Raw genomic sequence first — 103,934 nt, forward strand, 5'->3', positions numbered from 1 at the left:
TCCTCCGGTTCTTCTACTTTTTTTTTTACAAATCTGAACTTGCGCGTCTTACATACTTCACATTCTCCTGAGATCGCATTCCTGTTGTTGCGTGTGACGATTTCGGTTGGATTTATCGTAGCTGTGTGTGTGCGACACTTAACACATATAGATCCATATATTTTATTAACATGAATGTAATTGATTTTTCAGCCACGAAACGACGCGAGCAGGTGAAACATCACGCGGTATTACCGAATTCGATTAGAATGATAATCATTGGTCCATCGGGATCTGGTAAGACGCAATTGTTATTGAATTTGATCATGCGATGGCTGAAATGGGACAAATTGTACTTGGTTGCACCATCCGTGGACGATCAGCGTTGTTATCAAGTATTAAAAGAATTCAGTGACAATACCGACGAAGGCACAATCGAATTCATCACAGACATCAATGAAGCTCCATCCGTGGAAAATTTGGACGGTGATATTAATAATCTTGTTGTATTCGACGATGTTATGCTGGACAAACAAACTAACCCGGCTAGGATATTCTCGCGTGGCAGGCACAAGAACACCGATGTTATTTACGTGACACAGAGATATACGCAGATTCCAAAGGTGATCAGGGACAATTGTAATATTTTATCGGTATTCAATGGCGTAGACACACACACGCTGAGAAATATTCATCAGACCTGGTGCAACGGCGACATGGATATAAATAAATTTAAAAATTTGTTCAGTCGCGCTCAGGCAACGCCGCATGGTTTCATCACGATAAATCTTCATGATCCACGCAGTCGGTATCGAATTGGTCTTGATCAAATTTATTCATGAAAAAGCAGCCCCACCATGCAACAAAAAAAATAACACAAAAAATTATTCCCTGACTTTTATTTTTCCTGTCCTGGACGCTATATTTACTAACACACACGGCGCGACCACCCGATGCATCCGGTCTGAAATGCATGAAAATTAGCTTCAGTAGAAGGCTGTAAAAATGAAATCCGAGGCTTCTACGGAGAAAGTTCGCGTAGGAAGGTTTATTTGGTCTGGAAACGAAGGTCTGTTCAACTTCCCTGCTGCTAAAGAATTGTTTTGGGGATTTGAGTCAATATGATCGATCACAAGACCCTTCTCGATTAATCCGTTGAAACATTCGAATATAACTCGATGACAGCAATACTTTTTCTGCCTTCGTATGTGAACATGAGATAACCGGTATTAGTGACAAAACCAACTGGTATTTTTAGTCGACAGTGTCTAATCACACCATCACGATTTGTTTCATAATTCGTTATTATAGGATGGTTTACAAATTCTTGGCTCATTTATATAATAATATTATTTGTTTAAATATAATTTGTCTAAATCATTAATTTGAGAATATAGTTAGATAATCTTCTATACGTTTTTTAACCTTGTCGCTGTCATTATTTTTTTTAGCATAATATCTTTTAAATTCTCTGTATTTTTTAACACCACATTGTGCACACAATTGTGTTTTCCCTCTAACTCCAACACCACATTTCAAACACGGTTTAGGTTCTAAACTTCCATTACGAACACTTTGCAAATGATATCCTATGAATTCTTTTACGCATGCTTTGGTACAAGGTCTCAAGGAACCTATCATCAGCCACTTGCATTTATCCCTTGCTTGAGTCATTATATATATAATATTTCAATTTAAATGTTTGTCTTGATTATAATATGAACGAATTTGAGAGATTATCCAAGATCAAGCCTTCTAAAGATAAATTTAATCTTGATAGAATATTTCCTGACTTACCAGTAAAAACTCTGGTTGATCCGACGAATAAAAGTTTGTTTAATAAAATTCACGACGCCAAGAAGGAATTTAGCAAAGATGGCGCATCTCATGTCCGGTCAACATTTAAAATCACCGATGGTGTCGATGCTACGATGAACGACAAACGAGCGGCAACTATCATTAATTATCTCGACAATCGAAAATATCTTTTTAAAATAAAATGTTTTGTATTAGCAGAAGCAGATAATTGGATTATCCGTGACAAATATGATCCTGTCCTTCATAACGAAAAAATTGCCATACCGAGTAAAGATTCCAACCCAGGAATACTGACTGGTATTGACAAACTGTATTATGAATGAGCGTATCCTGTAACAGCAGTTATTTATGGAATTTATCCGATAAATGAAAAACCCAGCATTGATAATCTGAAACCGATGAAATTTTCAAGACTGAATTGTGTAGCCGAACGGTCTAACGGACAAAAGACATGAAATAATAAACGAGTGTGGAGAAATAGTTAAAGACACCGGAGCGTCTATCAAAGATTTCGCTGAGCTAGGAAGAAAACTAAAATTCCCAATAATAGTAAAATCGATAACCAGAGAGATTTTGTACGAATCAAAATATAAATCAAAAGGAGCTTGGATTGAAATTATTGATTATAATGCGCATGCTTGGACTAATGCAGTAACAATGTTTCCACAAAATCGAACTGTTAAATTTTACCAAGGAGATATTTTTTGATTTTATTAATGAAATAAGTAAAAACGATCCTGTGTCAGTATGGTTATTTCAGAGTTCTGAAAATGACGATGAATTGATTAGATCATATGTAAGTATTTGGAAGAAGAAAGTAAGTTTGATCAGTTTGTGCGACCTAATGGCGTTATTTATCGAACAGATTTTCTTCACACAAAAGTGAAAAATCATGCACGGCGATGTACTGATGATACTAACGAGTTGCTGAGTAATTGTTTTACTGTTCCGTCAGTTGCGGATGATTTTGCTAGAGAGAAAAATTCGTGGAAACCATCTCGGTTTGATTTTATTAATGATATAATATCGAGTTGTGTCGAATACGGACACGGTGGATTGTGGAATACTATATACGATCACAGAGAGGTTATCTCGGTTGATATGGCTGCATGTACTCCGGGAAGTTTTCTTTGCACGGGAGAATGTTCTGCATATTTTAAAAGATTCGGTCATCCGACGCACGAAATGACCAGAGTATCGATAAATGGACCATTACCGGATTTTGACCTGACTGGATTCGCTTGTATCGAGTCATTCGAGTTTGCTAAAGATCTTCATTCAATTTGTTATGCGTGGTTTGGCAAACATTTTTCAGAAAAAATGTGGGCTCCAACAGTATTATTACGATATATGCTCGACGTAAAAATACTGATATTTTTGACAATAAGTGAAGCAATTATGTTTTATCGTCCACAGAAAGAAGTTTGGTTATGACAACAAAAGAAATATTCTGATTATGAAAATCCTGATTCAACCGATTATGAAAATAAAACTGCAAAAGATCTCGGCAGAAAAATAATCGGTAAATTTACGCAGGGAGGATCATATGATCATAAACTACATTGTACATGATTAATTATAGACGATGCTGAGTTAGATTTTATAATCGCTGATACAACGAAGAAAAATACGTTTATAAGTCGAGAAATAGCTTTCTTGCCAAATGGAACCAAATTAGGTACAATTGTGAGCTATATGGACGGTGAATCATCGCAGTTTACTCATTTAAGATCGTCAATGCTCGAATACGTTTTGCTAAATCTATTATCTATAAATGTATTATCTATGATAAACAGATTCGCTACGGATTCGTTTTATATCAATAAAATATATTCAGGATTATTGGAAAAATTAAATATTGGTAATTATGCATCACGGGGCGAATGGATAATAAAACAGGAGAATATACTCGAATATTCTGAATCCGCTGACGTTGAAATCAGAGATATTTATTGCAAAAAATATCAGACAATAAAGTTATCATCTGCACCGTCAGTGTATGGTCCCGTAGCTAGACATAAAATAATTTATCTTAATCGACCAGGGGGTCCGGTAAAACAACTCGCGTGATTGAATTATTTCGGCAGAGTTCGTCAAACTCTGTTGATATAATCGTTTTAACGCTACACACAGACTTGCAAGAGAAGTGAGAGAAAGAAATACTAAATTGTGTACTTATCACAGCTTATAAATGGACTCCTGATCGAATGGGCGAGAAGTATATTCCAAAGATTATCGGTTGGGATGAAATATGTACAGTGTCGTTAGAAACATTGAAAACCTTTCTTGATTGGTTATTAACAAAAAATACTGCTGTAATAATGTGCGGCGATCATGGTCAACCACCACCTTTTGTAGGATTGTCTCCACACGAATGACTGAGGAATTTTATTGATTATTATGAAGAAATAACTGATGATCATAGAGCACTTGATCCAGAATTAAGAGAAGTTAAAAAGTTAATCAGACTACAACCGAAAAAAGATCAGTGTGAAATAATGCGTGAAGTAATTTCAGAAACCCCTATTAACAATTTCTGGAATTTGTGGAGACCAAATGATTTGATAGTTGCAAGTAGTATGATAGTTCGTGATACACTTCAACAGCAATTATTTATGTTACATAAAGAAAAATTTCCAGAATTACCAGTGCTGCTGTGTTATCGACCAGCAGATACGCGACGGCAGAATATCGACGTTGATATACCAGGATCATCAGAAAAACTAAATCTCGTGTTAAATGATTTTGTTTTGGTTCCTGTCAATGTTGTTGGAGATGCACTAAAAATAAACAAATATCCGTGTACGCTAGGATACGCGATGACGATTCATTCATCTCAGGGGTTAACTATTTCTGATACACGAGTTTGGATCGTCGATGATCGTATCGAATGGTCATATCTGGTTTATCTCGCAGTGTCTAGAGTTAGAAAAATATCTCAGTTGCGGAGGGTTATTATAGACGTTACAGAAACCACTGGCGATGTCCTCGATAAATGTCAAGGTGATATAAACAGAATAAAATTAGCCGGTTATAAACAGTGTGACAAAAAAAATAAACGCCACTTTCGCCTTGATGCTGAATTTATAATGATGCTGAAACTTCAACAGAATGATCATTGTGCGAGCTGTAATATTTTAATGTTGTGGCGATACTCGAGTAAGGATCCAAGACAATTTGCCGTAGACAGAATTAATAGTAAGTTTGGTCATACACGCGAAAATGTGATGTTGACCTGTCTTGAATGTAATCGATATAGAGGCGCTAATTAAGTGAACGCGGTGGTATTTGTGTGTCTTCAGGAATTACTTGTAATTGCTCGCGTACAAATCCACGCTGAGGAGCAGTTGAATCTAATCTGTATACTGCAGGTCTACCCGTGGATCTTACCACGCTAGATATTTTATGTGTCGTCACACTCCAAATAGGATCAGTCGCTCCTTTATTTTACCGCCTTCAAGTTCACCGGGCTCATATAAATATCTTACAGTAATATTACCGGTACCTAATACTGCTTGTTTTGAAAAATCATTTAGTTTTATTGGTATATACTTTTTTGTAATTGCTTTGATGGGTTTCATAGAAGTTGCACGAGTAATTTCATTATTTAACGCGGTTTTCACACTTGGTAATCTTGTAACCCATTCGCGAGATCTCGTATCCTGAATTATTTCCTTCGCATACTGATATCCAAATAGCCGCTCAGCAAGTGTTCGATTAAATCGTTCAACAATTGCCTGATAACGATGAATTGCAGTATGTCCTCGTCTAATTTCGACATTGTGCTTTTTCATCAGAAATTATACTGCACCAAGAAATTCCTTGCCAGGATCAACTTGTAATAGTTCTGGCCATCGTAAGGGTCCTCGTTGATAAATTCGCTCAAAAGCAGATACAACTTCAGCAGTTGTTTTAGCTGATAGTGGCTCTGCTTCTTTATATCTACTTGCAACATCAACGACAGTTAACGCGTATTTGTACGCTATTTTACGTCTCCAAATTTGAATAGTATCATGTGGTAAAAATAAAATATCCGCCTGATGAACTTCATTAGGAGTGCTGACATCAAAATGTGCATGCTGAATTCGTTTAAGCGGTGGTAGGTAAATTTGCCATGTTGCCTGTCGTGCTAACCAATTTACGGCGGAAGAACGTTCGATACCTGCTGCTTCAGCGAGTTTACTAATTGCTGCTCTACCTCTCCAGTATCCCCTTGGACTATAATAAATTGATTCCATTATTTAATAATTGATTAATTAATTACCAGCACCTAATGCTAGTTTACCTTTCATCGCAGATCGTACCAACCAAATTAGCTAATGATTCTCTGATATTTTTATTTTTTATAGAATTTAACGAATGGGTTAATTTTACGTCTGCAATATGTCTATCTTGTAGGTTTTTGCTTTTATATGCTACATCATGAACGTGATCTGATTTATCCATACCATTTACTGGATATTCAACAGGTTTTGATTGATCATGGTTATCAAGTCGGATATCAAGTCGGGTACCAGTACCACAATAATTATATCCCGGAAGTTGTTTTTCTCCAGGTTATTTAGCCCAAGGAGTTCCTGGAAATTTTGACATTAATGTAGCAATATCACCACCGTCTTTATGTTGAATTCTGGGTAAAAACGAAAAAAATTCTGTTACGTATTGCACATGTTCCATCGTATGCTATTCTTTTATTTTTTGTTGTAACAGTGGATAAATCAGTGGTTGAAGTTTTAACTCTGCAACGCAAACAATATAGATTCATATATATTTATAATATTATGGATGTTATTGATTTCTCAGTGACACGAAAGCAAGAGCCAGTAAAACATCATCCAGCGCTACCGAATTATGTTAGAATGATTGTAATAGGCCAGTCTGGAAGTGGAAAGACACAATTATTGCTTAATTTAATAATGAGATGGCTGAAATGGAACAAACTGTATTTAGTTGCACCATCAGTTGATGATCAGAGATGATATAATGTACTTAAAGATTTTAATGAAAATGCAAAATTGTTAAATGAATATAGCAACGATATCATTGATTTTATAACCGATATTGTTGAGGCGCCGAGTGTTGATGATTTAGATGGACTTATTAATAATTTAGTTGTTTATGATGATGTAATGCTGGACATGCAGTCAAATCCTGCCAGAATATTTTCTCGGGGTAGACAAAAAAACACAGATGTAGTTTACGTCACTCAACGATATACACAAATTACCTAAAGTGATCAGAGATAACTGTAACATTTTAATTGTATTTAACGGAGTTGATACACACACGCTACGAAATATCCATCAGACTTGGAGTTCAGGAGATATGGACATAACTAGATTTAAACATTTCTCCTCAAAAGCACAAGCTACCCCACACGGATTTATAACAATTAATTTACACGATCCCAGAATAAGATATCGTGTGGGTCTTGATAAAATTTTTGGTTAATAATTTTAGCAGCAGAGGAGGTGCGACCTCAAATAAATGTCCATACGGGTAAACAAAACACATTAAAGTTTGATAAAAAATAAAGTGACTTAATTTGAGAAAAAGCGGGATAATTTCTCTAATTGGTCAGGATTTTTTAAAATTTTTCTTAGGAAGCCTTAGTTTTCAAAAATGGATATTCTATCAAATGGTCTGTTCACCTCCTCTGCTGTTAGTCACAACTGTTCACTGTCAATATCACTAAACCTACGTGCACCTTTTATATACTATGTTAAATATGGTCGGCAGAAACGTTCCACATATGTGGGCCGAACTGTTACGGTTGTTATAATAGGCCGAAACACCCCGGCTGAATAGTTACAGGCCGAAAACTGGTTTGGGACCTAAACGACCCATAACCAAACCCTGGTCTAGTACAGTTTTTATTGTGCAATCTGGTCTAGGATATTAGGAAAGACCGAGTTGAAACCGAAATATTCCGATTGGAACTTCTCGGCTCATGCAATAAGTTGCAACGCTGCTGCAATCACGATATAACTTGAATAGATAAGATTAATGCATAAAAGCGTCACCGAGTTAAACTTATTTTAAAGTTCTCTTAATTCTTTCAGTTTCATCAGTATATTTTGAGACGAGTTAGTGATGTCAGCCGTTCAGAACTGTGACAAGCCGGCTCCCTCTGGCAATACTCCTGGTGCTGACGAGGCTGACGGGAATTGTATTCCGAAAGTTAAGAGCGAAAAAGAATTGGCAAAAGAGAAAAAACGGCTGGAAAAACTTGAAAAATTCAAAGCAAAACAAGAGAAGCTTGAGGCACAGAAGCAGCAAAAGAAAAAAACCACGAATGATGAAGAGGTAGAGTCACATGCAAATTTATGTTGTCTGATGTACAATATAGTAGGTCGTTTAGTACTGAAATTAATACCCCTAAGCGTCCTTCGTTGACGGGGTACTAATTGGGTATTATATATATCACGGAAGCAGCACTTTAAGTGAATATACAGTAGTCCCCCTCTTATGAGGCCTTATAATGAGGGTGGCCTTTCTTGAGGGGGATGACAAATGCAAATAGTAAATACATATGAAGAAAGTCACAAGTACATTTATTTCTAAAACATTTAATATTTTAATTTAAAAATCACATGTTGTGAAATAAATGTAAAACAGTTTCATCATTTTCAAAAGAATGTTATGAATAACCATTAATATAGTTTTAAAACTGTCTTTATGCTACAGCTCACATCATCTGTCACTTTGCTGGTAAGTCTAAAAAACAAACCAGTAAAAAATATCCTTGCTGTCATATCTCCTGCGTATATCGTTTAGTCTTTTGTTCCAATCTTCGACAACTTCATTATTATCATCAGCTGATTCTCCACCAAGGACAGAACACTTAATATTGTGTCAGACTTGAAATACGTGCAACCATCCTTTACTTGCGGTAAAGTCGTCGTATCCCATTTCAACTGACAAAATTGTTGCTTTTCTTGGATCACTCGACTGGTGTGTGGAATTTTCAGAGAGCTCGGAAACGCTTAATTATGTATTTGGACGCCAATTTTTTATCTGGGACGCAGAAAATCACTGAGGTGGGAGTCCTCTGTTCGCATGTAATAGGTGTGTGGCAAAAGTCAAATGCTTGCTAGTCCAGCTTCAGCCACCTGCTTTGTTGGAAAATGTGTTGATCAGTTAGCTGTGCTGATATTTACAGTGACAGAATTCAACGACTGAAAGAACCCCTGATGTACATGTTGCCATTTTATAAGAGTACATAAAAATGAACATGATGCAGTAGCTGGGCGGCAAGTTCAAAGGCTTTGACTGGCAGCCGGGTGGAAAATGTACTGATATTTAGAGTGATTGAATTCAGAGGCAGAAAGACCCAGAGATGTACATGTGGTCATTTATAAAAGTACATCAAATAAACAACTTTAGCTTTCATTGTTGTGCTCATTTCCGAATGTAATGGAATCAGCAGTGCACGTGACCTCAGAATCAAGACATGTTGCGACTTAGACAAAATGCCATTTGTAAGTGTTTGACAAGTCACCTAAAAATGCAAACTTCACCTTCTGTTAGGAAAGTAAAAACAACTTCGCCCAGTGATTATTTAAGAGGTACATTGACTGACCATACCATATTTTTTTTAATGCCCCTCGCCTTAGCCTGGTATTTGTAGCGAAATGTATTCGTCAAGGCATCAGTAGCTAGGCCTAGTTTTTATATCAGTTATGTTGACAAACAAACTCTTGCCCATTTACAAGCATTGTTTTGATAGCTGATTGACCAATAACCCTTTTCTGAGTAAGGTAGCAACTATCAATTTCCTGCATGATATCCTTTGATGATAAAACATACAAACTTGTGTTTTAAGATCAGAATCAGTGATCTGGATATATATTAACTGCCTCTTATACACTATTTCGTCATAAAATTAGTTTGAAACTATAAGTGAACCAGTAGGCGTAATGGGAAATAATGGCAGACTTCGCTAAGTCTGGGATGTACCACTTTATTAGATTGTCTGTTTTCTTAAATCATCTATTTTATTAAAGATTTAACTTTAAAATGCAAATTATATAGGTCAGAAACGTATGGGACAGTGCTTGTTGTGGAATTCGTGAACTGCGCTTTAAGGTCTAACCTGTTTTCTGACTTGACACGTATTTGCAAAAATACGGGAAAAACCAGCAAATTAGATACTATTAATTTTCCTAAAATTACTACAAGTACTTATACAAATAAATAAACCAAAAATTTGCGATCCTGTCAATGGACTTGTACTGAAGCTATATTATAGTGACTGATTACATTGCGAAAACCTCTCCATCTAAAAATAGATGCACTCACGTTTGTGTTGATTCTGTAGAAAGAAGGGACTGCAACTTTTGATGGTGGGACTTCTATTTTTACCAAAATATGAGTCCTGGACTCCTAGTTTTAAAATCCTAGCGAGATCTGATTTTCTTAGCACGTGCAGTGCAAAACCATTCAAAACAATCTTCCTTTCTCCATCCATTCCACCTTCCCACTTCTGCCGAATTGTTTCCTTATCTTTCACGATATTGTTTATCTGAGTCTTTCCGACATCACAGTTTTCTGCAAGGAGCCTCGACCCCCCCCCCTTTTTCAGTCAGTTGAATTACTTTCACTTGCTCTTATATCTTGAGAATTTTCTTTCCCTCTGTGACATGTTGATCTTTTTGCAGTAAGTTATTCAAGTTGCCAACTACAAGACTCATAAAAATTTTTTTATGTATTTAAACAAATTGCCATGTGTCTTTAAAGGAAGTGATCTTGTCACATGATTCGTTAGTCGTAGTCTGGTACCCTATTGTTTTTATACATTTCTTTACACTAAGTGAGAGAAGCCAAAACGTCTTCGTTATGTACCATTAACATCGCGCAGATTTGACCTCACGGTCATTAGGATTTGTAATCTTGACAATTATTGTCAATAGCAATAGCCACTAATTATCAAAGTTAACAAGCTCAACAGCTTACTAAGGGAAGCCATGAAGGCTATCAAACCATTTTCCTGCTGACTTGTATATTGTACATCGATACTACCACTTCTCAGCTGTTACTACTGTTCAATAATTGTAATCTTAACAATTATCAGTGACCAAACTGGATAACACAGCAGTAAGGCTAATCGAATTACATGTACTTACCCATTTGTATAGATTAAAATTTGAGTCCTCATCTTTTTGGAATAAATGTGGCTTCTCGTGAGGCGTAAATGATATAATATTAACCTTAGTGGTACATGTACTTTAGTCAACACTTCTTTCAGTAATGAAAACCTGACATCAGGAATAAAGCTGTACCGATTAAGCAGTTATACTCATAATCTGGTCGATTATTAGAACAATCAGTATTGGCAGAAATAATCTGTGCCGATGTAAACAAATTTCCAAAATACAAATTCATCCATAACATTCAATTGACAGGCTTGAATTTTAAATCAGAATTAAATAGTGGAAATTAAGGAATAAAAATTTGATTTGGGGGTTAATTGAAAGACAATATATTCTTAAAAGTAAATACTTTATAACACACTTGCTGTAAACTACTGCTGATTGTCTGCACACAACAAATTATCGATACCATTCATGCACTCATCCCAACTTTCAGCATACACATTAGCTGATAGCTAGGCAGATTAGATAGCTAGCGATATTTCCAACTACTACAAAACTATGACTCACTATAGTTAATCTGTTCTTTAGCCAGTCCTGTAATGCTGCTAATCAATGAATAGTGGTCGCATGCTGAAGTTTCTGAATGCTGACATACAAATATTGTGTGTGTGAGATTTGGATTTTTAACGTAGCTTTAACAATTTTTCAGTCTTATCACTACGATGTCGAGTACTAGGGTATCATGCCGCAGACATGTAGCATGATGTCCCGCCCAGTCACATTATCCTGACACCAGGCCGACCATTACTAAAACTAACCTCTTAATGCTGAGTGTCAAGCGAGTCAGCTGTTAGTACCATTTTTGTAAGTCTTTGGTATGACTTGGCCAGGGATCGAACCCACGACCTCCCATATCCGAGGCGGACGATCTAACCATTAGGCCACCAGGGTGGTTGTCAATGACAATACACATTCCAATTCTCATAAGCAAGGTCAATGACAATGGACATTACAGTTATGCAGCATTGATATTGGTATGCCAGTGCCAGCGACATTACCTCAACTGCTGAGCTGCTTCAGTGCACGACTCGCAGCTTGGTTCTTGCATCCATCCAGCCACGTGGACAACTTAGTAGTAACTTACTTGATTTGAAACATTATTTCAAAAGCGCAAATCGATTGGATTATTCATATTTACTAGCGACTGTACACTATTAAATATAATACCAAGCCTACCGGTATGCATAATGTCGAATTCGAAACCCTCAAGTTTAGTCTGGAATTACTTCAAAGTAAATGCAGTCAATGAATCCAAAGCAGATTGCACACTTTGCAAAGCATGCATTTCCAGAGGTGGAAAGGTTTCTAAAAACTACTAAAGGACATCTAATTTTGTCCAGCACTTGCGCTGCATGCACATCATTGAACATGGCCAGTTGCTGGCAGATAAAAAAGAAAAGGATGCTGCGCAGTTAACCTCAGCTGCTGCAGCAACTCAACGTACTCTGACTATTGATGCCATGCTGGACCGGAAGCAGCCATTTGCATGCGACGACCCTGGAGCTATTGGTTGGCACCAAGCTGTTGCAGAGTTCATGGCAGTACATGTGCAGCCATTTTCCACTGTTGAAGACATTGGATTTCGATGTCTGATGGCCAAGGCAGGACCACGCTATAAAATTCCAAGTCTGAAGTGCTTTTCCACATCTTTGATACCTGACATGCATAAGGCAATACAAAGCAAGGTGCGTGATTAAATTTCTGCCCAGTCTGACCTTAGTTTAATCTCTGATGCATGGTCAGACCTGCCCATCAGCATAGTCTTGTTGAGTCTTATAGCACACTGGCTGATGGAAGCTTTTCAGCGGAAACAGGTAATTTTAGCAGCAACGCCTCTCAGTGAATCACACACAGGAGAATATTTGGCAAGCTAACTGGACAAATTATACGAGGAATACAACATTCCCAAAACTCGTATCCATATTCTTCTGCATGATGGAGGTGCAAACATGGTTAAAGCAATGCGTCTGGCTGAACTCGACAGCATCAGCATTTTTGTACATGCTGCAGCTCGTTCTCAGTGATGGCATTCTGTCGCAATGAGCTGTCAGAGATGTTTTGGCAATCTCACAATCCATAGTCAGCAAGTTCTGGCACTCCATCCTGGCACAACAGCAGTTCGAAGAGCAGCAGGAAACATTTGGTGTTGTCCATAGGAAACTTGTTCAGGATGTCTGCATACAACATGTTGGTTTCATTATATGAATAAAAACAAGTCTTGTGGGCTTACGCTACTCTGTGACCTGCCTAGTCTAACAGCCCAACAGTGTGTCTTGATTAACAATATTATGGACACATTAGACCTATCTGCGGACATTACCAAGGAAGTTAAGTGATAGCCAAAAATCAGTGTCCGTTATTCTTCCTATGCTGAAAATGCTCTGAATGTTGCTGGCTCGAGGGCATGAAGCAAGTCAAGGTATTAAGGCAATGTGCCGTGATATGTTGACGTCACTGAACACATGCTTTGCTGACGTTGCCAGCAACAAGAGGCTTGTCTTGGCCACCATCTTAGATCCACGATTCAAACATCGCCTATTCAGCGTAGAATTATTTGTGACCAGATCCAAAGAATGGCTTAGAGCAGAATGCATCATAGTTGCATCAGCTGACAAGCAGGATGAACCCCTGACCAAGAAAAATTGAAACTGAAACAAATGCTACTGGACCATCAATGTCACTTCTCTGGGATTTGTTTTCTGTGGCTATGATGAACCTGTCCGTACCGTCAACGAAACATCCCACGTGGTCGTCGCTGTTGATGCGATGTTTGAATTGTATCTGGCCAGCCCTCTGCTGACACAAGAAGACATATATGGCTGGTGGAATGCTCACAGGTTTCAGTTCCCCTACTTGGCCAGATTAGCTAAACGCTATTTGTCTGTACCAGCTTCAAGTGTTCCGAGCAAGCAACTGTTTAGTGGCACAGGTCAGATTTTTTTTGGATCGTCGTGGATTGTTACTTGGTGAGAAGGGAAAAATGTTACAGTTGCTTAAATACAACCTACCTCAACTAGGCTTTCGGGGCCCTGAGTGGCAGAGTGGTCTAAAGCGCTCTCCGTTATGGTTCACTGCCATCTCATCTCTGTCTGCATGGGTTCGAGTCTCAGATTTGGCCAATGTGGGTATGTGAGAAAGCCTGCCAGTAGCTTCTTGTGGGTCGGTGGTTCATTCCAGGGGTTTTCCCGGTTCTTCCGCCATCATTAATACTGGCCACCATGTATAGCTTATCGTGTGCTGAAAAATGGCATTGAACCCCAAACAACAACAACATCAACTAGGCTTTCAGTATTAGTTGCAGCCAGTGTACAGTGACGTCTAACTTTAGTCTTAAAGCATGCATATTATTAATTTTAATTATTATTGGTCTATTGTTATTAACATTTTTTAGTCATTTATTAAAATCTAGTAATGGCCACCTGCATCATTGTATGTTAAGTTAAAAGACTAGCTTCATACATTTTCATTCATTTATGTCTTGAATTGGCAAACTATAAGTTTTGTTAGTGTTTAAGTTTTTCAAATTTTATGTTTGCGTGATCATTATTTTCTATAAATTGCATTGTACTTCTTATCTGGTTTCTGTTTGTTTTTGTATAGAAGTTTAAATTCACTGCATAAACCTTGTTATAACTCACATGGCAAAATACTGCTTGCATTACACTAATAGGGTTATGTTTCTGAACCAGTCGTTGTTATAAAACAAATAATAATGAAATAATCTGTCTCATAATCGGTATCAGCAATTTTAAAAATCGGCTATACGCTGTATCGGCATAATCGGCAAAAGTGACATTTGTACAGCTTTACTCAGGAAACCGAAATCTTATTATTTGACACACGTTATGAATAAAACACTGGTTCTGGATACATTTTAAAATAAAATGATGCTGCTTGTGAGGGGTAAATTTTATGTTATTGCACTAATATGTTGGTTGCATTAGCTGGGTGGCCTTTCACGAGGGGTACTTTTGAACACAAACTAATCTGTGCCAACGGATTCTGGCTGTAAAGAGTGGGTGGCCACTGGTCGGGGGGGGGCGTTCAAGAGGGGGACTACTGTATCATTTTCAAATGTGCACCTTATTTCGTCGTGAATTATTATTATTATTATTATTATTATTATTTTTAACAAGAACACAATTCATCATGAAATAATGTGCTCTTATAAAAATTATTTGCATTTAAAGTGCCCTTAATACAATGTATTATTATTTTTATTATTATTATTACTGTAAAACTGTGAAACTTTTGAGAGACGTTGTAAAGCTCAGATATAAAAGTTCAGTGTTTTAAATGTAGAATTTAAGCATCTTTGTACAGAAATTTTAAGGGACGAGTGGATAAAAGATGAGACAAGAGAGAGAGAGAGAGTGAGCATACACATTTTTAATGTTAACATTATATATTAGATAACTAGTAATTGTATTATCTTTGTCATATCATTCTTGTTGGATGAAAGACGAAAAATTATCTTCTGCATTCTGCCCAAAATGTTACAGGAGTAAAATCCTTAATGCATTTTTTTTCTCTGTTGATTTCCTTTTTTTTGGTATATGTTTCATTAGGGAAAGATAAACATAGTAATGGTTTGAATCGAAAATTGTGAAATTTCAGGTGGCCATTTCATGTTCATGAAAGTTCATGTAAATGACTATTTGTTGAAAGGTTTGTGAAAGTTTATGAATTTTGATGGAATTGGGAATTCATGATTTTTGTCATGTTTTATTTTCATTTCATTGCAAAAACATTGGATCCTTCAGATTACTTAGATGTGCTATGATTTAATTTATTGTAGTTCAAGATCTGCGTCTTTACTTGTTTATTTGATATACCTTTGAAAAGGAATGCTAACATTTAGTAGTGTACCCTTTGATTTTGTCCTTTTGAGAATGTTGTCTATTGCTAAAATGGAAATAGGGATTTTCTATTTGATCTGTAGTTTTAATTTGGAACAACAAGCTACATGAATATTTTTAAGTTATTAACTTTCAACAGTCAAAATCAGTTACAAACTTGAGAACAACGGTCTTTCTGATAGGTTTGATTTAGTGCTGAACTATCCCATGTTAATAATTGTAACTGTAATACCGGTAATTGTAACTACGTGGATATTTAAGTGAAAAAAATATTCAGCGTGTCATCTAACAAACAAAATATGCCAATGATTGCAAAGATAATTCTTATTGGAAAAGATGATCCCATTAATCATATCTACTCAACTACATGTGAAAACATTATCCATGGAGTATACACGCTGTCATGAGTAGTTCACTTCCAATAAAGAAAGGCCTTTATGCATTATTGCGTTAATTATAATTGACCTACTTTATGATTTGTTGATATATAGTAAAAGCTTTGGGCATGTATATTGCCTCTGATGATCATGCAAAATATTGAAACTAAATTGAGTACATAAGCCACTGTTTACGTTTGCAGGAAACAAAAAGAGGCACTGTGAGTGGAAAAGAGTAAAGGGAAGCACTGATGATAAATTGGCCTTTGGGAAACACTATATTGACCCCATGCAGTATTTTAATAATTTCATTTGTAAAATCCCTGGCCCTACAGAGAAAAAATTGACATCTGGCCACTCTTTCTTTTTCCCTTTAACTGGTAATTATGATACCATTGAAATGTAATTGTTGAATACAGTGAGTATTGCTTTGTGATAGACTCTCTTTGCTATAAAATGTGTAAAACCCTTTGAATAAGCACAGCTTGTTAAACTTGTATTGATTTCAACTGTATTACTTACTTAATACACTGCATTGTGTTTTCTTCGACTCATTTATTCTGGTGTATTATGGTGTTGTCCGTACTTTAATGAATGCAAGTCTTGAGACAATGTACCAAAGAACTTTTTTCCAACTTGATGATTGGCATATTCATTCAAACATCATGCTAGATGCTAGAGTTCCTGACTTACAGATTGTTAAGGTACTATTATCAAACATCAGTAGATGAGGTTGAAATTAGGTTGGTATATATAGGGGGTAGAAATCAATTTCCATATTTAATTTTCATCCATTTTCTTTTCATTTTTTTATCTATGTCAGATATGCATTGTTTTGTTGGTCATTTACAATCATTCAGTATTATTTGAATGTTATACCAAATAGACAATAACTCCAACTCACTGTATTCCACTTAACTAGTTTACCATTGTTGCTTTACCAACTATTACATTAAAACTGTTGCCAGTCACTAAAATGTAATTTTCTGCCTAATTCATATAAAGGTGAAACAGTATTGCAGCAACAAAAATAGGGTTAATTGTGGCTCATCAGTTACATTTGCTGGCCTTATTGAGAATTTGAATTATCACAGTACCACCACATGTAAATGAAAAATTTGATCGCATGCTTGATAAAGTAAACCTTTTTGTTTCATAGCAGTTACCACTGCCCTTAACTTATACCTGTAGATCTGGCAAAGAAGTTACACAGCTACTGCTGTGAAAATATTGGAAATATCTTGAACATATTAGTACAATGGTTTGATACAAGTGTAATCTTAAGCATTGACATATATCTTCAACTGCCTTTGATCTAAATTGGTTGATATGGGTTTGGGGGCTATTTGAGTACCACATTTATGAACCATATCTTGTCCATCTAAATCCCCATTCAGTTATATAAAAGTTGTTTGGTTTTGATTATTATCTGCAACAAATAGCTAATGCCACCTGACAAAATCATTTCCTCTCTTGATATATTTTCAGATTATATAACAGTGAACATCTAATTGCTGTCACAAGACAAATAAAACATACATTTTTCATACTTTTCACAAAAACATACATGACAAAGAAAAGAAGAAATTGTTGAAGCAAGAAACAATCTGAAGTGTATCCATTTTACTGACATAATTTGCATGCTCCCTACTTGAAAAGAATTGTCCAGGTAGCAACATTGTAGGAATCATAAACACTTGAGAGTGCTTTTCATTTTGCTGGATTAATTTGATTAGTATTTTGTGTACTTGAAAGCAAAGGAACAATTTCTGTTGCCATGATTTATCAGATTTGTATGTTATATAAACTGCCAGCTTTTGAGAATTTTTTTCACGTTATCTAATTTTAGTACTTTGTTATTCACAGCAGAAAAAGAAAGAAGAGAGGAAAATTGTAACATATGACATAGATACACCTCCAGGAGAAAAGAAAGGTATGTGTTTTATTGGTCTAAATAGTAATGCTGATCATTGTTCCTTTACATCAAATCCTTTGAGAAATAGACTTGTGTTTGAAAAAGTTGGGATTGACTTTGACTAAATATGTCAGATTCCCATAGATATATACTCAGTATTACTGAATTCAATAATTTTAAGACAGTCACAAAACATCTTTTTCAGAAATGTATTTTTCCAGTGATTGGCTCATGCTTGATTATAGGCTCCTCACCCCTCATTTTTTACTCAGTTTTCACTGGGATATAGTCCTTGATTGATAACAAGCCCAATCCATATTGTTTGACAAAGATTGTTTTGCTTTACCCTTTAAACTGCCTTGAAATGTGATTTAAAAAAATACATTTTTATAGACTTGCATCTATCATAAAATGTTACGATTCTGCTAAGAGTTCAACATAGTACCCCTATGAGATTATAGTTATGAACTGATGTCATGAGATCATGAAATGAAATGGTAGTGCAGCACTGAAAATTGCAGAAGTATACCCTTTTGGTGATATTTAACAAAGCACATGCATTGTTCACTGCATTTTATTGTCAAGTGGTAGTAGTAGTTGTTGTTGTTATGGGGTTTTTAATGCTATTTTACTGCACATGATAGGCTATGCATGGTGGCCAGTATTAATGGTGGAGGAAGAACCTGGGAAAACCCTGGGCAGAACCACTGACCTACGAGAAGCTACTGGCAAGCTTTCTCACATACCCACATTAGCCGAATCCTAGACTCGAACCCATGCAGGCAGAGGTGAGATGGCATTAAATCCGTAACGGAGAGCGCTTTAGACCACTCGGCCACTCAGGGACCCGTCAAGTGGTAGTAAAGACTAATGATGACATAATGTGAAAATACTAAATTGGTCCATAAAAGTGTTCTATATTAAAAGTAAAGATATTTGTTCTTCATTGCTCATCAGAAGATCATCCTAGGATCACAAAACAACAAATGTCTTCATTTTAAGAAAAAAAATTAAAAAGAATTAATAAAATATGAGTAATTAAAGTAAGAAATATGAAAAAATTATGTGTTTTATACTGTTTTTGTTCTTTTGATATGTTGGTGGAGATTTACAAAATTTGAATCAAACTGACATCATGTCATTTTTTTATCAATAAAAATCTTGATCCAGTTAGAAAATATCGATTACATATGATGAGTAGTGACTGAGTGAAGTCACATCATGTGCAGCACATTTTTAGCAATTCCAGAACACACAGAAACAGAAACAATTACAAACTTAAATGTATGTAATCTGTTAAACATTCTATGATGTCTGAAAAATATTTGTTCACAAGAAAATAATAATCCAAGTAGAATAAACACCATTGTCTATTCACTCACATGATATACATTTCCTACTGGAAGTATTTTGTGATTTTAGGCTGTTTTGAGACTGTTTTTTCTTATTTCTTCTAAATAGCAAAGTCTAGAATAATTCTCAGATGGATGATTTTGGTCATACTTACATAACCCACTCCAACATGCTAAAAGGCAAAGACCCACCAGAGTGCGTTTCTTGCAACGAACCATTCACTGTTAAGCACTTTATGATAGAGTGTTTCGGTCTCCAACCTACACACAATCAGTTCTATAATGTGCATGATATGAAGGAACTTTTTTATGCAATAAATGTCTCTTGTATTCTAAAGTTCATGAAAGAAGTAAACATTTATTCTTAGATATAACTTTTATGTTATGACCTTGAGTATTTATATGTAATGTATATACCATCCTTCATACTCAATACCTTTACATCTAAATCTTCATTAACACACACCATTTACATTCCACGTTGATCGGGAAGCTTTATATATTACCATCTTATCATTTTGCTTTTAACTGTTTGATTTTATTATTGCTGGTTGATAAGAAACCTTATATCAGTTTTAAATAATTCTATATATAACCCTTTGTATGGCGCTAAATAGCCTAGCAGTGCTGATGCGCTGTAAAAATACAATCAATCAATCAATCAAAATTTTGGGAGGGGGGGTCAGCGTCCATGCTTTCTATCCACATCAGTCCATTCTCAAATGCATATCTGGCATTGAAACACCATGGGTTGTTTCCAGCAGGTCGTACTGGACACTCCTACTTCCTGTTGATTGGAATCTTAGTTTTCTTTCGTGGCACCTAGGAAGAACTGGATGACATCACCGTCAGTCTTATATTGAACAGTGGGGCAGTCATTGACCAATGACATTTATGGCTTATTAGAGACATGGGTAATTTATGGTGACCAGTAGCCTGTAAGGAATACAATTTCTAAACATGATTTTATACAACTGAGGCTTGTTAGAGTTAAACTGTGACTGTAAAAACATATTCTAGTAATGGCAGGGCTGAGCAAATCCCATAGCCCAACGTCCTGGACTGGTAATTTTTGAAGTCAGACAAGTAAAAATTTTCAAGTCACTAGTTCAGGACAAGTGCGTTTTAAAAAAGTTGGGCTAGTTCTTATTTTTATGTTTAATCACTATATGTGCCTTTATTTGGCCAATCATGCCCTCTGGGCATACTGAATACTTTATTCTATCCCTCTTCGTGTATACATTTACATCCTGTTACCACTTGACTGCATATTGGGCTAAATGACCAAATTATCAGCAAATCAAAACACGTCAAGCAAAAGAAAGCCAGTATGATCATTTGGCAGTGTTTTAAGTGGTTTTGTTGCAATGAGTTTACTCAGTCTAGATCATAACGAGTGGCTCACTATGATTTTAATCCAGCGAGTCAGTGGAATTAAATTAATGAAAGGTACTTTACCGACATCAGTGTTGGTTTCCTTTATGAACTGATTAAATGACAGTAATGATTCTTTAATTTATAATTGATTATACAGATGATTAACTTCCACGTGCGATATTGTGTTTGAAGCGATACAGTTATGCTAATTAATGAGCTGTTTCAGTTCGTATTTAAAAGAGAAAATTGATGTTATGATCACTTTGGAAGTAGTTGTCAAGCAAGCTGATAGTTACTCTGTGGATAAAATGAGTTTGCTAAATTATTTTCACAAGGAAGGTAATAACGGCGATTCGGCGATTGTAAATTTGTTTGAAAATGGAGGGATACTGAGTGTGTGGTAGTTATTTCTGAGCGTGAACGAGGATTTAGTTCAATGAACTTAATCAAGACTTCTTTAAGGAATTCCTTAAACCAAAAGAGATTACAAATGCTAATGAACATTTCTGCAAATGGACCAGAGCTTGAGGACTTTAACCCAGACACAGCTATCAACTGCTGGCTTAGTACTGGTGCAGGTGGCAGACATATACATGGACATGTTTTCAAATCCATCAGCTAAAACATATATACATGAACCTAAAGAAGCCAAATGTATAACAGCCAATGTTTTTAAAAAATTTAATTCTTTTAAGAAATAATTATGTTGTATATGATTTTGTGTTTTTTTTTTTCTTCTATGGATTAAGTACATACGCCTCATAAAATCTCGGCAAGTGATTACCTAAATTTTGGGACCAGTGAAAAGTAAGTTGGGACTAGTGAAGAGAAAGGTGGGACTAGTGAATTTTCTGAAACCACTTGTCCTGGACTAGTGGTTAAGAAAAAAATTTGCTCAGCCCTGGTTGTACTAAAGTGCTTTGTAATGCGGGGATAGCTGTATAAAGAGAGTGAAATATGTTTTAAGTAGAGTGTGGAGCAACTCGTCAGTAGAGATGAATGACATATTTGATTGACTATTAGATATACATGTAATGGAATAACAATTGTAAATGACTGAAAATGAGTATGAATGGAGTGAACATACTATTCGAGGAAGTCCTGTATTTGAAAAGAAATAATATTTTTTTCTTCAAGTGATAGAATGAAATATAAATGTTTTGTAATTGTGTCGGTGTTGTCAAGGTAACAATTAGCATATTTCATGCTGATGTACTGGGGTCAGTACTCCCATCTAAAGTATTTAAAAAAATTTTAATGAAGAAAATTCTTAAATATACATGTCAGTGCTAAAAAAAAAAATCCAATAGCCATATGCCTGGGGTCCTTCTAATTTAATTTTTGCCCCTCCTATATTCTAAGTGAAGTGCTTATTGGGCTTGTCAACAAAGAAGTATAATTTGTTTGTGAAAACTTGGATCACATGGACAAAATGCAGACTTTTATTTTTAGGCTGCTGAAAGACTGTTGGAGTTTAATATTTATCCACATGTATATCCCTTACTTTTATGAAGATTGTCTACTTACTGTACTTTTATTGATAGCTGTTAACTGGTATTAGGACAAAAATAGTTTTTAAAGCCATCTACCACACATAGTGTTTTATAGCTGATATCTGAAAATCAGCATTAAAAAAATATGAAAAGACGTGATATTTGTTCACATTCAACCCACACATTATAAAAACCAATGAGAATCAGTCTACTAGGACTGGAACTGTTACATCAGTTGTTGATACCAGTGCAGTGATGCATGGCTGAGTATTTTGATTAAGGCTAAGTGTATGCTACAAGCTGTGAATGATCATCTTGTTGTTGTAATCTGCAGAGTTTAGGCCAAATGCAGTATGTTTTCTAAGGTGCTGTAAGAAATAATGTGATCAAAGGTGGTCCATGGTGGCTTTTGAGTCTTTGATTAAATTCCAGTTGGCGGAGGTGAGATTACATGGAAAGACTGACCTAACAATAATTTTGGCCAAAAAACTTGTAAGTAATGCATGACTAGTTTAACATATTAAGTGGCACTGTATAAAGCATACATGCTTCAGATGCTAAGGAACCAACTCTGCTGATTCATTCAGCAAAGATGACCTTGATAGAGCAATTGGACAATGGTTGACATCAGGGCTTTATATGAGATATTCTGATTAACCACACAAGTCAGTTGAATGATTTCGTTCTGCATGGATAATTATATCCATTGAGAATGTGGTGAAAGTATTTTGCATGAAATATGAACAGGTAATACTCAAAGTACAATTAAGAACACTGACCCCAAGCCCCACCCCACCCCATTGCTGTTTGCAAAGTTGGGTTCAAATAGTGTATGGGTTTGGAAGACTGCTTTTCTAAACTTGCATCACTAAGAACTGGAGCACCAATAACACAAAAAGCAATGCAAAATATATATCATGTGCCAACGTAACCTTGATAATGAAGATAATGATTGCATCTAAAGTATTTTCAGCTTGTATTTACAGCTTTTAAAAAAAGCAAAAGAAGGCATCAGTGACAACTTTGCTGATACTGCAAAACCATTCCAGATTTAATGTGATGTGCCATGGGATATGGTGATGGTACTGGGGGGAGAACAAGTAGGAAGAATGGGCATTTAAATAAAAAATGTGACTGAAAGGTGGGAAAGGTGGAAATATTATAGTAATATTTCCATGGTGCCATATTTCTGATCCATTGTGTTCATAAGCCGATTTTTATAACAGTTCATTTCTTGGGGCATCATGAGGTTTCCCCTATTCCAAATTGAATGAATTGGCTCAAAATTAGTTACATCTCTTCCATCCAGTTTTGAGTGTTTTTTCTCAGAGAGATGATTTAATTGGTCTCTCACTTATTTGAATGAATGCTATAGAATCATTGGAATGTGTGCACATGCTACCTTCCAGTTATTCATTCAACAGTTTTATTATTTGTCCAAAACTCTGTTCATGCTTCTGTGCATCTTTCTGTTCAAATTTGATGTGACCATCTGTTTGCTAATTAATGAGAACATGCATTTATCTTTTTACTCTGTACATACTTCCATCATCCTTTTAATTTAAGAAATGCAACAACGGTGAGAAGAAGCAGAATTATTTTGATCCATGAATATTATGTTCATGAAATGGCAAGTGTATATTTGTGTTGGTATTCCACATAGTGAGATAGTGTTTGTGTGATTGCATATATAGATATGTTTGTTCAAGGAAACATGTTATCACTTTGATGAAAACAAATGATTGTACACTGAAGTGTAATTTTATCATTATAATTTAGTTTATAAAAATATTCCTTTTTTGATCACTTTACTGTACTCTTGGATTTATAATAAGGGAAAGGAACTACCAAAGTGTTAAGAAAATTAATAAATAAAAATATGCTAATGCAAAATAAATTGTTTACCACTCTCTCTTCTCTGTCTCACTCTCACACACCTGTGTCACTACATACATATTGTTATTCATGCATATTTTCCAGTAATGAAGACAACTGTCATTTACAGGAATAATGTAGATGAACTCGGTTAATGTTACCAATTCTGATCTGAATATGAAGAAGAAATATTTCTGTAATAGTAACTTCAGTATCTTTAACTACAAATAACAAAACCAACTACACTACATTCAGGATTTTCATTGACACATGCCATAAGGTTTTGATGCATGGAATTTAAATTTGACCCATTTTTGACACATGGAAATTCAAACCTATGCATTTTCACGATGCATGTTGATTTCAATAACTTCATCATCAATAGTATTGGGGAACAAATTCATGTGACTATAAATATTGTGAAATTATTAAAGACAAGTTGAATTTTTTTGGTAAGTTTTTTAGTTTTTCAAATGATTAATTTGGTTTGTTTTATGATCATAAGTTACACCAGGAGCAGTTTTTTAATAAGTGTAAAATGCGTTTTTGAACAGGGGCCTTTGGCCCAATAGACCCCCGGATTGGGGGTGTTGTCCCTCAAGACCACATTGGGGAAGGACCCCCAAACCCCCTTAAACTTTTTTCAGCTCTTTTTTTATGAAAGATCAAGTTCATGTCTGTGTCAAGTGTGAATCTTAATAACAATGACATCAGTGGTCAACCGTCATTGATCTTGTGAATGAAATTTAAAATGCTTGTTTGTTTGTTTTTAAATCTTGGCAGTGAACTACAAGATATACTTATTTTCCTTCTTCATTAAATATACTGGCTCATACTAATTAATGACAAAGACTTAAGAAGTATTTTTTCTTGCTTTGTCTCAGTCTCATAAGTGACCTGTCAGTAATGGCCATTCTGACCCCCCAGTCTTCAAAATAAGAACTGTAAGAAGGAGAATACATCTCCTCAAGTTGTAGGAAATCTTAAGTATCAGCTGTGCAAGTAAGTGTTTCCCTTTATTGAACATGAGACAGATTGCTCCATGAATAACAACAATCCCAGCTTCAACATGGTGCTAAAAACAAATGACTCTGGAGATTTCAGGTTTGACTGTTGAGATCTTGGTGTCACGGGTTAAATGACTCTTCAGTTTTGAAATCTATTGAGAATCCTGTACATTACTAAAATAAATCTTTGGTATACACTGAATAATCTTGCCAAGAAAACAATTTTCAATGATGCAATTGAGAACCATTTGACACCTGATGCAAAAACCTTATAATGGAGAAGAAAATGTTCACCATATTGAAGACAGTGTTAGAATCGAATAGCTAATGAGAAGTGTCATTTCTGATAAATAAAAATGGAAAGAACTTCATTTTGCACATGAATGGATACACCGTAGCACAGAAACAGAACATGTCGCTTGTATATAGAGAACATTGATACATGTCATTTAATGTTTTCAGCTGTATATGACATTTTGCATTACAAACACAGTATTGACTAATACCCATGTTCTGTGAAGTACCCTTATAAGATAGGTATATTCAGGAAAAATATTAAAAGCTGACAAGGCTGATCTTAGTTATAAGAGAACCTTAGTTCTTTGTTAGTCATGCCCTCTTTTCTCATTGTGGGCAAGAATCCTTATTTAAAATTTTCACTGTAACTTTAAAAAGTAATTCTTGAATTTAAAACGCTGATCATATCATCCATATTTTCATAGAAAGGGAAACAATAGTTAGATGATTGTATTTCTACTGCTATAATCAAGGAGTGTAATGTTACACCATTTGCATATAGAGTGCCTTGTTACAGAAGTTTTAGCTGTCTTTTAATTCCCATGATTTATTTTTCAGATACCAAATGTTCTATGCCAGACTCTTACAACCCAGCCTATGTGGAGGCAGCCTGGTATGAATGGTGGGTTAAATCTGGTTTTTTCAAGCCTGAGTATGCCGTAAGTTGATAGTCCTATTCATTCTTTATTCATCTGATGTTTATTTATTTGGAAAATCTAATTCCAGGATTTCAGGTATTTATAAAGATGGAATGCTCTTACATACTTGAATGACTTAGTAGTTCTTTGGTTTCCATGCATTTTTACAGTCCTGGATTTGATCCTTGTTAGGACACTGAAGGCAATCTTTAGTCAGCTATTCTCAATCACTTGTTCCATCAGGTATACTGGGCTCAGTGATGTTATTGCTTTTGCTATATCAACAATTGAGTATATTGTTTTTAAAATTAGTGATCACGGGGATGCAACCAATTTTTCTGTTGCTAGAAGTGACTACAATCAGGGTTCGACACTATTGCAGGTCTGCTTGCCGAGGCCACCTAATTTTCAGAGGAACTACCACTTTCCTAAATCTGGGTGGACTGTGTGGCTTGTTATTTTAAATTATAGATATTAAAAAATAAAAATATATCTGTCCCATATTATAGAATTATATAAATCTTTCCTTTAATTATAAACATGTCAAACATGGCAAAAATGAAAGCAAAACAAAGTTAAAACAAAGATCATGCTTAAACCTTTTAAACCAAAGTATCATTATCGTTTGGGCACTTAACTTCATTAATCATATAAGAGCATCAAGCGTTGATGTGATTGATTTATTTGTTATGTGTCTTTGCATGTTTGAAAAATACGGAGATTTCTTGATAATGTCTCTCTGCCACACAAAATGCCAAAAACAAAAAGATGAGAAACTTGCACTGCAACATTTGTATGAGAAAACCAAAAGAGAATGAAAATTCCAAGATACCTGGAAGCAGGAATCTGCATGGCTAGGAGAAGGATGAGATGACATGTTCAATTTGTTCTGCATATGGCACAGTGGGAACATTTGTAGTTGGCTGCAAAAGTTTTAACTTTGACAGAGTAAGTACTCATGACTCATCAGAGAGTAACAAAAGGAATAGCTTAACCCTTTCATCACTAAGTTACTTTGGGGGCATAGAGTTCTCAACACTAAGTAACTTTGGAGTTGTAAAGCAAAATGACTTGTGAATTTTGAAATAACATAACTTTGACAATTTTAAAGATATCTGGCTGGATTAGGTGTCAAAATCAAGGTTAAAAATCAAATTTTATGACTAATTGACTAAAATGTGCATATCTGTTACAACTGTTAAAATACAGGTGCAAACAGGTAACACAACAGGTAAATTACAAGTAATTATCTATATAACTTAGAAAACTTAGAAAGTTCCCAAAACTTGTTCAGTTGACCCTAGATGTTCTCATGAATAATTCCAGTAGCAACACAAGTCTTTCTTTCAGGTATTTGACAGGTAGAAATTAAAATTCCATAAAATGCCTTGACTTCATCCAAGGTGAGATCTGTCCACACATCTGTATCGCCTCTGGCACGTTTGATCATCGCATTCAAATTCGTTAAATGGACAATGTTTCCAAAAACTTCATCTGAATAGAATATTTGAAAATATTCCAAAGCTTTCCTGGAGCCATCTAACACTCGGGTGGGTCCAACTCTCTCAGAAAACTGAAACAAATCTCTTTGGTTTTTCCAACTTCGTCCAAACAAAATTACGTGGAGCATACACTTCCTCCGGTTCAAAACCTTCAAAGTCCTCATCATCGTCATCACTGTCACCCACAAGCACATTTCCATTGCTTCTCCAGATGACTATTCTCATTTTCATCCAACTTTACTAGGTTGAAATTGGTAAAATCCTCTGATAATTAAAAATCTGACACTTCACTCTCATCTGATCTTTCTTCAAACTCTGCCATTTTGGATACAAGTTTCACCATTCGGAAAACTTGTTAAAAGTGCCTACTTTGTTTGATATTTCTAGTTGTATGCAAGCTAAACTCACGAGATAATCCAAATATAATATCTACATTACAAGTACGAAGTTATTAGAGATACCCCTAAAATTTATATAGTCCGGTACTATAACTTTAGAGAAGAACACTGCCCCAGGCCGGTAAAGCGGTCCATAGTGTTTACCGACTTACTTCCCCTGGACCGGAAAACCGGTCCATAGTGATGAAAGGTTTAAGAAAGAAAGCTGAGAAGGCAACACCTAGCTCTTCTGAAGGCAATAAGTCTGTTATGTTGCTGAATAACGCAGCTTTTGAAAAACTATGTTTCATGTTTAGAAATGCTCATTTTGTCACATAACATTGACGCCCATATACTGTGTGAAATAAATTGTGTTGGACAAAGCAAAAGGTTTGGAAATAGGCAGTATCTACCTGACGGACAAATATTGTCAAAAGGTTATCAGGCCTATTGCTGAACCTATTAGGTCAGAACAGGACCTTATCATTTCCTCCAGTCAGTCTAGAGGCAGGTATTATATATTTTAATTCATCTTTTGAGTGCAAAATAAATATTATTAACTTTCATTTTCTGTTATTGAATTTAAACTATTAAACGTGACATTTAAACTATAAACCAGAAATTTAAACTATTAATCCAGACATTTATATTTAGATACATTCCGTTTATAGAATTGTAAATTTTTAGACCAACAATTTAAATTTCTATTTATACCACTTATGTATCTTAAACTTATAAACTGCCAATTTAACTTCAGATCTGCTCTAGTTTATTTAATTTTGTTAATTCAGTAATTTATTGTTTCATCTTAGGTTTACATTTTATTGGTACAAACAATGTACTTGAGGCAGACAGTGTTGATGAATTTAATGTAAACTGTAATTAAATAACAATTTTGTATATGTGTGTTTTATTTTATTATATAGATTACATATTTTTTCATTAAGTATAACCATAAATGAGAAGGATCTTATATGAATCAGAATGACCACCGGTTTTCAAAAGCATGAAGTCCTGTGGGCTTTCTGCTTAAAAAAGTTAAGAGTCAAACTCTGCTACAATGAACCACTGTGATCCCACTTAGTGTAAAGGATATTAGACTACCTATGAGCTCAGGGTGACTATTAACCATTTCTGTCTGTGATGACTGCTCCGGTGGCCTAGTGGTTAGAGCATCTGCCTTGGATGCGGGAGGTAGTGGGTTCGATTCCCAGTCTAATCATACCACAGACTTACAAAAATGGTACAAACAGCTGCCTCACTTGGCGCTCAGCATCAAAAGGTTTGTGTTAGGACTGGTCGGCCTGGTGTCAGGATTATGTAATTGGGTGGGACATCATGCTACATTTCTGCGGCAAGATGCCCCAGTGGTAGACATCACTATAAAACTGTCACACTGCAGACATCGTAGTGATATGACTGAAAAATTGTTAAAAATCCAAATCACACACACACACTTTCTGTGATGTACATGTACGTTGACACTTTAATTGTATGGTAAAAAGGTTGTTTACTACATTACTGACACATATATCAAGATTGACATGAACATAAACATTTTGCAAAAATTAAATATAAATTTTGATATAAGGTTTCTCTTTATAAAACTGAAAATCCCATTCCCCTGTGAGATATCATAAATAATGTTTACATTATATGTTGAATGCTTGTAAAATTAGAAAATACATAAGAATCGGTGAACAGATAGAGAAGAAAGGAAATACTATTCATTTGTGAAAGAAATTAACAGAATGAGAAGGCATAGAAAAGAAAAAATACAGCATATAAGTCAGAAACTTAAAATATCATTGGCTGTAATAAGCCATCATATCGTTACTTGTATTCTGTCCTTCCTTGAAACTTGGTGATTTTCTTCTTTTTCTCACAAAAATATTGCTAAATTATACAGGCTTGAAGATTACCTTTTACATCTTAATGCCAAACATTAAACACAAGTTTTGGCAATGAAAATTCACTTACCTGACTGTGACATAAAAAGTGTACATTTTGTATTAGATCAGTGAATTTCATGTTAAAGATATTTGGAGTTGAAAATTGACTTTGTCACATTAATATAACATACAATATAAAAAATAATTTCCAATATATTTATCAGAAAAATGCAATTATCAGAAAAAAGTACCAAGTTTTAATTACTTAGATAAATGAATGTTAAGTAATTTAAAATATGTGGGTTATGTTTTTTTTTTTAAATTGAACCACTTTTGATTAAAAAATACGTAAATAAAAACAAGTTATATGTAAGTGAATTGATGATTTATTACTAACTTAAATTATTATTGGTCAATTAATTAATAACAGGGAGAAGATTTTAGAGATCCTTCTCGTGAGAAGTTTATCATAGTGATCCCCCCTCCCAATGTCACAGGAAGTCTGCATTTGGGCCATGCCTTGACGGAAGCAGTGCAAGATGCTATAGTTCGATGGTAAGTCCTTTTATTTTGGTTACCTTTGAAACACAGACTGAACCATGCTTGACTCAATTTCAAGGTTTTGAGATATGATGCCTGTTCCCCTTTTGTGATATTTTGTGTAGAAATCAGTATTTGTTCTATGTCACCAGTAAATAAGTTATGATATCATGAGATTGCTACTAAATCATATGTTGGTATAAAAGTGGAAAACTCAAACCCATAGCTTTTTGTAAGCATTTCCAGTCCATCCAGGACCTTCCAATGCAAGTCTTCAACCTTCAGTGTTCTAATACTATGCATCCTTTGGACCTCAATAATTAGCACGGGACCCTCAGTTTTCAGACTGCTCCAGTGGCCTAGTGGTTAGAGCGCCCACCTCAGATGCAGGAGGTCTTGAGTTTGATCCCCCAGCCGAGTCATACCAAAGACTACTAAAAATGGTACTAACAGCTGCCTTGCTTGGGTTCAGCATTAAGAGGTTATTATTAGGTTACTGGTTGGTCTAGTGTCAGGATAATGTGACTGGGTGGGACATCATGCTACATGTCTGCAGTGTGATGCCCCAGTGCTAGACATCACTATAAACTGCCACACTGTAGACATCATAGTGATATGACTGAAACATTGTTAAAGCTACGTTAAAAATCCAAATCACAACAACAACTCAGTTTTCAGAAACACTGAATCAAGATGATGTACCTTTTCCATCATCAGTTTGCAGTAAAAAGAAAAATAGACCTATTAGGCAAGAGAATGAATATTAACAGATACTAAATTGAGAATTGTCATACTGTTGTATAATTTTTGTAGATTTTAATTTTCATGGTTTTGCTTGTCAAAATTTGCATATTTTTAGGTATTCAGTTTTGTGGATTGACCTCTACAAATACCCCAGATAAAGATCGTAGAAGATAAAAACTATGCTAACAACAAATGGCAGTCATTTCAGTGATGTAAAGAATACTATAGTTTTTGCGTAAATCCTCATTTGCTTGGACCCCTCTATTGATTTCAATAATGAATATTGTTGATGTTAATCGTTAATATCTAACCTTAGTGTGACAAGAGTGGCCCTAATACTGTCATCTTTGGCACGTTTCATGCTTAATGGAGTTTCCATGCTAACCTTATTGCATACTATGATAAGTCTGTTTTCCTCATCATGACATAGTTATTCCTATTCTGTAAATGCTGGAATATTTTGTAACTTACCATAAGAATGTGAGTTGAGAGTTATATTCCTTTGCACACATGTACATAGAAATTACACCGCTTCTTAAATCTACATAAAAGGCAAATTTGATATTGTAATTCATTTCCTTTGCTTGATTCGACATTCTAAATATTGGAAGCAGAAAACATAGTATACACCTTCTATGTACATACATGTGCAGTCATGCAGCCACCCCTTTGCTGAAAATGGACTTGTCCAGGAGCAGGAAATGACAGGCGAGCAGTGTCATATTTTACACTGAAAACTTTTGTTTGGTATGAAACATTCAGACAATAATGTTGTTAGGTTTGCCATTATAAATCAGTGAATGAACTAAGTTCTGTGTATGTTTTAATCTCATTTATACTTTTCATTTTTTATATCAGTAGTGGGGTACAAACAGACAGGGAGTTATATTAAGATTATATCACCTGTATGAGCACAAATCAAATATCTGTCAATATGAATCACTTGCATGCAACAACAAAGAGAGAAGACACAGCCAACAACACTAAATTAATTGGTTATTAAAGTACAGTAGTCCCCCTCTTGAACGGCCCCACTGACCAGTGGCCACCCGCTCATTATGGCCAGAATCCATTGGCACCGACGAGTTTGTGTTTTGAAGTACCCCCATGAAAAGCCACCTGGCTAACGCGACCAGTTGCAAGCATATTAGGGCAATAATATAAAATTTACCCCTCACAAGTGGCCACATTTTATTTTAATATGTATCCAGAACCAGTATTTTATTCATAGCGTGTGTTATGTAATCCGATTTCTGTTTCCCGATATCAGGTTTTCGTTACTGAAAGAAGTGTTGACTAAAGTACATGTACCCCTAAGGTTAATATTATATCATTTATGCCTCACGAGAAGCCACATTTATTCCATAAAGCCAAGAAAGACTCAAATTTTAATCCATACAAAAGGGAAAGTACATGTAATCCGATTAGCCTTCGGGCACCAATAACATCTACAAAATTGATACCTGAGAAAACTGATGACACTATGCATACATGCCAACCATTATGCTTTTGGCGTAATCATTATGCTTTTTTTGCACAAAATTACGTATTACGCCTTTTTGGTATATCCAACTCCCAAAGGAATTAATAATTTGTTTTCTCAATTTTATTAACATCCCATTAATCCCACAGACAGAAAAGACGGCTTCTATGTAACTACGACATAAGAGTACGCTTGTTCTTAGACTTGCGTGCACTTTCATAACAGTATTATGTTCTATTTATAGCAGCTGCCCTATTTCCAAGAAACATGCTGGTTTCTACTTTCAAATGTTTGACCTTGGTTTCTATTTATAGCAGCTGTATGGCTTAGTTAGGAGAGAACAGACTGGTGTTCTAATTTTTAATCATTGCTTGAAGATTCTTCGTTCTAATTCATATCTGGTACAGAACCAGTCTGGAGGTATTTGGCGCTAAAAGTCATCAGGTCATGCAGCATATTCATCCAAAAAACTTGTTCATATTTTCCCATACAAATGCAGTAACCTATAAATACTGTATTGAAATTCAGTTCTAGTTTGGCACTATTACATTACAGGAATATATTACAGCAAAACTTCTCATTGTAACTGTCAGCCTAATAACATCCACTTCTCAATAGCAAAGACATCACTTTAGTTCCATTTTATACAGTATACATTTGCATGTCAGCCAAATCAATCTTCATACAGCATAGACACAGACCTTTTTTTGTATAATGTGTCTATGCTGTTCATTTGACAAATCATTTGAATAAATAACAGTTATCTTGATATTCCTGAGCATAACATTTGTGTCATTTGCAGTTGGATCTGACTTGCATGGTATTTAAAGTAGTAAAAGTGAGTATTATGGCTGGTAAGAGAGAAAATGCATCAGCCTAAATCATATAATCTCCTAATAAAGGCCGCCTTTTCCCAGTCAGATCAGGGGTCCTAACTGGAAGGTTTAACTATACATTGCTAGCTTTGAACAGACATTTCTTTTCACAGGCACCGCATGAAAGGGAAAGTGGTATTGTGGAACCCAGGCTGTGACCATGCGGGGATTGCTACACAAGTAGTGGTGGAGAAGAAATTGTGGAAGGAGAGGAAACTGACACGGCATGATCTAGGTCGAGAGGAATTTGTGAATGAAGTTTGGAAGTGGAAAGAAGAGTATGTAAAATTCATAAGTTTTAGCTCACTTAGCTGTATGCTGAGTGAGCTTATAGTATAGCCCTAATTGAAATAAAACATTTTTTAAATTAAACTAATTGTAATTTAATCACTTAATCAAGATTACATGATTACAACTTTTTAATATGTCCTTACAGCTTGAACTGATTTTAAATTTAAAAAATTGAAATATAAACCAGCATATAGTTCAGTTTGGAGGGTTTGGCATTTTAAACACAAATTTCCTGACATGGTTTTGTAATTAACCACATTTGTATTATTTATTTCAGCATGTATTGTGGTTCCACAGGCATGTAATGCTAACTAGATGTTTTATTTCAGTATGTATTGTGGTTCCACTGGAAATGTAATGCTAATTAGATGTTTTATTTCAGCCTTGTATTGTGGTTCTACGTGGCATGTAATGTTCATAATAATTAGATTTCAACAATGTATTGTGATTCTACAGGACATGCAGTGTTCACAAAAATCAAAAGTTACAAAAGAAAATAAATTGTAACTTTATTTCGTGTTTGGGCCAAAGAAAAAAATGTGTGTTTCTGGTCAACCTAATGTCCCTATTATTCATTGCCAACCCTAACACTGTTTTCGCCCATGGTAAAAAAAAAAAAAAAAAAATGTTTTTAAATTTTTTTAAAAACAACTTCCAAAATTGATTTGTGCATCTAATTATAGCCAGTACTTGAATCAGTTAGTACATTATACAGCCTTCACAGCCAACCTCAAAAAGCATTACATTTAGCTGTTAGCCTAAAAAAACCTCTACATTTAACCTTGCTTGATGTTAGCCTTAAAAAGCCTTAAATATCAGAGCAGTATACAACTTAATTCCTCAGAGTGCTTGTAGAAATGGTAGAAACATTGTAGCACTTGTCGCAAAATGCATTTTTTAATAACTTTTTACACATGTGAGTTCTTTAGCAGACATGAATGGTTTGTAAACTAAATTTGATTGGCACATTGGGCCCATAACAAGCATTATTTCGAATTTTGAACCTTGTATCAAGGTAGGGGAGTGGGTGTGTGTGTGCATTATTTGGATTTTTAATGTAGCTTTAACAATATTTCAGTCATATCGCTACAATGTCTGCAGTGTGACAGTTTATAGTCATATCTGGCACTGGGGCATCATGCCGCAGACATGTAGTTTGATGTCCTGCACAGTCACATTATCCTGACACCAGGCCGACCAGTCCTAGCAGTAACCTCATGATACTGAGCGCCAAGTGAGGCAGCTGCTATTACCATTTGTATCAGTCTATGATATGACTCCACCAGGGTTTAAACCCACGACTTCCCACCTCAGAGGCAGATGTTCTAACCACTAGGCCACTGGAGCAGTCACTTGCATCAAGGAAGTTTTACAAATGTGTGTTTATAGTCAAGGCTATCTAGAAGACCCAAAATGGTTGATTCCCAGCATTGTTCATCTTGTTCGGCATATACTTCCTGATCTTTGTAATAAGGCCAATTTATTTATAAAGTTGGAAGTTTGTCTGATTATAGGAGCTGGGAAAGTGTTAATGGAGATACCAGTGAGTGATTTTGAACCAAACAGTTATGTTAAATATGAATCCAATGAATATGCTGGATGATATCCTGGACAACCCCACATTTGAGTGGTCTTTCATAATTAAATTTTGAAAAGGCAGACAAACAAGCCAAATCATAATACCAACACTTTAAAAGTTGAGTGCACGTTTTGTATCTTTTCTCATCACAATTTACCCCTGCAGGATTATGTGCTACAAAACCATATAGTTTAGCATAAAGGTTATGATAAATCTGTGACCCATGTGGTCTGTATTATAAATGTACATTTGTGAAACCGTCATGTCCTTCTCCAGTTTAGGCCAATACAACTTTTTCATAGCTAACACAGAGGCGTCTTCTTGCCTTGATGGCCCATATCATTATGGATATCTTTCAAGGCTAGGCTCCTGTATGACTCTGGGCTGTCTGATTGATTTTCCATCAAGAAAATTGGTTCTGTAGAGAATGCCATTTTCAACTACTATGTGGTTCCATTCACAGAGAAATTTCTGCACTAATGCATTTTCTCTGGAGATCCTTCTCCCTGGATCAAAATCCCTTACTCTTGAGGTCAATAATTTTGGCTAGTGTTTTATCATGGAACTCTTCCCAGTCTCACTTGATGTTATTACAACATTTATACAAAAACACCTCATCAGCAGAATGAGACATCAAATCATCTGAAACACTTTCAATCAAGGGTGGGGCCCGGAGTGGTCTAAAGCGCTGTCCATTACAGATCATTGCCATCTCACCTCTGCCTGCGTAGGTTCAAGTCTCGGATTCGGCCAATGTGGGTATGTGAGAAAACTTGCCAGTAGCTTCTCGAGGGTTGGTTGTTCTTTCCGGGGATTTCCCAGGTTCTTCCTCCACTATTAATACTGGCTGCCATGTATAGCCTGTCGTGTGCTGAAAAATGGCGTTAAACCCTACAACAACAATCAATCAAGGGTACAGAGACAGTTGATGCATGGCAAATGGCTTCCACCGTGTTGGGTAACATTTGTGGCAAACACAAGAGAGTGTCAGCATCAGTGTTATTTTTGCCAGCTTTATATCTGATGGAAAAATTGTAGTTTGCTAGAGCTGCAACCCATCTATGCCCTTTTGAGTCAAGTTCTGCCATTGAAAGGATGTATGTCACTGGGTTGCTGTCTGTGACCACCTTGACGGAGGAACCTACAAGGTAATCATGGAATTTATCCATCACAGCCCATTTCATTGCCAAAATCTTGAGCTTATCTGCTGGATAACGCCATTCAGTGGGTCTCAATCCACGACTCACATAGACAATGACCCTTTCACACCATCTTGTTCTTGATATAGGGCTGCACCAAAACCAGAACTGCTAGCATCTCTATGCAGAGTATAGTCAGCAAATGCTAAAATTGGGTAGAGGTCAACTTGTCAGTTAGAGTTGCAAATGTGGTTTCTTGGGCAGCGCAACAAGTTCAAGGATCTTATTGTTTCTTTTGGACTTTCGAGATGCCTTGGTCGTGCTATGACCTTCTAATAGAATCTTTAATAGCTGTGCAATATGTGAGAAGTTCTTGACAAAGCATTGATAGTACTCTGCGAAACCTAAAAACTGACATAGCTCTTTAATGTTTTGAGCGTTTGCCAAGTCCAATCGGCAGAGGTTTTATCTGGGTCAATCTTTATACCCTCCTCAGATATAACAAGTCCCAGATAAATGATGAGGACATGAACAACTCACATTTACAGAGTTGCAGCTTGTGACCATGCTGCTGTAAGTGTATGAATGCTGTCTTGAAATGTTCCATGTGCTCAATGAACATTTTGGAGAAAATGAGAATATCGTCAATGAAAAGGAGAGACTCCTTGAAGTGCATTTCTCCCATGTATTTCTCCATAAGACATTTAAATGTAGCCCCAGCATTGCACAAGCCAAACTGATGCGGTTAGCCTAATAAAAGCTGAGTCGACCCATTGAGAAGGCTGTGTATTGCTTGTGTTCTTCCTCCATCTCGACTTGCCAGGGGCCCCGATCACTGCCATGTCACCTCTGTCTGCATGGGTCTGAGTCTCGGGCTTGGCCAGTGTCGTAAGTCAGTGGTTCTTTCTTGGGTTTTCTCTGGTTCTTCCTCTACCATTTATACTGGCCACCATGTATAGCCTATCTTCTGCTGAAAATTGGTGTTAAACCCCATAACATAACCTGATCTTAGGTGCATCTTTGAGAAGAATGTGGCCCCTGCAAGATCTCAACAGTACCATCAAACTGTGGAAGCATGTAAGCATCCTTCTAGGTTTTTTCATTGAGGATCCTGTAGTCTGTACAGAAACTTAGGCTGTTATCACATTTCCAGACCAACACAACATTAGAGGAGTAAGGACAAAGATTCTCTGATTGCATCATCATATAACATTTCCTTAAGATGGTGACACACTTCCTTATGCATCTTCAAGGGTATTCTCATGCATGTCTGTTTGAAAAGCTTATTGTCATCAAACATTATCTCATATTTGTTGAGATCAGTCTTTCCCAAGTCTATGGGCCCCCTTGAAAAATATGCAGTCCCATTTGTCCAGTGCTTGTCTGAGTTTATCCAGTTGCTCTGGGGTCAGATTTTTAATGTCGATCTTAACCTTCAGATCATCCAGAGGAGAATGTCCACTTTGACTTCACTTGTGAGACACATATCAGACCTGGGTCTTATCTTCGCACATTTGACAGACATATTGCAGAAACGATTTGTATGAAATGTATATATAAAAAATAAAACTGCCTTCCTACCCTAATTTTAAAACCAGTGCAATAGAAAACACATTTTGTTTGGCCTTGTCATACTGGATCATACTTGAATGGAATTAAAAGGATTTATGGTATTGGTCAATAATTCTTTGATTTCATATCATATTACCAACAAAGTCAAAACAATGAATGAAGTAATAAGTAGTTTAGTGGTATTGTATGTGTAATTGAAAGTATCTGTATGTTATTTTTAATCAAATTGTATCTTTTGTCTTTGACTGTTATATAATGCTGTCACTCTTGAAATGCATAATACATTGAATAATATATGATGTTTACTTCTTTCACCATTAATACTAGCTGCCATGTATAACCTATCTTGTGCTGAAAAATGGCATTAAACCCTATAACAACAGCAACAATCTATGAAGTTATTTTAAAATTTTAATAACAAATCGATAAAGTAATTAAGTTCAGGATATAATGTAATTTAGTTAATTACTTTTCCCAAAGTGAATATTTGTTAACTGTAACTGTAATACAAATTTCCTAAGTAACTGTGTGGAAGTAATTGATCCATGGTCTAGGTTTTGTATCATCTGGATCTTGGATGAGTTTGGTAGAGATTGAAATCCATGCATATTAATGAGGTCATCATGCATTTGATTGGTTCAGCTCGTTACCACTCTGGAGGTCATATTTCTAGTCCAGCATTTATCAATTTTGGATTACATATCATGGGAGATCATCAGTTCTGACAACAAAACATGGTTCACCCAAGACAGGTAGTCTCTCATAGTTCTGTGCAGGAGAGCCATATTTCATGGTTGAAATTCAACTGGGCTGAAGTTGAAAAATTATTCTACATGTATTTTGTTCTTTATTCAAATTTTTTTTAAAAAATATTACATGCATTCATATAAAAAAATGATTTATCACTAAAATACATGAATCATTTCTATTTCAAGTAAGCATGGACTGCTGGCATTATGGAATATGAATTGCATCAGTGCATGATGAACTGGGTCATTCATTACAGGTGGTAGCTTATAGCAGAATTTGCTGAAATAGATTTTACTGTAAAAGCTGATCAATCAGAACATACTTTGCCTTTTCGATTGCATGCTAGAAAAATACCTTGGGGGCCAATAGTGACAGTTTTGAACTTCTCTCAAGCCCATGGTTATTATTATGTCATAATGGCTGTGTTGACATCATAGCAACTAGATCGCTAATGGCAATGTAAATAATAGTTGGAGGCTGTTGAAACCAGATGGTATTGTAAATTTTTTCATTATAAAGTTCCAGGAATAATAAAAGTGCGGGAATTTCATTAATTGTTGAGACATTGGTGATATTTTCAGCGCTTGACTTTAATGAGGATCTATTCTTCGCACATCTATATGGATGTTTGGCTACCAAACTACAAACAATCTGGTTAGTAAACTGTACCTGTGCAGTTACATCTGAGTCTCTTCCAGAGAGTAAAAGATATTTGATTTGCATCAGAAGGAGATAAAAAAATATGTTCTGATTGATTAGCTTATATTACCAAGATCTCAGATGAGTGCATGACAAGTGTGATCCATTCATATTAACCAATCTATGGACTATGTTTGGCATAATCGTTACAATCGTTTTCACCAAATTACATTTTCTGCTAAACTTCATATTTATTACGCTTTTCTGTTAAGTTAAACAAAATAAAAATAAAGCAATACAAATTTGTTTTTGTCATTTTTATTATCATCTGTTTAATTTCACTTGTATAGATTTGAGAATATACTTAAAAGGGTGACTGCTGCATAAGAATAGTGTAAGATCACTTTATTTGCTATTTATAGCAACTGTATATGACACCATTCCAAGAAAACAGACAGATTTTCCCAACATGAACTTTGCGTACTGGATTCATTTTATTGATATGCTGGTTAGTTAGTGAACCAGTCAGTATATTTTAAAGATAATCACACCATATGTTAAGTGAAATGCTTTATGGTGTGAATTGTGGATGTTGTGTGACGGAAAATGTTAGAGCAGATGGATCTTTTCAAACTTCAAAACATATCAGATCAGAAAAAGGGACAAAACATTGTTTAGCAAAAGTTAAAAGAAGAATATGAGAGTAATATAAATCAGCACTCTGCGCACCTCACCATGATCATTGCAGGATTCCAGTTCACGATCATTCAGCAAATGTTACACAAGTAGACTAGTTGAAGTAAGGGCTGAATTGAAATAATTTTTCAGTATATTTTGTATTGGTATTCTGGTTCTAATCCATATGGATTTTGCCCTTTTTGACAAGAAGTTTTACCCGCTACAGAACCAGGTTAGTAGTAAAAATGTTTCTTTTCAATATGTGCTGTAATTCAGGCATGTATTTTATAAATCACATTTTATATGTGCAAATTATGCTATTTTACCACTTATAATTTCTTTCCCAATTTTGATCCGACTTGGTAAATAGGTGCATATCATCAAGATGTCCTATTAGTTTTATTATGAACGATATTTACACATATTAATGAGGTGATCTTGCATGTGATTGGTAGAGCTTCTTGTCACTTGGGAGACTGTATTTCTGACCTGATTTTGATCAGACTTGGAAACCAGGCTAATATCATCAAGATGTTGATTTTGTTTCAAGCAAGACCGTTGCATATTAATGAGATGATCTTGCATTTGAATACCTTGGCTTGTCAAAATTTAAATGTTTTTTTTTCTGATGAGACTAAGGTCAGACTATTTAAATAGTCTAATCATCAAGAAGTTCTATTATGAGCAAGATCCACTCGTATGTGTTGGGTCATTTTGTATTGATTTGCTGAGCTTATTACCTCAGGAGCTCATACTTGGACTATAAGCTCATCACATCTTAGACATTTTCTGTACCAGTGCGATCTATGCATAATAATTATGTGATTTTGCTTCAGCTTGGCTGAACTTGTTACCTCTCATTGGGCATTATTTTTTTACCTGATTTCAATAAAATGTGGCAAACAGGTTTGTATTATTATAAGCTTGAATAAGTTTGGTTATGAATGAGATGGATGCGTATTAGTTATGCCATCATCTTTTGAAAGAATTGTTTTCGCACCATAGTAAAATATATGCAATGATCATAGTATAAAGGTTGGGAGATAGTTAACATAGGCTTATGTTCTTGAGAAATGATAAGCTGTTAAGTTATGTAAGCCAGATTGGTGTGCCAGTCCCATTTGTTCAAATATGTCATTATTTTTATCATTTAAGGTTCAAATTCAGTTTTAAATTAGGAAAAGGTAGAAGGAAGGTGAAATGCATTGTAGAAAGGTACCTTATATACAGTGCATAAGAGAATTATACAAATAAGTGAAAGAAAGTAAATATAAAGGTGCACAGAATATAATTAAATTTCTCAATAATGGACACCAGAGACATCACAAACATTTACCTGTAGTAAACAAATGTTTTTGTGTGAAGATTGAAAATGAAAATGAAATTAGAAGATGGGATTATTAATTTTGTTTTTTCAGTTATCATATGTCATTTATATTGTGGTTATTACTTTGACAAGTTTCAGAGTAAATCATTTTTTGTTATATATATCTTGTGATAAACCAGATAAAGTTACTACTTATACAAATGAGTATGAGTTTTCTGAGTTGAAGGTTGACTTCTCAATTATCCATATGCACAGTTTGCAGAGAAAAACTATGTGATACCATGTGTTAAGATGCGTGTTCTATTCTTGCAAAACTGTTTATGGCTTTAACCTATTAAATATGGCCAGAGGGACTTTACTGATGTTTAAACCTTACGAATGGTTAGATTAAGAAGGGGTGTTTAGAGGGACCAGGTTGTGTAATAAATAGCCAGGACAGCTTTTCCATTACGTTTGTCATGTTAAGTTTGTGATTGCTTAATATTTCAGGAAGGGAGATAGGATATATCACCAGTTGAAGAAAGTGGGAGGCTCCTATGACTGGGACAGAGCCTGCTTTACCATGGATCCAGTAAGTGCCCACATCACAGGAAAGTTCTTTCCATTTGTTTTCTCCTTGAATGTCATTCTATCATCGTAGATGAATATTTTGCACTTCATATTATTAGCTAATCTGTGCACTCTTAATTATCTTAATTGCCTGCCCTAAAGGTCATCTTTATTGCCTACCCTAATGGTCATCTTAATTGCCTACCCTAATGGTCATTTTAATTACCTACCCAAATGGTCTGTAGTAATAATTCATTTCAGTACTTTACTTTTTTTTGTATTTGTTATACGAGTAAATTATCATTTATTCCTGAAAATAAGATTTCAGTAATTTTCATTGTCATCTATGGTCATTCACTGCATCTACTTCACAGTAATTTGATTTGAAGATCATCTTGGTGGTGTTAACCATTTGGTTAGAGAATTGAATTTCAGCCCAGGAATTTCTTTGTATCTTGGGTCTTATTGCAGCCATGAATCTTGTTTGGGTCACATGTTCATGGAACCCCTGCAGATAATCTTTTTATCCCATTTGAAGCTGAAACTTTGCTGATTAGACCAAATGATCAGTGTTTTGGACTACATGAGAACTTGTCTGAGCAAATGGGAGGACCACTTGGCTTACACCTTGCCTCTCTCAACAGGATCAACTGCTGGAAATCACTCTGTACAGACCACAAAATGACTGCCTGGGGTTCCCATCTTGTACTCACTTTTCAAGAAGTGGGTTTGATCCCTTCAGGGGTGCTTCATGTATACCAGCCTTCTGGTGATGAAAGTCATAGTAAATGCCATTCATGGATGACCAGATGAGCTATCGGGTATTCTTTCTGAAAACTCAGCTGTCATCAGTTATCTCTTAACTCATTTGGCCCTGGAGTTTTTTGTAGTTTTTGCCTGAAATAAAAGTAGGAAAGACATTTTGGGAACTATTTCTGAATACATTATAATACATTGACCTTCAAGAGATTTGCCATGAGACTAATGCCTAGTTGTGTTAGAAACATCATTTTCCATTGGTTGTTTTGCTTGCACCTGTGCAGAAGGATAAGAGTTAGGTTTTGTTTTTTCCCTTTTTTTTTCGCTTAATGGACCCATCATTTTTGTATGGAGACCACTCTTTATTCCAAATACCCACCTTATCCTAGTTTTTGCAAAGGTTTACCTGTCTGTGTGCAGTTCAGACCGGTCTGCCTTAGATCTGAGACCAAAAGGTCTCAAATCCGGACACAAAACTGCATTCTGATCACGAGTGAATTTTGGGTGGAAAAAAAGCGGGTCCAAAAAATGAGATTTTTCCCTCTGTATTATGTAGTGTAACTAGAGCTTCCAGATTATTTGGTATCATTATAGAGCTATATATGTCTGCTTTTTTTGGAATTTACCACCCACTTTGCTGTATCTTAAATGACCTTGATGCTGCAGAGCTCGGAAATAGGGTACAACCTCATCACGCCTACAGGCGGGATTGGGGCTGAATGAGTTATGGCAAGGGATATCTGCATTGTTTGGGATTTTCTCATCCTCAACTTATCCACATTCAAGTCTGCCAAATCCCAGGCAGGCTCAATGTACTAACAGACACTGTATGTGGAACCAATTGATTCACACACTATGATCCACTCATCCCATGGTGTTCAGTCAGATCTGTGATTGGCTAGAATTGGCCTCTTGTGGACCTATTTGCAACAAGGTGGAACACCAAGGTTCATCTCTCCAGTTCCACATGACAAACCCAGGGCAATTGACATATGCCTTTTCCCCAACACCTCTTCCTTCTTAAGTCATTTAGAAAATGAGGGAAACAAGAATGCAAACAAATCATAGTTGTTCTCTAAAGTAGGAAGAATCAGTGAGAAATGACCTCTTGAATCTAGTGGTGGAGATTTCCAGAAAATCTTTTCTTCTTGCTTGGTGAAACAACCACTCATGCAGATTTTCAGTCTCCACCCAGAAATGTTGAACCTGCATACCTGATTGGTACTAAAGAATAGAAAGACATTTTTGCAATTAGCTAGTTGATAGAATTCCTCTGGTCAGAAGGCTTTCCACCTTGAATGCTTATGAGGAGAAAAGGAGAGTTTTCTCTTAGTGGTGCTACCAGTGATAACTCTCACATAAAAGCCACAGTAACACAAATAGCTACTTCTTCCTATTAGCGCTTTGAGTAGAAGTTGGCCATAATGATAATCAAGGTTATAGTTCTACAATTTCTGACACATTTTGCCATCATGGAAGGGAGGATGTAGGCCAGAATATAGACCTCCCTAATCTTAAGTTGATTTAGACTTGTCCCAACTAAAGTCCTTGGCCTTTTGTTCAAAATGGAACCTAACATAGTTTCTGATATGGTTGATCAGGGTACCCTTCAAACTACTGTAGAGCCTCAATGACCTGCCTTATATACATGATGTGCTTCCTGACTACAGACTCAGCAGGCAAAATCTTCGACCTTTGAGACTTGTAAGTAGACCCAGAATATTGCTTGTTTGCTTATGTTATCTCATGATGGCATCTGATTTCTTTGCCAACAACAGGCTCATGCTGATGGGAGATCAGTCTTTTGTCTCAAACCCACTATCTTCTTTGGACTCTTCTTCCCAAGGGTGTCATCATGACTGTTAGGGCATGGAAGTGTATCTGAAGCAATGCTGAGTTGATCAGTTGAGAGAACTTTATTTGTGCTTCATAGCATGTTCAGTGCAATTTTAAATGTTAAATTCCTGCTATCCTGAAATGATAACATAAACAAGGTTATCATCAGAAATCAGGGGCATTGATTTGCTGAGCCTATGTTTGCTTCCATATTTTGCTGTCATACTTCATTTTGTACATGGGAAATTCCTAGATCCACATTTTACTTTCTTCCAGTACCATACAGCTTCCAGATTTGATATTTTCTGGTAGAAATCTTTATTTTATCTTGCATGTCTTGCTTATACCATAGTTGTTTGTAGTGTTCATAATGTGTCTTTGCAATTTGTGGAATGTGTTTAATAATTCCTAGCTTTTTCTAGCCTTGGTAGGAATACACTATACTTATCAAAATGAAGCAAGATTTTTTTTAAAGTTGTATCAACTAAGCACAGTTTTAAATTGTACTTACAAAAGGATACATTGATTTTATACAAAATAGACTTAAAATTGTATTCAGACATTAAGTATTTACCTTGGGTAACTTCATGATGTGCAATATGAAAATTATGATTGTAATGTCCTGTACACTTTAATATCACGCAGTAAATTTTGTATGATTACTTGCTGTCTTGCAGAAACTGAGTCGTGCTGTGTTGGAGGCTTTTGTAAGGCTACATGAGCAGGGATTGATCTACAGGAGTGTACGTTTAGTAAACTGGTCCTGCACTCTCCGATCTGCAATCTCAGATATTGAGGTGAGGTGATATTCTACAACAGGATTTGCAAACTATGCTGACAGAGCTCATTAAAATCTTTTCACTTGGCTTATATTTGTATTCCCCACTTTCTAAATGCAGTAGTGTATATAGTGTTACCCTTTTTCACCCATTGGTATGGAGATATATACATCCCTCCAGTCATGTTTTGTGTCGAGGTTGGTTCTTAGGTAGTGTAATGAAACATCTCTGTTTCCTAATACATTGGTAAAATGTTAATGTGATGGAACACTCACAAGACTTTCAGTTCACATACGACCTAGAATACAGAAAGCGTTCTTGATTCAAACACAGAACTAAATTTTTAAAGCTTAAACGTCTGAATATTGTATGCATCTCAACAACAATAAATTAAGTGAGAATAGTTTGATCCTGGAATATAATTGTTATATTGTTGTTGTTGTGGAGTTTAACGCCATTTTTCAGCACATGATAGGCTATACATGGCGGCCAGTATTAATGGTTGAGGAAGAACCCAGGAAAACCCTGGAAAGAACCACTGACCCATGAGAAGCTACTGGCAAGCTTTCTCACATACCCACATTGGCCGAATCCGAGACTTGAACCCACACAGACAGAGGTGAGATGGCAGTGATCCATAATGGAGAGCACTTTAGATCACTTTGATATATTGTAAAAAATTTTTGAAGTATCATACCATTTTTTTGAGCTGGCTTTTATCACTTCCTCCATTCAGTTCATCTGCTCACGTAAAAAGTTTCACAAATTCAAATGATGGTGTAGTTTTTCCAATTTAACTTCATCATGTGTATCATTGACTTAACTTAAAAAACTAGTAAGCTGTTGACATAAAAATAGAAGTCTTCTTAAAAATTTCTTAGATATGTGCTCTGAGAAATGTTTGTAAAATTAGGCAGCAAATGATACAGATATTATTCTGGATGCTAATTGTATTGGATGATGTATCACTGTATGACGATGTACTATGGGAGAAAATCTATGTACTTTTTGAGGGCATGCAGTTTATATAACAAATTTTGACCATATGTTAGAAAGGTTTTACATGTTATCTTTATCTTTTATTTTGTATACATTTTAGAGAATTTTTACATCTTTGGTGTTATATATTTTCTTGTTTTACTTAATGTTTAAATTCATTTGAAAGAGTTTATCTTACTGAACCTTTGTGCAGTCCAGTTTTACATTTGTATAAGTTTACCTGTAGTTAGCACCATGTATTGTATTGAAGTGCCATAAAATGCTACTAAATACATTCAGGTGTGGGCATGCACACACATACACACACAAACACCCACTTTATTTACCTTTTATACAAAGGAATGTTGATAATTTAATAATTTCTTTGAACATTGGTAAACATGGCCTCATGACTAGATCTATTTGTTTTTTTGGATAGGGTTATAACCTTATAGTTTTATGATCAGTTATATACATCTTTCCACTTTTAATATTATTTTAAACATAAATACTTGGATTTAAGTATACTTATTGCAACAAGAAATTTTCATCTTAAATCCAGAATAGGTGACTTCTTTAAATTATTATTATTATTATTATTATTATTATTATTATTATTATTATTGAATAGGTAGATAAGAAGGAATTGATAGGCAGGACATTGCTATCAGTACCTGGATATGAGGAGAAGGTGGAGTTTGGAGTACTGGTTTTCTTTGCATACAAGCTGGAGGATTCAGGTAAAACTACCTTTAGCTGTACAATGTTCTATTACATATGCAAGTCCAGATGAGAAGCATTAATGTTCAGTTAGTTATGTTATTTCAAGTAAGGGAGATAATGACTTGGACAGATGGCTTATTGCAAGAGAAAGTGGAGGTAGTGGTCAAGAAACTAAAGTTTTTGAAGCTGTCAGTGGCACTGAAAGAAAATGGATGAGTGTTAAGGTGATATCCAATTGAGTTATGTATGTACCTGATATGAAAAACAGTACAGCAAACAAATTCTTTGGGGGATTCCTGTAAATGTGTTGATTTAAAATTGATACTTGATGAAATAAATGCAATATTTTATTTTTTGTATAGTACTTATTTTGTATATATTGATATTCAGGATAGAGACTGTGCCGAATACTGTTCCAAAATGTCCAGATATGTCCAGATATTTTTCATGTTTTTGCCTGACACCTTGATAAACATACTGGAAGCAATTTCCAGGTTGTGATCCCACAGAATCTATGTATCTGCCGAGATCATAAAACATCTTTGATACAGGATTTGAGTATTGTCTCTCATTTTGTCCTTTAAGTTTGTTAAGCAAAGAAAGGCTGAGATAATTTGTAGTCTTCTCTTACATGTCCACTTCCATGAATTTATTGCATCATGAAGGGAATAATTTTCTTTCTTTTCAATTTAAATTTGTTTATTCTTTAGTCAGGTTTGTCTGATGTTTTTTAAGAATAATATTTTGAAGTCGTTTAAGATGATTGACTCAGTTTGTCAAGCCAGCTCACACTTAGAATGTCTTTAGGCATAGTTTCAGTTTTTTATTCTTTCAGATGAGGAGGTGGTGGTAGCCACCACACGTATAGAGACAATGTTGGGAGATACAGCTGTGGCAATTCATCCAGATGACGAGAGGTATAAACACCTCCATGGCAAGTTTGTAAGACACCCCTTTGTTGACAGGAGGATGCCAGTTGTCTGTGATGATTTTGTAGACAAGAACTTTGGAACAGGTACTTCTGTTATTCTGCTTTATATAGCCCCATCTTCTAGCAGAGTCACTGGAGTCAGCCTGTCCATCCATTTGTCTATTGTACATTTGTGTGCTGTTCATGTCTCCTAAATTGTTATATCTTCATGAAATATGATTAGTTCGTACATCATGACTTGAATGTCTATTGCATACAATAATAGGCTTCGTCAGAGGAGTACCACTCCTTGAGCCCACATTAGTGGCGAGTGCAAGCAGTCTCATTTCTGGTGGCACCAGCAGTGGAATATGCATCAGCACCAACAGTTAAGGTTTGGTTTAGAGTTTTTAATTAGTGTATATTTCCTAAATCCTTGATAAATTCTCATCATACTTGGCATGAATGATTATGAAGCTTGACAGTTCAATGTGATATGTGCTCACTCTTTCTTTGACCCTTGGTAAAGGTCACAGTTGAAAATATATGTTGTTAAGGTTTAGGTTTGTTTCCTTTGTAATTTGTAAACCACCTGATGGAGTTTGGTTGTTTTGAGGATGGATCATGATGAAGTTAAGACAATTCATTATGCAACATGCTTACTCCTTTGATTATGAGGTCAAGGTCACAGTTGCAGAAAAATTGCATTAATATTTTAGTTAGAGTTGTTCCATTTGTTTATTTTTCTTAAACACTTTACTAGATTTTTTTTCATACTTGGGTGGATTCATGATGACATTATGACAATTCACTCAACCTTTTGCTTTACACCAGTGGGTTGAATATGCAGGCACTAGCCTTCTAGTTTGGTTACCTTCTCATTTAAAAAATTTGTTTACTATGTGAAACTTTCATATGTATTCATATCTCTGCACCTTTAGAGATATGATTATGAAACTTTGTTTGCATGTGTATGAATAGACAGTTGCATACAAAAATGAAGTTTTTCTGCTAAGTACTTTTTGAGTTATCTGCACATCTTTATGTGTGCCATAAGACTGAGAGTATTATGATGTTTTCTGTTACCAATTTCATTTCTGCACAATAACTCATGTTGTCCAACATCAGCAGTTAACAAATTTTATGGATGGCTTGCACTTGGGTCAAGGTTGCTGTGACTGAAAAAAGAAAAAATGGTTTCCTCACGATAACATTAGTTCTACATTATATACCTTGACCAAATTTGCACATGGGGTAAGGAAAGAGCCAATTGATAACGGGTCAAAAGGTAAAAGGTAAATGTCACTATGATGAGAAGAAAAATGGTTCCTGCATGTGGGTAACATACATGTAGGAAAGTAGCCTATTGATTTTGGGGTCAGCACTTCAGAGATCAAGGTCACTCTTGTTGAAGAAGAAAAAATGAATTATGCATAATAGCATTAGTTCTATACTTGGCTTGTGAGGGGCTTTCACTTAATGTATGGGAAGTGGCCCATTGATCTTATGGTGAAAAGGTCAGTGTCACAGGCTCACAAAAGAAATACTTTATTGAAATGTGTCTTGCAATTAGTTTTCCATAACCTCTTGCACTTGGACACATCTTGTTTCAGACTATTTTATTCAACTTCTGTAATCCAGCTTTTGCTGTCATTTGGTGTTATAAATGTAAACAGTTCATTGAAATTTGTTCCGAATAAGTCTAGATATCATACCACAATGTTTAGATATTTTAACAGTTTGTGTCTTATTACAAAGATTAAGGTGGACGTATTTTTCTGATATTATTAATACATATATAAAGATGATCTGTGATAAGACATAGTTAGAATTCTGTAAATTCATAAACATCAGTATGTGAAGGTTACCACTATTTTGAAAGGGTGAGGGGGTGTAATTTGAAGGCTTTGAACTTGCAAATGTGTACTACACCTGAATTTTGTCAGTTCGACTGAATCTCATTCAGATAGTAATATTCACACATTTTCAGAATGCAAAGGCCCTACATGAGTATTTGATGAATCTTGAACACCTATCGATGATTTATAGATATTTTATAGTGATTTTATATTTTCTGTAAAAGCAAGATTTATGAATATGAATGCACACCTGAAGTGAAAGACTGACCCAAATCTACACAGAGTTACTTGGACTGATGTCATGTTATATGAAATACAAGACTTTTTTGTCTTTATATATTTATGGAAGTTATGATTTGTGACAGATGAACTGTATTTGGTCTGAAAGTGAGAAATCCTGGCAGTTTGGAGAAATTATGTGACATGACAGGTTTATCCAGATAAAATGCTGCCTGCATTTCATTGATGATATAGATAAATAATCTGCTTAACAAGATCTGTTTTAGGCTTTTGCTACATTAATCTAGTGCAGTCAAAGTCAAAGCACGTTTTTACTCATATTTATTTCATCAAAAGAACATATAACATGGGGCTTTGGGTTCCTGATTGGTCTAAGGTGCTCACCTTTACAGATTACTGATTCTCACATCTGTCTGCATGGGTTCGAGTCTCAGGCTTGGCCAGTGTTTGTATGTAAGAAAGCTTGCCAGTAGTTTCCTGTATGTTATTGGTTCTTCATCAAGGTTTTCCCGGCTTCTTCCTCCACCATATATACTGGCTATCATGTATGGCCTATCATGTGCTGAAAAATGGCACAAAGCCAACATCAAAATAACATAAAACCATGTATATTTGAGTTTTCTAACACCAGTGGAAATATTGTTACCCACATGTGGCTTTCCCAAGAAATATGAGGTAACATAGTATTTGTTCCAGTCTTGATTTGTAATGGATCAAAAGCACCACACATATTATTCTTTAAATGCTTTATTTTAAAAATAATTTTGAATACAGTGCATTTTACCTTTAACTTAACTTTTGATTTACCTGTATAATCACCTGTATGAGACTAATATTGTTCATGAGCATATTTTCAAACATGAATTGGTCTTTATAATCGTACCAAATAAAAAATTTACAGGTTGTTGAAAATTTGTTACCTGCATTTGTTCAACATCTTGAAAGTTACTTAGTTTTGGATGAGTCTTCCAAGGTTTCATTTACCAATTTTGATCTTGATTATATTCACATTCAATAAATAAGTACCTGTTTGGGGAGTAATTCAATAAATAAGTACCTGTTTGGGGAGTAATTCAATAAATAAGTACCTGTTTGGGGAGTAATTCAATAAATAAGTACCTGTTTGGGGAGTAATTCAATAAATAAGTACCTGTTTGGGGAGTAATTCAATAAATAAGTACCTGTTCGGGGAGTAATTCAATAAATAAGTACCTGTTTGGGGAGTAATTAAATAAGTAAGTACCTGTTTGGGGAGTAATTCAATAAGAATAAATGGGATCCACACCTGTCTCCACATTATAAGCAGATCCATGTTACCCATGCATGCTGCAATGAGGGAGCAGTGTAATTGGTCAAATTTTGTTGTATCTTAGCTACTTAATTTATTTCACTTTTAACTTTTGGTTCATGGAAAAATATACTTTTATATTTTAGAAAATTTACTTGGTATGTTAAGTATTTGAACCATTATTTGCCATTTTAATTGTTTAGTTAGCTTTTTGTGATAGCTTAATTTAGTTATGAATATTGCGCTTTTATGTACTATCAGGACTTAGCCTTGTTTGAACATCCATCAGTATAATATTACCTCACTTGTAATGCAGGTTACTTTAGTGCCTCCCGTGGGCATGTTATCAAGAAGGAGAACAGGATAATTTGGATGACTTGTCATCAGATTGGATTTACTTATAAGTCAAAATCTGTAGGAGTTGGATAGCTTGTTTTAAATGTAGACTTACTTTTGTGGGGTAGTTTTATTTCATAATAATAAGGTTTATTGTTGCTTGTTAATTATTATATCCTTGTATAAATCAATGCATTGTAACTATTATGGATGTTTAATTGTATTCGCTGTTTAGGTGCTGTTAAGATCACTCCAGCTCATGATGTAAATGATTATGAGGTTGGTATGAGACACAATTTGCCCTTCATCAACATCATGACAGATGATGGAAACATCACAGATGAATGTGGTCAGTTTGCAGTGAGTACATATAGACTTCCTTGAAAGTAATAAAGTTTTTTCGGTTAATTTGATTTCAGTAATTTTATCTGTAATTATCAGGGATCATTCCTATACATAAAACTGGGAATTCCCCCCCATCACCAATCCATGGAAATATTGAATGGTAATATCATGGACTTAACATACTTCCACTTCCTTGTAATGTGAAGTCTTAAAAGTGTTATGCATGCTAAAATTGATTCCTTGATAGCTTGTTAAGGGCACATAATAACCTTAAATAGTCCAACCTCGATTTTAATAGTTAATTCAAATTTAGAATATTGGTTTGTCACCATCTGAAAGTTACTTCTTAGGTTGATGCAATTCATATTAAAGTAAACCCCAATCAGCAGCATTGCTTTGATGTCACTGTACAAGGTCAGATTAATAGAAGCTTTACTGAATTGGGTAGTTATCCGAAACTTTTTATCACCAGTTTTGCATATCATTGGACATGGTGTACTACTCTTATTTTTCTTTCTGGCAAGATTTATATTAGTCACATACATCTGATTATAAGTTACAGAACCAGCCTATGTTGTGATTTATCCCAACCTCGCTCGCTGGCCCTGTTCTTGAAGCGGAATCTCTTATGGGTTTTGACATGGTTTGAACTTTAGTCCATCCTGTCCCATTGAAGAAACTACCATACAAGATGTTCTTCCAAATAAATTTGGCTTTGGCACTCAGAACAAGTGAGCTTGCTCAGTCTGCAGATTCATGGATTACAGGACATGTGTCAGATGAATCAACTAACCTTGGATAGAGGAATTGGTAGTAAATCCATAATCAATCAGTTAGTGATTTTGTTCATGTCTAGTCAGCATAGCTGTTCAAGAGGCCACACAAATATCCTCCATTTTGTGCCTTTTTTTTTAAAGATTGAGCTGTAGAAGAGGGATGATTTAAGCCCAATTTCTCTTACTGACAGCCTCTTTCCTGCAGAAAACGATGCTATGCTCATCTATTTCGGACATGTCATTGGGAAGAAGACTTAAACATTTCACCAGTGTGGGAGAGATCCTGCCCAGAGGACATGTGAGTCTCAGAAGTCATCTTGAATGGCTCAAATCATGTTGCACTTCCATCATCTGCCATCAGGGAATCCCTTGCCACAGATGCCACAAAAACCCATGCAGGGCAGATGTCCTGAAGCAGGAAAACAGGCTCTCGCTGCAAGAAAAGGGTACTAGAGATCATTCACAACACAAACTCACCAAGCGTTTTCTCCAGAGTTTTCTTTGTCCCCAAGGCCTATTGCAAACTTGGACCAGTCCTCAACCAAAGCTCTCTCAACCAACACAGCTGAGTACACTATTTCAGATAGAAACCCCAAAGTAGGTGCTCGGTGCCAATCAGGGTGGCAGATTTTGCAGTTTGCTTAGACCTTAACGATGGATAATTTCATATTTCAAGGCACAAATCTTCCTGGTAGTGTATGCGGTTTATTTTCAGGGACACCATGTACCAGTTCAGGACTTAACCTTTTGGTCAGTATATCAGTATCTGGGTGTTAGCCAAGGTCATGGATTGTATTTGTTCATGCTTTAGACAGCATTATTCAAAAGCACAAGGTGAGCAGTCTCTTGTACAAAGATATGAAATCTCTTCTTTCTTCCTTTGCATCGGATTTCTTATCAATAAGGACAAATTTGATCTCATCCTGTCTGTGCACTTTTGGGCAACGAGTCTGTAACTTTTCTAAATTGAAGTTGATTTCCTCAGGAATGGATCTTATAGATCATCTCCTTGGTATCTTCCATCAGAAGTATTAAATTTCAGTCCAAGATGGGTCTTCTCAGTGCAGCGGTGGATCTTTCTGTTTTGGACCGCTTTTTCTTGAGACCCTTATAGATGATTGTTCTGTCTCATTGGCAGTTGAAACTTTGTTAACTAGGCTTAATGATCAAAGTTTTGGATTACATGATCATTCATCCCACTAAATGGGAGGACCTTTCATGGCTTAAGATAGACATTCTTTTCAGGATTCGTCACCAGAATTTATGGTGTGCACAACTGGTTGGGGTGCCCATCTCCTGCCTTCTTTCCAAGAAGTGAGTTTGGTTTTATTCTTCAGCCTCCTGGAAATGGAAGTTACAGTGAATGCCTTTTTGGTCATGGAAGGAGACATAACTTAGAAGGTCATTCTGATTTCCAACAACTTTCCCAGATCATTGCCTGTGGGTTTGTGATTTTCTCAGGTTGTATCATCATCAACAAATTCACATTGAAGTCATCTGCATCCGAGACAGGCTTATCATCCTAGCAAACTTTTTGTCCAAATGGAATCATTCAGTTCGCACAGAATGGTCCATTTACTATTGTGGGGCTCTTTACAAAAAGGTGGAATCGAAAGCCCCTAATCTTTACTTCCCCATTCTCAGATCTGAAAATCTACGTGGTTGATACCTTTTCACTGAATTGAAAGTCTTTATGCATACACCGGAGCCCCGAGTGGCCGAGTGGTCTAAAGCGCTCTCCATTACGGATCACTGCCATCTACCTCTTTCTGCGTGGGTTCGAGTCTAGGATTCGGCCAATGTGGGTATGTGAGAAAGCTTGCCAGTAGCTTCACGTGGGTCAGTGGTTCTTCCCGGGGTTTTCCCAGATTCTTCCTCCACCATTAATACTGGCTGCCATGCATAGCCTATCGTGTGCTAAAAAATGGCGTTAAACCCCACAACAACAACAACAGTATGCATACACCTTCCCCCAATTCATTGGATTCTCAAGGTCATTCAAAAAGCTAGGGAATCCAAGTGCAGACTCTTATCAGTCAAGCACAAAGAAAGAACAGTTTCTGCAAACAGATGGTGGTTAAAATTGCTCAGTCTAGAAAGCCCATGTTTGAAAAACATTTTTTGGGGAAGTTGTGAATCTTCTTTGATTGGTGTGAGCAGAGAAAGAGTTTAAACGCCTGAGTACCACAAATAGCTAACTTACATCTTTTACTTTTTGAGGAGAAGTTAGCCATGATTACAGTCAAGGCTATCATTCCATAATTTCTGAAAGATGTCATCACGAAAGGAGAGATACAGGCCAGAGCTTGGACCTCTCTAATCTTCTTGCCATTTTCAATTTGTTCAACTGAAATCTTTGACCCCTTTGTCCAGAATGGAATCTACCTAGGGAATGATGCAAGACCAGATGAGTTTCTTGTGCTTATGAGGTTAAAGCAGTTGCTGCTGATTTGTATTCCATCCAAAGTGAACCCTGATGATCCCTGATTGAGATTGTGTAAGCTGTAATGGAAGTGTGATACAAAATTCTCCATTCTCCTTTGCCTGTACATTACATGAGACTTGAACCTGCTTCTCATAAATTAGGAGACCAGAGCCAAGACTGACTCTAGATAAGGGGTATACAACTCCCTCCACCTCTTTTGAAGTCTGATGAAAGTTATGATTGGTTCAAGTATTAAAAGCTGAAACCAAGTTTTGGAACAAACTGTTTCTTCAATGATATTTACATGATTATAATATGGGCACTTTCTTCCAAGCACTCCCTTGCAAGTATTAATTGAAAAATGAGTCTTTGCTGCCAATCCCCAGTATCCAAGGGGAGACAACTATCAGATTTGTGTCTCAGGAAGCATTGTTTTAGTATTTTTATTGTTCAAACAAGCCATAAAGATGTGGCTTATGCCATTTTTATTTAGTGGAAGGAGATGGCTTTTAAGTATATTTTGACCTGATAAGTGTGATTGACAAAATGTTTTACCCCAAAAATTGCTTTCCAATACATATTGCTGAATCTGAAACTCTAGTGTGTATGTGTTTGTTTCTCTCAGAAATGCAACTTGAAGCATTCCATCTTTGTGTTCAAATAAATCACAGTCTTTTATTATTTCTCACAGGGAATGAAGAGATTTGAAGCTAGAAAATCTGTATTGGAAGCTTTGAAAGCAAAAGGACTTTACCATGAAACTAAAGATAATCCTATGGTTGTTCCTATGTGCAGGTAAAGTTACTTTGATGTCTTGTATTGTATGTATTCATTAACAGAAAGCATGACATAGACATTGAAGAGATTGGCATAATTTTTACAGTAATTATTTTTCTGTAGATGGGGTGGGGCTGGGGTTTTATCATAGAATACATATCAGGTGAGACGATGTTCTGTGGAACCCACATGCTTATTTTCTTCATTCCACATAATGTACAAAATGGACATCTTGTCATCACAGAAAAAAGAATAATACCAGACTAGGGAAACACACTTTAAGTGCCCATATTATTCACACAAATGATGAATGGTGAAATGAATGTGGTTCACTTTCTTGATTAAAAGTGTAATCATGATTGGTCAGTCACTCATATACATATAGGCTAATGTGATTAACAAGAGGAATATTAAACCTGACATCTACTAGTACATGTTTCTTCAAAGAATGGACAAGAAAAAAAAAAAAAACTAAACTAAATCTTATTCTCATTCCTAGTGTGTATGCCTTCTTTAGTAAACCCTTGTAAAGAGGTGGGGGTATATTGTAATCCTTGCATCAGTCCTTATGTCCATCTGTCAGTCTATAAAGCTTATTATATGGCACTTGTTAGTACAACTAGTCCCACATTTTTAGTTCTGCTGATAATAGACCAGACGATCTTTTATTTTTTGGATGACCCATTGTCCATCGTCCATTCATTCCTTAGTATAAGTTTGTTAATGATATTTCTTCTGAACATCTTAGAGGGTTGCAGTAAAACTTTATGCACACATTCATCTCATGATTCAATTGAATTTAAATGAAAATGGTGCCGCTCAGACATCTAATTTACCCAGCATGATGACTAATTGGATAAAATTGTTATCACTAATACATCAGGATGGAGAGTGATATCAGCATAGGATTCTTTGCCATGACAACCATCTTGAAACTCTTATTGCTACTGCCCAAGTGGTCTAAAGTGCTCTCCGTTACTTATCACTGCCGTCTCACCTCTGTCTGCGTGGGTTCAAGTCTTGGATTTGGCTAATGTGGGTATGTGAGAAAGCTTACCAGTAGCTTCTCGAGGGTTGGTGGTTCTTTCCGAGGATTTCCCGGGTTCTTCCTCCACCATTAATACTGGCCGCCATGTATAGCCTATCATGTGTTGAAAAATGGCGTTAAACCCTACAACAACAACAACATTATTGCTACTGCATCAAATGGAAAGTCATTTGGGGTTTTCACCAGAAGACTACTTATTGTGTCTCGTTCATCCTAAACGAAAATTATACCAATTTGACATTCAAATTCTGTTTTTGCTACTCCTGAATGGATAGTCCTGTCACCATGGAGTTCTAAGCAAAAGACTTCCTATGATATCTTGCTGGTTGCCATTCCTCCTGAATGGATGGTCATATCAACATGGGGTTTTCACCATCTTGAAAATCTTAAAAAGCTTGTTATTGCTGAAGAATATCATGGTTTCAACACTTGACAGGAAGAAATGGTCTTATCTTGAATTCCTGGAAATTCTTTTTGCCCAGCAGAGCGTATGTCCCTTTGACAGACATTTGTTTATAGATTACCATGAAACATATATCCATCACTTGAAGATAGGCAGTGCAACAAATAACTTTGCTCCTGCGAATTTTAGCTACTGGATAAAGACTAGGAGAACTTTTAGGATTGTCCATTGTTTGTTGTCTGTCCATTAGCACAAGTGTGTTCACTATATCACTTAAAGACTTCTTATGAGGTCCAGTTGGTCCTTAAAACATTAGCATTAATCAATGGTAGCCATCTTGAAAATCTTGTTATCACTACTACTCTTGAAGGTATGGTCATAACATTAGTGATTTTCACTTAAATACTTCTCACTGGATGTAGTTGTTCTTTATTTAAAATGATGCAAATGTATGCTCTTAAAACTTGAAAAATCTTGTAATGGCTGATTTTGTATATGGATGGTCATGCCAACATGGAATAAAACTCCACACATTTGATCTTAGAGTCCAGTCAAAAGTAATTGCTTGCATTTGAATTTTTCATGGAGCTTATGAACACTGTAATTTGTATATATACAAGTAAATCTTGACCAGACTTTGTATATAATTGCATTGCAATGTACAAGTTGATAGACAGCAGTCTGACATTGACTTTTAGATCAAAGGTCTTGAGTTGGGTTTTTTTTATTTTTATAGCTGTACTGGCTTGTGAGGGTAATAACACCAACAAGTATGAATGCATTTATTTCAAATCCAGTTTATTGTTGATATGTGATGAATACCTTGAATGCTGCCACTTAAATATATGTTTCCAAACAAATATTAATTATTATTAAAGGTCAGTGGCCATGACAGAAAATTGGACCTGCACTCACGTGTATCTTGTGAACATGTCAACTTTGACATGTAAAAAAATTATTTTGGTTACCAAACTTGCTATGTTGAAGTTTCTGAAAAATATCATATAGTTTCAGTACTCAGCAGTTAAAAAGAAGAAACATTCTTGTCTTGGATTCCTGGAAATTCTATTAGTCAGTAGAGTGTCATTCCTTTTGAGGGACTCTTGTTGTAAGAGTTATTGCTCTTTTAGTCTTGTAGTTTTATGCAGTGTATGACACAGTCTCATTAGCACATCTAGTTCTATATGTTTTGATTGAATGCCACGAAATTTCCGAAATATTAGGGTCATTACATGAATATGTGCATATTAATAAATCACATTCCTCCCAGAATTTTTGGTAAGAGTTATTGCCCTTTATGGCTTGTAAATTATTTTGCAATCTATGACACACTCAGTAGTGCAATTTTTGATAGATTGCCATGAAACTTGTTGATGTTATTGTTTACTCCTCAATATGTGCATATCAACAAATTACATTTTTTTTGTTGCCTTTTTGTACTGTAAGTTAATACAGTTTACAGTGCAGTTTTGTTAGTGCAACTGTTCCACATTTTGTCTTGCAGTTCATTTTTTTAAGGATCTCACCAGAACTTGGTACATATTATAAGCTTCATATAAAGATGTGCATAGTGACAAATCTTTGTGGTCATGTGATTTTTGTAAGAGTTTTTGCCCTTTCTTTAGTTTGAATTAGATGTCGTATATGACTGAATTTTGTGAATGCAACTACTCATCATTTTTGTGTGGATTGCTATCAGACTTAGTACATAGTATGGCCATCCTCAGAAGATATGCATGTTGAGAAATTGTTGTACTGGCACAAATTTGAGAAGAACAGTGTGCCTTTTTAACTATCCTTCAAGGGGTGGTGGTCAGATATGGGAGAGATGGTGTATATTTGTGTACAATGTGCTTTCCATTCCTCTTGTTTAAAGATATTTAATGGCAGTAAAACTTATGATATAAATTAGCTTAATGGTAAGTAATAGTCTAATAATTCTGAGGCATATTTATGAGAGAATTTCAATGTAGATTTATCAGTTCAGATTTCCAAAGCAAAGTAAATATTAAAAATAAGAACAAGTTTTTATTTTTACAGATTGTTCTTCATTGGATTACATAGCTGATACGTTTAAACTGTTTGTAAATGTCATGTAGTAAAATCTTGAGAACTTATCTCGTGCTGAAGTGTACAAATATCTGATGTTCACCTACAGCCATAATAGTATAATAAATGCACTGTCCATCAGATATCTATGTCAGCAACACCACTCAGGTAAAGAAATATTTTCAGTGAAATTATATTTCTGGGTTATCAGTTTTCATGGTTTAAAAGAATGACATTCCCATTGGTATTTAAATTAACATATTGGGGCAAAGGGTTGTATTGTTTGGACAGACGGATCATTGTTTGTTGGACATATAGGGTTAAACAGCCAATCACTACAACGTGCCTGTATGGTGCTAATAAAAAAATAAGTTTTAAAAGGATAAAGAATTAACAAAACAAAACTTTGGGTACAAAAACACTTCCAAATGTAAATATGTAGTACAAGAAGGTAAAAGGTACAGATTTTGCTTCTCGGTAAAAGGTATATAAAATAACAATAATAGTAACAGATATAAAATCTTAAAATATAGGGCCATCATTGCATTTGTGGTTTGTAGCAGCCACAAAATCCAAGAAAATAGGTACCTTACAAAATTGGTATCCCAGGGATAAAAGTGAATTTACAGCTGTCAAAGTTCAAATAGAATGTGGTTGGTTTGCACACAAAAAATGTATAATACAATTCATGGCTATTTCTAATCTACAGCCGTTCCAAAGATGTAATAGAACCTCTCTTGAAACCACAGTGGTATGTTGATGTCAAAGATATGTCGGCCAAGGCTGTAGAGGTAAGCTCTGTGATAGGATGTTGATGCTTGCAGTTCATGTAATTATTATTAGCTTCAGGTAGGTTTTGATTTAGAATGTTGTTGCAGGTTTACTGCTATACATGGCCACCGGTATAACTGGTGAAGGATGAACCTGGGAAAACCCCACTAACAACCACTGACCCATGGGGAACTACTGGCAAACTTTTTCACATACCCACGTTGGCCAAACCTAAGACTTGAACCTATGTGGACAGAATTGAGATGGCAGCAATCAGTAAAGGCAAGGCACACAGGGTCCCATGAATTTAGAATGTAGAATTTCATAGAGAGATGTAACTTCGCTTTTCTTATAAAGTTTTAAGTTGAGTTGACTCCCTTGCCTAATGTTATGGCCAGAGAAACAAAACAGAACATTGAGAAAACAGTTTGTAGCAACTCTGTCACAGATATGAATTGGATTCTAAAATAAACTTATTTGTATTTTATTTGGTAAATGTTCTAGAAGTTAATTATTAATTTAAGAACTATGCCTCTTTCCTAATAAATGACTTGATCATTCATATCCAGAAATTTACATTGAACAGGGTGTCAGGTTCCTATTATATTTTTATTATTTTTACTCTTATTTTTTCCTGTAAATGTAGGGATTTTTGTATTTTCCATTTTTGCCAGTATGCAAATATTCCTATAAATTGTTGGATTTCAAATCTTAATTTCGATTAAAATTTTAAAATTGGCTAAAATACTTTGTTTGCCTTATAAAAAGTAATTGAAATTCAAAAAAAAGATTTGTTCCATTTAAACAATGTACTATTTTCTATATAATTCTTTTTTATATGCATCTTCTTGTACATGTATCTTACATACAGAGTACTAACACTTGATACCGTTATATTCAAGAGTACATTGCAGTTCAGAAAATTTATCCAACCCTGTACCTTTATATCTTTTCTGAGATTTTAACCTCTTTACTATTTATATTCGATATTGACCCCCAAAAAAAACTGAATTTGAAGTTGAAGGTACAGATAAGACACATAAGCAGTCTTGTTTGTATGTATATCTGGCAGAAAGATCAACACCTGATTTATTTGATTGAAATGTAGTCAGGTTTCCTTTACTGTCAATCCTACCTGTGGATCGGCTTGAGTCAGCTACCATAGTGTATTCTTCAGCTTGCTCCACTTGCCTCGGCACTGGATGACATATTCAAGTCACTGTGCCATAAAGACCAAACCAAACTAAAGATTTTAATGGCCTAGGCCTTCATTGTTATTCCTAATTTAGTTGATAAAACAGTTCTGAATTTTTACTTTTTGAAGTTCTTTATAATTATAGTTTGCCCATTGTGCATAAAATCCTTGTACAGATTGAAGCTATTATATTATCTCATGGATATTTGCTTGAAATGTGTGAATAACGGATGTATTTTGAGTGGGTGAAAATCACTAAGTCTTTCTTACACGAGATGAATTACATCTGTTATTCACTTGTAGCAAGCAAATTTTCTTTTTAATTTAGGCTCAACATATTGGCTACCAAGAAGTACTGTATAAAAGATTAAGGAAGCAGATTTCCTACTAGATCCCACACAAAATCAGTGTTTTACTGTTGTTTTTTTTGTTGTTGTGATTTTTCACACCAAAAAGATAAACGGTAGGATAATTCTCCTTCCCAATTCAAACTAAACTAACACATGAAGACAAAAATAATTTGCACCTTGTTGGTGTTGAACTCTAGTCATCTTTAATGGGAGATAATTCTCTTTCCCAGTTTCAGACTAAACTAACACAAAACTAGTCATCTTTAATGGGAGGTGACAATATTTACTACTCAACTGCGTAAGCATAAAAGAATAATTTTGAATTTCATGGTAGTGCTCTTCATGTCTAGTGATGACCAGTGAAAAAAATTATATTTTATTTCACTCCAGTGAAACATCAAGATTATTTCTCTCAGAAAATCCAGTAATTCACAGCCTTGCAATAAATAAACGTATCTAATACTTCTTTGCATAACTTTCAAGAAGGCTTTAATTAGACATATTCCCTGAACTTCTCTAGTTTCAAGCATTTCATAAGAAGCAAATTTAAGTTGGTTTTTTTTAGGTATTTGTTAGATTTGTATTAGTGTCACTTTTGGACAGGTTTCATTTAGAGATACACATTATGTGAAATAACAGCACATAAAAGGGACTTGTAACTGATAACATATATAACGCAGGAAACAAACATTCATATGCCTAAATTATTTTAAAAATATAGATCTCAAAGCTTTTTAAATTAACATTTCAGATTAAACTGACTTCTGTCAACAGGCTGATGTTTCAGTGACATAGACTATGAGAATTTGTGTCTAAAATTAGTGAAAGCAGTTATTTTTATTTTTCATTCAAAATGATTTAAAATGTGTACTTTCAATGGGCATACTTGTTACTGTAGATAGATTTTATTTCAGACATGCATTGATAAAACTAAGAACAGAATATTGTCAGTATAAGAAATAAAAATTCCCATAAGTATTTTACATCCTTCTGTGGAAATGCTTCATTGAGAATTTTGAATATTCAAGAACTATGGGAGAAAAAAATGTATTTAGCATACAGTGGACAAATTTTATGTTAATTTTACATAACCTTGTAAAAAAAATTTGTTTAGAATCATTAGAAAGATTGGAAATTGATGTTTTGATACAAATTTAATATGAATAGTTTCAGATTTTAGTGTTCATCGAGTTGAAATTAATTCATTTTAAGATTTTTCCCCCATCACTTTGAAAATAATTACTGAAATTGATATACAAGTAAGTTTGTTACTTAAAAGATTTGATCATGATTGTAATAGTGATCTTGATTTAAAATTTGTAAACTTGAATTTTGTATTCACTTTAGTGGAAGAAAATGTAAGTTTTGATCTTATTTAAACAAGCTTGTCATTTTAAATGTAACAAATAGTTCACATATGAAAAAGTTAAAAAAAATGTGTACTTTTTTTTTAGGAAACTCCCATTTTGAAAATCTGAACTTTACATTGAACCATTAAATATGGGTAGATAATAGTCCATTTTGGGATTTTTGGAATAAGGCTGAATAACTGAAGCGCAATCTTATGTCTTTAACTTTCTCGTTCAGTTTGAATTATGTTTTCAGCTGTAATTTGTTCATAACTTTTCAGTAATGAATATCTGAAGTATCATTTATCAAATAATCCCTAAATTGATTACTCTTTGGAAAGCTCTTGTGTTTTAAAATATAGTGCAATGGCACCATTTAGGAAATCTGTTCTGTTGTCAAGCATTTGCATGATGAAAATTATTAGCTGTAAATTTATTTGTTTCGTATATATGAATGTACTGTTGCAGTAGTAAACCTTTAAAACTGGTTGGTTTAAGGCAAGAAGGGTGGCTAATTTCACAGTTGATATTAAAGAATCTTGTGCTTGAAGTCCTGGATGATTAGGTTTTCCATTGTGCTGGTTGTGGAGAAGTACTCTTGTTATATTTTAAAACAAGTCAGGCAGGTGCTAATTTTCATGCTTTAATCACTTTATCTACCTTCATCTGTGTGTACTGAATGCTTAAATTTTCCTCTCATCATTTATTCAGTCACATCCTAATATATGGTACCAATCATAAGTGTTCCTTGATAACTGTTATACGTGCATGCATTGTAATTGTCCCTTCACTGCATATTGGGTTAAGTGACACTATTATTGGCCAGTCCAAGCACTTCAGACAAGTCAAGTCAGTATTATTAGTTTAGATTGTTTTAAATGCCCTTGTTATACTGTGTTTACTCAACCCAGATATTCATGAGCAGATCACCCAAAGATTTCAATCAAGTAGGTCATTACAATTAATGGCATTTATTGTACATTTATGACAGTTTCTTAATTGATAGTAATGATTCATTAATTTAAATCCATCTATACATAGGATCAACTGTACCCATGTGATATTGCATTTAACGTGAAAAGTTGATGCTACATAAGGAGCTGTCTTTGTTTATATTTAAATGACAAAATATATTACATGTGTGTTGTGATCACCTTTAGGAGTAGTTGTCAGCAAGGTGATCTTTAATAAATAGAAAAAATGAGGTTAGTAAATAATTTCCACGAGGAAGGTAATAAGAAAGATTTAGATAAAGAAAATTCACATGAAAGTGGAGGGATAAAATGTAAGGCTACTGCTGAGTCAGAGGTAACCATTTCTCCAAAGACACATAAGCCGGATTCTGAGGCAGCAAACATTGTTAAAGAGGCAAAACTCAGAGGAAGAGAAATTTGTAGCCATATTTGGTTGGTAATTATGCCTTGAATTCACTGATTCTTTCAATTATCACAATATCCCAGATACAGCAATTAACTGCTGCCTTAGTGCTGGGCCCTGATGACAAACATGTACATATTCTTTGAAGTACAGCTACCAACACAGATATGACTAATGCTGTAAAATATCTATGAATCTATATAATTGATAGAGAGTTTGGGACAAGTGAAAAGGCATGTGGGACAAGTAACTTTTCTTAAACTACTTTTCCTGGACAAGTGGATGAAAAGACATTTGTTCATCCATGTTATGATAACATATCTTTATTTTCTCCCATTCTTTAAGTATGATAGCAGTCAAATAATATGCTCAAAGTGCCGTAAAAAAGCAGAAAACCATACAGTCCTCAAATTTCTCAATGCCTTTGAGAAACAAACATAAAAATACCTGTTCATGTAGATGTTAAAAAGGAGAACGCATCACCATTGAGAAATTGAGTTTAGATTTTCTGCAGAGTTTTTATTAGCTTAAATTTTTAAATAAATTTCAGCATCTTTGGAACATGCATCTCTCAAATACCAAAAGTTTCTTAAAACTTTTTTATATTTTAGACCTATGGAGGAATTTGTTTGGATTTTTTTACATATGGGTTTAATATGTAACATTTAGCAACAGACAAGAGTGATTGGTTATATTCATTAGTCTGCTGAAGAAGCAGACTGGTAATGAGAGATCAACATGTATGGAAATAAATGGTTGCCTGTCAGAAATAGCTGTGGAAGGGAGTTGACCATTATGGAGGTTGGACTGTTTTTCTCTCATGTTTTATGTTCTATACTGCACAGTGACCACAGCTGATTGGATAGGATTTTTTTTTACTTCTTCATACAGATATAGAAGTCATTGTAGTAACAATATTTATTACACATCATCATTTTCAATATTACAGATATATGAGATCACTGTAGAGGACATAATTTTTGTAACAAGCTCATAAAATTACCCATTGATGATATATAATACCGAGGTTTTTGTTTTTGCTTGCATTGACTATATCAATTAAAAGGCATTTGATAGTACACAGTTCACAGAATTCTCGGAAGGTACAAGTCTTTAGGTCAGTTACATGTTTTTTCTAGACCAATCATTAATGCAGTAGAAAATAGCTATTAAAACCAAAAAGATATCAATCCTTACAAAATTATTGACAGTTTCCAAAATGACAAATTAGTAAGGCAGATTTTTTAAAATTTACTTTCTATTATGATATTAATTTGAACTGAATGAGCAGAAATTTAGTATTCATTTACTGTACATGTTACATTGTAGTGGATTTAGGAGGAAATAATAATGCGTAAATTCTGCATTGTTTGTGAACATATGACTACAGCACACAAATGCTACTGTACTTAAAGACATGATTCGATTCTAATATTATTACAGGCAGTAGAAAGTGGAGAGCTGAAAATCATCCCTGACATGCATGTGAAGACATGGAACAATTGGCTGGGAAATCCAAAGTAGGTGCCACAATAAAAGACATTAATGTTTTGTTATAGAGACCATTGGATTAAATGTTTTATATACAGTAGACTCTAAATTTTCTGAAGTCTGAAGAAGCTTTGGATAATGCTAAGATTTGAATAATTGATGGTCATGAAGGTGCAAGCTTAGTGTACATGACTCCACAGAAAATAAAGCAAAGTACCATTTCAGTTGTTCTCATATTCTATTTCCTTAATAAATATATAGGAAGCCATTTCATTGGCACAGCATAAAACAAAAACAAAAATAGTAGTGAAAATTATCATTGTCATCATTATAATAATCTGTGTTGCATACAAGAAGGACAAAATTTTGTTTCAGTATGCATTAAAATGACCAGCACCTAGCAGATTTTAAAACTGACAAGTCAATGGATCACTTGATAAGTTTCTTTTTCACATGATATTCACTTCTTTTCAGTTGTTTTCTAATTTTTAAACAACACACTTAAAGAAACTTGTAAGCACAGTTCATTTTGCGCATTTTCAGTTGAAATTGTTTTGCATCACATGCATCTTAAAACATTCTCATTTGTGGCTGCTTTGCTTTCATTATTGTTAAAATTGTTGTTATCTTCATCCATTTCACTTTCATTATCACCAGAATCAGACTTTTTTTATTATTAATTTCATGCATGATATCATTGTCCATAAATTTTTGTCAAGGTTGGTTAGTGTTCATCAGTCATAAAGAAACAAACCATTATATGTCCATCCACCCCAAGAATTGATTTTCAAATAATGTGTATAGTAAATGTAGCTTTCAAAGAGTTTATATGATTTTCTGACTTTGTTTTAACAAACCTACTTTGCATAAAATTACTGCCATTAATTAAATTAATGAGGGGGTTAGTGAAAGAAAAGTCAGATATTGGATTGGAACAAGCAATAAACATAACCTGCTTTTCGATTAATGTTTACTCTAAGTTTGGACCGACATGTTACAATTCAAGAAGTCAAACATGTTGCTCCTGACGATTTTCGCACTTCCAGTGTGTTTTCATTTCAACAAGATAGAGCATTTTGGACTGCTAAACTATTTTGATTAAGGGGGTGTACTGTAATGTTTGGATAACAGGTGTACAAAAGATACAAATTTGTATGGGAGAGTACAGATGGTTCGGATAATGCCAGGTATTTGGTTAATAAGAGTTTTGAAAAACTTAGAGTCTGCTGTAGATTGTCTAGTTAAAACAAAAACCAAATGTAGTGCTCATAATGGCTCATATTTTCGCATAGGATTGTCTTTTGAGGTTGGAGACACCTGACAGACTGAAGAAAATCACCAGCCTTGCATCTGTATACATTGCTCATCCTATGTCTGAGAATTGTGACCAATGTCCATAGAGGTGTAAAGTGAACTTGTTGTCACTGTGCTAAAATAATCAGCAGTGAAACTTGGTGGGCTTGGAGTACTGAGAGATTTTGATTTTGATCATTTAACACTAAAGTAAATGATGCCGATGTATCTCTAGCTTTGAATTAAAGTTCATACAAATAGCATCTTGATAATGAATGTCTGACCATCTTTAGTTAATATGATTTTCTCCTGAAAAAAACTTATCAGGAGCCAGGCTGTTGTTTCAGGTTATACAATGTATAAATGTTATTATAGTGTTTTTTACAGATCATCAGTTAAGTTTGCTTTCTGATTATTCTAAGATTCGTAAAGATGATATGGCACATAGTATGGTCTATTCTTGTTCCTCAGCTACAAAGTAGCTGTTACAAGCAATAGACAAACCAGATTGTTATATTAATGGTTTCATTCTGTATAGACTTGGTCAGGACCTGCAGTGTTCATGGAAACAAGGGTGGCATTGCTCTGATTAAATTATAGCTTGTGGCCGTATAGTCCTTGTTTACATGTACTTAAATTGGAATAGATTTTAGTCTGCCAGAGACAACAATTGTAATTATCTTACTGAGGCTGCCAGGGGATGAGACTATTCTTTGGGAAATAAAAACCTGTCAGGAAGCTAACAGTTTTAAGAAACATCTATGCGAGATGCCCCACAGTCAGCTTCCTTAACTGCCAGTTGTTTAGTTTCAAGAGATTATAAATTTAATTTATATTTTATGCTACCATTGGTAGCCATCGTAAGCATAAAATTTTTACCTTTTTCCCTGCAGAAAAGGAAACTTTAACAGCACAATAAACATGTTACAATCACCAATCACTTTGGAAAATGCAACAATTGTCCAGATTCCATTGCTTTTATTCAAGTTTGGTGCTGATTTCCTTTGAAGGGTGTGTTTTGTTTTATTGAAGAATGTAGCTGGCTTGCTTTGATGAAGGGTGCATGCATTATCCTGGGCTAACTGTGGAAGACCAAACAAATACATGTTTCTTAATAATGCGACAGCAACATTAAAGCCTAACAGCAACATCAGATAATTTATGAGTCAGAATTGGCAGTTTATTGAACAAACAATTAGAAACAAAAGATTTGTTGAAGTTAGGATGTAAGGATTCTGTTGACATGTACATTTTTATTTTCTTCGGACGTTGACATAGCATTACAGATTTGGTGATAACAATAGACCATGGGCTCAGGACTTTGCATTTTTGTTGACATAGGCAGATTATCAACATAAGTGATATTGATAAAAGTGGGTAGGACTGTATTCTTATTGCTTAGTTTCTGATAGGAAGAGTTTTTGTACACTCTAAGAGGAAATGCTTAGCAGTTTCTGGTGGACTGTAAGAACATTTGTTGTCAGTTAATTGTGAAATGGTAGTAGTCCAACTTTCCCATGCTTTTTCAATATTTTCTGTATGTATATCCATTGTTAGACCCAAGCATTTAAGAGATGAATTTCTTAATCATATTCATTCAGTGTTGTGGTGACGTTCCTTTTCACTTGGTTTTGATTGAATTAAAATCAACTAATCATTGATCAGCCCACATTTGATTTTAAGTAGGTCTTTGCTCAAAACACCAGCAGCCAGAGTTGGGTCATCAACAATAATTGACAACCATGTATTGTCAGCAAACAACCTTGTAATATTCAAGGTTTGTCTAATATTTCAGGGAAATAATTATGTTAAACATTTTGCTGTTCTGAATATGTCTATTTTTTTTATCTCCAGGGACTGGTGTATCTCTAGACAACTCTGGTGGGGCCACAGGGTTCCAGCTTACTTTGTAACCATCAATGACTCTAGTGTGCCTCCTGGAAAGGTACCTATACCTTCCTGATAATTACAATAGAACCTTTTCCATTATTAACCATTAGTTTTCAGTGAGATGTTTAACAGAACAGAATTTTATTAACTATGGGCATGGAGAATATAAATAATACAGAATTACTTGCACTTTGATTCGTACTTGGCATGTCAAGAATTTACTGAATCAAAAGTCTCAATAACTGGGTTAACTGTAAAACTTGGAAATCGCTACATTAAACACATAAGAATGGACAAAAATATATAAATTTGTAATTAAACTTCAATCTCTAAAAAAGTAGGATATACAGGATTTTGTCCATCAATCAGTTAATCCTTCCATTGATCCATCCATCACACAGTTTGGTGAATGCAACAAGTCTTGCAGTTTTGAACTCTTCTGATCATAGACTAGCAAAGGCCATGGGATGGCCTTTTGTCCCAGTTATTGCTGCTCCTAAAGTAAACTACTTCAAGGATTGACATGAAACTTGACTTGTACATTTATCTGGTGTTGATCTGACAATCAGTATGGCTACCATGGAAGCAATCTTAAAAATTTTGTAATCAATACCCCCAAACAGAAAGTCATATTGACATGGCATTTGTCCAGAAGACTTGTTATGTTGGTTCTAAATGAAAAAGATGCTGATCTGACATCCAATATGGCTATCTGGAAAACCATATAGTTGCTACTTCTCATGCATGGACAATCATATCGGCATGTGATTTTCATTAAAAGGCTCTTTATGATATCTAGATGGTCTTGAATGAAAATGTTTTTGATCTTAAATCCAATATGGCTGCCATGACGGCCATCTTGAAGATCTTAATAAGGCTATATTTGCAAGTGGTTTGCACCAATAATAAAAAGATACTGGGTTGGTTTTGAATGAAAATGATATTGACGTATTGATCTTGCATCCAATATGATTCCATGATAGCTTCACTAGTAGTGGTGTGACTTCCTTAGCAACCAGTTAGAAAATCCATTTTGAACTTCTCTGGAACAACTGAGCCAGTTTAAATCAAATGTGAGACTGCTTCTTAGGACATGTTTGCCAAAAAAGTTGCCAGTTTGTCTCACTTAGCAGTGGCATGGCTTTCATAACATATGGATAAATAAATATGGATCACCTATTTTGTGCTTCCTCTCCAGAATGAATGTGCCAGTTTTAATTATTTAGTACGTTTTCTATCAAAATTGTGTTCAGGATTGATTCTTTGGTAACATTGTGGCTTCCTTAGCAGCCAGGTGGAAAAACTGGAGTAAATCAAGAGTACATCTACTACCTCGCAAATCCAGCCATCCCATTTTTTTTTTTTTGCAACAGAAAGTACTCAAAGTTCTGAGGTCACCTAGGTAGAAGTCAGACAACTGAACTCCCTTTGGATAGAGGGGTTGGTGCCAAATCCTGTCCATACTTAAGTTACTACTTCTGTATGGGCTAGGAAGTACATTCTTTTTGGATAAATTGCAAAACTGAGTTTCATTTGTTCCTTTTCACTATTTGAGTGTTTCCAAGGAGTTCTGTAGCACGGGGAAGTTAATAGCTCTCTTTGATCATAGGGAAGAATTGTCTCGCTTCATCCTACAACATACAACATGCATGTTGGTGCCATTTTAATTATTCACCCCAAGATCTCATTCTTAAATTCATCTCGGTAATCAACCTGGTCTGTGAATTCTGTCAAGTAATTGTCTGTTACTACTAGATCAGTCATGTAATTATTATAGACTTTTATGTTTGCCATTTATGTCCTCTTCACATTGTGTTTGCCAATGATGTCCTCCTCACATTTAGTTCATACAATAATTGACTGGTTTCACCTGTATATGCCATTGTTTTTGTTGTGTATGATGACAGGTGTTCGAGGATGGGCAGGAGAAATGCATGTGGTGCAAGCATTTTAAGCTGACAAAAGATAACAAGGTTACCTATCTCAATTTTATGTATCTGTGTGATACATGCATACTGTGGTCAGAAAATGTATGGTTGACTGTCTTGGCTGAACAGTTTAAACAGGTAAGTGAGAAATTGAGGAAAGCCACCAGAAAAGAGGAAGCGGGAGGTCATGGGTTCAAACCCCAGCTGAGTCATACCAAAGACTTACAAAAATGGTACTAACAGCTGCTTCGCTAGGCGCTCAGCATTAAGGTGTTAGTGTTAGGACTGGTCAGCCTGGTGTCAGGATAATGTGTCTGGGTGGGACATCATGCTACATGTCTGCGGCATGATGCCCCAGTGCTAGACATCACTATAAACTGCCACACTGCAGACATCGTAGTGATATGACTGAAATTTTTTTAAAGCTATGTTAAAAATCCTAATCACACACACACACACAGGTGTTTAAACTGGTTCTGCATTGCAGCAATCCAAAATCAGCCCTCAGGAAGTATTACAGACCAACAAATGCCAGCTCCAGCTCCATTACAACCCATAACCATCTGTTATGACACTCCAGTCCAGGTTGCTCGGTAGTTCCCAAACTCTCAGCAGTTTGGTCAGTGGACATCTGGAGGTACCTGTTTCACCACTTGGCTAGAACTCCAGCCTTCTTTGCAGCTTTATTATAGGCATCACAGAAGGTATCCCATGTCACCTCATTCTTCTGTGCACCATCATTCATATTTGATTCAACATTATCCAGAGAGGACTCAGCCTTCAGTGTATCAGTTTAAGATATTTTTTGGCTTCTGCTGCTCAAGTTTTTCTCACCTTTGCCTTTGTTGCCAGCTTTACAAGTTCCTGCATTCATTAATCCATTGACCAAGAAAGACTTACCAGAATTCAAACAGCTATCACAGTCCGGTTGAGTTGCTGATTTATGACATTGTTTAAAGAAGCAGCTTCAGGATCCAAATGTCAACATACCATTCTTTTTGCAGTTTCACAGCAGTAACTCTCCTTAAATTTTAACAGTCCTTTCTAAGAGATGCATAGTCCTGTTTTTCAAACTGATGTCCAGATGTGGACAGAGACATTGCAAGCTTTGGAATGTCAAACCTGCATCAGTACATATGTTCTTTCTTTTCATAAAAAATGACTTTATATCTCTGGCTTGTTTTCAGCAGTCTGAACACAGACTAACCTTGTCCATCAGTAACCCCACTGGTTACATATGGGAGTCTGTCTTGCTGGTGGCATATCTTCTGAACATATTAGCACAACACATGCATGACAATTCCACACAAGCAGTGGTGAACTTGCAGCTTGCAGAGATGCCTTTCTCTCCATGTGTGCCTTCCTTAAGGAACACCATTTTTGTATAAAATAATCGCTTAAGTCGCAGCCACTGTTGTCCAGTCTGCTTTTCCATTCTTCCATGGATGTGTAGAGAATACATACATACATATGTACGTATGTACGTACATACATACATACATACATACATACATACATAGCAAACTTGAATGTGGATGAGACCACCTTAGAAAATCCTTGACCAGAAGACAGAGATCTGGGGATTTGGTAACCCTTGATTTATAATGCAATTTACTGAAGTGGAAAGATGTGTCATTTACTATGGGAGAAGGCTGACTGGGATGGAAGCAATGTTTTTGTTATCAGTGACCATTGGAAATTTTGTTCTTGGAGAAAAGGGCTAGTACAACTGTTTTATTATTTGGCATGGAGGCGTGGAGGTCCATTCAATTTGTCTGGTCTCTGCTCTGAAGAGAAAGCCATGTTGCATGGCTTGTCTTTGGTTACCTGTTTGTGAACTCTCTCTACACATCCATGGAAGAGCAGGCTGGACAACGGTGGCTGCAACTTAAGTGATTTATATATATTCTAGACAGACTTGCTGTCCCAATGTAATCAGCTAATTCATACCAAATGGTCTGTTCACACTTGGCATTCAGATCACTCATTGATCTATTTGCAACCAGTTGGAATGCAAAGATTCAGTCCAAGGTAGAAACAAATATGGGCAGTTGATGGCCTTTCCATGAACTGGAATGGTATAGATGCATACCCCTTCCCTCTAACTCTTGTCCCCAAAGTCTTGCAGAAAGGGAGGGAATCACAGTGCAGTCTAGTCCAGATAAATGATATCCTAAATTTTGCTGTAGAAATTCCCATGATATCGTCTCTCCTGACCTGCTTTAGAAAGTGCAAATGCAGTTTTTTTCTAACACAGAATTGTTAAGCCTGCATTCTTGTCTGATATCAAAGAATTGTTCATGTGAAAACAATTCTCCAAACAAGTTATGGACAGAATCACTAAGACAAGAAAGCTCACCACTTGGAATCATATGAACTAAATTGGAGAATTTCCTTCAGCAGAAGCCAAACTTTCTGTTAAAATCCTTGATACCACAAATGAGAGAAAGTTAGTTTCTATCACTATAAAAGAGTACTGTTCCATGATCTCCAACATGCTTCATCATCATAGAAAGGGGATACATTCTGAAAGAAAGATCCATTTGACCTTCTAGCAAAATTTGTTTTGGCTGTGAGTACAAAATCGAATCTACCATGGGCTCCGACATGGCTGAATTAAGCACCTTTTGAACCCATGTCTAGAACCTCCCTAACTCATTCCTAGTATAAAATCTGTTTCTTAGTAGTTCCTGGTAGAGCATGCAGAAACAATGAGATACACTTCTTGTTGGTTGATCAGAACTATCTGCAATTTTGTCAGGATGTTCATTTATGATGGCTGTTAACTTTCATCATTAAGAACAAGCTCATACTCTTGCGGAATCAGTCCTTTGTTGTTGTAAAACATCTTTCCTTGTTGGGCTCTTTACCTCAAGGACATCAACAGAATCCCATAAGAGCTGTAAATTGGTACGTGAAGTGAACTGAGCCATAGACAAGTGGGAGATCACATTTATTTCTACACTGAGAAGGAAGAGACTATAAGCTCAAGCTCCATCATCCAAGGTATGGAGCATTATTCATGCTGCATATAAAGAACTATTTCATGACCAAATAAGTTTCTTCTGTGTGTGTGTGTGTGTGTATATATATATATATATATATATATATATATATATATATATATATATATATATATATAAAATCAGCTCACAAGGCTAGGGTAGTTGCCACTAGCATAGCATTCAAGCATAACTATTTTGGAACACATTATCCCAGCCTTGGGATGGAGGGCGAAGATGACTCTAACTTTTAACTCTGAGACTGTTCATCCACAAGGGCTCAGTTTGACATGGTAGGACCTATTACAACAAGCTGCCATCCCAGGTCATTCAGCAGCTTCATACTGATATGGTCAATCAACTTGAACTGGATTTGCAGGGTGAAATTTTGCCTTGCAAGTTGTTCCAGTCATATCTATATGCTTACTCTAGCATATATCTTACACTGCATATTTGAAGAAGAAAGCAAATTTAGAGTAAAATGTTTTTTTTTGTGTAATACTTCCCAGATCATAATGTGGGCACATCCTCCCAGCCTCCCCGCATTTACATTCTAAAACCTGACCACTAGTAACTGAAGTATGGATGGGATTGGCAACAGTCTCTATATCCAAGGAAAGATCACTTTTATTTGACATTTACCTAGATTGGCAGATGACTTATAGCATTTTGGGGGAAAAAAACAAGCATGGAAGGGCTGGATTTGTGAGGTAGTGGATGTGCACCTAATCTTTTATGACTGGGTAAGAATTATCGAAGAAACATGTATTAGGCTTTTATTAAACTAAGTAGGAATGTTTGTTAAGACATCAAAATTGTGTCTAGGGTGGCTCCACTAACAATGGAGTGGCTTCCTTAGCAGCCAGGTAAAAAACATCTATTTTCATGTTCTTCTCTAGAATGGCTGAGCCAGTTTTGATCAAACTTCGTAGCTGTAAATCCTGGGACATGTTTTATCAAAACTGTGTCTGGGGGGTGTTGTGTAAAACTCATCATCATTTGTCACCATTGATATTTTTACTTCCATAGCATCCAAAACATTAGCAAATTACTCACCATTTCTCCAATTTTAAATTTGGGTTTGTATTATGAAATGGTTTATTTCATACATAGGTATCAAATTGTATAATTAAGAATAGCATTTCGTCGAAATTCTGTTAAAAAGAATCCAAGTAAATTTGCACTATTCCTAATTTGCCTTGCAGGACACAGATGGTGAATACTGGATCTCCGGCAGAACAGAGGAGGAAGCAAAACAAAAAGCAGCCAAAAAATTTAATATACCGGAAGACAAAATCTCATTACGACAAGGTGGGAAGGGAAATATTTCAATCTGCACTTGTCACAACTTTATGATTATATTTCTTTCTTAAGAAATGTTCCTTTGTCTTTAATTTATTTTCTTCCTCTTAACATATATAACTTTTACATTTTGCAACTGGTCAAAAACTATCAATGAGAAGATGCTGTCACAAGTATTTATATTTGAAAGGCAGAGTTTGCTAGCAATTTGTTCTGTATCATTTCTTGATACATAGATACATTGCTAGCAATCTGTTCTGTATCATTTCTTGATACATATATACATTGCTAGCAATCTGTTCTGTATCATTTCTTGATACATATATACATTTTATTTGAATACTTAGATTCCTAAGTTTGAACTAATTTGTTTCATTGTCTTCAGTATTTACATTAGATTTTATACATTTTCAGATCCTGATGTATTAGATACTTGGTTTTCCTCAGGCCTGTTTCCCTTCTCTATATTTGGTTGGCCAGAACAGGTACATTCTGTTGTCTGCACATACTTCATAATAGACATTGAAAGTAATCTCTTTTGCTGTGCCCATGTTAGTGGGAAGCAAGACAGGGTCACATTAGTAATGTTTGTTAAGGTTTTTGTTAAAGTTGTTTTGTTGCTTATATTTCTGAAATGTCTTGATGATGAATTTTCTTCATATTTGGAGTGAATCATTATGAAGCTAAGGCAATTCAGTTTGCAGTACACACTCTGCTCCTTTTATCCTGGGGATCAAGGTCACAGCCATAGAGAATGTATGTTATGATTTTATTTAAAGTAGTTTTTTTATTTAAGGTTTTAGTTCAAGTTGATTCATTTCCTCATATGTCCTAAACTCCTTAGGGCTGTTCTTGTAAAATATACTTGGTACCCTGGGAAAGCACCTTTTATATGGAGTAGTCACCTATAGATGCAATTTAGAATGTATCATTTTCATTTGAACTATAATCAAGATACCATATACCATGACATATATTTGTAATTTTAAAAAAGTGCCTTGCCTGGGTACCATTTATGTTTAAATGGAATAGCCCATTAATGGATTTTATTCATAATTGGGATGAATCATTTGAAGCTATGATGATTCATTCTGTGACATGCTTAATCAACCCTTTGACCTTGGGGTCAAAATCACGTATTTGATCACAGGCTCAACATGCAGCCTGGCTTTTTTATTTCGTGTGTATGTATTTGTTATCTTTTTCTTTTTCTGTGTGTGGAGATAGAGAAATGAAGGTATCTTTTTTCGTTATTATCAAGATTTGAAGAGTTTGGGCATAAGTTTAGAAAATCTTGTGTTGGTAGGGCACATTATTAGCACAGTTTTTTGGCAGAATACAGTGTTTTACAGAAACATTGTTTCCTGCTTAATAGTGTTATCGTTTTTGACAGCTAAAACATTTGTCTTGTTTGAGAAAATGATAATAACAATTGTAATATAGTATTATACATTCATCTGTTTAAGATGTTAAATATTGGTTTATGACTCAGATGAGGAACTTGAGATCTATATGGAAACTAAGTCATGTTTTGAAATCTTTATCTAAAACTAAAGATATAAAAGATTGGATCAAAGTTTTTATTCTAGGACAGTTAATTGCAGGATTCCCAATCATTTCTAAAATAGTGTCCAACAGTCAACAGAAGGCACAAAAGTAGCAAATAATTTTTCAAGCCCATTCTTTGATTACCGTGTTAAAATTTTCCGACATTTAGAAAAGCCCATTAACTCCCATGTTTCTTTCTTACATGGACAGGAGAATTTCCCCTCAAATTTTTTAATTCTAAAATAGGTCATGTGAAAGGGATTCAGTTAATTTAAAATCTCAAGTCAAAAGTGTGTACTGTTTTTTACATTGAGGTGTGTCAAAAAGTTGGGCACCTTTGCTAAATAAAGGATGCTGATTCATTCTCAAATATGGCTGCATTTACTAAAAATAGAACAACCTTTAAACATCTTCTCAATAAATGCTCTTCAGAATTAAACAGAGCATCCCGGCATGAAAGGCCTTCAAGATTTTACAAATGATGCCAGTCTTCCATTAAATATAGCTGCCGTTGCTAAAAGTAAAAACAACTTTAAAACTACAAGAAATCATGCAACATAAGTTAACTGAGCTGAGTGATCTAAAGTGCTTGCCTTTACCAATCGCTGCCATCTTTCCTTTGTCCATGTGGGTTTGAGTCTTGGGCACAGCCAGTGTGGGTATGTGAGAAAGCTTGTCAGTAGCTTTCCATGGATTGGTGGTTTTCCCACGTTCTTCTTTCACCAGTTATACTGGCTGCCATGTATAGCCTATCGTGTACTGAAAAATGACAGTAAACCAACAACAACAAGAACAACAGAATTCAACCAAATTTGACAGTATACAGGCATGAAGGGCAATTAATATCTGTACAAATGATACCACTCTGCGATCTGATAGGGCCACCATTACTTAAAATAGAATAACATTCAAATGATGAGACAAATAAATTTAACAAAATTTGGCTGATAACCAAAAAAGGCTTTAATGTTTGATAAGTCCACCATAACATATAGCCACATTCGCTAAAATATAAAAACATTACAGCAATTTTGTCTCGAAAACTAATCTCCAGAATTTAACCAGCTTTGACAGAATTCCCTGGCATAAAGGGCTTTCACTATTTAATAATGATACTGAGATGCCAAAAATACTAATGATGGTCAAAAAAAGAACCCAGATAAGCCTTGAAAACATTTGTTTCATAACATACGGAGTCAACAGCATTGGAAGAAATTTACTGAGAGCACATACAACTGACTTAGATGTCTTGGTCAGCTGTACTTGAATTAGGCTTTTATGCAATGTCAGTTGGGTGAGTAATCTCAGGTCCATTGAGGCGTCTTTTTACATGGTATTCCCTTTTTTATCCCACCCCACCCCACAGTAATAGTAAAATTAATGTTCCATTTCTTCACATGAAGTTTAATAAATTTCAAGGGATTAGTTGTGGAAAATTTGCAGGAAAGATACATGTTTACATGTTATGTAGAGTGCAGACTAAAAGCCCTTTTTTTTGTTTTGACTGCATTAGCAGATTGAAAGCTGTAGGTGTTTCTTTTCTAGTTGTTTTAGTATCAGCCATGTTTAGATTTTGTTTAAAAGTTTTGTGTTTAAGTCTCTGAAAACCATATTTCACAGTGCATTTCATAGACATTGTTTGATGAAACACTTTTGTAGTTTCAGCTTAAACAATGTCACCCCTTGTGTGTGGAGGTGGGCTGGGAAGGCAGAAAAGGGCTGGTTTGATATTGACTATTGCTTCTTTTTGCTCTAGTTTTCTTGGATGTAATTTCTCAATCCATAATTTGAAAGTTACAACTTATTTTATTTGTTGAATAGAAAAATTCAATGCTAATGGTGCCATTACTAATCTTACGAGTGGCCGAGTGGTCTAAAGCACTCTCCATTAAAGACCACTGCCATCTCACCTCTGAGGGGGTTCGAGTCTCGGATTCGGCTAATGTGGGTATATGGGAAAGCTTGCCAGTAGCTTCTCGTGGGTCGGTGGTTCTTTCTGGGGTTTTCCCGGATTCTTCCTCCACCATTAATACTGGCTGCTGTGTATAGCCTATCATGTGCTGAAAAATGGCGTTAAACCCTACAACAACAACAACAACTGATCTGTAAACTTAGCAGTGAGCTGATATTACATCGTTTAAATTTAAAATATTATTTTACTTTGTAAGGATTATTCAGCTATTTCTAGACACTATTGCCATGAAAAACCTCAATGGGTTATATGTTGATGTGAATTGGTCTTAGGGGTGATGAAATATGGAAAACTTGAGGTAAACCACTTAAATCAGTAGTGCAGCCATCTACACTTAAACATGCTGGAATCAGAAATTGAAGCTGGAACTACAAAGATATATAGAAACTGAATTACTGAGTTGTTATCGAATAAGATTTGAGCAATTATGTAAGTCAGTCATCTGACTTTTCTAAAACCCTTTATTCTGTCTTTATCAGACTCCAGACCTGGAGACTTTTTATCCTGGGACTTTGCTTGAAACTGGGCATGACATCTTGTTCTTTTGGGTGGCCAGGATGGTCATGCTTGGACAAACCTTGATGGGGAAACTGCCATTCAGAGAGGTATGTCTTCATTACATTTTCTCAGTCGAATAAATTCTGCTTTTGAAAGAAAAACAAGCTGTAATTTTCATATTTGCCTTGAATGAATACACAAAGTGAAAAGGGAATGAAGACCTTAATTTCTTCAAAATTGACTCATTCTTGAAATTATGGCATACCAATTTCCAACTCTCATTTTGGAAGTCTGAATAATGAGTGTTGTCATGAAAGACTTTGTGTAGATATGATATCAGTAAGACATAAATTTGGTTAGCTGCTTATGTAGTTGTCAGCAGATTTCATATGGAAATAAAGTTTGTTTTGGAATTGCAACAAAAACAACACAAATGTGCAAAGAATAAATGAGAATATGTTGACGTATATTACCACTGATTTTTATGATTTGGATTTGGTTCCATATTTAGATGGTGTTATGTAATTTCAGGTGTATTTGCATGCCATGGTACGAGATGCACATGGAAGAAAAATGAGCAAGTCTCTTGGCAATGTGATAGATCCCTTAGATGTGATCAATGGAATTTCCCTTGAGGTAAACTGTTATTAGTATTCTCAGAGACGAGACTTAGACTCCCCAAAATGATGCCTATTCACTACTTTAATTATTATTCATCCATGTTTTTTTTCTTCCGAACAGCAAAGCAGTGTGTATCACTTTTTTAACTACATTTTCATTGTCATTTAAATCACCATGAAGATGTTGCACATGCCTCAGTCTCTTTGACAGTATTGCAAACAGTCATGAAACTGTTATGTGCAATGATATGGTAGAGGGTGCTGCCCATCTCAGGGAAAAGGAGGTCACATTGTCTTGTCTCTCAGTGACATTGTAGGTATTCGGAGTGTGACTTGGCAAAACAGGCAAGACGACGTTCTGTGAAATTCTTGTTTTCTGTATAAAGATTTTGCTGGTAAGGTTGTTAAACTAAATTTGTATATTCAGTAAATCAAGATGATAGTTTTTCATACAGAAAGTAAAAAAATAGAACTATTTTGTAATATGTTGAAGATGTTACAATTTTATTTCCCCAGTTGTTGTAGCAATGTGACCTTGATTATGTCAGTCACTACTATGTGATCATCCATCCCAGAAAGCATGATTAGAAAGATTGCACAAATACTACCCTGCTGAGGCAAAGAAATTTGATAGGCATACTTGTATCAATATATAGATTACCAGATTAGATTTTCAACCTGTTGTGGCAAATTTTCATGCGTATTTTGCAAACAAACTCTATTTAATTTTGAACTGGAGGCATTGTTTAAAATCTGGAGTTGGTCCAACAAGGTGTAATGAAAAGGATCAGCTCCTGCATTTCAAATGATTATTTGCTAATAAGGTAATAGTGCAGCTGTCATAATTACCATTAGATTTTGTTTTAGGATCTTCACAGGCGTCTTTTTGATGGAAATCTTGATGAGAAAGAGGTACAGAAAGCCATGGAGGGACAGGTAAGCTGGGCAGATAGAAGTGTAATCAATGATTAGTTGAAATTAATGGTTATCAGTTACTTAAAATATCACAAAGTTCATGATTCTAGAAGTAAAATTAATTTTCTAAAAAGTTGCTAAACATGGTCACAAAATTTTTCAATTTACATGTATACTTCTGCATTAAGCTTTTTAACTTTTATCAGACATCTGTTGATTTTAAATTTTTTTAAAAGAGATTATGGTGTGAAATCACATTTCTAAGATGGAATCACCTAATTTTATAAGAATAACCAAAAACATATTTCAGAAAGAAGATTACCCAAAAGGAATACCAGAATGTGGAACAGATGCATTGAGATTTGCTCTTGTAGCCTACACACAAGGTATGGACCATACAGATAATCTTTCTAAAAAGAATTACACAAATCTTAGAATATCTTGTCTCACTTCTTCATTGTTAAAGTTCTTGCAATTCAGATATTGGTTGCAGAATGGGAAGAATTTTCAGGCAAGACTACTCTCTGTAGAACCATTGCTTTCAAAAGGGAACATTAATTTTTAATTACATAAGTGACCAAATGATGCTTAAACATGTATTCACCATGCAAAAAAGGGTACTCTAATTTAATTTATAATAGGTTTGTTGGTGTTTTATTCCTTAAAAGTTTATAATTTTTCAGAGGTACCGTAAAACCTGCTTATAAGGTCGTCTCTTCTTTTTTACTTCCCAGAAGTGACTGCTTGATTATACTTATTTAGTTCATTTTATTATCCTCTTTAAAGTTTCTTTTATTTTTATCTTTAAATTCTTTTAAATAATTGATATTTGCTTTGTCATAGTTCTAAGAGATGGTTGGATGATAATGTACTGGTCTATTTTTTTATTTGTTTTCAGGTCGAGATATAAATCTGGATGTCTTGCGTGTACAAGGGTACAGATTCTTCTGTAACAAGCTGTGGAATGCAACAAAATTTGCTTTAAATGGACTGGGTGAAAACTTTATACCTATCCCAGCAGCAGAGGTAACCACTCTGTCTTTATCAAATGCATTACCTGACCATAATATGCTTGGAAACATTTACTGCCTTGCAAATCCAGCCCTCCTAAGTGAAAAAATTGTTAACCATGTCTTTTGCATTGTTTAAAATAGTCTGCTTCCTTAAATGGAAGTCAGATGAGTGTGGTCTCCCTTGGGTTGAGCAGTTGGCACCACTCATTTGTCAGGTACTACTTTTTGTACCTTGTCAGCATGCTGTCCTAATTGGCCCCACAGACACCTTCTATTTTGTGCCTTTCTCAGGTCTGAGTGATCTTAGGAGATTTCACAAGAACATTTATTCCATCTATTTCTTACAGAATTTAGCTATCTCATCTTTTTCCATAATTTGATGAGCTAATTGGTGAGATCTTAGTTGTCTGCATCATTGGTCGATAGTACTTGCATTCCTTATTAGTACTCAACTTTATTGCATTTTATTCCCTATAAACGCGTCACCTATTTGGCCTGTATATGTTATTGTTTTGTTAGGACTGGTCGGCCTGGTGTCAGGATAATGTGACTGGGTGGGACATCATGCTACATGTCTGCGGCATGATGCCCCAGTTCTAGATATCACTATAAACTGTCACACTGCAGACATTGTAGCACTATGACTGAAAATTTTTTAAAGCTATGTTAAAAATCCAAATCACACACACGCACACAATAATGGACAAAAGTTGGCTATGTAAACATTCTGTTTACATTATCTAAAGTACAACTCACAATCACTACCAAAAGTTAAGCACATAATTTTATTTTCATAACATCCCTAATACACGCATCCCTCTAAACACTCTCAACTGCATTGTCTTCACCTAGGCCTAGTTCAGCAAAAGATGTATGAAACAAAATTACTTGAAACTGAAATTTCAAGGAGATTCTTCTAAGGTTTCGATTTATTTTATTATATTGCTTGAAATTTACATTTTTGCCCTTGAAAAGTGCTTGAATTTCTTATTGAAATGTCTGTATAAACTGTGTGATGTAATCATATAAAGCTGATCTGTATTATGGTGAAAATTATATATGGATTGCCATGATCATTTATTGGAACACAAGGGAAACATGAAGTCTGAGGGCTCATATTGGTTTTTTAATCTGTGTCTACATTATTCCTTTATGATAAATTGCCAAAAAAGTAACTTGTATAAGGATTACCTACAAAATGATTTTTTTTCTCACAGCCATTGAAGCTGAGCTCAATTGGCTCATTAATTTTAAACGTTTGAAAGCATCTTGAGTTGAACTCACACATGCTAAACAAGCTAAAACCTGTCTGATTAAGTAATAAATTTGTATTTGTTCCTCAGTTGTCTGGGAAAGAGAGGGAGATGGATTTGTGGATTTTGAGCCGACTCTCTGTTGCTGTGGAGCAGTCCAACAAAGGTTTTGAGACATATGATTTCCCAACTGCAACCACTGCTGTCTACAATTTCTGGCTGTATGAACTCTGTGACTGGTACCTGGTATGTACAAAATCCTCTGCCTTATTTCTTGGCCACAACAATAGTTTGGGAGACAAAATGTAAAAGGGTCATTTTTTTAAAATCCAAATTTAAACTTCAGTTTGCCATTTCATTAGTAGCAACTTCTCATGAGGATCCTTTTTTTTTGTTATCTTCTTATTAAACTATTTAGATGCACTTGGAACTTGCATAACTTGAGACCCATCGGATATTATTTATACAATGATTCATTTGTTATGCCTTAAAGTGTTTGGTTATTTAGGTTGGTATAAAATTTAGTAATTTCATTTAGAAAGGCACATTTTATGTTTTTTATGAGATATATCTCAGTACTTGCAAATCAAGGAAAGGTATAAAGTGATAAATTATTTTTCCGACTTCATGTTGAAGTTACTGAATCATTTTTCCACGAGTTATAAGATAATGAGGTCTTTTATACATTTATGTAGTAGATTTGGGAATCCAATTGGTAGTTCAGTTTCCAGTATTTCGTAATTTAAAGTTTTTGTTATAGCTAGGTATCACGTTACTGGTGGAGAAATGGCTTATCCATGATCAAATATTTATAGTAGCAAAGCATGTAATTGCTTCTCACTCTTGCAGTCTGCTCAGAAAGCAAGTCTTATGGCATTTTATCACCATGTCTTAATAACTTGAGATGTTATGCCATTGTTTTTGTCTTTTAGGAGTATTTGAAGCCCATTCTGTACGGTTCTGATGAGGACGCAAAGACTGTGTGCAGAAATGTCCTCTATACATGCCTTGACACAGGACTGCGATTGATACACCCTTTTATGCCTTTTGTGTCTGAAGAGCTCTTCCAGAGGTTACCACGGAGAACCAATAATGAACCACCAAGCCTCTGTGTGATGCCATACCCAGAAGTCAAGCAGGTAATTGCAGTATCATTGCTGTCATTTAAAATAAGTTGTTTGTGCTATAGATTGGTGATTTTGTTGTTGGCTTCTATAAGAACTGGGATAGCTTATGTTATAACAGACGTTGGCACTGGTGTTGAAATCCTCTTTTGTTTAAGGTTTTGGGCCAGTTTTAATAACTGCTTATTTTTTGTATCAGACCTATAATGAATTTTTAAAATGACATTGCTTGGTTTGTGCTGGATGTTTAAAAGAAACGCTGGAGATAGCATTATGGAAAACTTTAATTGAAAAATAAATATGCAATAACGCAACTTTGATGTGAAATTTAATAAACTTATTTGCTATGAACACTCATGTTTAGTAACATTTTCCATTTTCCCTGCATAGATGCCAATGATTCTGGATTTTTGAGGAATTATTACAAATTTTGATGTTAACTGCATTTCAAAGTATATTGCTGAAATTCCAAATGTGATGGACACAAGGAGAAAAATATTTAATCACCAGTATGATTGACTGGTACATAGAATATAGTTTCTCAACATGAAAAGCAAAATGTAGATCAAAATTACATACATGACCACTGAGACTTAAACTGTTAAGTGGCATGGGTGATCATTGTCATGTATTCAGTGCCTGGAGGATGCATGATAATGAAGAGATACATTAACAGTGATTAACTGAGTAATTTTAATAGTCACTTTCTTGGGATAAAAAAAAGTCCATTAAATTATTCAGATGGGTATGGAATTAGTGGTTATTGCCTTCAGAGGGAGTCTTAGTTACAGGGTTGTAAACAAAAGAAACAAAAGAATACTGATGGAGAAAGTCATTTCTTTAAGCTTTTGTCACAATAGGCAGATACAGGTGCATTTGTTAAGATGGTTATCATTTTATGTTCACTGTATGTAATATCATAACATTTTTCCATTTCAGTATCCCTGGCAGAACATAGAACTTGAGAATGATGTTGAGTTTGTACAGAATGTTGTAAAGAGTATACGATCAGTTCGCTCAGATTACAATCTCACTCCCAAAATGAAAGCTGATGGTAAGTTTTTCCTAATGGATAGTTCAAAGCAATGACCTTGAATTTATGATATACCTTTTTCTTCTCAGATATGTCATGCCATAACACTAAAACAATAACCTCCCCCTCGATAAAAACACAAACTGCACTATAAGTGAGAGCTTGAGTTACTGTGGGACTCAAAAAAATGAAGGGTGCCATCCCAGTTACACAGTAAGGAGGAGGGGGGATGGTGGTGTTTAATGGCTGAATACTAGTTTTATAATTGCATTGGGAATATCTGACAATAAACAGCTCTTTCAGATTGTTTGCTTTTCAGCAGAAATTACCTTTATTTTCAAAATAACCAGTCTCTGAAAGATCATGAAAATCATTTTTAGGAGGTTTCAGCAGATCATGTACATGTGTGCCTTGTTGTATACCTTCAAAACTTTGTGCATTACATCACTACCTTTGTTACAGCAAAACAAGATCCTTTTGTTAAGAGAAGTAAAGACATTTGCTTCTTAAAAGAAGAATCCACTTAAAACTCAATATTTTGAAATTGCTTTATTAGTAAATATTGATGCTGCAATTTCATTGCAAGTAACTGTGAACTTCTGCTCATCCTTGAGCTAAGGTCTAAGTGCCAATTCAGGAATTTTAAGTTCTCTATAAACTTTGGAGCTCTCTTCTCCATGATGACTATATCTGTTGAATAAAACTTTGAATTTACCAGATATTCCTTTCACTTGGATTTCCTTGCTATCTTTGATCACAGTTGTGAATGACTAGTGTAACTTAAGGCTACTTTACCGTATATACTTGCTTATAAGCCAGTTAGAGAATTTCTCTATGGCCCTCCTATAAGTTGAGGTATTTTTTGCAAGTAAAATCGAACTGCAAAGGGTGACATTTTTAGTAAGTTGGAGATGCACTTGGGGAAAAATAAACAAGTCAAATTGGATGGATGGATAGACTGACAGCACAAATAAAGACAAAATCATTGTAGAATATGTTTAAGTAATTTGACAACTTACAGTTTGTCTTCATGTGATGAAATCCATGATGCTTAACATTTTTAATCCATTAATATAATTTATAACATTATTTATTAAATCCATTCATTGAATTATATGTCACATATAGTTGTATAAAAATCATAATCCAGAATGATGCGATTCACAATATCTCATAATATACTAAGTTCGAAAAGTATTATTATAAACAAATTCAACTGCACATTTTTGTCATTCAGAGTACCCGTAAATCTTACTATCTGATATCGTCTGGTTCATCTAGTTTATTTTTCCTCCAGGTGTAACTCTAACTCACTGACCACATGTCACCCCTTATAGACGGATTTTACTTCTCCTCGACTTATTGGAGAGTCATAGAGAAATCTAAAGTGAGTAGTGTGTCGAATTTTAGTTGAATTGACTTATAAGCATGTATATTTGGTACATAGTAATAGACAAGATGATATTTGGTTGCAACAGTATTATTGTTAATTTAATGGTTTGGGCGGTATAACTGTTTTCATGGATGTCATGGTTGCCACAAACCAAGAATGTGAAAAAGCAATAGACAGTATTCTTTGGAAACAATATGGTCCACAGTGATCTTTGGATACAATAGGGTACAACCCCCAGTCCACAAATTTGAAAACAATATATAGTGATCCTTCTTTGGGAACAATAGGGTTCAACCCCCAGTCCGCAAATTTGAAAACACAATATATAGTGATCCTTCTTTCAAAACATGGGGTCCAACCTCCAATCCACAAATTTGAAAAAAATATATAGTGATCCATCTTTCAAAACAGTAGGGTTCAACCCCCATTCCGCAAATTTGAAGACACAATATAGAGTGATCCTTCTTTCAAAACATTAGGATCCAACCCCAGTCCGCAAATTTGAAAACACAATATATAGTGATCCTTCTTTCAAAATGGTAGGCTCCGTTCCCCAGTCTGTGAATTTAAGCACTAACGAAAAGGGATTTTATTACAAAATGGTAAAAAATTTTACCCCTGAAAATAAATGAAAAAATGACAACCAAATAATAAAAGCTCTTTTTGCCACAATTTAATGACTAAATTCTATCATCAACTACTGAGTCATTTAGTTTCAGAAACATGTCTTCCAAATGCAGTAAATACAAGAAATTCAGAAAGCATGACAAGACACACAAGTTCTGCTTGGTGTGTACCAAATGTACCTCTTCTCTTTCCAAAATGGAATCTGCCCTTGGTTGTGACATGTCTCAACCCAGAGAAATTAGAGCTGTTTGTCTGGATCTTACTGAGGCTGTCATAAAAGAAAACCTGTTTCCTGATAGCTTTAGTTTCGGCTTGCAGGGTGAGTGAGTTGAGTGTCTCTTCATTTCATCTAAACCATCTTCAGTTCTAATTTAATGGTTTGGTGATCCTCATGCAACAACTTGTATAGGAACCAGTTACCATCACTGGACAATCAAAGAATCATCATATTCTTCTATTTATTTCCTATAGATAAATCAAGAGCAGTGGCCATGCAAGATCTTGTATGTGCCCTTAAGCACTGATTGAAGCACACACAGACAAGTCATGGCAATTGCAAACAACTCTTTCTTCCCATGAAGCATGAAAGCAGGATATCACCTCTCAAGCCCTGTCTTCATGGGCTTAAGTTGGTGATACATGTTGCGTACTCTGCATCTCAAAAGATCATGAGGATTTCAAGCTCATGAAATTAGAGTGATCACTGAGAGTCTCGCGTTTGAACTAATCATTTCTGTCCAAAGCATTACAGAAGCTGTTGGCTGGCATGCAGAGTCAACCGCCTCAATTTTTTTATCTTGGGAATTTAGCTTTGCAGACAAAATCTGAATGGTGGGTCCTGTGGCTGTGGCCCAGATGACCACCAGACCTAATTAAATCAACACAGCCTGTTAGCTTCACTGGATTCATGAGTGAGTTTTGATGGAAAGATTTCAAGCAGTAGAGCGGGTTATTGTTTACATATATTGGGATTACAGTCTTTCTTCCCTAGAAGGTCACCCTACGTATAGGTAGAATTCTCAGCATTGCCTTCACCTATTATCTTTTCTCCTAATGTTAATATGATAGGGATTGTATTCAAAAGAGAAAGCAAATTTTATAGTAAATTATGTTGCTGCAGCTATCCAGACTGACCGCATTGCCATCCAGTCATACCAACCACACTGCACCAGCTGTCTGGATAGCAAGGCGTATACCATCTTTGGTATACCATTCTAGCTGGTGTCCAACCGTATAAAGGAGCTTTGTACATTTTCAATGATCATGATTCAATGATTCTGTTATCTCTGCTGTGGGCAAGCCAACCGATAAACCAGACTGACCACTTCAATGAAATTCATTGTAAATGGGGATTACTTTGAAGCTGTCCAACTAAGCTAAACCAGGCACACTGGATTGGCTTTTTATAATGCAGATTACTAATGATGGCATATCCAATATAAATCATCATTTCCAATTGATGAAGGTGATGAAATGCAAATGCCAGAATATGCTGATCAGTAATGGAATGTGATGGAATTAGTTAATGGCAATGATAGAGGAAATTGATAGGTTCTTTCTGTCAGAATGCCATCTACTTTCAGTCTCTTCTGCCTACAAGGTCTTTGCCTTGGTAGATGTAGATGATGATGATGATGACAATTTATCATTCAGAATCTAACTTTGTATGTTCAAAAATTGCAAAAATAATTGGGTTTCACTTGGAGAAATCACAATCCGTAATGCAACAGCTTCTTTATGGTACATCAGGTTGCATGCAGTTTTCTCACCCAACTGGTATAAAGTCACATTCAGAGATATTTTCTCCACATGTACCTTGTCTAGATGTTGATAAAGTGCACAGTCAAGTTTTTAACACCATGTCAGTGTTAGGAATGTTGTGTCAGCTTCCTCCCAACTTGACATCATGCATCTATTTTTTTATATAGCCAGAAAAGTCATTCATGATATTTGTATTTCTGTATGCTCCCACCCTTTCAGTTCTCCGATTCTGTTAATGCATGAAATTGTGGAGGTGAGAAAGCAACAGGTACAAGAGTTGCCATTTAACTTTCATCGTAATCTTATATCTCAGAATGACCCTGTTAAGGAATATGCAAGAGAAGGGACAATTGTTTCCAGGGAATTAGCAAAAGCTGTTCTCAACATCACCAGGTTTGTCATTTTTCGCATGGCCAGGCAAATTATAGGTGGTCATTTGCCCTATGTTTACAAACAGGCAGGGAATGGAGATAGAGAAACACAGTTTTCTCCTTCCCCAGGCCTTCAATCAATCATCAGTGGTACACTCTCACCAGTGCCCTCTAGTGACTCATCTGAGGTGCCAGACTACTTTTAGCCAGATCTGAACCAACCATTCTCACAAAACATTGGATGATCCAAACCACATCAGGGGACTTCCGGATTTCATCATACATTCTTGAAAGAACTCCAAGTGATTCCACAAAGGGGGATGATTTTACACAAGAAAATCCAGTTCTTCTGCATGTAAAATAAACCATGCAAATGTGGATTCTACCTCAGAACATTTCTGGTCACGAAGTCCAATGGCTGTTGAGACCTGTGATATAAATGTAATGAGTGCATGATCAGTCTTGACATGTCCAATGCATACTTCCATAAAACGATTCCTGTGGCCCCTGTCTAAGCCCATGGGCCTTGCTAAGAGTTCAGGACATCAACTACAGAGACTGAGACATTCCAAAATGCCAAACCAACAAAACAGTAAGTTTGGATTTTTGTTCATGACATAAACAATCTTACTTCCCTCAGTGTATGCTGGATAATCAATTCAAGAACAATCTTGTTCCATCTGAACAATTTTGTTCATTTAAGGTGTGGAACCCTTAATACATATCAATGTGTCATCTTTCTCCCATTCATGCATTAGAGAAGGCATCAACCAAGAAGTAGGACCTTCAGTAAGACGTTAGACCAAGTCATATCTTAGAAAAAGCATCAGACAAGACATTGTTTAGGTGATGAAGTTTCTTATAACTCCTAATCATTGTGGGGAAGGACCTGTTACAATGCCATTTTACTACTGGACCTATGATGGTCAGTGGCATATACATTCTTCAAGAGAAGGGTTTTTCTATCAGTCTGTTGGAAATGAAAACCATTCTCAATGCCTTTTGCACGTGGGTGGAACATATACATGAAATATGGTTTTGATAATATTGGGTAATTAACTTGTGGCGACATACCTTTGCAAGAGATGGTCAGAATAATCACAAGACCTCTGCCTTACTTCATTGGTACTCCCATTATTAGATAAAATTCAAGTCCAACACGTTCTTGTACAGTTCAGTGTCCTGACAGACTCTTATCAAGGGAGGACAATGGATTCATACAGTTGTCCCAGGTATTTGCCCTTCAGGGTCATATGAAGTTTGATATTTCTTTTTCATTTTTCTACAAGTCCAAGAAGCATGTGCTCTACATGCCAATGTAATCAGCTGGGAGGTAATGTGGGCATACACCTTCTCTCAGTCAGATTTGATTGTGACAACAGTTAGAAATGAGGGCACAGACTGCAGTAGTTCTGATAGCCCCACTAAGATGAAACACCCTGGATCAGTGATATGCTCAATTTAGCAACTTACATAAACAGACAAGCTATAGAGACCTCCACTCCCTTGAGATCATGACTAATCCATCCGTGTCCAAGCAAACTCCTCCTTCACTCCTGGCTCCTTTCAAGGATGTGCAGATTGATACAGAGTTTGGAGCTTCAGTTCTGGATATGATTGCAGCAGCTGAAGATCCTCCACTTTGAGTAAAGGAAGTTGTGTGTTGTGAATGACTGGTGTCACATCATTGAAGTCCACCATTCTCAGTGCCCATTCCACAGTGGTTCTCTTTCTGTATGAGGAAAAGAAGTTAGCCCCTATCACAATCAAGGGATTTGTTCCTTGACCTTGGGCACTTTCAGACTTCATGGAAGAGATGACTTTCACTGCAACAGGGTAAACTCTGACTTGTGAACCCATTCTGACATGTCCAAACCATGCTCACTCAGTTATTTGCAGTGGAATCACTCCTGGGACTTGACAGCCAAACTCATTTATGTTTGAGCCACCATCCTCCCAAAACAGCAATCATACTTGACTTGCAGTTTATGATGCTGCTTACTTCAGCACATATAATGTATGAGCTACATACATACAATATCTTCAGATCTGAACTACATGCAGTTCTGTTCTGATCATTCATTCATTCTAATGACACAACCGGGTTTCTTCCTAAGAAAAGCAATAACTATTTGTTCCCTTGTCTTGATGATTATGTCTAGAGAAGCAACGATGTATAACCCTGTATCATCAGATGTTACCCGAGATGCATAGACAATGTCATCATCAACTTTGAAAGACTATTCCAACCGCTGAATGTAGGAATGCAAGGCATAACCTCACAAATGCTGGCTGCTTGGCTAAAGGGAGTTATTAAATCAGTGTACTCTCACAGGATCAGGTACACTAATGAAAATTTCAGTCCACAAAATGCAAGCAACTTCCAAGAGCCTGGCCTTTAATGCATTGTTTCAAGTCAGGACATATTGATTCAGCTCAATGGTACACCGAGTCTGCTTTTCCTAGTTTCCATTTACATGACATGGTCTTGCTAAGGAGAGAACTGAATGTCATAGGGTTAGTGGTAGCTGCACAGTGACCACGTCCCCATTCATGAAAGCACAATCTTTGTCAGTATGTGAATTTGTCACTTTTCACTGGATTCACATGGGAATCATTTTGATGGTGAGACAATAATCCAGTGTGGAATTCCACAAGGATCTCCCACACATATGTATAAGCAGATTGTGTCTTGTTTTGCTAAACTAACATTAGAAGTTCATGCTTTTAGTAGAGCAATCATGCTCCTACTGGTGACACAGGTAGAGCCTGGATGCTCAGCATTTCCTCCCTCACTTGCCCATTGTCCTAATGTGATGTGATCAGGTGACTCATTTTTTTAGTAAATTATGTTTCTCTGATAATATTTAACTGATCACATTGCAAATAATCCCTCACACTCTTCCATGCAATGCGAGCATCCAATAAGGTGCCATTGAAGTAATAAATAATTTTGACTACATATTGGGTAGATATGGGACTTAACCTGTATGAGTTTTTTCCCATTTATGTAATATATTGACTGAAAGACATTTTTCCTTCATTATGGGAGGGCTCAGTTTGGAGATAGCAAAGAAAGTTATCCCAATGCTATGCGATGAGGTAGATATTATCAGAAAAACAAATTGCTGAAAATTTTGCCTTTGGCTTGAAATGATAGCTTGGATTATGAATCAAAGTTAAGGATTTTAATATGGTGGAACAGACATGACACAGCATGCCACAGAACCTTTAAATAACTCTTGTTATTGGTTTTATTTTAGTGTATTTGAAATGCGTGGATGAAGAAACAGCCAACGTGTTGAGGACACACCCTGATTTGATCAAGGCCTTGTCATCTGCTGATGATGTTCACATTCTTGTGAAGGAAATACCGCCAGAGGGATGTGCTGTACAGACTGTTTCTGCAAAGTGTGAAACTCATCTGATGTTAAAGGTTAGATTATTTTTAAAGGTAGCATAGCTGATCACTTCTTTTAAAGTCACCAATTCTTTGGTGAAAAGTTGGCCATATAAATGAGGCACAGGAACCTAATGCTGAATGTCACGCAAGTTGTACTCTGAACTCTCAAAAAGGGAAGCACAATCATTTTTAATAAATTAGATTTTAAAATTTGATAATGATGTATTATGTCTATGAAAGATGGAGGTTCCAACCCAGGTCCACAGGTAAACAGCACCCAACCTTGCCTGAACACATATGGAGTTGTGCATGCAGGTGATGGGTGCCATTTATGTGTAGATCTGTCTTTGAATCTTTGTAGATTATGAATTAAAACCTCAGACCTGTATGAGTTTTATTAGTATTAAATATTAATTCTGCCTATTATTATCAAGCATTCTCCAGTAAAATCCAGTGAGATAGCACTTTACATTCTGTTTGTTGTGTGTGTGTGTGTGTGTGTGTATATATATATATATATATATATATATATATATATATATATATATATATCCCTTTTTTGTGCAGGGTTTGATAGACATAGGTAAGGAGATTCAAAAGCTGGAGGGGAAGAAAGAGAAGCTGGGAGGTCAGGTGACCAAACTGAAAGAAGCAGCGGCAACAGCAGACTATAATACTAAAGTCCCAGAACATGTGCGCCAACAGAATGCAGAAAAGGTAACTGATATTCATTGTTTGCTGAACATTTATTTAAAAGCGGGAATTTCTCATATAGGGATTATGTTTACTGAATTTAATGCTGAAAAGCTAAAATTAGCATTCAGTGGGTAGCATGTGCAATTTAATTTTTGTTAAACATTTCTTGGCTAGAAATTTTTTTGTAACCAAAGTTAGTCTCAAGGGAGACAATTTAAAGAAGAAAAAATGGAAAGGAAGAGAGAGAAGTAAGTACTTTTAAAAAGAGGACAAAACTTGAAGAGAGAGAAATAAGTCAGTATCATTTAAAATTAATCGTTTGTTGTCAAGTTGGAAGTACTGATTCAGTGGAAAAGAATATTAGAGATTTCGGTTTCTAGGACAAAAAATCTTTTAATATTTTTTGTTTTCTATTTTGTCTCATTACATGTGGTTATTTTCTTGCTAAGTCTACCCTGGTGGAAACTCAGCATAGCAATGTTCGCACCCATGTGTGTGTCCATACATGTCTCTGTATATCCTTCCACGCCCAACCCATGTGTGTGTCCATACATGTCTCTGTATATCCTTCCACACCCAACCCATGTGTGTGTCCATACATGTCTCTGTATATCCTTCCATGCCCAACATTAACCTTGTTATTAACGTTTTTGCTTTCTAAAAAAATTGAATATTGTTTTATCCCACCCTCTTGCAATTTGGAATATAGCTTCTGTATGTACTGCTTTTAAGTTGGTTTTAAAGACACATTCATCACATTATTGGCTATATCATGCCATTGAAGTGAAAGGTAAGTGCCTTTTTTAAGGGCACACCAAGGCAGCCATCCATGCTGACCTGGGTAGGTTTTGAACCCACAGCTCATGGAATAGGAAGCTGACTATCTAACAGTCAAGCTATCATGTCTTCCCAATTCTATGTCATCCTGGTTAATGTATCATCCAGTGGTATGAGAATTTTCTACTTTTTATATGCTCACCATAAAGCACGCATATTATGTTATGTTGCTGTCCATCTATCCATCTGTTAGCAATTTTATTTTCATTCAATAACTCAAATTATTCATCAGCTACAGTTACCAAACTTTGTGAATGGCTTGATTTAGGGTAAGGAACAAAACCTATAGACTCAAGGTTCAAATGTTTCATGTAAAATGCTGTCTGGACTTACAGTCAACCTTTCATTTCTAATGCTGTCAAGACTTTCAGTCAGACTCATTTCTAATGCTATCAAGACTTCTAGTCAGCCTCTCATTTCTAATGCTGTCAAGATGATATTTGGTAGTGGTAGAAAACAGTAAAGATGTTAATTCGTATAAATTGTTATATAGTGCAAAAGTAGGCAGAAATAATGTGATATAACTTGTACAGCATTAATTTTGGTTCTTTTTTCTCACAATGTAGTATTACTTTCAAATACATTTATGAAAAAAGCTGAAAAAGAAATCAGCATCTAAAAGTATATTTAAAGCAATATATAATTTAACTGTCATGCAAATCAAATGCTGCATGCCTAAAAACAAAGAAATTGAAGAAAAACACAGCCATCAAAGAAATGAGCACGCATACATAGTCATAACAAATGACAGTTTTGTAGTCAAATAAATTCATTATTTCTGTATTAAAATAGAAATCCCTATTATAAAATCTATATTCATAGACATTACATTAGTAGGTATTAAGTCTCTGAACCATGACTTCTACAAAACATAAGCCACCAGGAAAATTTTTAATTTCACAGTGCTAGAAACAAACATAGCTGACAGGCTAAAAAACATTAGATAGAATGAATAAAATAAAAATGTGAATGGGATTATGTGATGTATAAGAATTCAGTATAGGCTACCTCCAGTCAGCTGTCATTTAAATCACTTCTCTCTCCAGCCCAAAATTACAATCACTTTTACTGTCCACTAACCCCTAGCAAGAAATGAGGTAAAATAATAGGCTTCATTATGTTGCAGTGTTTTGTTTATTTTGTTGTGGATTGTTTGATTTTTGAAAGGGCCTCCTCCGGGATATATGTTTTACTGGAAGAGCAATAAATATAAAAAAATATCAGATGAAATATTCATACATGTGTGCTATCTCAGTTGATAATTTTCGATTTTCCAAAAAGAAACCCACAAGGTATTTTGATGTTAATATATACTTTTTGTCATAGTGTTGAAAAAACATCAGAATGATTGCAAAGTTCTTCTCAGATCAGGTTGTTGATGCTATTTTTGTTTATCTATTTCAGCTGAATGAGCTGACCATAGAGGTAGAGAAGCTTGCTCGAGCAATTGAAACACTGGCTAAAATATAACGGATGGTGACTTCTCAGTTTATTTTCAAGCAGCTCTTTCTGTTGAACATGTAACATGAGTAACTTCAGAGTCAGTACCAAAATCATGTAAAATTGACCTCTTCTGTTTTGGCTGTTGTGAAAGCAGCATTTATTTAATGACTTTTTGGCCCAGATATGGATCCATATAGTGTTTGGATTTTCACATTGCTGGTTTATGTATGGACAGCCTTGGTTAAAGGGATTTTCCAGCACTTTTAGCTCAGTAAAATCTTACTCCACTTGTTTCTTATTTGGAATATATTATCACACAATGCCTCTTTCTTAGTACCACTCCTGCCCATGAGTGGATTGATGGGATCAAGAATTGCATCTGTAATGGGGACACATTTTGTTTGAAGCATTATTTTCTGGCCCTCATAGTTAAATAACCCTTTAAATATTTATCACATACTTCCCTTTTCTCAGTATTGCTCATGCTCGGTCAAGAATAATATTTTGGTTATGGTTTTTGGTTAAAGTTTTTTTCCCCAGCAATTAAGAGTAAGTAACCCCTTGCCTATTCAGATATATCATTGCATACTCTTCTTCCCTCATTACCAGCCTTGTCCCAAGTTCTGCCTCTGGGTGGGACCATGGGGTCACATTTTGTTTCCAGATTTAATCTTCACTTATATTTCCATGACCATTTCAGTTTGTTTAGTATCACTGGCCTTGAGGAGTTTACTACTCCTGCTTCCAGGGTCAAGTCAGTGGGGTAGTCCTACATGTAAAACATAGCACATTTTGATTTTGTTGAGGTGCTATGTCTTACTGTCCAAATAATGGCCTTGTATAGTGTGTTCCGATGTCAACGACATCGGAATGAGTAATCAAAGTTTCAGGAACATCTCACACATTTGGCAGCCTATATCGACATTTTTCCACTAATTTATGTGTAATTAATATACTTACTGTGCTGTCTTTATCCTGGTGGAATGAAAATATGACACTAGCAAATTGATGCATTTTCACGTTCCGTTGACATACATTTGAATTTGTTGCAATGCGACGGTAGTCGAAGTATGCTGAAGTAAGTTCAAGTAGGTTGATGTTTGGGATATATTTCTTGAACGAAACAAACCGTTGCTTACAGTTCCAATAGGCATAATTTATTTTTATTCGTTTTGTTAAAAAATAATGTTCAACTTTATCCGATTTTGGCATTCTCGGCTTTCATCGCTTTCCAGCCAACTGAAAAGTAGGCCAAAGAAACTTGAAAATGGGTCCATTTCGTTTGTGAGAATTTGAATTTATTAGAGAAAAGGCATCATAGTAAGTAAAGTCTGACTAAAACATTATAACTTTACTTTGTAGAAAAGCGTCATTATTTTAGTTGTCAGTTGTTTGAAATATTCCTGAAAATTTTACTTTCGTAATGATGTTAGTCGACATCAAAACACACTACACAGCGCCTTTAGTTAGGCTGTAAGACCCTGACGCCCACAACGTAAATATCAGCGTCGGGTCTTACAAGTAGGACTAGTCAGTGGGGGGGGGGTCAGTATTTAGGACACCTGTTAGTGAAAGTCTTGTACTTATATATTTTAATTGATTTGTTTATCCAGTTAACAGCAAAGTTTATGATTCTAAATTTTCATTCTCCATATATTGTGTTGTCCCAAGGGTTCTGTTCTTGGATGGGTCAGTGGGATCAAGAAGTATGACACCTTTTGGTTAATTTTTTTCAATTATCAGTAAAACCTCTTCAGTCAATTGTGGAATTTTTATTTGATATTCTTCATTCTCCCATACCACTGTTGCTTTGTGGCTTTTTATCCCTAGCTGGGGCCATGAGGCCTAGAATTCAATACATTTAAATCACATTCTTACAATGACACTGCACCACTTCTGTTCTTGAATTGTATCATTGGATGGAGATATTAGGTCAATGATAATTTGTTTGCTTATAGGTTTTTGGCATCAATGTTTGGAATATATAACATCATATACATTCCTTCCTGTCCTGGGTCATAACAATGGTTGGGGCCCCCACGGTTATATCCTTTGATATATTAACTGCTTTTCTTGGAGGCATGCCATGAGTTTTTAAAATACAGATCTAGTTTTCCTTGGGGCATATGAGAGGTATCATTTAATGACTTTTGATCTCATTTACACTTGCCAGCTCCATGGAATATACTTGCATATTAAACATAATTCAACAAGACAGATAGATATATTTATTGTTTTGTTTTCAAACACAGCTTTCTGAGCTCTTACATTTCCAATAGTTTCTAAATATCTGTGTGTATCTAAGCACACAAGTACATACATAAACAATTATCATCACTTAATTCTTCCAGCCAGTTGGCATTTGCATTTCATCATTTTATGTGGAACTTTTCCTTGATTTTGATTTGCACAAAGTACTGAATAGTTTGTTTCAATGCATCTTCTATGTAAATAGTTAATACAACAAGCCCAAATGTAAACAATAATTTATCACTTTATGCATGATCAGATGGGAAGGATGGGAAGCTAGTTTTACATGATTGGATGGCATGATTAGATAGCCTTAGATTCACCATGTACACATGATATGTCAAAGATGGGTGGCCTTGGATTGACCAGTTAAAAAATGCCAATCTTAGGTAGCCTTGGGTTCACCAGTTAACACATGATACAGTGCCATAATTGGAATACCTTGGATTCTTAGTTACACGATAGAATATCAAGGTTGTATAGCCTTGAATTCACAAAGTACACAGGATACAATTCCAAGGATGGATAGCCGTGGATTTAGTAGTTTACACTTGATATTTTGTCCAGGTTGGGTAGCCTTGGATTAACAAGTTACATGTAATAGAATTCCAAGGTTTGGTAGCCTTCGATTCACCAGTTACACTTGACAGAATGCAAAGGATGGGTAGCCCTGGATTCACCAGTTATAGAGCAGGTTATATCTTAATTATGCATGGTACCCAGGCAGGGAAGTTTTATAAAAAAAACCCTGCTATGGCACCCTTCTTGCTTCTCCATACCACAAGATGTGATTTAACAAGTGCTAAACCTGTGACAAGATGAGTGCAGATTGGAATTCTACCTTTGAATCAGCCTGCTTGATCTACATCCCAGTGTATGAACTTCACTTTAATTGCCTCAGCACTAAATAACCTATTTGTGTTGCTGTGCTGTGAAATACCAAACCAAACATTCAAACTTTGAGTCCAAATTGTAGTTCTGCATAATTCAAAATTGTGTCTTTGAATGACTGTTCAGTTTAAAGTGCCTTTTCAGGGTCCCATGCATGTTGTACTGGAACAGTCCTATACACTGATACATATCATAAATATCTTTTCATTATGGTATTATTATTATATAATAGTATGTATACTGATTGACAACAACATATACAAGTCTGAGGTCACTTAGAGATAGTTTGTACTTCTAATTATGGTTACCATATCTCAGCTGTCAAAACTAGCGTTCATGATCTTGCATAATTTTCAAGTATTAATTTACTACCTGTCTATGATTATGTTCATATTCCAAATTGTTGTGCTCACTCACTGGTGTTTTATAAAATTCAGTAATTTGTAAGGATAGAAATTTATGAAATTTTATCCTAAAATGTTTCAATTGGCATGTTGCTTAACATTCCTTGAAAGATCCTCTGCTTCCAGAGAGAGAGGACAAAAGTGATTTCCACCTAAAATAAAAATAACTCAGATTTTTCAGGGACAATCGTTTAATCCAGATTAACTCTGTAAATGGTGACTTTGCGTCCCATAAAGATGTCATTATCATAATGAAATGACCTTGTACCAGATTCAGTGTCCTTGATAGTGGTTGGGTGGCCATAATTCTGATCTGATTTTTATCAGACTTGGAGTATAAGATTATATCATCAAGATATTTGACGACAAGTTGAATGATGAGCAAGATTCAGGCATACTAATGAGGTGATGCATCTCAGTGGCAGATATCGTTACCACCCTGGAGACCATACTTCTGATCAGATTTTGATTCAGTATGAAATATTTGTAGAGATCTTCAAGATCTTGGATGGGTTAAAAACCAAACAAGATCCATGCATATTTCTGATTGTTATCACTCTGGAATCTATACATGGAATATGTGCTTGTATATTCAGGATCACAACAATTTTGATAATGAGGAGGTCCATGAATATTAATGAAGTGATCTTGCATATGATTAATTGAGCTTATTACCATTCCAGAAGCCATAATTCTCATCCAGTTTTTATTACATTTGGAATATTGGGTTATATCTTCAAGATCTTTCATTGGCAGTCCAAAATTATTGGGTTACTTTCTTAATTATGATGTGATCTCAGAATTCAGTGGTTTTAGCTTGTTGCCACTCTTTAAGGCATATTTTTCATCCAAATATAGGTTTATGCGATCACAATTGTGCAATCGTTCTTATATACCCAGGAATCACACATACAACTAAGATGACTTTGCAGTGTGATTGGCTGAGCTCATAACCACTAGAGAAACTGTATTCCTGCTCCATAATTTGATCCTTACTGCTGGAAGGACTGAATAGAAGCTGACACGTCACTGATCAGACAAACCACTAGATCATCATCATGTCAATAAAATCTGTTGTACACAAAATTGTTTGTCAGATATATAATCCAGCATTCAGAAACCACATTCATAATTAGGTATGGTTTTCACAATTATCCATTCAAAAGTGTATTGACATGATGTTCATGTATTAATTTTTCTAAAGACTTTTCACATGGCCACTGTGTGCCCACAATAGACAAGACTATCCACACAATGACCAATGAGTGCATTAGGGATGAGTTCAAAATATTCCCAATGATGTCAACTCAGCTAAACATAACATGTACAAAAAATACAATTACAGATTTTGTGGCACATCTATCAGACTACTTCACACAATAAAAGGAAACTTCCATGTGTCTACTTAGTATGGCATCTGTGTGCAGTATTTTAAAAAGACTTTGCACTGCTACCATTTACTGTTGCTAAGAATCGGACTGCAAGCAGTGTCTGCCTCACAGTTTTGGTTATAATAATTATGATACAGTGTGCAAACAATTTTAGGATATCCATGAATTAGGTTTTCCACAAAAGAGCACAATTTGGATAATTCAGTTTTACATTTAAACTTATGAATTTTGTTTGAAATAGTATAACATAAGCAAAGAACTATTATCCAATGTATCAATCACCGTAGTCAAGTGGAAATATGTTTGTCATGCAAAAGATCCAGAACGAAATTTTAAACAAGTGGTTTTTATTAGTATTTTTATTTTGCTTTGTTATCGTGAATAAAGAAAGTACTGTATTACTCAGGTTTATTTTGCAAATGCACACAAAACACTGCAGAACTTTTGCTAACCAGATCTTTTGAATATAAAATAAAAAGAAAATTGGTTTGTATTGAGTGGACAGCAGAAGTAATTTGATTGGATGACAGTACTGGAGTTTTCCACCCATAAAGTTCACTTAATATTTATTTTAAAATTTTTTTATTGGAGGTCAAGGTTATGTGTCATATGCTGCATGATAGTCCATTACTATTTAAATTCTAAACGTTTTGTTAAAATGGTAAACAGTGCAGTCTTTTTTTAAAAATCTATCAACTTACTACTTAAAATAAAAAATGTTTTTGATATATTGTTATAAAATTGGTCATATGTAAATAGCAAAGTTGGATAGTTCTGTTGAGTAGCACATGCGACCTTGATTTTGGAAATGGTGTCACACTGATTTTTCTAATTGTATTCACACTTATGTTGTTTGGAATTACTCTGGAATGCATGTCCTTACCATTATGCTACCTTGGTGGATGGATGGATGATTAGCATTTGTTCTTTTAGACCAGGTATGATTTTTAGACCAGGTGTGATTTGTAAAAATATTTTGAATTTGTTCAGATAATGACGGACAAATTGAAATAATTTTTTATCGGCTTTCTTCTTGATGAAAATGTACTTACAATTTGTATTTGATATTCCATAACTCATCAGGAAGGAGAGTGGTTTGGGCATGTTGGTAGTCCTGTTGTCTGAATGACAAGAGATAGTTCTGTCAGCCACTGCAATGTCTGGTACTGAAGACCCATTGAAGCTCTAACCTTGCTTATAATATTTACAATAATATTGGAATTTTCTTGAAAGTTAAATATACAAATGAGCATTAGAGAATAATGCTTTACTTTTTGAAATTTTACCTGTGAGTTACTTTGTTCTTGAAATACAAGCGTGTACATTTTTCAATTTTGAGGAATTCTCCAGTATCTCCATAGAAATAATTAGTACTGTTTTCAGGAGAATGCAGTCTATTATGACTATTTTAATCCTTGATGCCTGAACCTCATAGTTCCAAGTCAAGCAATATAAACAGATATTGTAAAAATCATTAATTTGAAAATTGGAGATCTTTATTAAAACCAGCTACTGATTTAGCCACAGATGGAAATGAGCAGTTCCATCATGATGATTCCTTTAAACATTGAAGCTCATCATTTGAAGACGCAAGACATAATTTATCTGTCTCATTTTCTCCTTGTAACGTTGCCCTCTTAGTAAGAGGGTGGTTAATTGGATTTGGCTGGCGTTATCCAGAGGATGACCTCCCTCGATATTTTAGCCCGATGGGAGTGAAAGAAGAATGGAATTTCAACAGAACTGAGCGAGAATACTGGGAAGAAATAAAGCAATACGAGCCCCCTTTGACAAGAAAATAACAAATTTAATAAGAACAAACTAATAACGGCAATTCCAATTCAAGTTAGATTATATCAGCATAATTTAACAGGTGTGTCTAATTTGGATTTTTTTCATCATCATAACGAGAAGTGAAAAGAGCACAATGTCCACGACCGATTTGCATCACATTCCTGTGTGGACCATATATCAACGTCTCCTAGTTCATCCTTCCTAAGCTCTATGCTTTGCCCCTTCATGCACTTCCTGGTTCTTTGATTCTGACCTTGTCCTTCTTTCTTTCCCCGGACTTCTGTCTTCACACTGTCTCGTCTTTCTCTCAGAAAGCTGTTCCTTAAAGGACAAAATTATCCCATAATTCTGTATACCCCACTCTCTAGAGGTACATACAATTCACTTACGTTATTCAGACACTGCGTAAATTCTGACTTAGTACAGTAGGACATTGACCTCGCTTCCAGTGGCAAGTCTTAAGTTACTATGTGAGCGTCTGTTGAATATTACCATATTCTTTTACATGCTACTACATGTCGATTACTATTGCATGAAATTCACAAATTGTAACTCACAGCAATCCTTAACCTACAAGATTATTCAAACATTACAAAATCAGATATAATTAGGTATTTATCGTTAACTCACGATAGTCTGTATCATCCTAACAAACAAAGGAAGTTATTTCATATAACCCTATGAAATCCTACACATATGAACATTTGGATCGCATGCAATCAATTCTACTTTGAACTAATAACTGTAAAATTAAAAGGTAAATTGCATAACAATTTTAGCATCAACACTTTCCATGAAATTGAATAAAATAAATTGCATAATAACTCTAGCATCAACACATTTCCATGAATTGAATAAATGATACATAATATGGAAACCTAATCATAGCAAACACATTTGCATAATACAACCGAATGATATAATATTACATGAAACTAAAATTGTGTACCTTATTGCTGTTCTCTTTCAGAACTTGTGCGTCCTAGCACTAAACCGGTCTTTCTTTTTACAAGACGACCACCTAGTCCCTTTCTTGTTTCACGAGGAAACCACTAATCTCTTTATGCTTTCCACAGAGTCGAGACTAAGTTTCCTCTTCTAGGAAATTTTCCGACTAAAGAATTTCAACTAAGGTCGTT

General features: G+C 35.4%; 1 protein-coding gene across 2 annotated transcripts; it reads left to right on the forward strand.

Annotated features, from left to right (window-relative positions):
• The first annotated feature begins 7,711 nt into the window (after positions 1-7,711).
• On the forward strand, positions 7,712-98,282 carry LOC149807097 (valine--tRNA ligase-like). Of its 2 annotated transcripts, none has more exons than XM_089961934.1 (27): positions 7,712-8,103; positions 18,055-18,121; positions 26,063-26,163; positions 30,344-30,468; positions 33,669-33,833; positions 42,020-42,101; positions 45,352-45,471; positions 47,063-47,171; positions 47,990-48,169; positions 52,023-52,147; positions 56,025-56,128; positions 60,320-60,401; positions 66,096-66,172; positions 69,291-69,381; positions 75,462-75,567; positions 75,973-76,043; positions 79,558-79,683; positions 80,108-80,212; positions 81,064-81,132; positions 81,422-81,497; positions 82,010-82,137; positions 83,468-83,623; positions 84,310-84,516; positions 85,441-85,555; positions 92,950-93,122; positions 93,657-93,806; positions 96,027-98,282. In XM_089961934.1, the coding sequence occupies exons 1-27, from the start codon at positions 7,891-7,893 to the stop codon at positions 96,090-96,092; spliced, it is 3,189 nt and encodes a 1,062-aa protein (XP_089818060.1). In that variant the 5' UTR covers positions 7,712-7,890; the 3' UTR covers positions 96,093-98,282. The 2 variants fall into 2 exon arrangements, with proteins under 2 accessions (XP_089818060.1, XP_089818068.1); XM_089961942.1 differs by having other exon boundaries at positions 18,058-18,121.
• Positions 98,283-103,934: the final 5,652 nt, after the last annotated feature.

This window comes from Sinohyriopsis cumingii, chromosome 1 (assembly GCF_028554795.1).
Source record: "Sinohyriopsis cumingii isolate HCF-2022 chromosome 1, ASM2855479v2, whole genome shotgun sequence".
In the NCBI taxonomy this organism is placed as follows: Eukaryota; Metazoa; Mollusca; class Bivalvia; order Unionida; family Unionidae; genus Sinohyriopsis; species Sinohyriopsis cumingii.

What these genes read in the sequence shown, in the direction of transcription:
- LOC149807097 (XM_089961934.1), top strand. Translation starts at nt 7,891, where the DNA reads ATGTCAGCCGTTCAGAACTGTGACAAGCCGGCTCCCTCTGGCAATACT. An exon ending in AATTGGCTGGGAAATCCAAA is followed by an intron (nt 66,173 to 69,290) that starts GTAGGTGCCACA and finishes TTTTATCTCCAG; the next exon opens with GGACTGGTGTATCTCTAGAC. An exon ending in GGAAACTGCCATTCAGAGAG is followed by an intron (nt 79,684 to 80,107) that starts GTATGTCTTCAT and finishes ATGTAATTTCAG; the next exon opens with GTGTATTTGCATGCCATGGT.